At 55.7% G+C, this 141,843-nt stretch overlaps 1 protein-coding gene and 1 long non-coding RNA gene across 2 annotated transcripts; one reads left to right on the plus strand and one right to left on the minus strand.

Annotated features, from left to right (window-relative positions):
• Positions 1–216: 216 nt before the first annotated feature.
• SYT13 (synaptotagmin 13) lies at positions 217–43,426 on the minus strand (the record flags this gene model as incomplete). Its single annotated transcript, XM_081280539.1, has 6 exons — positions 217–3,662; positions 6,347–6,476; positions 10,595–10,896; positions 12,997–13,131; positions 15,645–15,870; positions 43,244–43,426. The coding sequence occupies 6 exons, from the start codon at positions 43,424–43,426 to the stop codon at positions 3,358–3,360; spliced, it is 1,281 nt and encodes a 426-aa protein (XP_081136665.1). The 3' UTR covers positions 217–3,357.
• Positions 43,427–66,834: 23,408 nt separating this feature from the next.
• Positions 66,835–70,299, plus strand: LOC308641348. The gene is made up of 4 exons (XR_014020440.1): positions 66,835–67,040; positions 67,192–67,246; positions 68,299–68,442; positions 69,997–70,299. It is a non-coding gene; the product is annotated as an uncharacterized lncRNA (long non-coding RNA).
• Positions 70,300–141,843: the final 71,544 nt, after the last annotated feature.

Here is a 141,843-nt window from a genome sequence, read left to right on the forward strand (position 1 = left end):
ACACTTGGCAGTGGTCTAAGAGGACTCACTGAACGCCTTTTTTTTAATGCTTCTAAAATATTGAGTAAAAGGGGGGAGAAAAGAGGTACACGAAGCTGCTCACCCTGTTGGAGAGTCTTTATTTATCACTGCAAGGTTTTTGCTCCAAAGTGCGACACCAGACATGGGACCACAATGTCTCATGCGTCTTTTTTGTGCTTCGATTCATGACGGCAACACACACACACACAACAGCATTTGACGACAGGAGACACTGAAGGCAAAATCAACGGCACGCGGACGAGGTCTCCTGTGGCGGTCCCCACCCCAGTGTGGCTTAGGCTGCAGCCGCCTTCCCGCCCAGACTCCTTCACATCCCAAAGGAATCGACCCCGGAGAACCCCCCTCACTCTCTCGGCCTCGCTCTGGCAGGACGATTTGTCACCCAACCTGCAGCAAGTCCTGCCTCAGGCTGCAGTGACGCGAGGCAAGACCTTGCGAGCAGGTCCTCAACGAGACCATCTGGATCGGAGAGGTTGACCCCTGATTCCTTAATCCCCAGGCCACCGCTGTGGAAGGACCAGGTCCCCCTGTGGGTACCAGTTCAGGTGAAAGGGTCTCGCTGGATCTCCGACTCGGCTTCACGGCCCCCTTAGAAAATGCTCCAAGCAAGGTCCAGGTGCCCCTTTCCAAAATGATCAGACCTGCTCGTGCAGACTCAGCTGCTCATTCGGAAGTAAACTGCAGATGCCTGGTACAAGTCAGCTGGGGTGAAGATGGCCTTCTTATTTGGCAGGTGACATCTGTGGGTAATTTAAAATTCACCAAGAGGGAGTTTTGGTGAAAGAGCACAGCAGTGCCATGGTCTTCTTTTGTTCCTTACATTTCTGTGGAGGGCTACGGCTCGTCCTTAGTTGGACAGTAATATCAATGTCCTGAAGGTGCAGGTCCACTAAGATGACCGGTGTCCTTCCCAATGACAGTTCCGCCAGGTTTGCTCACTGTTCTGCCAATCACAGGGTCTCTTTCCAGCTCCTCCCCTCCACCCATTCTTCCTTCATTAATTCATTCAACAAACACCACAGCTCTATCCTGGGCACATGGTGGATGCCAATGAATGCCCAGACAAACCCCCAGAGTTGGCCTTCCTTCTGCGCATCCCTGCTGAGGGGGCGTGGTGGCCGACACCGAGATGTCCTATGGTAGAGTGCCACTCCCCATCAGGGCAACCCTTAGTTTGAATTCTGGAAAACGAAACCTTTGGGGTTCAAAGAAATGCATGGAAGACTGTGGGTGGGATGGACACCCAGGGGCCAGGGGTCCTGTCCAGCACCCCCTCACATGTCCTGATGGGGGTCCAAGGCAGGTGTATAGGGAAAAAAAAAACCAGGTTTCCCGATGTTAAGTCCAAACCCAGACTTTTATAGACTGGAGTAGCAGATGTTACCAAGAACAGAGTGGGCTCAGCTCTCACTGACTTGGGGAACATACTGGACTCTGTTTGCCATTCCAAGCAAAGGAGACCGGGGTGGGGTGGACGCTGGGCCTCAGAAACACACCTTGGGGAAACACGGATGCTGCCTCACCTCAAAACACTTGGCCAGGGCAAGGTTCCCCACTCTCTGAAAGACTTGCCCATGGAAAAAGGATTAGGGGCTTTTCCAATTTTCCAGAAAAACAGAAGCTATTTAAAATGTGTTTCTGTTTCTGTACAGAAAGAGCAAATCATGACCAAAGGTTTCAGGTTCCTGCTCAGATTCTCAGGGAGAGTTTGAGAATGACCGGCCTCGGGGAGGAAGGATACCCTGATTCTGTCTAGAAACCCTCCTGTAGGTCAGGGAACTGGGGTAGCCCTGAAGTCCAGAGTCTGGAGTTCGTCTAGAAGAGGCAGAATCCATGGTGGTGGAAACAGCTGCGTGGTTCTGGCACCTTCTGGGGGTTTCCACTGCCAACTCGAAGTGAAAGACAGTGATCTAGCGTCAAGGTCATGGCTAGATCTGTTTTTAGCCAACAGCTTTTGGACACCGGCTCGTCTGTCACATCCCATGCAGACAGCTCCCGCGACACTGGTCCTGTCTTCCAGATGCCACGCTGAGGTTCTGAGGTCAGTGATGACCACAGAGCACCCAGGAGTCCGGTTCCCCGTGAGAGCTATAGCCACTCAGCAGGTGCATTGTTTAGACTGGATCAACAATGGGACATCTGCTGGGAATGACCAGGTGGAAGTCCCCAAAACAGAAGGAGAGAGGGAGACGTAACTGCAAAAGAGCTTGTGTCCTTTTTCAAGTTGTCTTCCAACCCCACTTTTGTGTAGCCGGGTGCAAAAGACCACGTTCCTAATGAACTTCTTCCCGGAGTGGCTGGAAGGCTGAGCAGGGGGCGGGTCTGTCTCACAGGGTCACTTTGGTGATGCTGGTGGACATGGCAACTCACACTCAGTCAACATGCCGTCCAGGGGACCCGCAGGGGATCCCATGAATACTTTGTGGGGGAAGGGTTCCCCAAGTATCACATAAGCCGATCTGAAGATAAAACAATAAAGTTCTTCAATTAAAAAAACAACTACACACAATGCCGTCCAAGAGCAGAATCGGGAAAAGCACAGATTTTTAAATTAAGAATTAAAATAAATTAAAAACAGAGGATATCTAAATTCACTGTAAGATGAGGAGTCCGGCATTGAACTGGGTGCCCCTGGCCCATCAAGGGCTGGCTGGAGCTGTCTGGAATGTTGTAGAAGGATATCTCCAGCACAGTCCTCCCACTCTGCGTCGGAATCACCGGTGCTGGTTGAAGGTGAAGGTGCCTGGGCCGTGGCCGGGGACACTGACCTGGGATGCCCCCAGGCAGCCAGGGATCTGCTGGTGATTCTTCATGTTCCAGTGTCTGAGAACCGCTGGTCCCTGCCTGGGGTGGGAGCTGGCGAAGCTGTCACTCACCCCGATGACCTGATGGACGGGTTGATACAGGACGGTTTTCTTTATATTATTTTTCAAAATGGTTATTTTTAAAAAGTGACCATCTTCTTTGCACCCAGAATTCCTCAGCTAAAGCTTCCCCGCCCGGCTCACCTCACCTGCAACACCTGCCTGCGAGGTGCCCCTGGTGCGGGACTCTCCAGGACACAGATGAGCAGAAGTGCCTGCTCAGTGTGGCCCTAACGTCCCGTTTCCACACACTGACTGCCCGGCTGGCTTTGTGATTTTTTTTTTAAATAAAAACGGGAGTGTGGTGAGAGGGGAAGGGTCCTGGGCTTTGCAAACACATCCGTTCTGCCTTCTGAGCACAAAGGAGGGCAGGCAGAAGGGGAGTTGGCGAGGACCGAGGACCAAGGGGCTGCAGGACCGGGCTGTGCCCCGGGAGGCCGGGCTGGGGGCCCTACAGATGCAGTTGGTGCCACATGGCAATCTGCCTGCGGGGGTTTTTGAGCATCTCCTCCCAGTGGCTGCGCTCCGAGCCAGAGGCGTGCAGGCCCAGGCTGCAGTGGCCCAGGGCCCAGCTCTGGCCCGCCTCGGCCTGGCTCAGCACCTCCAGCTCCACGCTGGACGCCCTCAGCAGGTCATCGGGCAGCTCGAACATGATCATCTCGTTCCACACGGGGTTGATCTTGTGCTTGGCCCGTTTTGTCTGCTTCTTCTTCAGCTTCTGAGCCTGGTGCTTCAAGGTCACCTTGACAGAAACATCTGAGGAGGGGCAGGGAGGAAAGAGAGACAGAGAGAGGCCAAGTGAGCTCCCGGGGGTCCTCTCCACTCGCCCCCTGGGCCATGTGTTCCTTCAACATCTATTAAGTGCCTACCACATGGCGGGCACTGGTCTAGATGTGGGGATCCAGCAAACATGTCTGCCTCTCTAGAACTTTCTCTGAAGCCTGGGAAATGGCCGATAGCGGTTGAAGATTCCTTATCCAAAACACTCGGGCCCACCAATGTTTCAGAGCCGGGAGGCTTTTCCGATTTTGTCATATTTGCATAGACATATCTAGACATCTTGGGCATGAGACCCAAGTCTAAACATGAAATTTGTTTCAGTTTCATATGCACCTCATACACACAGCCTGAAGGGAATTTTATGCAATTTTTAAAATAATTTTGTGCAGGAACCAAATTCCATGGTGTAGAATTTTCCACTTGTGCTTAAAGTTTCAGATTTTGGAGCACTTGGTTGTTTGGGTCTTTGGATCCAGGTGCTTACCTATACCATAACTTAGGATGCTGGTCATTGGATGGTCCCTATGGGGGCCTGGTAAGGTGCCACCAGGAGATGGATATGAAGTCACTTGCTCTGAGCCCGTCCATGTAACTTTGTATCTTTAGATCAAAGCAAGTCCAGAACAATGGCTCAGCTAGATTCTAAACTCAGACCAGAAAAGCAATGCCATCCCCAGGTCCCTGTCCCCTTGAGGGTCCCTCCAAGCCGTCTTGTTCATTATTGAGACAGCGGGTCTCCCGCTGTCTGGTGGGGTGCTCCCGCTGCCTGGTGGGGTGCTCACCTGTACTTTCTGCCAGTCTTCCTTTGAGGACTCCCGCTTCCTGTGGAAGGTGAAGGCAGATGGCCTGACCCCCACCCGAGGCTCTGTCCAGTAGCGCTGTCCCCCAGGAACCCACCCATAGGTCTCCAGACAGCTCTCCTTATTTCATTAGTCAAGGTTCCGGAAGCTAATGTGAGGATAATTGTTACTGTGTATTTATTGCTGTAATTATCACCCCTGGGGTGGTTAGTTTGTTATTTCAGCAGAGAGATTTCAGAGACAAAGTGCTGAGCTATAATTGTTCTTACAGAGCTATGAGAGAGAGAGACAGAGAGAGAGACACACACAGAGAGAGAGAAAGAGAACTAACTGGAGGGAACAAGGACAAAGCACTGAACTCTGACCTTGGGCTCCAGAATCTTCCAGCAAGCTCAACCCTTCTGATTTTATTCGCCCAAAATCTTTTGCTCAAAGATTCAGAACACAGTGGCAATTCTATCTTTGTATCCTTCTATAAATAGAGACTTATTTCTATCTTGTTATGAGCACTTGGATCCCAGTTCAGGAATGCCCTGCTAACCTGGGCTGCTCTCCTGCTCTGATAGGTCCCCAAGACTTGGGATCAGCACTTTGGTCCCCAAGGCTCGGGACCTGTGCTGGGGTATCTAGAAGGGAAAAAATAAGGCTTCCAAAATGTTGGAAAGGGGCCTCTGTGGATATGTGGGGCACAGATGCCCTAAGCCTCGGGCCTCAGCCTCACCCACACACCTTCTGCCGTCGCCCACACTCAGCGGGTGTGGGGGGGACAGCTGGCCAAGGCTGAGAACAGAGACTGGGGAGGGCGTAGAGTGCAGTGTGGCTGGTGGAGACAGAGGACCTGGCCTTCCCCACAGCACCACCTGCCCCAGAGGTGTATCCAGCCAGGCCTGGGTTCCCGACAGCCCAGGAGCTCTGCTCCCAGGGTAGAGGCTGATCCTGGTGGATCGCCAAGGTTGGGAGCCCCGGGTAGCTCCTACCAGGCCCAGGAATGAATGGATGTGGACTCCAAGAAGTGTGGCCTTCAAAATTAGTTATCCCTTTAGGTGGAGGCCACATCTGAGGACGACTTGGAGGGACGCGTAGGAGGGCGCAGGCAGCCAGGGCAAGATGGCGAGGGAGGAGGCCGGGGGCAGGGCCAGAACAAAAGAGCACGGAGAAGGTCTTCTGATGAGGTCACCTCCCTGATGGACAAAAGTGCTCCTGGACACAAGTGGGGACCCAATCAGACAGACACTTCCGTACTCATGCCTCTAAGTGGGATCCAAAACGGAGACAGACACATGGACAGAGGTGGGGGGCACCAATCAGTAACAGTGAGGAGCACATGGACGGGGTGGAGGCTGGCCCGGAGGACACTCCAGAGACCATAAAAAGAACAGGCCAAAGCTCCCCACCAGACTCCCGGCTCCAGGGCTCCTCCTCTTTGGAGAAGTCTATCTGTGTCGTTCTTGCCATAAACCTGCTCTTGCTCCTCATCTCTGGGTCCTGTTCTTTTTCTTGGGGGAGGGGCAGGTACCAGGGATTGAACTCAGGGGCACTTGACCACTGGGTCACATCCCTAGCCCTGTTTTGTACTTTATTTAGAGACAGGTCTCACTGAGTTGCTTAGCGCCTCACTAATCTGCAGAGGCTGGCTTTGAACTCACGATCCTCCTGCCTCAGCCTCCTGAGCTGCTGGGATTATAGGCGTGGGCCATGGCGCCCGGCTTCTGCGTCTTGTTCAATTCTTTGCTGAGCGAAGACACTGTACCCAGCACCCCTAGATGGTAACAAATTGAGAACTGTGCTCCTGTTCTGCCTTCCTGCGCTCTGACCCCATTTCCCTGGTGCGGCGGCAGCCCGGGCCTCCCCCAGCCTTACCCTTCCCCAGCAGCTCCCGGGCCTGGCTGGAGTGCAGGTTCTTGGCTTTGATCAGCACCACCAGGAGGCGGTTGGCGGCCGGGAGGTAGCTGATGGACAGGAGGACCTCTCCAGCTCCTGCGGACGGCTCCTGCGACACAAGGGGGCATGCAGGAAGGGGTCACTCTTGGCAGTGACCTCTGGCCCAGCCACCACTGCTGAGGCCGGGTCACTGCAGCCCGGGAGACCATCAGGGAAACAAACAGAGGTCAGTGTGACCCCAGGCTCAGGGTGTGGGAAATACGCCGGGGACCACGGGCCAGTGACACACTTCAGAGGGGGCCCAGGTCCTCCCAGGAAGCAGGGGAACCCACGGGTCCACAAAAGCAGCTTCCCAAGTCTCCTGGGAAAGGCCTGCGAGGGCTTGCTGGGAATTTCAGCAAAGAAGGGCCCCTGCCAGGAGGTGGGGCTGTGGTGACAATCCCAGCCCGGGAGCTGGCAGGGAGGAAAGGGCGGGGTGGCAGGGCCAGCCAGGCACCAAGGCTCTATTTGAGCAGAAAGCAGGTGGCCTTTCCTCAAGATCCCCGGGGCGGCTGCCAGGCAGAGGAGGGGCGTGAGGGTTCTGGGAGGGAACAGGAGGCCAGACGCACCCCAGGTGGCGCGACTCTCACCTGTCCCCTCCCCTCCAGCTTCAGGGCAGCTCAGAGAGGCACGGGCCGGGTTAGCAGCCACCAGAGCACCTGGGTTTGTCCCTCACCCTCAGCACATGTGGGGACATCTGCCATCTCCCCTGGACACGGGCTCAGGGGGTGGGAATCAGCCTCCTCTGCACGCCGTGACCTCTGCAGCCAGGGGCTGCCCATCACCAGGTGACACCACGCCTGTGATTCATGACCAAGAGCAGCTCCACTACTCACCCACCCGCATGAGGCTGAGAAAGTTGTTTGGCTTCTCCAAATGTGGGTTTCCTTGCCAGAAACGGAGGGGCGGGGTCCGATTAGCAAGCATGCATAAAGCGCCCACTATGTTCTCCATGCCACGATTAAAACACAGTCAGCCTCCAGGGGGCCTGCATCTCATATGGGAGGGAGGCAGGAAGTGATGAGGGGTGACCTGGGGCGGGGCCCAGTGCTGGGAGGAGGAGGACCAGAGATGAAGTGAGAACATGGGTGTGGCAAGTCCTCACTAAAGGTTACAAATGATGACTCTAACGACCTCTGTCCAGACTACCCTTCTTAACAACCCAGAGCGAAGCTCTGTGAGCCTGGGAGGATAACTCCAGAGCCAGCCTGGGCCTGAGTTCCAGTCCTCCCACTTCCTCCCTGGGTGGCCTTAGGCAAGTTGCTCAACCTTGCTGGGCCTTCATTTCCTCATCAGTAAAATGGAAGTAGGATTATTTCTATCTGATGGTGTCAGGAGGATTTTGTTTTCTTCTTTCTGTGCTGGGGATTGAACCCAGGGGCACTTTACCACCGAGCTACATCTCCAACCTTTTTCTTTTTAAGTTTTGAAATTGAGTCTTACTAAACTAATGAGGCTGCCCTGGAACTTGAGATCCTCCTGCCTCAGCCTCCCGAGTGGCTGGGACCCCACGAGCAGCACCCCAGCCAGGTTTTGAAGATTTAACCCCCTCATATTCGAGGGCCTGTAGCACGCCTGGAACACACCACCCATGAGGGAACTGTCTGCTGTGGCTGCTGGTTATTGATTCTTGTGGAAGAGCCATCAGTACTTGCTCAGGTGAACTGGGGAGCCTCATTTTGGGGTGAACAGGAGGCAGCTGGGCTTGGGGGAGCTCTCCACCTGCACTCTCAGACCCCCTGCCTTGGGTCACACTTTCCGCTCAGCAGGACCCCACCATGATCAGTTGTGTGACAAAGTGACTTGGGAACCTTCCTAAAGACCTGAATCTCAGCCAGTGACATTTGTGAAACCCTCCCCGTGGCTCTGGGCCCTAAGGTCACGACGCATCCCAGCACTTGGCACATAAATGTCACAAGAAAAGTCAAAGGGAAGAGGCCCCCTCCATCCTGCACAACCCTGAAAGGAAGCTGACCTTGTTCCGCTTCAGGCCCCAGAGCCTGGTGCTCGAGGCCAGGAGGCTCGCCGGCCTGGCTCTGGCTAGGAAGTAGCCCGAGGACTCGGAGGAGGCCTGGTCAGCAAGGGAAGCCCAAGCCCTAAACCCGCGGCGCTGGCCTCCTGCGTGGACAGGCTGCCCCTGCGAGGCTCGGGACTGTGTCTGGCTCCTGGCCAGGGGCAGCAGAGTGCTCCCAGGGTGGGCTGGGGACAGATCTCCCAACTGAAGATCACCTACAGGGTCCAGGGTGGCCTGGGCTGTAGCCCCGGGTGACTGTGCTCCGTCCACTCGTCCCCAAGACCAGGGGAAGCTGCACTACTTTCCGGTGTGTAGGAAGCCTGGCCCTGCCCGCCGTCTGCCCTGCAGCCGGAGGCTCCAGCAGAGCCTGCCCCTGAGTCCCTGGTGACAGTAATGACCCTCTCTTCCTCTCCTGGTCTCTCCACCTCCTCTTCCTCTCAGGCTCTCGATGAATCACTCAAGGGCGCCCTTGGAATGGGACACGCTGAGGTCCTCAATGACGCACCTACCGCCCTGGGCCCCTGTCTTCCGGCCAGACCTGGAGCGCCGCTGGCACCTCCGTTAACCCACTCTGGCCCAGAAAAGTAAAACTGGGTGGGAACCACCCCCGACTTCCACCACGGGGTTCATCAGCCCGCACCCTGCACCTGCAAGGGTGGGCGCTGGCCAGCCTGGCCTGGGGCTCTGCTTCACACACCCGAAGAGGATTATTCTAGAATATTCTAATTATCAGCAGTGATGATTATCCAGTTGCATCAGCAGGCTCCTCTGTGGTATGGCCTGGTCCCCGGCCCCTGGCATGGGGCAGGGTGCCCTGTGGGAGCAGGGCAGGGTGTTTGTGGAATGAATGAGAGCTACTGCTCTTCTAGGGGTCGGGAGAGAAGAAAGGACAGGGCCGAGACTCTCCTAGACGGCTGACGTTCAGCCCTGTGGGGCCCTAACAAAGCCTCAGAGCCCAGCGGGGACCCTGTGTGTCTCCAGAGAAAGCAGTCGACGAGCTTAACAAATAGGAGTGTCACATCTCCTCCCGAGGCCCATCAGTGATCTACACAAGTCCCCAATCACACGCTAATTAGAGAGAGTGCCTTGAAGCAGCCCGCTCCATCTGAGAGCGAGCAGCTGTGATCCTTCCGTCAGTCCCCTCAGCCTGGGAGGAAAGGAAGTGGGGCAAAGAGGAGCGTCGTCAGCGGGGGAGGGTGGGAGGTGGCAGTGGACCCGCTCTCTCCCCCGTGGGAAGGCGCCTGCGGGTCACACCTCGTGCTTGTGGGGTGCCCGCGTGGCTGGTGACGTTGCAGGATTGACAGCTGGAAAGGCCGAGCTCGAGGCTGAGCTGTGCCGGGTCCTGGCTGGGTGACCCGGGCAGTTCCCTGGTCTGCAGGAGGGATGGCTTGTCTCCCTCTGTGGGTTGATCTGGGAGGTCAGAGGGGGACCTCGGGTCTAGTCTGGGCCTTGCACTGACCCTGCAGTGCTCAGACATAGCAGCCAGATGACCAGGTCCAGCACCGCAGCAGCAAGCCAGCGAGGGAGCCCGGATGGTGACCTCTGGGGCCTCGTGGGCCTCACAGCCTCTACACAGTGCAGCAGATCCCTGGTGGGGACCTTGACCCGGGGCCCTAAGTTCCCTGCACTGCTCCCCAGCCCTGCCCGGCCCTGACCCCCTGCTGCCCGGGCCTGTGGGGAAGATGGTCTCCTCTCCCGGGAGTCCCTCTGCAGGGCGCTGGCCTCTCAGCACAGCGCGAACACCACTTCACACAGCCCTTCCAGAACTCTCCATCAGACACCGGGGTTAGCCTCCTCCCAGATGTCCCAGGATTCAACACACGTCAGAGATCCTGGTCCTTGTCATCGTCAGGGGTCGGTGCCAGTCTGCCCACCTCCCTTGGTGTTCCTTTCCCCATGGTGCCCGGCATATAGTAGGTGCTCAAGAAACGTCACTGGATTTCCATGGGGATGACACTGCGCTTTCTGTCCTTGAGGTCAGGGGCGTCTGTATCTGGCAAATGAGAAGCCCTGCAGCAGCGGGCCCTGGGCATCGGGCTGCCCCAGGCTGCCCCGCTCAAGACCCGACCTGGGAAGGTCTCTGCAGCTTGTTCCATCAGCTCGGCCCAGCGCTCAGCCCTCAGCCCGCCCGCTCCACTGACTGGCGCCACCGTCCGACTGCGAGGCGGCCCTACCTTAGCCGAGGTCTTCAGCTCGCCCCACTGGGCGGCCCCCAGAGGCACAGACACCCCGTCCAGGCCCAGGCGGAGCTCCCCAGACACACTGTGGCGGGAGAAGCGGTCACAGGTCCTGAGGGTCAGCGTCAGCGTGGCTGTGGGCAGCTCCTCCTCTGCCAGGGGCAGCACCAGGCCCTCCTCCCAGGTGGTGAGCAGCTGCCGCTTCCTCAGGGCTGTCTGGGCCTCCACGGAGCCGGTCCTGTTGGCCACACTGCCTTGGACGTAGCAGTCACAGCCGCCGTCGTGGTCACTGGTCACAGCTGCAGGCAAGACAAAGCAACCTGGGCCTGGGACTTACCAGGGACGGGGCAGGGGGCAGCGGGGCCCTAATTAGGGCTGTGGAATCCAGATTAGTGGCCGTGACCTTGGGTGTCCGAAAGACCTTGGAGCTGGCCACCCTGGGGACTGCAGCCCTGCCCAGAAGCAAGATATTTAGAAAGGGAGGCCATCTGGGGAGGCCCACGGCAGCACACGCTAGCCTTCCTGGGACAACAGTGACAAGAGTGACAAGAGTCAGTACTTCCTGGGGCCCTTCTGGTCTCAAGATTCTGAGATTTCCCCAAGGCGCCAGGGCTGACTTTATTAGTGCTACTGCTGATACTGTGATTCGTTTGTTCTGTACTTTAAATATTTACCACAGAAGTGCTTGTGGTGTGAATCACTTGGCTGCTGCCTCATGAATGTTTTATGTTTTGAACCTTGGTGTTTCTAATGCATTGCACAACATGATCATGTCAGCTTTCCGTTACTATAACAAATGCCTGAGGTAGTCAACTTATAAAGAAAAAGGGTTTATTCTGGCTCACAGTTTGAGAGGTTCCAATCCATGACTCCAATGCTTTTATGCCTGTGGGGAGGAAGCACATCATGGCAGAAGCGTGTGGCTGAGGAAACTGAGTCACCTCACGGCCAGGGAACTAACAAGACCAAGAGGAAGTATCAGGGTCCCACAGTTTCCTTTGAGAACCTACCCCCAATAACCTAAAAGCCTCCCTCTAGGCCCCGCCTCCTAAATGCTCCACTCTTCCCTCAGCACTGCCTTGGGGAACAAGCCTTTACCACATCAGCCTTTGGGAAAAACCCTTGAGATCCAAATTACAGCCTTCCCGTGAATCACTCAGCAGATGTTTTCAATGCATAATCGTGTGGATTGACCCCCAAATTCCCCCTGGTGGTACTCTGATAACTGGTTCTTTAATGAGAGATTGGAAAGTGGAAATGGATTTCACAGGATAAGAACATGAAGAACGAAGGCGATGTATCCTAACAGAGCTTCATCCTGGGCTTTCAGGGAGGGTTAGGCCTGCCTCTGCCGCTGGCTACTCAGAACTTTCCTGAACAAGTCATAGGAGTTGCTCGACCTCAGTTTCTCAACCTGTGGAATGGGACTGTCACGAAGACCAGATGTCTTCAAGTACATGAAAGTGCTGAGAATCCAAAAGACATCAAAGAGGAAAAACACTCGCTCAGAAAAAGGGAACTAGGGGCCGAGGGTATAGCTCAGGGCTCTCTGAGTACCTGGGAGGCCTTGGCTTTGATCTCAAGCAAGAGAGACAAAACAACCTGTGATGGCTTAGACTAAAAAGTCCTCCAAAGACCAGATGTTGGAGGTTGGTCCCCAGCTGATGGTGCTCCTGGGAGGTGGCGGGACCTTTCGGAGGAGGGCCTAGGGGAAGGAAGCTAGGCTGTGGGAGGGTGCCCTTCACGGGGTCACTGAGACCCCAGCCTCTTCCTCTCTCTTTGCTGCCTTCCTGCCATGGTCACGCGTATCGCCACCACGTGCTCCCTGCTATGGTGCTCTGCCTGGCCACAGGCCCCGGCAACAGGGCCCAGCGAGCAAAGCTGGCACTTCTGAAACCGTGAGCCAAAGTCAATCTTCCTTCCTTTGATGCTGAGTCTCAGTGATAGAAAGAGAAACAGAAAAAAGGAAATCAATCACAGAGGCCCCATTTATCTGGCCCTGTTGACAGCCCTGGTTTCCTGGCAAAGCCTTAGTATAGTTTGCTGATGGCAAAGGAAACTCTCAGGGGAGGGTCACCAAGCCCATGTGGCCCCTCAGGGACACTGCTGGGTCCTGAAGTACAGAACTTTCCCCACCCCCTGAAGACCCTCTGCATCTAGCACAAGCCCTGGGCCCTGCCAAGGCACCTAGGGCAGACACAGCGATTCCCCAGCTCATATCCCCGGCCTGGGCAGCGGCTGGCCGCGTCCTAGGCTCCTCTGCCGTGAGCTGGGCCCCTGACTGGGTGCCAACCAGTGGGGGCTGAGCAGAAGTGGCGAGTGCCACACCCCGGGTGAGGCTGTGCCCACCCTGGGTCTCCTCCTCCCCCGTGGGCTCCCCAGGACCCCTTCCTCGGTACCTTCCAGGCAGGTCACCAGCAGCTCGGCCTTGCGCCGGTCGTAGTCCAGGCAGTAGTGCAGCTTGGGGGCCTGGTTCCAGCTGGCCGCCTTCTCTGGGTTCCAGGTCTCCATGACGCACACATCCTCCACCACGCCTGCAGGACAGTCAGGGCCGTCACTGCCCCACACTGGGCACCCTTCCCTCACCACTCCTTTCTCATCTCTGCCATCCCAGCCACAGACCCCAGCCCCAAGCTTCCTAAAGTTCAATGCACCAAGGCAACCCCGGTGGTCGGACCTGAGCTTTGCATTTCAGGGGACTGTCATAGTTCAGCAACCGAGATGTGGGTTTTGCTGTCAGACAGGAGCTGTTTCAGAACAACCAGGTGACCTTGGACAAGGTGCTGGACTTCTCTGAACCTCGGTTTCCTCATCTTTATAATGGGGACAGTAAGGGTTTCTCTTTCCTAGAGTTACTATGCATATTAAATGGAATAAAGCAGGAGACGTTCTCAGCCCACCGCCTGGCCCATGGTGAGCTTCCGGTAAAGATAAGTGGCACAGCCTGTGTGCCTGGTGGCCGCGTGGGAGGCTGAGCAGCCCTGGCCTACCTGGCTCTGCCCCCCCAGCTGGCTCCGCCCCTCCCACAGAGCCCGTTGCCTTCTCCCCAGGAGCTCACAGATGGAGACAGACACCAGGGCCAGGGTAAAGGTGGTGGATTTGACTTTGATGCATGTCCAATAAACGTTTGATGAGTGAAGAGAGAAACGTATGTTTAATTTAGAAGATCCTAAACCCACAACTATTGCTGTCTCTGCCCCTTACTTAAACAGGAGCCTAACATGGGAAGATTCTCATGAGTCAGACATAATACAAAAATTAAAAGGACCCAGTAGCTCTGGGAGACTCTATTTTAAGTAAACCAGAGTTTAAGTTCTGGTTCTCAGAACCCACTCAGAGGGTAGAACCACAGAGGTCTGCTGATCTCCCAATTGGCTCATTATTAGTTTCCTGCAAGTACTAAGAAATTTCCCTAGTGCTTCTAAGATGAGCCGCTGACCAGGGTGTAACCAACATGTAAAGCGAGACACAGGTGTAGGTAGGGCCCCCATGGCTGCCATCATAGGGACATTCACAGTGGTATCTACCTTAGGAGCAGCACCCAGGGCTCTCAGCTCTCAGGTGGCCTCAGCCCTCAGCATCAGAACCAGCCTCCACCAAGGGTGACAGGGTCCTGTTCAGATGCAGTAACTGCAGGTGACTCTACTACTGTCCCTCCCTACCAGGAGGGACCACAGGGCCAGCACCTCCTAGAGATGTGGACTCTGCTTCAAGAAGAAGTGAGTCTTTGAGCTCTACAGTGGGTGATGGGTGGCCTGGCTGGTGAAGTCAATACGCTCAGCACATCATGGGGACAGTGGCTGAAAGATCTGATGGCCGCGCTACGCTCCTTCACCTCTGGTCACTGTCTGCCCAATCAGCAGAGTCTCAGTAGGTTTCTGTGCAACATAACTAAGCTGTGTCTGCAGGGGCAGCCAAGAGGAGGCAGAATGAATGAATGAATCCTGCATTCTGCAAAGCAAGGCCCGGCTTGGCTCTCCCTCTCTCCTGGGCAGAGTGTCCAGTCCTGGCTTCGTCCAAGCTTTGAGCAATTGGGGGCTCCCAGGAGAGGGGGCTATGACTACACCGATCACCCAAGAGTCTTCCTGCAAATCTCTCCGGCCCCCACCTTGAGGTCTCAAGGCTGCAACAGGTCTGCTTTTAGCCCCTGGAGGCTTAGGCCAGCCCTGATAGCCTGTCCACACTGCAGGTGCTGCGGGGATCCGATCCTGAAACCCCACGCTGGTTCCTCACTGTGCTTCTGGGCGGGCCAGGAAGGGGCACCTGTCCACTGGCCAGTGTGGGTCCAGGTGAATCAGAGTGGGGTCAGTGTCCAAGGGTCTAGGCTGCTTCCGCTTGCGCCACCTCCCGCACTGACCTCACAGAGCAAAACTTAGGCCATGTGCGCAGCCATCCCCTGGTTTTAGCTTCTCCTCCCTAAAAAGCTTCCGCTCTCCCTTGGGATGGGGACTGGCCTCTGCTTCATATGTCACCCCAGGGCCCGTGACAGCCATAGCCACCTTCAGATGTTGTGTTCTTGATGTTGACAAATGAAAAGGAGAACAGAAAGAGGAACAGAAACTTGTGTTTCGATTCTGTCTTTGTGCAGAGGCCCTAATTAAAGCGTCTGATAGGCATTATCATATTCACACTTGACAACAGCCTAACAGGAAGAAAATAATATCATCTCATTTTCATAGAGGAGGAAACTGAGGCCCAGAGAGGTTAGCAGCATGATCAACGCCACACAGCAAGTATATAAAAGGACAGAGGATTCAAGCCATGACTTTGAAGCCAGTGGTTTTAACTGTGATTCTTTATCCCCTCTCCAGAGTTGCCCACGTGTGACTTGAAAGGGACACTCTGTTTCCCAGTGCAGAGCTGGAGGCTGTGGGGAAATAGCACAGTGGCATTCAGCAGGAATCAAAGGCCAACTCAGAGGCCCTGTGCCCACTGTCAAGTGTGGTGACACTGGGGCTTTTGGACAGGCAGGCCATACCCAGCATCCACCGAGCCGGTGACAGACTCCACTGCCTGCTGCCCACAGAGCGGGGCTGGGGATCCCTACCATTCTGAGGAAGGATGAACAGCTCCTCCGTGACCTGCCTCTTGAGGCGACTGTCACTGGGGGCAGGGGGGCTGGCAGGCGCAGCAGGCTCCTCTGTGGTCCCCAGTGTGTAGTCTGCGTAGTTGATGACCTCCGGAGCTGTCACCGCAGGCCTGGGGCCATAGATGTCTGGGAACTTCAGAAGAGGGCGAGGCTGGACCGGCTCCGTGGATTTTTTAACGTTGAACTGCAGCACAAATCACCGTGGTTAGCCAGCAGGGGAACCGGCCTGGTGTCCACCCATGGAAGAAAGGAGTGGTGACCCGACCCTTTACAGGAGCCAGGGAGAGATTTGGAATCCCTCTACTCCCAAGAGCACAGCCTGCAAAATCAAGCCACCAGAGCCCACAGGCCGTGGGTCACGCCAGGGTCCACTGAGATGTGGGCCCCAATCATCCGCCCCTTCCCCAGCTGTGCCCCTGGTGCTCTCTGGAGTCCTCCCTCTGCTCCTCGCGCCTGTGCCCTGGCCTCCCACTCTCTCCCTCCATCTCTATCTTATTCTTCCGTTCCTCCCCTTTCCACCCCGTAGCTCAGGAATGTGCAGGCTCCCACCTCCCAGAACAAACCCCGGCTCCTCCCTGAGACCTGCAAGAGCTTGCCTGGACCGGCCCTCACCTCGACCTTGGCTCACTCCAGCCACCAAGCTCCCTGCTCTTCAAACAGGATGGATCTCCCCCTGGTCAGGCTTCCGTCCCCCGTCTTGTTCCCCAGACTGGCTACCTGCACTTCCACGGGCTCCATCTCCTACCTGAAGCCTGGTCCTGGGCTCTAAACCACGCCCCTCCAGTCCAAGCCACGCCCTTCAGCCGAAACCACGCCCTCCGTTCTCAACCACGCCCCTCCACCTCGCTGGCGCCCCACCACCACCACACCCCGCCCTTTGGTCCACAGCTTTGCGCCCTCCCCACTCGGTGTTGGTCACGGAGCATAGGGACCATGCCTTGCCTGGCTCCTGACCTCTCCACGGGAGCTGAGTCAGTCTGGGCAGGTCATTTTGCGTTTCTGGGCTGTCCCTTAAGTGACTGGTGATTTTTCAGCTTATCTCGCTCCTCGTTCTGAGCCACTTCTTTATTCTGAAAGATGCATGAAGTACTACCGGTCCCGCATCGCCCCACTTAGCCCATCAGAAGCGACAGAAGTAAATACCAAGTCTTTCTGGCCACTCAGGACCACAGTACAGCAGCGGGCCAGCGGGGCATGTGTGGGTGACCACAGAGAGGGCAGGAGTGCGTCGCTGCAGGGCAGCCCATCCCTGGGAGGCCGGTCAGGGAAGGGGCCAGGGGGCTAGACCTTGAAGGAGAGGGAGCTGGAAGGCAGAGGGGGGTGGGGAGGGCTGTGCCCTGACGCCAGGCAGCCAGGGCCCCCGGGGACCCCAGAGCAAGGCCTAATGCTCCCAGGTCCTTTACCCTCCACAGTCACGTCTGCCTCGGACATCTCACCAAAGTCTGACTTCCATTTATTATAACACTCCACAGCAGGGAAACTGAGGCCCGGGGACGCCCAGGGTCGTCCAGCTGCTAGTGCTGGGGACCATGGAGCCTCCAGATGGCGTGACCCCAGATTTCATGTCACTTCCCTGCGGATCTCCAGTGCTGGGAACTAAGAGGCACTCGCAGCCCCTGGGGGGCCCAGCCAGGCCACTCCCCACTGTTCAACCCTGTGAAAGGGTTGCAGAGGCTGCTGCCTCAGAGTCATCCTGTCACTTGTTGGGACCACAGGAGGGCACTTAGCGAGGTCTGGGAAGCGGTTTTGTGTTTGGTCTTTATTTCTTCCCAGCTCGGTGGCTTTGGGGCAGGGCTGGCCTTCACCCCCAGCTTGACCCCCTGGGGCTGGGCCTGCATTTTCAGTGGGGGCTCACAGCTGGGCTGGTTCAGGGTGAGGTTCACTCCAGGCTTTACAGACCCAGGGTCTGCCTTCCTCCTCCTCAGGGGGCCTCAATTCCTGTGTCCCTGATAACCTCAGAAGCCTGCTACAGGGGCTTAGAGTGCAGCCCTAGAGCAAAAGACAGGTGCTTTGGGGTGGCCCATCATGTCCACTGTGTCCCCCTCCCCCACACCATCACTGGGTGGTCTAGGCTCCGCCCACCCCCAGCTCCTGGGGTGAGTTTTGTCTGTTCTGACCCTGTCAGCTCTTGGCATGATCTTGGTGGCTTTTTCTGGCCGGTGGGGAGGCACCTGTCCTGGGGAAGCCCACCCACACAGCATGTAAGGACCAAGGACACGCATTCCGCATAGAGGAACTGGCAGGAAGCTCGGGTTCCGTCTTGGGACTGCAAGGCGAGTCGGCCTTAGCCCAAGGCAGCATGGTAGCCAGCCGTGTGCAGAGACGAAAAGAACTTCATCCCCAGCGTGACCTCCTGGAGCCTCGCATCTGCAGGCCCAGCAATGGGGCCTCCTCTGCCCTTCAAGTCACGTGAGCAGTGTCCTTCTTGTTGGTTGAGCTGGTCTGTGCCTTGTAGCCCAGGTACATTCTAGATGGATGCTGTACTTTTCCACCAGCGAGTGAACCTGGGGCTCTTAACCCTGGGCCACATCCTCGGCCCTTTTTCTGATTTATCTAGAGACAGGGTCTTGCTGTGTTGCTTAGGGCCTCACTAAGTTGCTGAGGCTGGATTCAAACCTGTGATCCTCCTGCCTCAGCCTCCTGAGCCTCTGGGATTCCAGGTGTGCACCAGGCCCCCAAGGATGCATTGCATTCTGACAAGTATCACGGAGACCGTGACCCTGCGTAAACTAGCCTGGGTGTCCTCCGTCCTCTCCGGAGTCTCTCTGACTCCAGGCGAAGGCCTCCTCACTCGCTGTTTATCTTCTCCTGCGGCAATGGCTGTCTTCAGCTGAGGTGGTACCCAGCCCCTGCCCAGGCCGGGAGCAGGGCCGCTCACAATGACATGAATCTGTTCAAGGATCAAAAGCACCACCTGATTACCTCTCTTGCTCCTTCTCTTGGAGTCTTATTTGTTGCTTTTCAAAGCCCTGATTCCACCGCATCCTCAAATGCACCTTAAATAGCTGCGGTACCCAAGAAGCAGAGGTTTGGTAGCCGAGGGAGAGCCGGGAGAGGGTGGTAGCTGGGGGAAAGACATCTGGAGGGAAGGGGGCGGGGAGTAGGGCCCAGAGAAAGAGCCTGTGGAGGCCTGGCCCTGGGTGAAGGAGGGCAGGCGGGCTTCGGACCAGGGATTCAGAGTCCGCCTGTCCTGAGCCCAGGGAAGAGGACCTGGGAAATGGATGCAGAAAGACAGGGAAGGCTTCCAGCGAGGACTGGCCTTGAGCAAGTGCTCCCACAGCAGCAGGGCGAAGCGCGTCCTCCCGGGGTGCAGGCCCCCCTTGCAGGCCTCCCTGGGGTCCCCCAGCCTTTCCTGTCTCTGGGGCCTCTGGCCACTGGCTTCCCCCACAGTGGCCAGCTCTGTACGGAGCAGTTTCAGGTGGCAAAGCACAGTGCCCCGTCAGGCCCACCCATGCCCCTCCCGGTCATGCTTCTCGTCCTGGGGCTTCTCCGTGGCTACTGAGGTGGGAGGCACCAGGGACACCGTCCACCCAAAGGCGATCCCGGTGTGCGAAGAGTCACGGCCAAAGAGAGACTCAAAATGAGTCCAGACTCGAATGGACGTTTCTCCAAAGAGGAAGTACAAGTGCCCACTGAGCCCGTGAAAAGATGCACACTGGTCATCAGGGAAATGCAGGGCAAAGCTGCATATGACAGCGGCATAATCGGTGCCACTCCATAGGATCGGGATGGCTATCCTAGCAAAAGAGGAATTGACCAGTGTTGGCGAAGATGCGGAGAAATTAGAGTCCTGTATGCCTCTGGTGGGAATCCAAGAGGTGCAGCTGCTAAGGGAAACAGTGTGACTACTTCTTTAAAAATTAAAAATAGAATTACCATAGGATCATTCACTCCTTGGTATGTACCCAGGAAACAGGGACACCGGAGCTACCTGGACACCCATGTTCCTAGCGACATCACTCACAAAAATTGAAAGGTGCAAGCTATCCAGGTGTCCATCTACAGATGACTGGATCGGGAGTATGTGGCATATACACTGGAATATCACTCAGCCCTCAAAAGGGCGGGGATTCTGACACCTGTGGCCACATGGATGAGCCTGGGGGAGCTACCGCTAACTGTAAGAAGCCAGTCACAGGCTCCCACCTCTGGGAGATGCAACGAGTGGTCAACATCGCAGAGCCGGAAACGGCATGGTTGCCAGGGCTGGGTACAGAGTTTAATTTTTAATGGGCACAGAGCTTCAGTTTTATAACACAAAAGCTCCATGGAGATGGGTGGTGGGTGTGTCTGTGCAGCATTATATGGATCTGGCACCCCCGAGCTGTATACCTGGGCCAGGATGCCAGATGGCAGACTGTGATGTGTGTCTTACTATAATTAAAACAAACAAACAAAAAAAACCTTCTGATACAAAAACTCCCTGGGAGGCGTTGACCCCTGGGGGAGGAAGCCAGGTGTGTGTCCCTCTCCTTCCCCTGAAAGGCTCCTGGAGACCCAGCTGTCACCCTGCTGCTGGTGGCGAGGCCCTCAGGACTGTGCCCTAGTGCTCCCCCCTCCCTCCCGCAGCTGCCCCACCTCCCCCGGCCCCTCGACCTCCATCGACCTCCATCCTCGGGAAGAACAGCCCGGAAGCCTCAGGCTGTGCCTCTGCCATCCAGGTGAGACAGAGGGCCCTGGGCAGGCAGGGGAACCGAGCTGCATCTAATGAGCAGATATCTACGGAGGTTCCCCGGGCCAGGGCCAGGCTGGGGAGCGCCGGAGAGCGCCAGGCGGCGGCGGGCCCCCAGGACTGGTGTCGGGAAAGCAGAAATCAATTAGGTGGTTAATGATCTGTGAACAACTCTTGGCCCTACCAGAGACTCTGGGCAACCTCTTTGGTGACATGATTAATTTCTTACCTAAACACTGTTTATTAATTTGGGGTTTGGGGCTGGGACAACCTCTCAAAGTCGCAGAGCAGCACCCAGGAAGTGCAGGTGGGGAAGCAGACGTGGCCAGGAAAGGGCGTGGCCTTGATCCTTGTACTTGACCATGTAGGGGACGGCAGAGAGGAAAGATGGGGGCCTAGAGTATTCACATGGTGCTGACCACAGGCCACTGCTGCTCTGCTTGGGTCTGGAGCACAGCTGAGCCCCCTCGGAGGGGACACTGGACCTGGGGAAAGGGATGTCACTCTGGGCTCTAATACGGAAATTATGCACAGCTCTAAACTGGTGTAAGAATTTGAGTTTGAAGTACCTGCTGGTCAGGCACTAAAGGTGTAAAAGCAGATGTCTTGCTTGGAGTTCAGGCTCTGCGAGTTAAAACTGAGTGATACTGACAACCCTATCCATCTCCGGGGCTGAATTGAGGGTTAGATATGACAACCCAGGTCGAGCGGGTATGGCACAGAGGCTGGCAGAGCAAAGTCCACTGCTGGAGATATTGGTTGGCCCCTGTTGCCTGGGCTACGCAAGGTGGGGCTCACTCATTGGACCACTTGATAAACTTCTTTTTTGCTGGTTTTGATGAAATACATGGAGACACGGAGTGTGTGTTTCAAGATAGAACCCAACGAGATCGGTTCCCGTGTCACCGGAGGATGGAGACACTCTGTCTCGACCTGGCGTTCTCACTCCCGAGCTGTGGGGCTGCCGTGGGGCTGCCGTGGGATCCCCAGGGTCCTCTCTGGGGGCCTCTGCACCCTCAAGGTGCCCCAGAGCATGGCTGGACCTTGCTCCAACATCAGGTGTGCACACGTGGCCCACGTCACGTCGGAGGTCAGCCTGCCCAGGAGGGTCCCTCCTCCCTCGTTCCCTGTCACCTGTTCCTTCTGCTGACCCAGGCCACGAGGCCCAGGCTGCCCTGGAGACAGCACCACGTGGCAAGGGACCGAGGAGGGTACGAGGGAGGACCTGGGTCTTGTCGACGAGCACACGAGGGAGCTCAGACGCGGAGCCTTCCCCAGGGCAGCCTGAGAGGACCGCAGCCACCACAGCATCTCGGCTGCAGGCCGGGGACTCTGCCCAGCGGTGACAGGCTCCTGACCCTCAGCACCAGGAGATGATATCAGTGTGTTAAGCCACTAAATTTGATTTGTTCCACGGCAATAGCAGCTGATAAAGTGGCTTGTCAGAATCATTCAATAACATTCGAAAATGGACCTCCCCACCCACGGGGACGGCTGGAATCGAGAGGACTCACCCTGGAACTGGCCGAGACCAGGCCCTCCAGAGCGCTCCCCCGGCTGGTCCAGAGGAAGTGGCCACAGCAAACAAGTTTCCAAGAGTCAGACCCACATCGGCCCCAGGACCGGCGGTTCCGCTGTGTGGTACTTATTGATCCAAGAGAAATGACACAGGAGTCCTCAGAAAGACATAGAGGTGACCACCGACAGCAACTTCATCACCCTTGTCCCTAACAGAAGGCAGCCCAGGTGCCCATCAGCAGAAGGATGGAAAAGGACATTGTGGCGTGTTCTTATGACGGAGTCGTCCTCCCCAGTTCAGGTGACTCACCAGTCACACCTCGGCCAGGGGCGATTCTGCCCCTCAGGGACATTGGCAGTCTCTGGAGACAGTTTGGTTGTCATGGGGGGTGTGATGCTATTGGTTATTGTCACAGTGAGGGACAGGGGCTGTCACAGTTAGAGATCAGGGATGTTAAACGTCCTGCAATGGACAGAAAAGCCCCCGACACACCTCAGGCTGCTGTGACAGATGACCTCAGGCTGGTGGCCTATACAGCAGCGCTGAATTCTCACAGTTCTGGAGGCTGGAGGTCACGGTCAAGGATCAGCAGGCCCAGGGTCTGGTGAGGCCCACTTCCTGGTTCGCAGACGGCTGTGCTCTCACCATGTCCCCACCCAGTGGGGGACAGAGAGCATCGCTTGTGCCTCTTCTTATCAGGCTGCTAATCCCATTCGGAGGGCTCCACCCTCGTGACCTAACCACATCCCAGAGCCCCCGTCACACACCGCCACACACGCCACACACCGCCACACACCGCCACACACCGTCTCACACTCCACACACCGCTCACACCTCCACACACCGCTTCACACCTCCACACACCGTCACACACCACCACACACGTCTCACACCACCACACACCGCCACACACCGTCACACACCACCACACACGTCTCACACCACCACACACAGCCACACACCGTCACACATCGCCACACACGTCTCACACCGTCTCACACCGTCACACACCGTCTCACACCGCCACACACCGTCTCACACCGCGACACACCGCGACACACCGCCACACACCGTCTCACACCGTCTCACACCGCGACACACCGCCACACACCGTCTCACACCGTCTCACACCGCGACACACCGCCACACACCGCCACACACCGTCTCACACCTCCACACACCGTCACACACGCCACACACCGTCTCACACCGCACACACCGCCACACACCGTCACACACCGCCACACACCGCCACACACCGTCACACAGTCACACACCGCCACACACCGTCTCACACCGTCAACACGTCTCACACCGCCACACACTGCCACACACCGTCACACACCGCCAACACCGTCTCCCACCGCCACACACCGTCTCACACCGTCACACACCGCCACACACCGCCACACACCGTCTCACACTGCCACACACCGTCTCACACCGTCTCACACGTCACACACCGTCTCACACCGCCACACACCGCCACACACGTCACATACCGCCACACACCGCCACACACCGTCTCACACTGCCACACACCGTCTCACACCGTCTCACACGTCACACACCGCCACACACCGCCACACACCGTCTCACACCGCCACACACACCACACACCGTCTCACACCGTCACACACCGTCACACACCGTCACACATGCCACACACCGCCACACACCGCCACACACCGTCTCACACCGCCACACACCGCCACACACCGCCACACACCGTCTCACACGCCACACACCGTCTCACACCGCCACACACCGTCTCACACCGTCACACACCGTGACACACCGCCTCACACCGCGACACACCGCGACACACCGCCACACACCGCCACACACCGTCACACACTGCCACACACCGTCACACGCCACACACCGTCTCACACGTCACACACCGTCTCACACACCACACACCGTCTCACACTGTCTCACACTGTCACACACGCCACATACCGCCACACACCGCCACACACCGTCACACACGCCACACACCGTCAACACATCTCACACGCCACACACTGTCACACACCGCCACACACCATCTCATACCGTCACACACCGCCACACACGCCACACACTGCACACACATCACACACCGTCTCACACATCACACACCGCCACACACCGTCACACACCGCCACACACCGTCACACACCGCCACACACGTCACACACCGCCACACACTGTCTCACACACCACACACCGTCACACACCGTCACACACTGTCACACTGGGCGTTAGGATTTCAACACAGGAACAGTCGTTCCCCAAATCCCCACAACAAAGGCTCACCAACCCAGAAGGTCCACCATGCTCAGGTGAGGAACCCTGATGGTGTTCAGAACCCGGGAAAGTGACCGGCGGTGACAGGTACCAGCGGGGCCATGGCTTCTGGAGAGAACTGACGGGGAAGATGTGTGGGTCACTCCTGGGGGACAAGTCCTGTCAAAATTGGTTTGGCTGTAACTGTGGGGTGTGTGTAGTTCACTGTATGCAAGTGGTACCCAGGAAGAATCTGGAGAGATAGATGCACACACACACACACACACACACATGCACACGCACACGCACGCCCCTCTCCCTAACCCGTGGAATGAGGCTTCTTAGGCCAGGCATAAAAATCTGACTGTTCAGGAAGTTTCCCAAACAGCTCCTGCATACAGTCAGCCCAAACCTGCAGATTCGCATTTGGGATCCACTGGTCTCTGGATTCACGCTTCTCAAAGGTCTCACAGCATCAAGGGGCCGAGGTTGTCTGGAGCAACTGGGAATCTCCCAGGGCACTGATAGGCAGCACATTCCCTTTACTCAAGTGCTTGTGTATGTGCGCACACACACGCACGCACACACTCCCACACTCCCACACCCTCCTAAGGACGGGAGCCTGAGGTGTGTCAGGGGCCTGCTGCCCCGTCCATCAGAGCTGGTCTCACCTTGGACTGCCTCACCTGGGGAGGGCACGAGTCAGATTCTCAGGTCCCCCGGTGTGACTCAGCGGGGGTCTGGTGGAGCCTGGGACCTGCCTGTGTAGGGAGCCCCCTGGGGGACCATGATGTGGGTGGTCCCTCACCTGAGGCCTCCCTGGGTGGGGGAGGAGGCAGACACCCGGGAAGGGAAAAGGTGTCCTGGTGTGGGGGTGGCTGCTCACAGGCACCACCTGGCCTCTCAGGTGAGGACTCTGGCTTCCCACGACATTTATCTTAGGAGCGGTCAATGCCAGGACCCTCCACTGCCGGCCACTTATGGGCGAATCCCAGAGTGGGGTCAGAGGGGGGCAGGGTTTACTTCAAGCTGCAAGAAGCGGCTTGTCTTTGGGTCCAGACAGGAAGCAGTGTTTCCATGGCAACCCTCCGGGCACCAGCTGCCCTTCTGTGAATCCCAAGTCCAGGCCCAACCCCTCCCGAGTCCGCTCCTGAGTCCTTGGCTTAGGACTCTCCTCTTTCTACCCTCTCCTCCATTCCCAGTTATTTTTAAATTTACAATGAAACTTCTGCGGTGCGCCCCTCCCCTTGGCTGGCACCCAGCGTGACAGACGGGGAGACTCTGGGTGGGTCAGCCCGGCTGTCGGCTGGGTCAGTGCACCTCTCCCAGCGCAGAAGCGCGCACCACCAGGAGACACACCTGCCCCTTTCTCTGCTGTTAGTCACATTCAGCCGTTCACTTAGCCTCTGTTAAGGCTCCAGACGCTGGCGCCATGGAGAAACAGCACCATTTAATAATCTACCAGGAGAGCCAAGCGAGCGATTCGGGGTAGGAATAAATACTGTCAAGATCAGGGCCGAGGGCGAGGGAAGGAGACGAAGAGGAGTGGTGTCCTGAGCATCTGAGTGTCAGGTAAGGCTCCCTAAACTTCCATTTGGGAAAACCAATATATATCACATCTGGCATTAGCCGCGTGTCCGTTACTGGTGTACACGAGTTTCATTCAAAACTCACAACTTCACGAGGCAGGCGTCACTTTCATCCCGACTTAGAGGAACTGACGCCCAGAGGAGTTAAGTCTGAAGTCACGCGGTTAATAAGACGCAGAGCGGGATTTGAACCCGGGCGGGTGCCTGTGGAGCCTGAGTTCTTTAACAATTTGGCCGTTGGCTTCTCTGCCTGACCTGGAGCAAGAACCCAATGAAGCAGTGGTCAGTTCTCCTTCTCAGGGGTCAGGCAGATGGAAGGAGGAACCGCTGGGCAAGAGGGAGAAGGGCCCACCTCCACCTGCCCAGCCCAGGTGGGTGGGGAGAGAGGCAGGAGGGGGACCCTGTAATATGACAGCTGTAATGGAGACCAGGGAAAGCCAGACAGGTCAGTAAGATCCAAGCTAGCTTTGCCCGGGAGAGAGAGGGCAGGTGGCAAGGGAGGGGAGACAGGGAGAGCCACAGGGACCCTGACTCTGTGCCGGGCGCCCTGGAGCCTGGCTGCAGTCTGACAGGTGGCGAGGCTGGGGTAGACCAGCAGGCCAAGACGGCACCCTGAAGATGTGCAGGGGTTCAGAGGACAGGAGTCTGCAGCCCACGGAGAAAAGTGCTAGTGTTGCCAGGACCCCGATATTTCTGGAGCAAATAGAATTTAAAATGGAATTTTAATAAGACTTCGAGGGACTGAAGACCCAAGAGTGAGACGAGAGCTGGAGGTCTTCTCACAGGTGGGGTCTGCATCGATTAGAATTGCCACGTCAAGATGCCCAAAAGGCTGGACCCTCCCCATGCACAGGACACAGAGAGCACAACACCAAGGTCACCGCATTTAACCTTCACCCTACCCTGTAGGTAAGTGCGGCATACTTCTCTGTTCTCCATATCCTAACAGCAATCAATAAAACAATGTCATCATTTTCTCTACACAGGAAGAAACTGAGGCTCAGAGAGAGAAAAGGAAATTGCCTAAAGCCACACAACCACCATGACCAAGCTGAGCTTGGAATCCAAGACCACCCTGAGCCAGTGCTGACCACCGCACTACCCTGTATGGGTCCCTGGGGCCGTGGCCCTGGTTACTGACCACTATACCTAGAAACGTCCAAATCACTGCTTCTGATTTTCCAGCTGGTGCCACGTCATTAGGCTGAGCAGCCGCAGAGCTGGGCCCAGCTGCGCTCCTCCCCACCTGCCTGCCTTCCCCAGCCATCAGCAGGGGGTTGACGGAACTGCCTGCATGATTGGGCATCCGCTTGGGTATTATTCTGTCCGGATCTGGGTTTGACAGTCTTTGTGCAGAACATGTTTCACTTGTGACCTGCGCAAGACAATGTCAAGGCCACTGGAGACCCTCATCACAAACTGGGATATTCTGAGAATATCTGAGAATATTCTGAGAATCCCCCGGTTACTGCTGTGGGTCTCAAACACAGCCCCCTCCCCCAGCCTCCAGCTTGTCATCAGCGGCCACAGCTGGGCTGGTGGCTACTCGCCTCCCTCCTGAGTGAGGGTCTCATTGCCAGACTTTGGCTTCTGAAATTCCCACCAGGACCCCTCCCCCACTCACCATATTGCTTTCCTAGGGACTCAAATCCTCCTCGCCCAACTGCCTGGTGGATGTGGGGAGGAGCTGACGGCCTGGCTGACATCTGTGACATGGGACCCCTGGGCCTCTGGGTCTGCCCAACAGCGTTTTCATCCTTCCATTTGTGGCAGTCATGTTTTTAATATTTGTTTTCCAAAGAAAGTCATTTTGATATTAAAAGCTGAAAAAAGTGGTGAGATGTCAGGTTCCTTGACATTGAACTTGGGATCTTGGACCGGAGCAGCGATGGGGATTTTTGACTCTCTAGTCCTTGGGTCATGGATTAAAGCCTGTTATTGTGCCTGTTTATTGCAAACGATAGTTAAAGGACTGAAACGTGGTCATTTTTAATCGTTTAAAAATTGACTCGAGTACGTTCAAGGTTATGCTTGTAACCATACTTCTTTTACACATTTTCATTATCAGAAGCTTTTCTTAATGGGAGAGAGAGGAGGTGAATTGTTCAGAACCCTTTAAGCATGTAATATTTGTCCATCAACGTCGATTCAGTGTAGGAAAGTGCAGAGAATCACTAGCCTAAGACGTCCATCCACTTAGCGCAGACACTGGGAAAGTACGTCAGTTTCTACCATGAAGGCTTCAAAAATAGCTGAGCTGTGCTGGGCGTGGTGACGGCACACCTGTAATCCCAGCAGCTTGAGAGGCTGAAGCAGGAGGATTGCAAATTCAAAGCCAGCCTCGGCAACCTTAGTGAGGTCCTAAGCAACTTAGTGAGACCTTATCTCAAAGTAAAAAAATAAAAAGCGTTGGTGGGTATGGCTCAGTGATTAAGCACCCCTGGGTCCAATACCCATGACCAAAAAAAAAAAAAAAAAAAAAAATCCAGGTTGTAAAGCATGGCTTCAGAATAGGACATGGACTATTACTGAATTTTTCTTACATTTCAACTTTAAACCCAAATTCACGACTTTCTGGAGCCATGAGCTGAGAACACTGTGTCTGAGCTCAGCAGGAAAGAATACTTTGATTGATTAGTCATGTCTGCCATGAGCACAGTCAGGGGAGCTGTAGTAAAACATCAGATTGCAATCCGTCAGACGGAAACCAGCTCACGCCCGCTGCCCACTACCTGCGTATTGACCCAGCTTCTATCCCATGGAAGATACATGAATAAGTCCCTGCCCTCCGGAAGCACAGTGCTCACGTGGGGGTCCAGATATTCCATGATCTACTACAGCTCTCCTGTGCACATGGCAGACATAGCTAATCAATGAAAGCATACTTTCCTGCTGAGTTCAGACACAGCGTGCTCAACTCATGGCTCCAGAAAGTCATTGTCAGAGGATAACAAGTGACATTCAAGATGGAAGCTATTGGTTGTTTCTGATGCAGACTTAGAAAAAGATAAGTAAGTACTAAGAGTAGTCTTTTTTCTTTTTTTGCAGTGCTGGGGACCCAACCCAGAGCCTCATAAGTACTAGATATACGCTCTACCACTGGGCCACAGCCCCAAAGCTGTCCAAAGAGACCAAGGTCTGGACTGTGTGCTACAGAAGACCTCAGGAGGAGCTTTTCACCATCAGTGTGATGAGAGGAGGTTCCTGAAGGAGGGATTTCTGCCCAGGATTCAAGGTGACTGATGGGGGACACAGAGGCATCTCAAACTGGGGGACTGTCAGCAGCCAGTGCAGGGGGGAGGGAGCAAGGGACTAGGCTAGGGAATGACTGCCTAGAATCTGGGTGAAACCAGAAGGTGGCGTGCTCGGGACTTCTCCAAGGAACAGGTGACGGATAGGGGTGACCCAGGCCACCCTGGGAGGGATTTGAGAGCAGACCAAGGACACAGCACTTCCATCTGCGCTTCTCAGCTTCCCTTTCCAAGGAGAAGAGGGCCAAGTGTCACCAGACATCTGCAGCCACAGCGGGGTTTGCAGCAGATGGGTTCCTTGTATGACTTGAACATCTAGTCCACAAGGAAGAGGCTTTAGGGACAGCCAGTGATGAGGCTGCTTCTGCCCCTCCACTCCCAGCCACCATTGTGGCAGATTCAAGGCAGATCGGTGCCGTCAGATGGGCTGCTCTTCCCTTTAAGTGAGATGCAAACCCCCCAGATTCCCCTGCACCTCACACGGGCCAGCCCTGGGCAGTCTGCAAAATGCTGTCACGAAAATAAGATTCAAAGGACAGCAGGTCAGTGGCATCCAGAGCACGGGCTCCCTCACCACGCAGTGTGTGTGTGGGGGGCATCTCCTTGCTCATCGCCAGTTCCTGAGACGAGATCAGCAGCCCCAGACTTCCCAGCCCGGGTGTCCATCTGGGGAAACTTACCAAAGCTGTGAAATGTGCCCAGTGCCCTGCAGATGCTGGATCAAATGGGAAATAAAAGTGGCTTCTAAAAGATCAAACCTGCAGATAGAGGGTCTTGATCCTTTCCAGTTGAGTGACAGTGTTTGTGGACACACTGTCTCTGTCCCTTTCTTCTCATGGATGACCGGGCTGGTGAGGATCCTCAGAAGGGACTGAACACACTATTGATAAGAGCAGGGGTGGGAACAGACGGCACTTTCACTCCGAGCAAGGAGGCGGGCTTCAGGGAGCAGATGGATTATTTATTTATTTCATGCTGGGGATTGAACCCAGGGGCGCTTACCCATGGAACCACATCCCCAGCCCTTTTTTTTTTTATATTTTATTTTGAGACAGGGTCTCTCTTGAGTTGCCTAGAGGCTTGCTAAGTAGCTGAGGCTGGCTTTGAACTCACCATCCTCCTGCCTCAGCCTCCTGAGCTGCTGGGATGACAGACATACGCCACCGCGTGGAGGGCTAAGGAGGCCAGCAAGGGTCGGAGGGTGTCCCAGGCCAGGAATAGCTGGGCACTTCCCTAGGCCTGAAGAAGCAGGCAAGTCACCAGAACCAGGACAAGGTGGCTGGGTAAAGGAGGCAGGAACTAAGCCCTTCAGGTGAGGGACACTGTGGTCCCCCAGCAACCTGGTGGGAAGGGAGAGGGGTAAATGCCCACCACTCTCCTGATGTCATAAGGCAGGTCTCCCTTGGGGGTCCCCTTGGGGCAGCTCTGCCTGATGCCAAAGGGTAAGGGAGTCTGTCAGTGCAGCTGACAGGAGGGGGCCTTCCGGGGCCAGGACTTACTGGGGGCCAGACAACAGGGCTGGTGTCGGGAAGCAGGGGGAGGCTGAGGCTGAGGCGGGAGGATTCTGCGTGGCTTTGGAGACACAAGGGTCGGCCCAGCACTTACTGTGCTCTGGGCACGATGCTTGGTGTATTATCTCATTTAATTCCCACAACAGTCAGTGATGACAACATGACCTCGCACACACTCCAGACTGAGGTGTGGAGGGGTTGTGTCACTAGCCGGGGGCACATGTGGAAGAAGGGCCATCAGAGCTGCAGCCCAGAGCCTAGGTGCCTCCCACCTCCCTGCTCAGGAGGAGCGTAAAGTCGAATCACTTTACCTCGTCCTTTCATGACAGCGTCATCACTAATACTAATCACTGATGCTATTTATTAGTCCAATTGCCTTTCATTCACGGTCGCAATTAGCACAGCCTCCCCACGGAGGCTGCTGGGGTCCCAGAGCTGGGTTTCCAACGATGGCAGCTGCAGCCAGAGCCACCTTCTTTTTCCTGCACAGGACGTGAGGACCCCCAGCCCAGGGACATCGCTGGAGTCTGGGATGTGGCCTAGATGCCTGGCAGTGGTCTCAACCCACTTCTCCAGACTCTGTGCCACCAGTACAGCCTGTCACCAGCTGCTGGTTGGGAAATCCTCCTATGAATGTCAGGGGCCGAGGACTCCAGGGGCTCCCTCTTCAGAGGGAACGCTGTGCTTTGCTAAGGGGATGTGTAGAGCTCAGTGGGTAGAGTGCTGCCTCACACGCCCAGGGCCTGGGTTCCATCCCCAGCAACACCACACACACAAAAAGTGATCCCAGAGCAGCGCATGGCACCTGGACAGCCGGCCTCCCAGGCTGCTGACTCATCATTGCCTCTTGTGGCCTCCTCTTAGTATTAACTGTAAGGAAGTCAAGCTTCGCTCCCACCCTGCCCTCCCCCAGGCCCTACCTGCTTTGTTAGGGAGCTGAAGGAAGGTTCTGCATTTCTGACCTGGGGGGCACATTGCTCTCAGGGCACCACGGAGCTAGGAGCATCGCGCCCTCCTCCACAGTCGGCCCCCTTCCAGCCAGCTGGCCACGCCCCCCGCCACCAGGCCACGCCTACCACCAACAGACCACGCCCCTCACCACTAAGACCACTCGGACCCTCTTCTACTTCACCTTCCAGCTTCCTGGTTGGATTCCACCCCTTCAGAGTGTGAGGAGCACGTTGCCCCCATCCTTCCCTAACACCATCTGCAGGACTCCAGCCGGGATCCATCGGGACACTCTGATGCCTGCTTTGTGCTCAGTCACCCACCAGGGCAGAGGCGTCAAGCTCAAGTAGGCTCTCTGCCTGCCTGGCAGTCCTTCTGTTTGCCAAAATCCTCCCTCGAGCCCACATTTTGCATTTCTCTTTCTCTGCCCTCAGATTTCGTCCGCAGGAAAAAAAGGCAGCCCACAGAATGGAGGCTCTTCAGCTCCTGCTGGAGACGGAACCGCCACCCTCCCGCACAGTCTGTGCCCTGTCTGCCGAGCTGCGCGGCAGGAGTGTCCTCCCCCCACCGGAGCCCGCACCCAGCCACTCGGAGCCTCGGCTTCTTCCCTCTGTCTCTCTCCCTCTGTCTTCACGGTTTCTGTCTGTGCTAGAAATTCCAGTGACCGCCTGTCCCCGACGCAGCCACCACCTTCCCCCTCCACGCCCCTTACAGCCACAGAATCACCTGGACTTGCCGCCCACTCCACGGCCCGTTCCCAGAGGCCCCATCAGGTCCCTCTTGGTCTCCAAGGTCACGGATGACCTTCACGGTCCACGTCCCACAGAGGAGGGGTCTCTGTACTGGACCCTCCAGCAGTGGTCTCTGGTTGTGATGGCCCTCCCCTTGGAGAGCGTGTTTCCTGCCGTTTTTGACTTTCCCGTCCCTGAGTTCTCTCTTGTCCTATGTCCCTTAGCCGCTCACTACTGTCCTTAGGGGGGCCGTGTCCTAATGACCTAACGATTTCCTGTTAGGCTCCACCTCTTAAAGGTCCACCTCCTCTAAACATTGCCTCTCTGGGGACCAAGCTTCCAACACATAAGCCCTCGGCAGACACCCTCAGAGCATGTCCACCGCGCAGCAGGCTGGTACTTAAAACGGATACTCCCGGGGACCCCAAGTCAGATGCTCTCCAGCAGCTGGGGCCGGAACCCCTGATGGCCTCTCTAGGTTCTGCACTGTGGCTGTTGCACAGAGGGTGACAGTCACTGGCTGCTCCTAGGATCCCTCCTGTTGCCTGTGACCAGCTCGTTAGGCAACGCCCTTGAGAGAGTGGACATCGGGGCCGGCGGGTCCTGCTGTGTTTCTCTTGAAGCCACCATACCTTCCCTGGTGGCCTGGCCCTTTCTTCTGGATGAAGTCACTGTGGGGGGGAGGAAGGTGGGCGGCAGGGAGCTGGGCAGTGCCCATGGAGAGGAGGAGCCTTCGGAAGGCGGCAGTGCCCAGGGCTGCCCAGGGCGGTGGGGGCCTGTGGCTGTTTCCGTGAACCCTTCCCCGACCCCACTTCCTCCTGAGCACCCCTCCATCGGAGCAGCAGGCTGAGCAGCTGCCTCACCGTCACCGCTCCCCCTGACACCACCTCGGCAGCAGGTCCCCCGCGTCCTCCCATCAGCTGGGCAGCTGACCATCTGGGAAACTCTCCAATGTCAACCCAGAGAACAGGGACCTGGGGGGAGGAGCCAAGGACAGGGACGCTGCCCGCACCCCGTCCCCTCAACTCCTCCATTCCCTGGTGGGCTCGGAGCTTCTCCAGGGGACACAGCACCCACTCCTGCTGCTCCGTGTCTGCGACGTGTATGTTGGCCCACGTCCCACAGTCCCCTCCGCCTCTGCCTTCCCGTCTGGTCACCAGGCCTCTCTGCCAGGCACTCCTCCCCCTGGCTTCTTGTTACCTCGAGGAAGGAAAGGTGGTGAGGGTGGAGGAGTCGAGGAAACGTGTCACCGCGTCCTAAGGTCTCTGCCAGGTGGACCAAGACTCAGGTGCTCAGAATTCCCGGAGGGTCCTCCTCCCAGCTTTTAAAATGCGTACTCACTTATGCAAGATCCCCTCATCGGCTCTGCCATTTCCTGGAAATGCGCTGGCTGTCCATTCCAGCAGGCAGGCAGTGCTGGTGCATCATTTTAACCGGAAAAACTATAACGCCTTCCAAGGCCACCCAAAGTCCTGATCAACGTCTCAAGAAATCATTGCAACACGGTGGTTTTCCTATCATATAAAGCAATGGAAGCACATTTTACCTAGTGAGTTAGCACCTAGAGATGCTCCTGGCGTCGAAGACGGGGGTGAGCATCGCACCAGCCCCATGGAGAATGCTCCAACCCCATCCCCGCCCCCGCCCGGCCCAGCGGGCGACATCAATTAGAAAGGCAGGGGGTTGAAAGGTGCGCACACCACCTCAGTGGGACTCGGGACCCGAGAGCCTCCACCTGCTGGATGGAGCATACTGGGACCCATGAGGGCCCAGAGCTGTGAGGGGAGGGATGGGGAAGGTGACAGGGACATAACAGGCAACATATTTGAAGGACAGGGCGGGTGCCAGTGTGCTGAGAGAGGGGCCAGGACTGCTGTGCACTCCACTTCCCCTGTGGGACTCAGGAGCCACCAGGTGTGCCCACCTAGACTCCATTGATGACGTAGTCAAGAGTAAAAGTCTGCTAGATACTCCCGGTGACAGAGGAATCTTCCTAAAATGAGAGTTTGCCCTCAATAGCAAAACCCCAATGATCCTATTTGAAAATGGGCAGAACTCCTGGATAGTGAGAAGACAGACAAACAGTCAACAGGAGGTGAGGACATGCTCAGCATCACCGGCCACCAGAACAAACGCACATCAAACCACAGCGAGGCCTCGTCTCACTCCAGCTGGATGGCCACTATCAGAAAGAGAAAAGGGCCAGACATTGTGATGCATGTCTGTAATCCCAGTGGCTTGGGAGGCCGAGGCAAGAGGACCGCAAATTCGAGGCCAGCCTCGGCAACTTGGTGAGACTCTGTCTCAAACTAAAATAAATAAATAGAAAGGGCTGGGGATGTGGTCAGTGGCAACGCACCCCCTGGGTTAATTCCCCAGGACGAAAAAAATGGGAAAAAAAATAACAAGTGTTGGTGAGAATGTGGCAAAGAGAACCCTTACCCATTGTTGATGGGAATTTAAGTCACTTTGGCCATTATGTTTTTGAAGTTCCTCCAAAAATAAAAAGGGGAACTCCCGTATGAGCTGGTAGTCCCGGTGCTGGGGGTGCAGCCACAGGACAGGAGAGAACACGCTGAGACCCGCACCCCACATTCACGGCAGCCCTGTTCCCACGAGCAAAATGTAGACTCGACCCGAGGCCCCACCACAGACGGTGGATGAAAAGTGTGGAAAAGGTTCACCAACTCTCTCCAGTGTCACTCCAACAGATGACAGCCTGCCCTGCGTGACAGGATGGATGGACCCGGAAGGCATCACCCTCGGTGGACAACCCAGACTCATGAGGACAAACAGCGCCCAGCGTCACTCCCACGCGGAATCTGGAAAAGCCACCTTCACAGAAGAGAAGCGGCGTGGGACGGCGGTCACAGAGGCCGAGGAGGAGGAGGGGACAAGGAGAGGCTGGTCAATGGGACCAAGCTGTAGTCGGCTGGTTCTGGTGGCCGGCGGCACAGGAGGGCCACTAGAGTCAACAACAGTGCAAATCTCAAAAGAGCTTGAGAGAGGCTTGTGGGTGCTCCACCAGAGAGAGGGAGGGCACAGAGACGGGCACGCTACCCCCATCTGATCACTCCAGAATGTGCTCACAGATCAGAAATCACATCGGAGCCCATAAATACAATCATTGTGCCAATTGGAACAGGCTGGGCACAGTGGCACACGCCTATAATCCCAGTGACTTGGGAGGCCGAGGCAGGAGGATCTCGGGTTCAAATGTCAGCCTCAGCAACTCAGGGAGACTCTGAGCAACTCAGTGAGACCCTGTCTCAAAATAAAATATAGAAAAGGACCAGGGATATGGCTCAGTGGTTAAGTGCCTCTGGATTCAATCCCTGATACAAAAAAAAAAAAAAAAAAAGATTAAAAAAGAAAAAGAAATTCCCACCTCCTACAGAGAATGCCACAGATCAGCGATTATTCAGCTGATCTATAATCTAACTGCTACGTCATCTTTGTTTATATGCTCATGTACTCGCTAAGTTTTCCAATAACGACTTTCTAAGAAATACATCAGGAGTGTAAATCAGAATAAACCTATATATATGGATCACTTTGGAAAAGGCTTTGGATATATATATATATATATATATGAAAAGCCTAGAAGAGGCCACAGTGAGACACCTTAGCCCCCACCAGGGCAGCTGTGCCCGGAAAAGAACGGAAAGGACCGCTGGGGCGGGCGTGGGGGTGGGCCTGGATGCTGCTGGTGGAAGCCGGATGACCTGCCCCTGAGGCTCTGGGGCTGCCCCTCAGGAGTCCCACACAGGGTTCCAGGAGGATCCGCAAGTCAGTCCTAGCTGTGGACCTCGAGCAGCCGACAGTAGCGCTCACAGATACTGAAGGGGATGCACACGGCTAAGAGTGACCGCACACGGCTAAGAGTGACCGCCAGCCCGATGCCCAGGGAGGACCGCGCCACAGGGTGCTGAGCGCAAGAAGCCAGAGACAGAGGGACACACACCGCCTGTGTCTGTTCCTAGGAAACATCCAGAACAGGCAAAGCCACAGAGACAGGAAACAGGGGCGGTTACCGAGGGCTGGGGAGGGGAGGGGGCAGGGGACTGCCTGGTGGTAGGGCTTGCTTTGGGGGTGATGCAAAGGTCCTGGGACGAGGCGGAGGTGGTGTTTGCAGCAGTGAACTGACCACCTGTCTCTTGTTCGTACATTTTTAAAATGGTTAATTTTACGTGGATTCTACTGCAATGCAAAAGAAAAAAGAGCTTTGAAAGTAACTGTGACCTTCGTACCATCAGGACAGGCTCAGTGGCCTTGTAGGGACGTTAGTGAATGATTGAGTCCTGCCTGCCTGAGCTGGCCTGTCTGAGGTTCACAAGGCCCTGCCTGCCCCATCACACACTGGCCGCTCTTCATGTGCACCACCCTCCCCAGGCCCTCCTCCACGATAGGACCCTCCTGCCTCAGGACCCTTGCCCAGGCTCGATCCTCTTTTTGGCGCTCCCAACACCCACCCCTCTGGCCCTGGTTAACATGTGCTCCGATGCCAGCTCTCAGCTAGGCCGTTGCTCTCTCCAAGAAAGCCTCCCCTGACCCCCCTGATGGGGTCATTTCCGCCTTGCACCCTCCTAGCACCAGCACCGTCTCTTCGGATCACTTACCCCCATGGCACACTTTCACTTATTTGGACTCTGGTCTCCCCCATTACATCTTTAGTTCCATGAGAACTGACACTAGGTCACTGCGTTGTTGGGTACAATTGTATCCCCAGCACTGTATCTGGTATGCAGTAGGTGCTCAATAAACATGATCAAGGAGGAAGGGGAGGGGAGAGGGGGGCACAGGCCCTTTCATTGTTTTCCTTTTGAGTTCTCCTAACACATTATTTCTCATCAAGCTGGCTGTAGGGGCCTTTCTGTGCTCGGGGTGTGTTGATTCCCATACACAAAATACGAGCCCTTGGCTCTTGAAACTCGTCCTTATGAAACTGACCTCCTCCGTCCTCAAAGCAGGGTCCCCAGGGGCACTGGGTGCAGTGAGGTGGTCACTGGGAATTGGACAGGAAAGGGCTCCTCTCCACCGATCCCCCCCACGCTCTGACTCGGGGGTCGGTGTGTGCCGTGGCCCCCCTCCTCCCTGGCTCCGATTCTCGCCCGTCGGTGGGTTTCTTCTCTTCCTCCCCATCTGCCTAGGCCCCGTGTGATTCTCCTCAGCTCTGCCCCTCGCTGCGTCTGGCGGCCTCTGGATCCCCCTTCCTGCAGCCCAGGAGTCGACAGTGACCTGGGCCTTATCGGAAACTCAGGTCCTGCTGGAGTGAACAGCTGGCCTCCACAAGGAGGAGAGGCACGCACCTGAGTGGCCTCTACGCTGCACCAAGGAGCAGCCCCATGGGGACAGGGCTGAGGGACACAGACCCAGAGTCCCCGTCCTGGGTGTCTGGAAGCCTGCCGTCTCCCGTGGGTGTGCACCTCTCCCTGAAACCATCCAGGCTGATTTCCTGCTGAAAAATGCACACTGTCTTCCTGTTGCTAAGCAACCAGCCCAAACATGTCTACTGCGTCCAGCGTCTCTGGAGGGTCCTGAGCTACACCCAGCGCCTGGAGCTCAGGGACGCGCAGGAGGCAAAGCTCTCCAGAGCACGGGCAAGGCCGAGACTGCCTGCTGGGGCTGTGCGGAGACGCAGTGGCTCAGATGAGACCCTGAGTGTGTTGTTTTCTCCTGAGCTCCTGCCAGGTGATCCAAGGTGGGCCTGAGACAGAGCCCTCGACCCATTCCAGCTCCCCACTGAAAAGAGCCCCTGAGCTTTCTGCGTTTCACTGTCCCATCTGTAAAGTGCAAACCATACCTACGCGAATTTCACAGGGCTATTGGGAAGGTCTGCATCGATATGGTTCAAGTACTTAGAACAGTGACCCGCCCAGTGACCGGCACAGGCAAAGAGCCTGATTCACACCAGGATGGCTCTATGGGAGCAGATCTCTTGCTGTTAGTGGTGTTTGTGAGGACAAGGGGGTCACCAGTCAGGACGTGGGCTCACAGTGAGCTCAGAATGGACCCTTTAAACACAGGAGTAGCTCAGCGGGAGGATGCGAGCTCCGCCTGGGTTCCAGCCACAAGAAGCAAAGTACACAAAACAAACAAAACCAACCATAACAAACAAGTAAAGGCTGAAGGGCGGGGCCCCACAGAGGTGGCCTCACAGCGTGTGGGGCCAGTCAGTTCCAGGGGTGGGGTCACAGTTCCTGGGCCGCCTATGGTCATGAAGAGCAGGTGTGCCTGGGAGGCCATCACCCCAAAAGGGCGCACCAGGCAGCACTAGAACGCCCACCCGTCATCCCCTCCCACCCTGCTCGCTCATCCGGAGGAGCAGGGCTGTCTTTGCTCTGAGGCAGCCTTTGCCCACCAGTGCCCGCCACCCCTGATGAGTGAGCTCATTAACACGAAAGGCAGCACCTGTGCCCGCCGCCGGGCTCTGCCAGGGTGAGGAAGGTGAGGGTGGGGGGCTGCCCAGGGTCTAGGGCCAGGAGAGGGACGGGTGGGGGGGCGCCACCGCCCACTGATGGTGCCGAGGCCCCAGTGCCCAGGGACCGTCTCTCTGCCACAGGACAACGGCAGACAGGGCTTGGGAGGCAGCTTATAACAGACCACAGACAGGGTCCTCTCAAGTATAGCCCCAAAGTCCTCCTGGCCATAAAAATATTAAATTAATATAAACACCCATCATGTGACTCCATGACAGTTTTTAATACGACATTTTAAAAATCAATGTCTAACGACGTAGCGAGAAGCTCACATGTCATACGGATCAGGCTGGGCACGTTGTGACCACACTGTGTGACCAGCACATGTCACCAAGCAGGGCAGCAGCCAAAGGCTGGACATGGCCCCGCTCCCCCAGGGGAGGCCCACCAATAAATAGGGCCAGCTCCAGATTTCCAGTCAATGCCTCCCTGATGGCACCCCCGCGGTGACCACCCTGTCCTGTTCATTCCTACAGCAATATGGTGACTGAGTTCAAAAGATACCTTGTCACGTGCCTAACTTCAAGCAGATGTTGTAAGGGATAACAACCAACCAACCAACCAAATACATAAATAATGAAGGACACACTGCTGGCCTGGGGAGAGGGGACCCACTGTACACACATTGTTTGTTTGATATAAATTTGTCACTTATTTCATCAAATCTTGGAATTGATATTCTAGCGTCATAGGAAGCCCCTCCGGGCTCTGCCTCCCTGGAAGGATGGACTTTTCAGTTTGATAGTGGGAAACAGGCGGTGTGGACACAAGAGGCCCAAGTAGTGACCGCTGCTGAGGATGGGTAATCTTACTGAGCCTTCCACTGCACATTGGCTTTGAGGGGACAGCATCAGGGTCCCCTGAGGGCCTCTCCAGCATTTGAGAAAAACACTTAAGGTCACAACAAGGTAAGGGCTAAGGGGACCCCGAGACAAGGCTCTCTGAAGACAGGCCTGGATCCTGGGTGACGGGAAGGGGCAGCTCCGCTGGCTCTCCAGTTGGTAGGCAGGGCAGAGGACTTCCTCTGAGAGGACCCAGGGCCGCCCAGGGGCAGCCCGCCCAGACCAGAGGGCAGAGACAACCCAGGGTCCGTTGCCACCAGCAAGTGCATTCGGAAGCAAGACACCATGCGCCTTGTCCCAGCTCTGCCTCCCCAAGGGCTCCCTGCTCAGGCTACCGGCACCCATGATAACCAAGCTTCCCAGCCTGGGCTGGTGACAGGAAGGTCCCAGGGGTCCTGCCAGACCAAGAGCAAGCAAGTGGTGAGACGGAATTCCTTGGATCCCCTGACAGTCGCCGTGCGCGAGGACAAGGACAAGAGAGAGGTCCAGAGCGTGGTTCTTAAACCACGGAGAACTGTGGCCCGGGGCTGGCTGGAGGCACTATAGGGGACCCTGACCAAGCGCTTCCACCCTCTGCCCCTTCCCCTAAGTAGGGCTTGCTGACCTCTAAGATTCCTGGAGCTGTCCCCAGAAGCCCAGGGACACATCCTAAGACTGTTTGAAAAAGCAGAAAATAGAAGACGGCGGGGTTCAGAGGAACAGCCGAGAACGCGGGGCGGTGGAAGGGACGCCGGGCGCTTCCTGGTCAATGAGTTGACCCACAGGGACTGGCAGGAGCCTGGGCGGGCCCCACACTCCGAATTCAGGATGAGTGTGCCCCATGGTGAAGAACCTGTGTCTGGAACCATCCACGACTTTCCCTGGGGACAGTCACATGGATTGGTGAGACGACTGCGGCTGGTTTTTATTTCTTCTTACAGAAGATGCTGTTCCCGTTGGAGGCAGGGTCCTACCCAAGCCCAGGACCCTGGAAGCTCTGTCCCCAGGCCCATCAGCAGGTTCAAGACCCCTGGGGGACGTCAAAGTTCTCCTCAGAATCACAAGAACCTTCACCTTCATGTAGCCCTCCAGGGCCTGAAATCCGGTTCCCAGGTCCGGCCTGCAAACCCCAGAGGTTCCCCAACAGGACGGGGGGGGGGGGGCGTCTCTGTCCCCACAGACGGCCCAGTTCTGGGGGGGAGGGGGGAGGGGGACTTACCAAACCTCACGCCCCTCTGCCAGGCGGCAGGAGTCTGTCGCCGTTCCCCTCCCCCAGCCCTTTCTCTCTAAGGCGCATCTTCAGAGAGCACCACTGGCCCGCTCTTCTTTGTCCACATCTGCCACTTAGATCACGTCACCTGCCACCCTGCAGACACCGTGCGCCTGACTTTCTTTGAAATCAACGGGGCCGTCTTTCCTCTATTTACTTTATCTGGGTCAGCGGCTGAAGGAAGCTGCCACCAAGCCATTGTGAGAACTCAGCCTGCCACACTCTGTAGACGGAGCCCCAGGTTGCCCCATCCCATGTCCCCCAGGGAACCACTAAGGGGACTGTGGATGGGCAGGTGTCATGTGTCAATAAAGGCTTATTGTGTCCCTCTAGAGCTGGCACAAGACGGACGCACCCACCTGGGAGGCGCTAACAGAGCTACCCCCAGCTGGTTGCTGGGATGCAGTTGTGTGTGACAGTTTTTTTCTTGGATGCCAGGTGGTTTCCAGACACTAGTCTGTGCTGGGAATAAGTATTATGCAAGGAGGCGGGAACCAAAGACCCCACTGCACTGTCACAAGTGCTGTGGAAGAATCTGGAAGCAATGGTATGGGAGAGGGTGACGTGGAGACGCCTTGTTTCACATGACAGTAGGCATCCTCCTCCCTGACTAGGTGACACTGAAACACAAAAGAAACCTAAAGGGTCAGAAGAAGCCATCTGTGTGAAAAGCTAGAAGAGAGGGGAGGACAGAGCTCGGCGTCCTATAAGAATAATCATAAACCAGGGAGGCGGAGACTGCAAAAGAAGAGGACACTGGCCTGAGCCAGGCTGTAGAGAGAGCCGCTCTGGATCAGGCAGGTGAGGGAGCACCGTGGAGCAGCTGCGGGTATGGACTCCAAAGTCAGACCAGTTCTGGAGAGCTAGGCTCTAAAACTTCTCTGTGTGACCTTGGGCAAGTTACTTACCCTCTCTGAACCTCTATTTCCTAATCTTTTGATGGAATCATCCCATAGCTTCTTGACAGGTTGTTAAATGCATTAATAATGTAAAACACTCGTAAGAGTACCTGGCACAGAGCCTGTGCCATGGTTTGCTGTGACTTATCTAATGAGATGTGTGGACAATCGTATTAGGGCTGAGACTTCCTGCCTTGTCTTTAGCAGATAATCAGCCCCAGAGCCAGCGACTGGTTGTCAATAGGACAAAGCACGGGAGGGGTCCTGGAGGTCACTTAAACCCACTGCTTCTCCAGGGGTCCTCTCCGGGAAGGGAGGACACAGTGCCCAGAAAGCCACCCCTGAAAGGCAGCACAGTGGCCGTCCTTAGGTGCCCTGGGCAGGAGAGGAGCTTGAGAGGCAGCCGGGCTCCATCACTTCTGGAAAAGGGTTCCTCCAACCCCTGCCAGCGGGGATCTCGCTACTCCCACTTCTAGATCATTCCAGCCTGACGTCCCACTGCCCTGCAGCTCCTGTTCAGCCAGAGTCAATGCCACTTTCCTTCAGTTGTAAGAACTCAAACCACTTTCCTTTCCAGGTCACTGTATGGTGACTGGCACAGGCCCCGCACACCTGGACCCCGTGGCTTTGGAATAATTGATTGGAAAAAGGATGGAAGCCCCGAGGTTGAGTGCCACCCCAGAGCCCTGTGAGCTCCGGAAGGAATCTAGAGGGACTGGGGAGGTCATTTAAGTCACCCCCCTAGCACAGGGCCAGCTTTCCTCCAAGCACTCTGACCAGGCACCTCCTGGGGTCCTCCAGGGAACATCTGGCACCGTCCCTGGAGAACACCCTGGAGGTCACAGCTGGGGACTAGACCCCTCCCGGGCCCGCTGCCGCAGGGCACCCTGGGACTGCAGCCCATTTCCTGCCCCAAGGAGCTCTGCACCGAGCAGATGCCAGGGGGGACCCTCCTGCTCCAGGGACCTTCCGAGACCGCCCGCCGCGGAGGCTGCGGCGAGCCCTGGCTGGCAGAGCTGAGGACAGGAAGCCCCTCCTGGCGTCGCCCGGTCCCACCCCCAGTCCCCGCTGGAGGAGGAGGCGGGGGCGGGGAGCGGGGCGCAGCTCCCTTTGGGTTTTCTTCTCCGCCAGGTCCGTGGCCGCCCAGCTCCCTCCTCCCTCCGCAGACCCCACTCCAGTCCCCGACCTGTCGCTTCCTCACTGTCCCTCTCAGCCCCCAGTTCCTACAGCCGGGCTCCCGGCCCCCTCCCACGTCCTCTTCCGAGTGCCCTGACCCCCGCAGCCCCCGCAGCCCCCAAGTCCCTACGCTCCCCTGGGTCCCCATGGCTACCCGGGTCGCTTCCCCTGCCCTCCCCTCCAGCCCTCGCTGCGGCACCCCATCCCTGTCCGTGCCTCTCTGCACCCTCACCCCCAGTTACCCTTCACCTCCCTCCGATCCCCCCAGGCCTCCCCGACCCCTGGGGCCTGTCCGCGGCCCCCTCCCAGCCAAGTGCGGGAGCCAAGGGAGCCTCGCGGCCGCGGCGCCTCCGCCCGCGCCCCCAGGTCCCCGCCGCAGCCCGGCGACCCCGCCTCGCGGGAGGGCCAGGCGCCGCTCACCTGTTGGGCGGGCTGGAGCACCCCCGGCCTCGCCTTCTCGGGGTCCGGCTCTCGGTCCCGCGGCAGCAGCCCCTTCTTGGGGTGCATGTGCCGGCACAGGCAGGTGACCCCGCACAGCGCGAGGATGCTGGTGGCGGTGCCCAGCGTGGCGCCCAGCGCGATCACAGGCACCGACAGCACCATGGTGCCTGCTCCCCGCGCGGGGCTCGGTCCCGCCGCCTCGCACCACTCCAGGTCCCGGCCGCCGCCCGCCGCTAAGCAGCTGCCGGGTCCCCGCGAGCCAGCAGCTCTCCCGCCGCCAGAGGGGCGGGGATCGAGGGAGAGAGGGAGGGAGGACGGCGGCGAGGACGTCAGAGAGGAGGCTGACACCGAGCCGCGTCAATCAGCCGCCCCCCCTTCCCGCCAACATGTGACCGGACCCCCACCCAACAGCAGCCCGGGCCTTCCAGGTGGAAGGAAGCTCGGACTGTCTCCGGCTGGGGACCGTTGGGCCCCTAGGAGAGTCTGGACCTCGCTGAGGTCGCACCCCGTGAGCGCAGGAATCAGGCCTGCGACCTTGTCTTTAAAGGTTCCCTTTAAGAGACATCTAAATTTTTGCTCATCCTCTTTCTCCCCCAGGGGCTGTCCCGGAGGTGACAACATAGAGTGGGGTGTGTGTGTGTGTGGGGGGGCGCTTTGCTGACATGTAAACAAGGGGCTGAGGTTCCTCTCCCCCAGAGGGAAGAGTGGGGCAGCAGGCAGAGGGCTAGCATTTGCTCTGGCTCAAGACTGTCCTGTGTCCTGCTGAAGATGGGCACAGCCCCTCTGTGATCTGCAGTCCCCTTGGACTGGGCCGCAATTTGCCTCTGTGACCTAATCCCATCTGCAGGGTGCTTCTGTTCATGGGTCCATGGAGAGGCCAGGCTGGGAGGAGACAGAAACAGGGTCATCTTGCACCCAGATTCCAAGGCCACACTCAAGAGAAGGACTTGTCCTTGGAGGACAAAGAGGATCTGCCTCAGCAGCTGGGACACCCTTGATTCAGAAAGAGGGAGAATAAAAGTGGTCTTGGAGGGCAGGGAAATTGGACTCCTCTGCCTGTGGGGACTGTCTAGAGATAGTGGGCTTTTGTTCTCTCGGCACGGCACGTGGAGTGTTTCACTCAGCAGATGCTGGGTGCGTGTGGGAAGGGGCAGAGAGGATTCCGTCCACAAGTTCCCGTGAAGCTGCTGACCCCAGAGTCCGTGACCTCCCCTCCGGACCTTTGCTGCTGAGCTGCGGATGCCATCACAGCCTGGTTCCATCCCAGCCCACGCCCTGCCTATTGGCCAGTTACCTGCAGAAAAAGACCCCCCATGACTCAGTGGTTCAGAACACTGATTCTTCTATTTACCATGATTTTGTGGGTTGCCTGGGCTCAGCTGGGTGGTTTGCCTGCTCAGCGTGATGTCTTTTGAGACTGCAGTCATTGGGCGGTCCCACCAGGCTGTGATGATCCCTGGCTCCCTCACGTGGCTGGCAGTTGCTGCTGCGGCTGTAGGGGGGTCCCAGCTGGGCTATGCATTTCTTCAAGGGGTGCACTTTTGTTCTCCTCCAGGTGGCTTGTCCCTGTAGCTGAAGCGTCTCACAGAATGGTGGGCAGGTTCCAAAAGGAAGAGGGTCAACTGCCAGTTTAAGGCCTGGGTTCAAAAGTCGAAGAGCCACTACAATGTTTGGCCAAAGCAATACAGTTCCTCTAATTCTTTTCCTTTGGGACATCCAAAAGGGTGTTTCTGAAATGTCACACTGATCCTGTCAGTCACAGGCACTATAGCTTTAAAGATTCTCCAGGGATATACCCCAGAGACAACTGGGATCCAGAGCCCTTAGGGACACAGTCCCTGCTAACCCCTCCAGTCTCCTCTTAATGCATTTCCCAACATGACCGCTCCCAGAGGGTTGGGATTCATCCAACAAGCTGACATCTTTAGAAGCTCCCTGTCACCATCCGTGGGTGCATGCAGTAAGCACTCAATAACAGTTGAACGACTCACACAATAATCTCACACAGGACTTTTATGGCTCATAAGGAACCCCATTTGCGGTGTGAGCTCCATTTTATCAAATTGGCTCTTCCACAAGTATTGATTGTGTGCCTGCTGTATACCGGACATATTGTCCTGCTGAGCCCCATTTGCTACCGATTGTAGCCCTGAAGTGCCGCAGTCCCTGGTGTCTGAATTAGCATTCCCTCTCATCTGAGCTTCCCTGGGAGGTCTTCCTTGGCTGCAAGGCCTGGCAAATGCAAAATGTTCTGGGGAAATAAGTGGTTTAATTAATGCTTTCAGCTCCGGGTCTCCAGGGCCTGGGCTGCTCCCCCTGGGAGACCCTTAATGCCACAAATCTGAACAGGATCCGGGATAGGGGTAGGGGGGAGGGTAAAGAGCACTTAATATCAGAAAATGTCTGGCAGAGATCAGACACCTGCCTGTGGTCCACGGTTACTATGGTTACCAGGATGCAGGCAGCTGCAGTGGCCTTCATTTATAAGAGGACCCCAGCCCAGGAAGAGGAGTCTGCCTCTCTGGAATGCAGTGAATCTGTGGTAGATTGCAGCCCGGAAGGCTGGATCCCGAAAAGAGTCCTGCAGATTCTGAGGTGCCTTTGCCATCTGACCCGCCATCTTTGCACTTCTGTCTCATCAAAGAGTGACTTATGCTTCTTGCTACTATCTCTGGGCGGGGACCTTTAATGACAACTCTCTAAGAAAAAGTGTCAGTGGGTTCCTTTGAAAACTGAGATCACATCTACTGACAGAGGCAGCTGAGGGGAGGGGGTGAGAGACTGAGGATGTGGCCTGCAGATAATTGGGAATGTGGGGGCTGCCAGGCTGCCAAGGGCAGACGAGGGCAAGATGCTGGGGAGCTCCTGCAGGGCTGAGGGGTGGATCCCTGGAGCCTCCCGCGCTTCCTGATGAAATGTCACCATTGTTATTTTGATCAATATTGGGCTTGTTGGATGTCTGGATGTTCTGAAGCATCACTGGATTTCTAAGGTATTAAAGTTCTTTGATCTGGGAGAAAAGATTTCAAATATGGTTAAGCATCTCTTGACTATGGGACTCATCATTAGGCAATTCCTTTGTTGTGGGGACACGATAGTCTTCTCACACAGACCTAGATGGCTCAGGCCTGTCCATGCAATCCAGGAACACAGCCACAGCAAATGGGTGAGGCTGCCGTCCACATAGTCCAGCACATTGTTCCACAGCAAACTCTTTTTTAATAAGTAAGGGTGCACTCTAAAATAATCATAAAACATAATTCATAAAGCAGTGACCGTGGTTTATTTTCATCTTCAAGTATTATGTTCTGTACACAATCTATGTGTTGCACTTTAATGTGACTGGTGGCACAAGAGGTTCATTTATACTAGCATCACTACAAACAGATGTCTTCTTAGCTAGAGACACCACTCAGGGGTAGGAATTCTCCAGCTCTGTTATGATTTTAAGGGATAATCATTGTACCTGCTGACTCTCATTGACTCACACACACTTGTTATGCTGTGCCCAGCTATATAGAAGGTTCTCTTGTTTAGCAAACATCTATGGTGTCTGCATATGGTGCCAGAAGAGCGGGAGACATGCAAACAGAACGATTGAATTTGAACATTGGAAGGAGTTTGGCGATCACTTTCTGAAAGCCTTTTATTTTACCAGTAAGGAAACTGAGCTCCAGAGAGATTGCAGCTTGCCCCAAAAGTAGAAGAATAAGAAGCTGGGTAGGTGTTTTAGGTCAGAGGAAGTTAGGCCTTGCTGCAGTAACAAATAAGCCTGCAAACCCTCAGGAATTACCTCATTAAAAATGTATCTCAGATTCATTCCACTGCCTTTCCTTTTTCTATTCCCTTGCCTTCCCCTTTGTCTAATCTACTGAATATCTATTCTCCACCCCCCACCCTGCTTACTATGGGTTAGCTTCCATGTATCCACAAAAACATGGGACCTTGGCTTTGGGGGATTAGTTTATTTCACTTAGCATGATAGTCTCCACCCATTTACTTGCAAATGTCAAAGTCAATCTTCATGTATAACTGAAAAGAACCAATTTTTAAAAAAGTCTATCTCCCTGCTGTCTACCTCCAAGGAGGGTAGGGTCGCGCACAAGACACTCTTCTCCAATCAGTGGCTTCGGAATCTAGGATGGTTCAGTCCTGTGACTCCTTTGCTTCCAACCACACAGAGAAGGGAGAACCCTCGGTGGTGACATTTTCGAGGCCCTGGTAGAAATGGAGTCGATGGAGTGCTCCATCCTGTGGGCCAGAATCTGGAAACAGGACAAACCTCACAGCAGGCGGCTTGGAAGTGAGGGGGAGGACGTGCGTGAGCAAGAGTCGTCTGTTGCAGAAGCCAAAGCCCAGGGTTCTTCGTGTGGTGTGTATTTCTCCAGTGGTTCAGTCCCTGGGCCGCTGTGGTGAGTTGGTACCACCAGCGAGCTGAGCCCCTGCGAGAGCCCTGGTTGTGAACGGGCCCAGGCTGGTCCCTCCCGCCACGCAGAGATCAAGTCCCTCAGGGAAGATGGCAAGTCATCATCCCTCCCACAGGTAAAATCCTAAGTGCGACACAAGCGAAGAAGAGAACATTTGTGACAGGGATTTAACCTACTCAGAGACATCAGAGGAAGCTTCCCGGGAGAAGTGACAGTTATGCCAAGGTCTCGAGAGCAGCCCTGGCTCAGCACGGAAGGAGGAGAGCTCATCCCAGACAGAGCAGGAGCATGCACGAGAACTCTGTGACAACATGGTGCCGTGGGCACGGGGCCGCCGTGGCCTGGTCCATCCACTCTCCAAGAAAAGGAACCTGGTGTTTCACATTGGTTGGTTTCTCGGATGTGCAGGGTGTCCACCGTGGTTGACCTCCAGCTGTGGAAAATCCCTGGGTTTGCCGGTGGCTCTCGAAGGCAAGGAGGAGCTGGTTCCTGCACACCCCAGAAGCTCCAGACATAGCCTGGGACACAGGGGACAGGGTTAGCAGCAGGCTTGCTGGCCTCTTCTAGGCAGGGGAGCCTGACTGATGGGATTTGTGCTCCGAGGACCCCTCCGCTGCAGAGTTGAGAGCAGTTGGGGTCTGGGGGAGGAAGAGGAGACCCCAGCGGGCCTCAGGGAGGAAGGGTCCCCGAGGCTGTGCTGCTCAGTGGTGGCTGCAGGTACGGCTGGCCTCAGGAGACGCCCGCACCCTGTGGGCGCGTCCCACCCTCCTCTGGCCTCAGCTTTCAGCTCTGTGCTGTTGGCTCTCACTCGATGGTTTCATGGTCCCCCTGCTAATTCCCTGAGCTCAGGTCCCTGCCCGAGATGGCATGTGCAGGAGAAGCTTCCTGGAGGAAGAGGAGATTCCGGTCCCAGGACAGGGCCTTGCGGAGCTCAGAGAGTGAGCCGCTGGCCTCGAGGACAACAGGAAGGACAGCGCAGCCCGGGGCCAGGAGGGAGCTGCTCCAGTCACCTGTTGGTGACTCTGAGCAATTCTAGGGCCACATCTTAAGGCAGGAAGGAGAAAGGGGTCCCCAAGGCCCCCGATGCAGAGCTCCAAGTCTGTGACTTCGGGAATATTCCACCACCAGAGCAAACTGCAGCACCTCAGGTGGACCTCTGCCTGTCGTTGGCTACCATGGTGGGCCTTGTCCACCACCCAGGGTCCTTCACATTCCATCTCACACGGAAGACACAGTGTTCTGCTTCCAGAGCTCAGCTTCGGGGTCCATTCAGTTTCTCCTGGAAGTAGCTGAAAGGCTCCCTTTTCTCTCTAAGTTCAGGGAACACAGAGATGACAGGTAGTTCCCAGGGTTTGTCTGCTGGTTGGGAGGAAGGTCAGGACTTTTCCAGAAGCGTGGTGCTTGACTGTGTCACACACTCCTTTGAGAATCTAATAAATGCAAATTTCCTTTTCAGAAAAATGCCTGAATGCAAAATACAGATGATTTTGTGTGTAACTCTAAGTTGTCCGAGGACCCCATGATGCCTTCTAGAGGTTTGTGGGCCCCAGGTTAGAGGGGTCCAGCACACCTGCAAAAACAGAGCCCGAGAACAGACGACTTGGGACTCCCTCCCCAACAAGAAGAGAGAAAAAGAAGACATGGGCTTGAGTCCTTTGTCCTCTGTGTCCTGGGCTGTGCGGTGCATTGGTAATAACCTGAGTGTTTCTCAGCCTCAGTTTCCTTATCTGTAAAACAGGGCACCTGTCCGCACTCCTCAGGGACGTTGTAAGGATGGGAAGAGCGCCCCACCGATGGTGAAGATCCCTAAGTAGTATTCATTTGAAAACTTAAAGGGTCCCATTTGCTCCAAACCCTTTCATTTCTTAAGAAGGCGGCTGAGCCTGGGGGAGAGGTAGCTGTGGGAGCCCCGGCTGTGGCCATCAGCTCTACCGCCCGTGGTTGGGAGACCCGGGGAGGCAGATCCCCTAGACAGGCCTCAGCCTCAGCTTCCTCAGTCGTGAAAAGGGAAGAGGAGAAGGTCCTTTGCGATTCTCCCCCTTCCTGTGTCCAGACCCCCTACAATGTGACTCTGCGGGGGGGGGGGGGGGGGGAGCCGACTGATTCCCCCCTTCCTCTGGGCTGGCCTGTGCATTGATTTGGTTAATTGTGACAGAAATGACAGCAGGCCAATTCTAAACCTGAGTCTCAAGACATCCCGGAAGCGCCATCACAGAATCCTCCCTAGCCACCATGTGCAGAAGCCTCGTCTGTGCTGTGTGACACGAGGGATCCACCGAGCAGGTCATCCATGATCCCAGCCTACAGGGACCCCTGGCCTCTTCCGGGCCAGTTCCCGGAAGCCGAGCTCTCAGCCAACGGGCAGCTCACCATAGACACGAGACTAAGGCCAGGAGAAGCGAGGAGAGCCACCCTGCAGGACCCAACCAGGTCACCATCCACAGAGGGACGAGCTGTGCTGAATGACGAGTCACACAAGCCCCTGGGTTTTGGAGGGCTGGCTTAGGTCGAGAGCTGCCTGTTTACAGGGGCCATATTCACATCCCTGAAGACACGGGGCGCTAGCTTTTATAAAGCACCCAGAAGAGGGGCTTTAAGTTGCAGAATAAATTGCTTTCATTATTATTCCTGCCTCCCAAAGACAACTTGGCCAAGCACTGCCAGCAGTGCCAGATACACCAGCCCATGGGCCATCACAGAAGACGTGATCTTGGGCCAGGCACGGTGGCCCACGCCTGTAATCCCAGCAGCTCAGGAGGCTGAGGCAGGAGGATCTCGAGTTCAGATCCAGCCTCTGCAACTTAGTGAGGCCCAAAGCAACTCAGTGAGGCCCTGTCTCTAATAAAACGTTAGAAAGGGCTGAGGATGTGGCTCAACAACAAAAATATTGATCTTGTGGATTCCAGCACTTAAGCCAACCTCTGTTGAACTGATTTCCCCTCCAATGGAGTCACATGCTCACTTAGGGTTTGCGATATTTGTTTCTGTTACACTTTGCATCTGGAATGTTCCACAAAGGCTGGCCCCTACCTGATGGAGCTACTGGGAGGTCGTGGAGACCTGAGGAGGCAGGGTCTGGTTGGAGGAAGCGGGTCATGCGGGGTGTGCCCTTGGAGGGTGTATTGGGACCCTCTCTCTGCTTCCTGGTCACCAAAAGGTGAGCGGCTTTGCTTCTCCAGGTGCCTCGGCCAGGATGAGCTGCCTCACCGCAGCCCCAGAAGCAATGGGGCCAGTCACCAGGGACCGCAACCTCCGAAACCGTGAGCCAAAATAAACCTTTCTTGCTGCCTTTAAATTCACCTCAGGTACTTAATCACAGTGATGCAGACCTAACACAGTGTCCAAATCTTAATGCCAGTCGGTCTCATTATTGAATTATATAATTTAATACAGGGGTAATTCCACAAATGAATTGAACTGCAAAGGAGAGCTGGCTTCATGAGAACCAAGGTGAGGGCTTGGCCAAGATCTGCGCAGCCAGGTGGCTTTTAGAACTGAGTTCAAACAGGTCTGAGCAAGTTATCTGTGAAAGGCTGGGGAAAGTCCTCAAATTCTAGGATTCTGCCACCAGGTTTTTAGGCGTGTCTCTAAGTTCTTCCTCCGCTGCCAGGAACAGGAAGCGGGGAGTCATAGACGGGGTGTCGTGGGCGCAGGAGGTAAAGGTGTTGATGTCTGATAGGGGCTTCCCACGGGCAGGCGCAGCCCCGAGGTTTTGTCTGCACTAATGTACTTGGTAAATTTTAGAAAGGTGACACAGAATTCTAATCCTCCATAGGCAGGAAAAATCATGTAAACTGTGACTTAGGTTAAAATAAAATGTGGAAGGTGTGGGTGGCATTTTGAACTCGTTCTTGGAGTCTCACCTACACATCACTTTGGTCCTAAGCACTGCTTTACACAGTGAATGCACCTGTTTATCCAGCTCCGAGAAAAAAAGACAGAACAAGACTCACACCCCAGGAATTCCTCCTGCATTGTTTTGGATGCTCTCCTTTTGAGGGTATTTTTAGATGGACCCACAATGGACACTCATCTGGGGCCCAGAAGAGGAAACTTCGCAACATTTGTGGGTGGTGAGATGCTGCCATCTAGAGGATGTGGGGGAAATGAGCCCTGGGCTCCGGGTGTCTTTCTGAGGCCTCCTTGGGCTCTTATCTAAAATTACCAGCTTCTCACCCCCTGGCCCGGACACTTCCTGTTCCATTTCCTTGCCTTACTTTTCCAACCCATTAGTATTTATCATATTTAATATTTCTAATTAATATTAAAGATATTATTTCTTAATAATCATAGTTAATATTGCACATAATGCTTCTTATCTGTCACGTTGGAGGGCCAGTTCCCCTTTTGGAATGCAGGCCCTCGGAAGGGCAGGGTCTGTGTTCTCTGGAGTGTACTCCCAGCCCTAGAGCAGCCCCGGCACATCACAGATACTCTATAAGCATGCCAAGGGACAAACAACCACCCTGTCCCTGACCCACTCCCCAAGTCTTAAGACTTGGCCTCACCTTCGAGTACAACAACTTGGCAATCCATGCCACTTGCCCTGCTCAAGGGAGGCTCCAGGAACCTGGCGCTGTTAACCCCCAGGGCTGGGGTGGGAGGGGCCTGGCCAGGGCCCTGGATGCTCTGGCCTGCGTCACACACAGCCTGGGCTGGGGGTAAGTTGGGCTGGAAAGTAGTGAGTTCTGTGTCATAATCGAACCAGACACCTGTGTCAACGGTCTACACCCCCAGCAAATCCAGGGCCCACTGGGGAACCCGCTGGGTGGCCTTGGACAATGCACTCTGACATCACAAAATGGAGAGGATAAAGGGGTATAATGGACACAAAGGGTTAGCTCAGTGCTGACAGGTGACCAGCGCAGGAAAGTCGGGAGTTATTACCATTATTTTAAAACGTTGGTGCTAAAGGGAGAACCAGAGATCTGCTGCACGAGAAGCATGTTCCATTTGGTTCTGTGCAACTTCCCCCTCCCCAGGTTTGTATGTGGAAAAAATGAAACAAGAGATGGGCGATGGGAGGGGAGTGAGGAGAAGAACCACGGGTCCCCGCATTGCCAAGCCCCCTCCTTCCCACCTTACCATGCACCTCTCGGGAGCTCCAAAGCTGCTCCAAAGCACCCGTGAACCCCTGATGGTGACCTTCACCCACATTTTACAGACAGGGACAGAGGGGGATTGTTGGAGTCAACGGACCCCCAGGAGGGTGACTGAGAGCTTTGCAAGGTAACCCAAGCTTCATCTGCAGCCCAATTTGAAGGACTTCAAATTGCTGCAAGGAAATACCTGCTGAGGTCCCCCAGCTACCTGGAGTCCCAGGGGTTCCCAGGGACCTGCCTCCAGGAGGCCTCGAGAGGACTCTCCTCCCTGGATGGCTCAAGTCCGAGAGTTTTCCAGTTGCTTTCTCAGGGTGGTGTGGCTGGTGCTTCCTACACTGAACCGGTGATCCACCATCCAGCCCCCAGAGTGACCTGGCACCCAGTGCCCACCCTGTCCCACCAGCCTTGGAACTCTGTCTCTGAGATTGGGTGACAGGAATAGGTCAGCTGTCAAACCTGGTGCTCCCCCAGCCCCACAGACATGTCTACCCTAGGGAACCTAGATTGTCATTAACTTGTGTCAATCACTCACTATTCAGCAAGACCATAGGGAGGGTGAAGCACTGTGGCATGGTCTGGGGACACGGCAGTGAACGAGAAACACCGGCCCCTGCCCCTATGGGACTTATATTCTAACTTAGCAATATTCGTATTTGGGGTGTATAGTTGTTTGAAAGAGGGGGATGTCCATGCTCTGGGAATGGTTAGCAGAATAGTAACCCCCGCTCTTAGTTGGGACCACCCAACTGTCTCCAGGCATCGCCAAATGTCCTCAGAGAGCAAAGCTATCCTCAGTTGTGAATCACTGGAGCAAATATACCCCCACCCACTTAGAACCCTCCATCTCCTTCTTTCTAACTGAACTCATTGCTCTCCAGGACTATTTTTTTTTTTTTCAGCCTAAGCCCTAGAACTTCCCTCAGGCCCTCTCCCATAGTTACATATTACATTTTTCTCTTTCTTGATTTAGTCCATGAAATGTCTTTATTTATGGAAGGACATCCTTAAGTAACTTTCTCAGAAAAGGTGTGTAGGAAAGAAACAGTCTAAGTCCTGGAAAACCTGAATATGTACTTTTTCCTCTTACCCTCAGACCCTGTTAAACCCTGTTGATCACTTGGCCTCACGATTCTGGATTGAAAATAGTACCTCAATTTTAAAGACTTTGCCCTGTTTTTTTCCTAGTGCTGAGAGTTTCTGGGTCCACCTCAATTTCATTCCTTTGATGGTGTCCTTTCTTGTTTGCTTTTGTCTGTCTGTCTCCCTCTGGAAGTTTCTAAGATCTTCTTGATATCATTGATGTTTGGAAATTCTACACCAGGATGTGCCTTTCAGTCACTGTGCTGGTCAGTCTGTGGCCCTTTTGATCTAAAAACTTGTGTATTTAACACTTGTGCACTTAGATCAAAACCCTGGGGAATGGTATTTTGTTTGTTTGTTTTGTTTTTGTTTTTTTTCTCTTCATTTCCTCAAAGTGTTCTGAGGAAGTTTTGGAAACTATTGCCTGTTACCTGAACTGTTCCATTTCATTTAGTTTTACTACTTATTCATCTTATGCTTTCTATTTTACAAAAAAAAAAAAAATTGCAATTTTTTTTCACTTTTCTTCCTGAGATTCACCATTTCAGATGTTAGCCTGACTGCAGGAGACGTCCAGAGAGCCAGCAAAGTGTCATTTCCAGGCATGTCTATGGTTGAGTCTGTCTGAACTCAATTTGTCCCCAAAATTCATGTTCTCTATTCTGGATCCCCATCATTGCAATATTGGGAATTAGGGCCTTTGAGGAAGGAGAGCAAAGGCAAATTTCCTCTCTCTTCTCCTACCCTTGGACGTCAGAACTCCTATTCTCCAGTCGTTGGACTCCAGGATTTGCACCTGGGCCTCAGACTGAGGTTCACCACCTGTTTCCCTGGTTTCTGATGCCTTTGGACTTGGACTGAGCCGTGCTGTGGGCTTCCCTGGCCTTCCAGCTTACAGAAGGCCACTGTGGGCCCTCTGGGCCTCCACAACCAGGTGAGCCAGTTTCCCTAGCAATCCCCTCTCCTGCCTGTCCATCTGCCTGTCCATCTGTCTGTCTGTCTATATATCTGTCTATTCATCCATCCTACTGGCTCTGTCTCTCTGGGGACCCTGACTGATCCAGCTGGAAGCATCACTTACTGATGACCTGCCAGCCTGGTCTCCCTCTCGGGGCACAGGGGCCTCCTAAATGCCAGGTTGCTGAGCCCCCCACTCAGGAGCCGATGCAGTCCTCAACACCACACCTAACCAGGTACCTGCTGGCCTCAGGGAGTCCCTGCACCCTTTGAATCTCAGTTTCCTCCCCTGTATGATGACGGTGATGAATCCGCTTCTTTCCTTCAAGGTTTGGGGCAGAGACCAGGTAAGCGAGTGAATCCCAGGCACAAATTGTACAATGATTTTTTTTTTTTTTTTTGGTACCAGGGATTGAACTCAGGGGCACTCGGTTACTGAGCCCCATCCCCAGCCATATTTTGTATTTTATTTAGAGAGACAGGGTCTCACTGTCTCTAAATAAATTCAAAACTCTCAACTGAGTTGCTTAGGGCCTCACTGTTGCTGAGGCTGGCTTTGAACTCGCGATCCTCCTGCCTGGGATGACAGGTATGTGCCACACGCTGGGCTACAAGGTCCACCTTATTAATCACTTTGATGGATTTCTTCCTTCCTTCCTCTATTCCCTTCTTTCCTACCTTCCTTCCTTTTTCCCCCTGAGCAAAAGAGTCTCTGAACTTTTGCTTTTTCAGAAAACAAAAGAGAACTAAACTAATCTGGGCCTCCCTCTCCTGCTGCGGAGACCGGGTGAGCTGGGGTGGGGCGGGCCCTTCTCTGGAGGCATGGGGATGGAGGAGTCTTACTTTCTTAATGTTTGCTCAGTGCCTGGGGCCTCTGGTGGGCTGGGAAGTCTCCAGCTGAGTCTAACTGTGATTGATGGTTAGTGGCCATAAAACCCGATTTCCTGCCTGCCCCCCAACTGTCAGCCAAGCATCTGCAGCAGCCTATAAACACCCCCTCCCCGCCAGGGCTTACTTCCCAGAGCCCCTGGGGCTGTTTTAACCAGCATCAAAGCCGGGCAGCTTTTCTGTCCCTCACCTTTCTGACCCGTTCCCCTGTCCCGGCCTCCCTGGGCCTGGCTCTCCCACTGAGCAGTGTCTGCAGCAGCCCAGGAGAGGCCCAGCTGTGTGCAGAGAGCGAGTGGCCTCGAGAACTGGGTGTGTCTGGCCTCTTCTGAACACACAAATCCGAGGGCGCAGAGAGAGCCACCCGTCCCAGTGAAGCCTCCCCCATCAGCCAGGCTTGGCGCAGGCTGCACCCCTGGCCGCACTCTGGGGTGCTCACTCACATTCTGAGCCGACGGCAATGTCTGGAGCATCTTCAGATCCGGCTCCATCACCTAGTTTAAGAAACCAAGAGGACTGTGAGCTGCTCACCCACCCAGGGACAGGTGGGGACAGGCTCATCCCAAGGCCTGTGGGTCCAGAGATTGAAGCGGGCCAAGGGTCCTTTCTCTCTAGTCTTCACTTCCTGCCCCTCCAACCCTAGGCAGCTCCTGGGCAGTCCTGAGGGGCAGGTTTAAAGGGAAGAAGTCTCTTCTCCTTGACAACCTGTGTGTGTGCTCCCCGGGGCACGTGGCGGCCTGGTGTGGGTGGCCTACAGGCCCGTGGGCCCGTCGCGGGGCCTGCGGAGGGGAGGAGCGGCCCGAGGAGGGCCCACCTCGGGTGGCCAGTGCCTTCCCTGGTGGAGGGGTCGGGAGACAGCAGTAGATGAAGCACCATCCGAGAGCCGTGAGCACGGAGGGAGGACGCGGTGAGGGACTCTCTGCCAGGAGGGAGGTGGCTCTGGACGCCCTGAAGCCCCTTCCTGCTGACAGCAGAGTGTCCAGTGGAGGCGGCCTCAGGGCCTCTTGCCTTCGTGTTGCCGGCTCTGCTGAGGGTGGGCCGCCCTCCTGCCTCTGTCCTGTCCCTCCTGTGACCAAGGGCAGCACAGGGAGGGTGGCCAGGGGTCTCTGAGAGAGATGACCGGAGGGTGACCCTCGTGTGGCAGCCAGAAGGGAGGAGGGAAGCTGTAGGGCTGATGAGGGGGCGCCCAGTGACCCCAGGTTCTCCCACAGTGAGGCCTGAGAAGGCCCCAGGGGCGAGGAAGCGCCTGCCGGTGGCCTCTGCCCAGACCAAGGGAGCCCGAGCATCCCAGCAGCAGAGGGGCTGCGGAGTGCCCCCACATCACAGAGCTCGAGAGGGGCTGGGGCTGCGCGGCCACCTGGAGCCTGCTCTGTGCAGGCCGCGGCCTCCTCAACAGCAAGGACCTCACCCTCGGGCTGGAGGCCCTGCAGGACCTCCCCTGTGCCAACAGCAGGGAAGGAGCCCATTCTCGGCCATCTCCTCCTCTCACCCTGTGCTGTCAGGTGAGGGGGGCAAGGTGTCAATGGACGTTTGACACCCGGACGAGCAGATGGTGGTGCAGAGCACATTCTGTGGTCTCTATCAAGCTCAATGTGGCTGACCCTCGGGACGCGGTAAGTGGCTGCCCCCGCTGCCTGGGGGTGATGTGCTCTGAGCCTGTCTCCTGGCGCCCCACCCAAGTGGCTGTTATGGCCTGGATGTGAGGTGTCCCCCAAAGCTCACGTGTGAGACAGAAAGAAGGTTCAGAGGAGAAATGACTGGGCTGTGAGGGTCCTAACCCGTCAGTGAATGATCCCTGAAGGGACTGTCTGGGTGGTGGCTGGTGGTGGGTGTGGCTGGAGGAGGTGGGGCCGGGGCGTGGCTTTGGGGCACATATTCTATCTGGTGACTTAAGTCTCTCTCTGCTTCGTGACTGTGACAGGCCGCTTCCCTCCACCGGGACGTTCTGCCTCACCTGGAAGGATGGGGCCCCCTGTCTGTGGACTGACCCTCTGACACCCCGAGCCCCCAGGTCAACTTCTCCTTTACACTCTCTGGTCAATCTTTTAGCCACAGCAGCCAAAGAGCTGACTAAACAGTATCCACGTGGTCTTGTCTCAGTGCCCTTGTCCCCAAGACAGGGAGCCGCTCAGGCAGGCTTGCTCTCCCCCACTGCTGCCCCCGGGCATCACTCCCAAGGTGGCACCAGGAGCACCCTGGCCTCTGGCTCACACTGCACCCACAGCTCCTGCAGGGCCAGAAGCCACAGTGAGAACGACTTGGGGGGTCCCCGCCAGACTGAGATCCAGGGCCTCAGCTGCTGCCCACCCCCGACTCAGGACAGTTCCTCTCATTCTCACACCTCAGGCCTTCGCTGTCCTGTTCCCAAGTCCCCCTGTTCCCTGGGGGTGACAAGGAGGCCATCTTTGGCACCCTGGGCACCTGCTGCAGGAGGGGAGCTCCGGGGGCGCTCAGGTCACTGGATGAACCAGACATCTCCCCCAGCACTTCTCTAGGGGCAGCCAGACCGAGGCCTGCGTTTCTTCTGTCTTAAACAGAGACATGATTCCCATCTGGTAAAATCCACCTATTTTTACGCACAGCTCTCTACGTCTAGATACATGAATACTGTCACGTAGCCACCACCATCAAAACACAGAACATCTCCAAACTGTCCCCTCACCCCGTGCCCCTTTGTAACCATCCCGTCCTTCAAACCCCTGTCACCACAGGTCCGTTTCCTGTCCTGTATTTTCCCCAAATGGAATCAGAGAGAACGATTCTGCACGCCCGGTTTTCCCACTTAGCGGGCTGCGTGTGAGGTGCGTGGCGAGGCCGCGTGCAGGAGACGCTGGTTTCTTATCCTGTGATGGTGTGTGAGCACCACAGCCTGCTCCTCTCTGCACCCGCTGAAGGGCGCTGGGGCTGAGCCAGTTCTTGGCGATTATGAAGCGACAGTCACGGGAGGGTTTGGTGAACAGAAGCTTCACCCCTCAGGGGTCAGTGGCAGCCGTGTGTTTACAGGGAACATCTGAGCTGCTTCCCGTGCGAGGTGCTGTCCTGCAGTCCCACTGGCTGCGGGAGGCTCTTGCTGCTCCGCATCCTGGCCAGCGCTCGGCATTGTCCCTAGCAGAGAGGCCAATCCGTCATCTCAGAATGGCTGCCAGGTTCATGGTCCAGGAATGTTCTAGAAGGTGCAGGGTCTTGCTCAGCCCCTCTCCAGCTCCCTGGCCTTCTGCCCCTTTGCCCCGTGTGTCCAGCCTCCAGGTCAGTCTGTCCTGCAGGAGACCCCTGCCCGGGACCCCCCCACCTTCTCTTTGCTGAGCTGCCATCGTCCTGACCGTCCCCTGCAGCTCTAGGGCAACCCTTGACAAACGTCCCTGGTGTCCAGCTTGACCTGGGCAGTGACCTACTCTCCCTGCTGTGCCCCTGGGACTTTCCTTGACAGCCCCTGGCTCAACCGGGAACACACATTTATTTCTGTGGTAGTGACATGGAGGCCCTCCTGTCCCTGCGGCCCGTCATCTCTGTGATAGCAGAAACGGCACCGTTCCATTCACCTTTGCTCCCGAGTTCCTGGAGCAGTCAATAAGAGTTAGTCTCGGTACAGAATGGGTGACCGGGAGCCACAGGTGACCTGCGGCTGCAAACCTTCTAGGGCCTCTGGCAGGTGTCTGAGCTATGGTGAAGGACAAGTTTCCCACAGTCCCTGGGACCTTGCCCATCACTGTCACACCCAGCAGATACCCGCACCAGAGGCAGAGCAGGCGCTGGGCTTCCCTCCTGGGGCCTCCGTCCCGTCCAAGGTGGGCGTGGCCATTTGGGGACATCCTCCTCGGTCCCTTCATAGTGGCCCCAGCTGGCCTTTTCAAACAGCCCTGCTCATTCTCTACTGGGCTGTGTGTCTTATTTTAATTACTCAATTCGTAAATTATGGAATATTTTGACATAGCAAAAAATAGTTCAGAGGATAATACAATGAACATCTGGGTTCCCATGGCCCGAGATGGAAAAGAAACCGGGACAGTCCAGTTGGAACCCCCCCTGCTCATCCCTCCCTCCCTGGAACGGCGAGAACGTGGTGGTCAACATTTTCAAGCATTTTCTTATTTTTACTGCATATGCCTATTTTTATGTTCTGTTTTCACATTTGAAGCTTCTATACACCTGTTATAGGAGGGTGAATTTTTAATTAATCAACTTCACTGGCTCGGCCTCCTACCCAGGGCTGTGCTGGTGGATTTTTCCACCTTGCGCCTGTGGCCGGGGCTCATTTCTTCTCTCTGGTGTTTAACGTGCTGTTATTCACACCACCACGAGCCGCTACCTGCTCTCCTGCCGCTGGGCAGCGAAATTACATCTAATTTTTACTGTAACAAACGACATTGAGCTGAGAGCATTCTTGCACAGGAGTGTGCAAGGTGTGCAAACAAGGAGTGCACCTGTGGGCCACGCTGGAGGAGACGGTGCACTTTCTGCTATGGGGAGATGACACTTGGGCGAGGTGACCTGACCCTTCCCCTCCCCTTTGCTGTCCCTGAGGTCACCTCACTTACATTTTGTCAATCATGAGGGGGGACTGGAAACTCATAACGAGAGCGACTTGTACTCAGCTGATGACCAACGAGTCGGATCATCTTTCCACAGGGCCCTCGCCTGCGGCTGCCTGAGAAGTGACTTGGCTCTTCTACTAGGAGCCATCTGGCTTTTGTGTGGGTGGTTCTGGGACCCGGGCCCCCTGCAGGCCAGTCCAGGGTCCTGCTGCTGATCTCACCCCAGCCCTCCTCCTCTGTCGTTGTCTCTATCCCTGGTCCTAATTCTCAGTCTGTCACCTGTGTAGAAGGTTCCCTGTCCCCATGACTGGCTCAACCCTTCATTTTGCTTAAGGTATGTTTTCTTTTTTGGTACAAGGGATTGAACCCAGGGGCACTCGACCACTGAGCCCCATCCCCAGCCCTATTTTGCACTTTATTTAGAGACAGGGTCTCACTGAGTTGCTTAGGGCCTCACTTTTGCTGAGGCTGGCTTTGAACCCGTAATCCTCCTGCCTCAGCCTCCAGAGCCGCTGGTATTACAGGTATGTACCTGGCCATTTATGTGGTTTGAATACACAAACATTTTTAATGTTATTCTAGTCAAATCTATAAATTTGTTTCATGGCTGTACGTTGTGTTTAAGAGATCCTTCCCTGCTGCAAAATAAAATCCTCCTATCTTTTATTCTGAAAGTTTTAAACTGCTGTTTTCCATGTTTAGACATCCACGCAATGTCCCTGTGTTTGGCTGGGGGTGAGGATCTAATTCTATGTTTATGTAAAGAGGATCAATTGTCCGTTGGTGACTGATCGACTACTCCACCCTCTCAACGCTGATTTGCGATGCTACCTTTGGCAAGAATGATGTTTCCTTTCTCAAGTGAGAATAAGAAGCCTTCCTCTGTGTTTCTGGACTCTGTTCTGTTCCGTCAGTCTGTCCGTCCATCCACACTCCCACCGCACACGATTTGGACCATGCTGGCCTGGTATTAAGTTCTACTTCCTGCAAGACGAGCTCCACTTACTGCAAAACTATCTCGACTCTTTTGCTCTTCTGTACATATTTTTATAACCACTCCTCCAGTTCAATGGAAAACCATTTGGGGGATTTTGATTGGAATGAAATTGAATTTAGAAATTAATTTGGGGAAAATTGGCATATTTATGAGGTCAACCTTTCCCGCCCGTGAACAGAGTTTATGTCCCCATTATCATAGTGGCCTGTTCAATGCCTTGCAGTTGAAGTTTTACTGTGTGCTCCACAAAAATCCCGCATATCTTTTGTTAGACTAATTCTTTGTTGACTTATTTTTATTGCTATATTTAAGTGGAATGTTAAAAATGCCTTTTTCTGGCTCTGTGATGCTCTGATATAGAAATGCGTTTTATCCTGGTTTATTGATCTTACATTTGGCAACTGTGCCTTATTCTCTTGATGCCAATGATTTGTTTGTAGTTTCTCTTGGGTTTTCTGTGTAGATAATTGTGTTTCTTTCTGTTCAACGCTGACTTATTTCTTTCTCTCTTATTACTGGGTGACTAGGACTTCCAATTCTAGATGCAATAAAAAACATAGGTCTCAGATATTCTTCACTGATGCAATTTCTTTTAAGGAGAAAAACGATGTAGACTTTTCAACATTTTTCCTTCTTCATGTTTTATTTTACACATTTTCTATAACTTGGGCCTTTTTATTTTCCTTAGAAAAACATCAAGCTCCCAGTAAATTAATGTGATCGACACCCACATGCATCCTAACCTACCTTTCACATTGTGTCACGCTGGTTCCTTCCCCCTCTGTCACACACACACACACACACACACACACACACACACACACACACACACACACTTCCCTTTGCCCTTCATAAGTAAGTTACAAAAGCCTGGTTTTCGGCAGGCATCTCCTAGGAACAGGAGCACCATCAGTACCACACCTCAGGACATCAATGTTAATTCAGAAACTTCAGCTGGTAAGTGTCTTTCTCCCCCCTGGTCTACCGCAGTCTCGCCCATCTTCTTGCTTCTCAATGCGACGAGTGTTACGATGTGGATTCATCCGTGCTGCTGTGTGTAGCAAGAATACGTTATTCTCACTGCGATGGACTATTCCACGATCTCCTTGTCCCCCTTTGGTGACCAATGCCCGGTGTCCAGCAATTGTGTTATTAACAGTGATGTTAATGACAACCTTATGTGAGTTTTGTGGGGGACACAGGCACATACCCTGGAGCGGCACAGCTGGTCATTGGAGAAGCACGAATTCAGCTTTCATGGCCACCCAGTGTCCCCAGTCGTTCCACCAGCTTGTTCTCCCACTGTCCAAGCGTCAAGCCTGAGCTTGTTCCCCTGAGCTTTCCTTATCTTTTTATTAATATTTACTTTTTAGGTGTAGATGGACACCACACAATGCCTTTATTTTTATGTGGTGCTGAGGATCGAACCCGGGTCCCGCCCGTGCTAGGCGAGCGCTCTACTCCTGAGCCACAGTCCCAGCCCCCTTTCCTTATCTTTTAGGTTAGGGTCTTCTAGAAGGGGCATAATGGCTGTTTATCTTGCCTTCATTCAACTCCCTTCATAACTAATTAAACGTGAGCCCCTCTCCCCATGTCTCAGGACGGGGCTGGGGAGAACTTGAGTTGCAGTAGCTGATGGTCTTCTGGTCGTCTTTTGGTTACTGATTGCTTGCTGGATTCCCGGGTTGTCAGAGAATGTACTCCAGATGCTTCTAATTTTTGGAATTTTTGTGGCTTCTTAAAATAAACCAGCATATGGTACATTCGGGTAAACATTCTATGTGCATTTGAAAAATGTGTGGATTTTGTCACTGTGACATTGTGATTTATAATAACAAATATGTATGTTTTGGTCTTTGTCCCTGGCTCCTGGCCCAGAGCCCCTGGAACCCTGGGGACTCCTGAGTGTTCTAAGTTTCCGTCTCCCACCCCGGTTCCTGACACAGAGCCTTGATCCCTGGGAGCTTCCCTGGTGATAGAGGCCTCGTTTGTCCTCATGAGGTGGCTCTTGGCGGGCTCCTAGTCAGCAGAAGGACCAAGCCATGAGTAAAAGCTTGGCACTTCCAGCCCCATCATCCCCTGGGGACAGACTGAGTGGTCCAGCTGGGTGGGGAAGCTTCCCGGCCACTCCCCAGGGCTCCAGAGAACTTCAGGCTGGTGAGCGGCACACAGAGAGGGAGGCCCAGCCCAGCTCCATGGGGACAGACGCGCTGCGCTCAGGACCCTTCAGGGTCTGGCCCTACACATCTCTGCACCTGGCTGCTCCTCTGCTCCCTCGTCACATCCTTCATTAACTTAAAAACTCATGAAGCCCCCCTGGGTTCCACGAGCCAGTCCAGCAGATTCATTGACCCTAAGAAGAAGGTCGTGGGAGCCCTGGACTCCTCGCCAACTTAGAAGTCACGGGTGACCACTACTCGGAACGGTCATCCGAAGCCGGGCAGCCCCTCTGGAGGGACTGAGCCCGCCCCAGTGAGATCTGACTCAGAGGTAACTTAACTGCAGGGCGTCCACAGGGTGTCCGTGAAGACCTGCTAGTGTCCAGGGAAAAGCCCCGCACATTTTGGTGACCAGAGTGTTCTTGGCTTGTTGAGCGTGAAAGTACAAAACAAAGTCCTTTTTCCTATCTCCTATACAGTCACTGTCACACGCGTGTATGTATTTGGGTCAATTGTAACTATTTTTTTTCAGATCTATATTCTCAGTAGTTTTTTTTAAAAATCTGTTCTATCAGTAGGGACATTCTATCGGCAAGGGACATTAAGGTCTCCCGTTACGATTGCAGATTTGTGTATTTCTTTCACTTTTTAAGTGCTATCAATCAGTGCTTCACATATTTTAAAGTTTGGATCTCTGGGGTGCAGATTAGCTTGGCGGTGTCTTCTGGTCTCTATTTACCCTTTACCTTTATATAACGATCCCTCCTGTGAGATCCTCCTCGTCTGAAATACAGTCTTTGATGTTTAGTTACATCCTTTTTTTTTTTTTTTTTAATCTGGTTCTTATTTGCATAGCATGCCATTTCCAGTTCTTTTACTTTGAAAATGTCTGTCTTCTTGTGTTTAAAGAATGTTCTAGAATACATCTTCCCTTTTGGAATTTTGACTTTGCTTGTGCGTTTTTAAGGTGACCTACCTACTGCTTGGGTCCTGAGTCCCAGGTGCTGTCCTCCACCTCCCCACACTGTTAGAACCCCACTCTGTCCCCAGGGTACAGGACGTCTTCAGAACAGACGCAGCGCCAGCCACCGTCTGGCTCTGGTTCCCCTTCCCGTCCTCTGCCCTCTGATGATTCCGCTGGCTGCTCCAGCTCAGTCATGCTTCAAAAACATTTTACTTTCCCTCCCTCAAGCATTTTCAGATCTTTCTGTACTGGGATGGGTTTCTTGAAGAATGTGTTCCAAACTGCTTCTGAAAGTGGGGGGCTTTTCCTACTATTCCCCGGTGGGCTGGGTGGTCATGTTTTCAGACCACTTGGTATTGTCAAGATCTCTTCCTAGCGGAAGTCTCACCTTCCATCTACCATGTGTACTGTGGCATGTCCTCCAAGAAGAATCTTTGTCTTTTGCCCTTGTTTACGGTGTCCTTTTTAAGAGAGAAAGTTTTAATACTCATCCATTGGGGGGGTACCAGGGATGAACTCAGGGGTTTTCAATCACTGAGCTCCATCCCCAGCCCTTTTTTGTATTTTATTTAGAGACAGGGTCTCACTGAGTTGCTTAGGGCCTTGCTGGGTTGCTGAGGCTGGCTTTGAACTTGCGATCCTCCTGTCTCAGCCTCCGGAGCTGCTGGGATTACAGGCCTGGCATGCCCACATTTTCTTAATGATATTTGTCTGTCAAACTTTACCCAATAAGATATCTTCCTCTTATATTGTTTGATCTTTTTAAAGTTCTAACTATTCTATTAAAAACTTAATGACTGAAAATTCTGATTGTGTAGACTATATAGAAAGGATATCACTTCATTTAGTTCTGAAGCAGAGTCACTTACACACATGGAGAAAATAAGTGATTCAACCTCTGAACTCAAATGTCACCTGTATCATTTATCACAGTCTCACATGTATTTGAGTCTGTTTTTGCACTGTCTATTCTGGGCCAATGATTTATTTACATGTATTTATCAGACTTACTACTTTTGTCATTTCTTTTTTTGTTGTTTATGTTTTTAAAATTTATTTACTCTAATTTGTTATACAGGACAGCAGAATGCACTTCAACTCCTAGTGCACATAGAGAGCACAATCTTTCGTGTCTGGTTGTTCACAAAGTGCATCACACCACCCTGTATCCCTACGTGTCCTTGGGGTAATGACGTCCACCTCCTTCCACCGTCTTCTTTGTGTATCTTTAAGTCAAAGTGTGAACATCTGCCACACAAGTCCTTCACTGCTGCTCCTCAACATCTGTCCTGGCCACGCTTGAATATCAGTCTCCATCTGAATCTGAAATGATTCTTCCTGCTTCAAAGAAAGTCATGGTCCACTCTGTTCTATTTTTGCATTGTATCTTTTGCTGCTAGTTGATCATTTGAAACGTTTTTTCATCCTCCTCTTCACACGTTTCCCCCCTCCCCCGCTGTGCCCATGGGGCTGGACCTGCAGAATTCTGTCACTCATGTCCCCGCTGTGCTGGCTCCTGGGCACATGCCACCTTGAGCTCACAGCCATCGCGGTGAGGAGGTCAGCGGTGTCCCCGGCTCAGATGAAGGAAGAGAAATGGAGCCACTTGCCCGAGATGGCTAGTTTAAGAGCAGGGGGGTCTGGAGCCCTGTCTCCCTGCCATGCCCCGGGGGAGAGCGTCGGAGAATTCACAGCCGGGGTTTCTGTCCCCCCTCAGCCTCACGGTTCCCTTTTTGAGTGCTTGGGTTTTTAAATAAGTCAGAGTTGAATACTGATTTTGTGCAGAATAAAAAATCCACTTTGACACCCTAGGACATGGGACAGGTCAAAGCCCCGACAGACGTCTCTGCCGTCCAGTCACCCTTTTTTTTAATTTGTTCCTTTTAGTTACACATGATAGTAGGGTATATTTTGACACATCTTATGTACATGGAGTGTAATTTCCCATTCTTTGGTTGACCATGATGTGAGTCACACTGCTCATGTAGCCACGTATGAACTTAGGACAGTTAGGTCTGACTCATTCCACTGTCTTTCCCATTCCTGTTCCCACCCCCTTCTTTTCATTCCCCTTTGTTTGATCCAAAGAACTTCTATTCCCACTCCCATTACTGTGTGTCAGCACCTGCATATAAGAGAGACCATTTGGTCTTTGGTTTTTTGGGACTGGCTTATTTCACTTAGCATGTTATCTCCCGTTCCATCCATTTACCAGCAAATGCCATAATTCCATTCTCCTTTATGGCTGAGTAGTATTCCACTGGGTATATATACCACATTTTCTTTATCCATTCATCTGTCAAAGGGCACCTAGGTCGGTTCCATAGTTTGGCTGTTGTGAATTGAGCTACTATTAACATTGGCATGGCTGCGTCACTGTACTATGCTGACTTTAAGTCCTTAGGTATAGACCAAGGAGTGCCAGTCACCCACTTGTTCTTGGTCTCGCTCTCCCAGCAGCTCTGGGTGGGTTTCCAGGGCACATGAGTGCTGGCTCCAAATGGCTCAGTAGGAACCATTGGAGACCAAAGAAGAGCCCAGCTTTGCCACGGTGGACGGACAACATACGTGGGCAGCTGTGAATGCAGAGGAGATGGGGAGGAGAGCGCGGGGGAGACGCACAGCTGGACCATCGCTGTGGCTCCACTTGGACCCCAGGTCCAACAGCAGCAGGTGCAGCCTCTACCTGCAGAAGGAAGGAGGGGAGGAAGGGAGGGAGAGAGGGAGAGACTGAGGGAGGAAGGGAAGGAGGAGGAAGGGAGGGAGGAAATCAACAACACGGGAGGGTCAGGACGGAGGGGTGAAAGGTCTATTTTGTACCCAGGTGAAACGATTCTCTCCGCTAGAAGAAGAACCCAGCCATGGACACACCAGCTGAGGTCAGTTCTGCAAAATCACCTTTGAAATAAAAGAGGGGCTCTAACAACTCTCCTGTGGGGTGTAAACAGGCCCTGGGCCAAGCGAAGGCGGCCCTTTCCCTGGGTCTCTTCCGCCCTGTTTAGATTTATGTAGAGAAGACACTGTTCCCTGTAGGATCCCAGCAACAGGGTGGGGGACACCTGGCTAGTTCCTGCTTGGTGTTGGCTGGGCTGGGTTTCCTCTGCCGCCCGCTGGGCCTCTCTGTACAGATGGTTTCCCTGGGGACCTACACTGGCCCCTTGAGTCGTGATGAGATGATGGCTAAGATAGAGTCCCCTCATGTGACGTTTTTAAGGCTGGGAAGGAACTCGGCAATCATCTCATTCGTTATTTCCAAAACGAACCCATCAAAGACTCTGTTCCTCAAGATCTTGACCGACTTTTCCACGAAGAAAGGAGGAGAAGGTTCTGCGGTCCAGGGAGGGCTGGAGTGAGGGACTCTGCAGGGCTCTCCGGCTCCCAAAGCCCTGATACAAATCTGAATCTCAAGGAGGGGGCTGCAGGCTCCTAGAATTTCACCGTTTCCCCTCAATGTCATGATCCCCTGTGTTCCCCGGGACCCCGTGTGGAGAACTGGGGCCAATCCTCTCACTTTACCGGAGCCTCCGGCAGGAGTGACTGGCTCCGAGTCCCTGTTCCCTGTGGCTGGTTCTGGAACCTGGCTACATCTGCAGCTCCTTCAAGTGAAGGGACCTTGTTTCCCAGCCAGGGCAGGAGGAGGGGGACACAGTTGCCGTTCAGGTTTGTGTGAAAGGAATGGAGAGCCACCTGACTCTGCCACAGGGTGTCCCAGAAAACCAAGGAATGTGGCGAGCCTGGAGAGTGGGTGACCTGCCAGGCTGGACGGGGTGGGGGCTGGGACGCACCTCCTCCCTGCAGGCCCTCCCTAACCTGCAGGGACTCTGTGGTGGCCAGAGCTACGTGACCAAGGCACGTTCTCAGGGCCACTTGCCTGGGGTGGCAGAGAGCCACAGGTGACGGGGACTCTCCCTCCCTTTCTGAGGGCGCTTAGGGCCTCTGGCTGAGCTCAGGCCTGACTTCCTGAAGCGTGGACACCTCCTTCCTCTTCCTGTGACTTTGGGCCCCCTTCCTGACTCTCCCTCCTGCAGACGGACCCACTGGGTGACTATTGGAGAGACATGGAGCCACAGTCCAGGTAAGGAGAGCCTAGGTCCACTCCCAGCTAGCTGGAGTCTGTTTTTCTTCCCACTTTTCCTAAACCAAACTATTCGGTGGGGAGAGACACTGGGATTAGAACTTTCTCGAAAGAATAGAACAACGTCCTTCTAGAGAACAGACTGGGCTGGGCAGGGCCCTGCAGGAACTGGCGCGTCTATCCAAGGCCCTGGACTGCGTTCTCCAGGGTAAGGTCCCAAGTAGGAGATTCCGTAGCCGCAGACCGGAGTCTTGAGGGAGTTGGGGGCACCCACACGGGGCAGGACCATGGCCCCTGCTCACGACTGCCTTTGCACCCCACGTTTTTCTGTGTCTTCCTTCCGTGTCAGGGCTGAGGTGGAGGCAGCTGGAGCCTCTCTGCCCACTTGGCCGAGTCACCCCCGGCTCCCTCCTAGCAAGTCCCACAGTCTGCACCCTACCCTGGCTCCCCTCCTACTGTACCACTCGGTGTTCATTACCACGACAAAACGCCCGAGGCAGACCACTGTGTAGAGAAGATTATTTAGCTCACAGCTTTGGAGGCTGAAATTCCAAGGTCGTGGGGCCTCATTAGATTGGCCTCTGGAGAGGCCTACAGAGGGGGTGGTGGCGTCCTGGACGGAGGGCTGCAGGAATGAGTCCTCACATCCTAAGACAGGAAGCCGGAGAATGACCCGGGGTCGGGTTGCCATGATTCACTCTCAGGAGAACTAGCTCGGGGTCCCTTAAGAACCACCTAATGGCTGTCCAGGGAAGCACCCCAACCCTAAGGCCCTCCCCCAGACCCCACCTCCTCAAGGTCCACCACCACCATTCTCACACTGGGGACAAGGTCTCCAACACAGGAGCCCTTGGCGGGGATGACCCCACTGCGACCCCCCAGCACACTCAGACCCAGAGCCTGAACTCTGAGGGCCCCAACTCGTCTCTGCGCTCCCCTCCCCACCGCCCTGGGGACAGGGACCGCCGGCCACTGCCCCAGCTATCCTTTCTTACCCTCGCATTTGTGAGGCTCTGGCCTCTGGACCTGGCTGACCAGGAGAGTCTGTGTCCCCTGGGTCGGGCCGCTTGTCACAGGTAGCACACGAGGGCTCTGAGCTTCTCACCACAACCAGCCTGTCCAGTGTGGCCCTGTCCCAACCAGCCCCGGGCCAGTGACCAGAAAAGGCAGGACAGTTCCGGTCCCTCCCCCCCCCCCCCCACCGAGAGCCTTCTGCCTACTCAGTCCCCAAGGAGCCGAGCGCGGTGCCTGCCTGGCCCTCGCCTTCCCACCCACACCTCCCCGGGCAGGGCCTTCCCCGTGTCCCCACCTCCTGGCCAGCCCCGGTCCTGGCCGAGTGGCCCTGTGCCATGTGCCTGCTCCTCGGGATCCCTGAGTGGAAGCCTCTTCCCCACCGTGTCCCCTCTGCCCCGTGCCCTGCCACTTTGAAACGCCCGCCCTCGCCTTCCTCTCCACCTTCCCACAGGCCTCTTCCTCTCCACCCATGAGCGGTGGCCCTGGGGACCCTGTGTGGCTAGGCACATGGAGGAGGTGGCCTCTCTTTCCTCCATTCAGGGGACGCTGGAAACAGGAGGCTCAAAGAGCGAATTTCCAGAGGTGGGGATGAGAGAAAGGAGCCACGGACGGGATTCTGAGGCCCCCCTGCTGTCACTTGCTGATGAGCGGAACACCAGAGTCCCTGGAGCCCTCACAGCGACGAGAAGCCACACTGTCCCCAGCAGCCCCCAGCCCCAGGAGCTTGGGGATCGTTTGCCGCATGAGTGGAGCCAGCCCTTCTGGGGTCCCCCTCCTCAGTACAGAGCCCCGGTGGCCACTGTCCCAGTTTCCGGTAGCGGTTCCTCACTAGGACTTTCCTGTTTTCTTAAGGCCCAGCCCAGCCCTGCTCCAGCCCCCACCAGGGCCACACTCAACCCTCTCTCCCCTTCCCCGCACTCCCCTGCACCTGGGTGGGGCTGGCCATGGCCCGTCAGAGCCCAGAACCAGGCCGCGTCCCTCACCTCCACAACAGCCCCACAGCTTCAGTGGTGCAGGAGGGACGGGTGTCGGAGCTCAGCAAACCCACTGTCCTCCAGGCCCGGCCACCCCAGCACCCTGGCCTCCGGCTCCCTGCGCAGCCCCCTCCCCACACTTTCTGGAGAATTTCTCAGGGGCCATGGCATCTGGAAGCACCTGGGGCCTCGCCTTCAGGACAGAGTCGTCCACATGCGAGGGCCAGGCCTTGGGACCTGGGAGCACCAGGCAGGACATAGCTGAGACATGACCTGGAACCTCACCCAAGGCCTTCCCGTGGCAGAAGGCAGAATCCAGGGGGGCTGGGTGAGCAACAGGAGGCACCACTGAGCACCCCCTCAGCTCCTGGTGGAGAGGGACTCCTGGGGGCCCAAAGCCCACCTCCAAGAGGCCCGGAAACCCCTGCCTGCGTCATGCCCCTGCTCCACCAACCTGCCTCACCTCCTGGAGACCGGGGTCTGCAGGGTTGGCAGCCTCTGTCCACCTCTCTTGGCCTCCATCCTGGGAGGTTTCCATCCTCGCCCAGGCCTGGTGGGTGGACGGGCCGGCACCCAGTGGTCTTACACAAGGTCAACCTGGGGGCCTGGGCAAGCAGGTGGGCGGGACCAGAGCTGTCCTCCTGGCCAGGAGGAATCTCACAGGTGGACTATGCCCCCAAGGGCTTCTTCTGAGGGCACCCAAGACACTTAGGTGACAGCAGAGCTCCCTGTTTCCCCGGGCAGAGGAGAGGGATGAACAAGAAGCACAGCCTGCAGCCACTCAGAGCCTGGGGTCCGAGTTACCCAGGCCAGGATGCAGGTCAGACGCCAGGACAGACAGGCGTGGTGAGTGGGAGTGCAGAGGGCAGCCTCTGTGCCTGAGCACAGCCCTCAGGGGCCTGCATGAGGGGGCCTCAGCCCACCCCCAACAGCAGGCCCAGGACGCCAGGGGCTCTGGCCTCTCTGCTGAGATGGCTCTGTCCGATGGGTCTCTCCTCCATCCCCTCCTGGAGGGAAGTTTCAGAGAAGGGGTCCACGTACCTCGAGAATCGCCCCGTGTCCTGCTGTCCTGCTGCAGCGTGTCCTCCAAGGGTGGGCCCTGCTTCTCGGGTGGAGGACGTGTGTGCTGTTCCTCTCCAGAGGTTTTCTTCTCACAGGAAAAGGGGGTCTCCTCTCTGTGCTATGTTTAGGAAAAGATGGTTTTGAGCATCCCAGGAGCATGGGGTCGGGGGATTCAGAGTCCAGCTTCAGCTCCTGTCCAGTGTCTGGCTTTGGCCAAGGTCATGGAGGGAAGGAACCTACAGGAGGGGCTCCTTCCTTGGTACTCGCTCATATCCCTATTTAAAAAACACTTTAGTCTTTTCAAATACAAAAGAGAAAATTTGTATAAAGCATCCTTAGGATTGTTGGAGTGAGAAAATCCAGGAGACTCAACCCGAGATGTAGCTTCCTTTCTCAAGCTTTTTACAGTGGTGGGGGCTAAGACAACTAGGGAGACACTCTGTGGCCATTGATACACTTCTAGCATGTGATGTTTTTTGGAATCCGATATTAACAGTATCGAGCTGCCATAAGCTATCTTGATGGTGAATCTGTTCAACATAGATTTGAAAGGCTTCTTTCACTTAGCGCGATGCTTTCAAGATCCACTCATGTCGTAACTTGAATCAGCACTGTATATTTCCTATGGCTGACTAATTCCCCACTGCATGGACAGCCACGCTATTTCAATGCATTCCTGTCAATGGCCGGTAGGATTGTTTGCACCCCTTGGTTGTTACAAATAGAGCGTTGTCTCCATACAGGTTTTGCTTGATCATATGTTTTCCACTTTTTAGTTATATATCTAGGCAGGGGATTGCTGGGTCACATTGGTGACCCTATGCTTCACTTGGTGAGAATCACTCAGCTGTCTTCCACAGTGGCTTGTCACCCTAGTACACCATTTTTATATTCCCACTAGGAATGTATGAGGGCCACAGTTTCCCCAGATTTTCACCAACACTTGTTATCTTCTGTCTTGTTCTGATTCTAGCCATCCTAGTAAATGTGAACGCTCCTGGGATGCTCAAAACCATCTTTTTACAGTTTTGTGCTTTTTACAGTTTTTTTTAAACTTATGTTTCTATTAATGACATATTTGTGGATACATTCACCATAATGTACTCTGTCCCCATCCCCAGTACTTCCACTTCCCCTTACCCCCCTCCAACTCTGGCTCCTCCTCTTCTACTCTCCTGGTCTTCCTTCTATGAACTGATTTTTAAAAAATCAGTTAAACATACAAGTGGATCTTGTTGTGATCTATTCACACATGCACACAGCACAGGGGCGATCTCATTCTGCAACCCTCCTCTTCCCCACCCCTTCTCTTTTCTCATCACCCCTCCCTCTACTCCACTGTTCTCCCTTCTACTTTCATGAGATCCCCCCTTTAAAAAAACCATGTATTTCTCTCTAGCTTCTGCCAATGAGAGAAAACATCCCCCTCCCCCTTGACTTCTGAGTCTGGCTTGTTTCACTTAGCACGAGGTTCTCTAGCTCCATCCATTTACCAGGGAATGACGTGATTTCATTCTTCTTTACAGCCAGGCATATGTAACATGTATATTTACCACATTTTCTTTATCCATTCATATACTGAGGGACAGTTGGGCTGCCTCCATACTTTGGCTTATTGTCATCGCACCACTGTCAGCACTGAGGTGGCTGTGTCACTACAGGATGCTGATTTAGTTCTTTTGGATAAACACCAAGACGTGGGATGGCTGGGTCATATAGTGAGTCCATTTCTAGTCTTTGGAGGAAGCTCCATGCTGCTTTCCAAAGTGGTTGCACTGATCTGCCGTCCCACCTGCGATGTGTGGCTGTCCTTCCCCCACATCCTCTCCAGCAATCATTGTGAGTGTATCCTTGTTGAAGGCCTCTCTAACTGGAGTGAGAGGAGATCTCAGTGTAGTTTTGATTTGCATTTCCCGGATTGCAGAGGATTTATTGGCATTTCCCTAATGACTAATGACATGAATCATCTTTTCGTGGGCCTATCCACTGTTCATGTATCTTCTTTGGAGAAATAATATCTTTTCAAATCCTTTTCCCACTTTGGAATCAGGCTGTCTCTGTGATTGATTGTAAGCGTTCTTTATCCATTCTGGAGGCTGGGCCCGATCAGACACATGGTTATAGATATTTTTCTCATAATGTTGAGCACTTTGGGAATTGTGGCCATCTTAACAATACCAAGTCTTCCAATCCATGAAGAGCATTTTAAAAACCCTCCAGCAGCATTTTGTCATTTTCAGCATAGGGACAACTTCCTTCTGCATTTCCTCCTCTTTCCCATTCCTGTCTCTTCCTCTTCTCTCTTCACCATCAGTCCCAGTGTGTTAGGGTCTGTAAACAAGTCAGGATGGCGTCTGGCATTTTGCCAGGGGGAGTGGTCTGTGAGGTGGCACCAGCCAGCCATTAAGTGTGGAGATTCCTGATTGGTTGACTGCTGTATCGAGTTTATGTTAATTAAGATAAGCTGTGTGGAATGTATATATACCCCTCCTGTCCTACCATAAACGGCTCCCACTCCTGCTGTATCAATGTACACAAGTTGTTCGTCACCCCCCCCCCCCGTTATTTTGCTGCAGCCAGACTGCGGCATCAGTGTACAAGTCTTCCAAAAAATAAAATAGGCTTGGATACTTGTGATTCCACAAAGTCACTGCTACCATGTTCCTAGAGACCAGGCAAAGACATCACAAGAAAGGAACGTACAGACCAAAATTCCTGTTATGGTTTGGATCTGAGTGTCCCCAAAAGCTCACAGGTGAGTCAGTGCAGGAAGGTCCAGAGGAGAAATGATTGGGCTGTGAGAGCCTTGACCCAATCAGCGAACTAATCCCCACATAGGGACTGACTGAGTGGTACCTGAAGTGGTGGGGTGTGGCTGGAGGAGATGGGAACTCGTGTGTGGCTTTGGGTGTATATTTGTATCTGGAGAGTGGAGTCTCCCTCTGCTTTCTGATCACCATGATGTGAGCTGCTTCCCTCTGCCACTCTCTCCCACCATGATGTTCTGCCTCACCTCCAGCCTGGAGGAATGGAGCCAGCCTTTATAGACTAAGATCTCTGCAACCGTGAGCCTGCTAATAAACTTTTCCTCCTCTACAATTGTTCTCATCAGATCCTTTAGTCACAGCAGGTAAAAAGCTGACTCAAACAATCCCTTATGAATAGACATGCAAAAACCTTCAACGATTTGCTGCAAACCACATCCAGCAGCATATTAAAAGAAATATACTTCATGGCCAAGGGAAATTTATCTCAGGAATGCAAGGATAGCTCAATAATCCACTGGTGCAATGCAATAGCAAAATTAAGAAATAAAAGCATGTGATTATCTCAACTGGTTCCAAAACACTTGACAAAATCCAAAGCCCTTGCATGATAAAAACCAAACAAACAAATAAACAAACAAAAAAACCCCTCAACACTGGGAAGAGAAGGGAATCTTGAACCCAATAAGGAGCATTTATGAAAATCCACAGCTAATGTGATATTAATGGTGAAGACAGATAGTTTGCTCCTTAGATCTGTAACAAAAAGGCAGTTTGGTTTTGCCACTGTTCTCCAGCATTGTGCTAGAAGTACTAACCAAAGAAATTAGGCAAGAAAAAGAAAAGACATCCAAACTGAGAAGGAAAAAATAAGACTTTCTACTGTTTTGTCAAGGGTCTGTTAGTAGTAAAGTATTCTCATTTATTTTAGGTTTGTGTGCCTGAATGATAGCTTTCCTGGTTCTGGGACTCTAGGTTGACAGTTATTTTCTCTCACATGTGGAAGATACTCTTCTACTGACTCTGACTTCCATCAGTATTTGGGAAATGTTATCTGTCAGTCAAATCCTCATTCCTCTCCAGAGATCTTCTTTCCTCCATGTTTACTTTAAGATGTTCTCTTTGCATCTAGTGTCCTGAGAGATGGCTTCCAGGGTGTTTGTCCTTCTTAATTGCAAAAGAAAATAAATAATTACACGAGGACAAATGGGAAGTTTTTCAGAAAGAGGGAAACCACCAAAGTCATTCCAAACCCATGGAACAAAAGGAGGTGTTGCTAAAATTGTACTTGCTTCTTAAATCAAGGATGTTTCCTTCAGCCAGATGACAGAACAGTTTCCTTTAAAATAAAGCCCAGACCTGACCGAGTTGATCTCAACAAGGTAAATCCTGGTGTGACCATGACCTCTGGCTTTCCCCTCTGTTGTGGCAATCTTGTGCATAACTCTGGAATACCAGATAAAATTTCTCTATGACACTGTGACTGCCCAGCTTATTAGCCTGGGGACAATGAGACCAAGTTAACCGCTACTAGAACAGCACATCTGACAAGAACCTTGACCACCAGTTATTCCTGTGATTCCCTGGGGATAAAACTAGGTCACATGACAGATATAAAATATTACTCTTCTAGCAGGACCTCCGGTTCTCAGCTTGGCCCGGGACAGAAGGTGCTGTATGGAATTAGGGCTACGCCCTCAGGTGACACCAGGAACCTTTTTTCTGCTTTTAGCACATCCTGGGACACCACTCCTGGTCACGTCCAGCCTGGATGCACTCAGAGCTCAAGTCCTACTGCCTTAGACCAGAACCTTCCATGGCCAGAGCTCGGCTGCCCTTTAGGTTCTTCCTGGCATCTTCCTGGCACTGGGGAAGTGGCAGTACGCCATGTAGCTCTGTCTCTGTGTTCACAGAGCACTGGACAGAGGGGCAGGTCCTTCTGTGATTCCTCATTGGCAGCTATGGACACGGAGCCCTGAGCAGTCACAGTGTTGGCCAGTGTCAGAACTCTTGTTGCTGTCCTTTCTCTTTCCATAGAACATGACCAAGTCTGGTCACCTTTGGCCTCCTCAGCCTCCCTCAGCCTCCCTGGGCCTCCTCAGCCTCCCTGGGCCTCCTCAGCCTCCCTGGGCTTCCATGCCCTCTTTGTCCTCCTCCTCAGGCCCAGACCACTCTTTTTTTCTATTTCTCCTCCAACCAGATGACCCTGTTCAGCCACCCCTCCCCGAGTTCAGCCACAGAATCGACTGCCCCTTGGGGTGAGGGTAGCCTCCTCTCTTTCCCAGGAAAAGCTACCTTGACTTTTAAATCAGGCCCACGTCACCAAGGTGGCCGAGCTGGCTTTGGCCCGAGATCCGAGAAGATGATTCTGCAGCGAGAACCTCTCTGCCAGCTGGGCTGCTGTGTTACTTGTTCTCTTTGCTTTCTGACCAGTGGTCACCTTGGGCCTGCTTTTAGTGGAGCAAAATACAAACTTTACAATAACTGGTGGTTTCTGCAAAAGCCTGTTTAGAACAGAGAAAATGAGGGGATCTCAGAGCTGAAACAGGTTTGGAGAAGCTGGGAGCGCAGGTTGACGGGTCAGGTGCCAGTCATAGGGGCTGGTGGAGAGGTGACCCGTCTCTCTGGGCTTGAGTTTCTGGCCTCGGTAGAACAGGTCTCCACAGCGGGATCTCAGCCCTCCATATCCACGGGCCCTGCATCCAAGGAGTCAACAGCGCACGAGGAAAATATTAAGAATAAAATACATCTCAACTGAGCACATATGGATTGTTTATTCTTGTTATTTCCGTAAGCAATGTGGTTTAACAAGTATGTGCACAGCATTTACGTTGTGTTGTGTTTTACTGGTAAATCTAGAGATGATACGAAGTGAGTGGGGCAGGCCAGGGGCTGTGGGACAGGCCTGTAGTTCAGCTACTCTGGAGGCTGAGGTTGGAGGGTGGGGTCAGGCCAGGTGTTCAGGACCAACCTGGGCAGCATAGTGAAATCCCATCTCTCAAAATATTAACAGGTAGAAGAAAATAAAATAAATGGAGTTTATGGGAAAATGTGCCCGAAGACATGCAAACTCCACACTGTTTTATATAAGGGCCTTGGGCGCCCAAGCCTCTGTGGATCTGGGTATTCGCAGGGGTCCTGGGACCAGCTCCCCACGGATACCAAGGGATGGACGTCTTGGGAAAGGAGTTTTGTAGCTGTCATTAAGGATCTTGAGTTGAGATCACCCTGAGTTCTCCAGGAGGGTCCCACATCCAGTGACAAGTGTCCCTATGAGAGACGGCAAAGAGGAGGCACGTGGAGGAAACGGCCCTGCAGAGATGGCCGAAGTGATGCAGCCCCTGGATCCCCTGGCCACCAGCAGCTGGAAGAGGCAGGGGAGGGGTCTCTGCTGGAACCAGGGAGCCCGGCAGGCCACACCCTGGTTTGGGAACCTGGCCTTGTAACTGTGAGAAATGAGTCCTGTCATTGTCAATGAGGGTGTGGCCGTGGGCAAGAGATCTACCTCTGGTGGCCCCCGGGGCCTGGAATTCTCATCCCCCAGCTCCCTTGAAGACAGATTTGGGGACAAGGGGCTTTCATGCAGCACTTACAGGCCCCTCCCGCCTCCCGTCCACACCGCTGCCCCACAGTCACAGGTGGATCGGTCCATGTCCTCTGTTAGGGGCAGGGAGCACACTTTTCCTGTTGGGTTTTGCCACCGGCCACCTCTGCAGCCACCCTGCCGTGACATGTACTGGTTTAATAAATATTCAATTCACAGTTGTTGATTTAATGATTCCTGATGTCTGGCCTTGGGGAAGAGACCTCATCTCCTTGGAAACCCGTTTTTTCCACTACAAAATTGAAGACAGTGGGACGAAAGGCGGAGACAGGTTCCTCTAAGTCCGGGCGGGAAGGGTTCAAGGAGCCGCCAGCTGCTGCAGGATCCTGGCCTCTTCTGCCCTCTAGTGGGCGAGGGGGAATAGCACCTCGTCGTTGCCCTGGTGGATTCCTAGCTCTGCAGGAAACAGGTAAAAAGCGATTCGCTTTAGCAGAATAAACTTCAGAAAGCCGCAGATGTGAAGGTGAATGTCACAGCCTAGAAAAAGTGACCCATAGCTACTGTCAGTAAGCAGGAATCAGGTGTACGTGCCAGGAGTCCAGGGAATCCTGAACTGGGCTTTGGAGCTTTGGGACCTAGACTTACGACCCCCGTCTCTGGGCTTCACTTTCTTATCTGTGAAACAAAGTCTGGATAAGAGAAGCTTCTAGAAGGTGCTCGGCTTCCAGGGACAGAAAACCCAACTGACGGTGACTTAACTCAGGGGTTGGCAAGTTACGTGTGAATACACACCAGATCTGACTTGCCAGCTGCTTCTGTTCAGACCACAGGGTCATAATGAGTTTTTGCAATTTATATAATTGTTTCAAAATGAAAAGAATAAATAATGCTATTCGTGACTTGAAAATTACATGAGATTCAAATTTCAGTGTCTTCAAATAAAGTTCTCTTGGAATCCAGCCTCGCTTCTTTGTTCCTATGTTGTCTGGGATGATTTTCCTGCTACACTGTCAGAGTTAAGTCCCGGTGACGGAGACCGTGTGGCTTGGAAAGCCACACATGTTTGCTATCTAACCTTTAATAGAAAAACACTTGCTGATCCCCGACTGGATAGTAAAGGTGCTTAGTGACTTCACATAACATCCCCCAGGCTCTTGGCCTCCGGTCCCCGTCACAAGAAAGCAACCTCGGCTCCATGGGTCACATCGACACACAATCCACATTCTAAACAGGAAAGAAGGATCAGGCAGAAAGACTTTATCGGGCATGGCTTTTGCCCAGGAAGACACTGTTTCCCAGAAGCTCTGTAAAAGGCTCCCCCTTCTTATTGGCTCAAACTAGGTCACATGGTAAGCCCTGGGCCAATCACTGGGATGGATGATACTGACCACCTTATCCTAAAGGGGCTGCAAAGAACCTACCTTCCCTGAGATGTAGAGATCTTGGTATTGTACACACACACACAGAAACGGGGTTCTGTTTTTAGGGAAGAAAGGGGACAGAGGACATGCATCAGGCAAAGTTACTAAGATCCCTTGTACTGCAGGTACCTCCAGTTTCCGGTTGCATGCTGTACTTCAAGTCTGAAGGCTTCTTGTTGACGCATTTTCTTGACTTGCATCCTCCCTCTGCAACTCGAGATGCATTTCTGAGCAATTTTGTTCATTTAGGATTTTATTTTTTATACCAGGGATTGGATCCAGGGGCACTTAACTACTGAGACCCATCCCCAGCCCTTTTTAGTTTTGAGACACAGTCTTGCTAAGTTGCTTAGGGCCTCACTACGTTGCCGAGGCTGGCTCTGAACCCCCCATCCTCCTGCCTCAGCCTCCTGAACCCTGGGATCACGGCGTGTGCCCCACTGCACTGGCTCACGTAGGACACTTTGAGCTGCCCTTTTTCCTTCAAGTTGTCCTTGGTCTGAGGCTTTGTGATTGGTGATGGGTCCCAAACCCAATCCTTCCTTTTGACCCCACCTCCTCATGGAGGGAGGTGGAGTAGCAGGGAGAAGGCAGGGGACTTCCCCAGGGTCTCCTGGCACCAAGTCGACTCAGGGCAGAATCCAGAGATTAATAGTTCACCAGGAAGGTTTGACCCGAATCCCCGGCCGTTGAGAGCCAAAGGGGCGAACTCTGGAACTGCCTTTCAGTTCTGTGCTGCTCTGGAAGAAATCGGAGGACGCAGACAGGTCCCTTCAACAAAGCCACAGCTGGTGGAGCCAGTAGAAGGGGCGGAGCTTAGGGCCAAAGGCCGGCCTTTTGCAGGTGAGTTGAAAAGCCCTTTAATAAGGACTCAAACCTGAGATGGCATTGGCGTGTCGTTAGAGAGACAGGGAGCTCAGCTGCGGCCAGGAGTGGAGGGAAGCCAAGGGACACCAGGCAACTAAGAAAATAAATAGGGTAGATGCAGCCTTGGTCCGGAGAGCAGATGGGGCTTCGCAGGGAGACACAGGAAGGAGGGCAGGCTTCCAGGCTCCCACGAAAGAGGAACGCCCCGACTTCTGACCTCTTGTTGACTTGGGCGTGGATTTGGACATTCTGTTCCTGAGGTCTTTTATGTGCTAAGGAAAAAAAAAACAGGAAAATAAATCCAAGTTCTCCCAACAAGAGGGCCAGGCCCCTTCCAGCCACCCAGCTCCCACGAGAAGGGAAGGACACAGTCCCACTGACTCGGCTTCTCCATCTGTGGAGCGGAATGTTGGTGCGGCGTGCTTCCGTGAGCTCTGTCCACGCTGCCCTCCTGGACCCTGCCCTCCTGGACCGTGGAAACCGCCCACTGACGTCCAGGTCCTCGTCTCCTCTGCAGCGGGCGCAGGCCCACGGCCTGGTCTCCATCTGTGGGTTGACTTCGTTCACGACTCAGCTGTGGAAGGTGGCCCTCCCCGGGAGTCTGGACCTTCTGGAACACACCAGGAGAGAGGCTGGGTCTTCTGAGGACAGTGGGTGGAATTTTGAACCCTGGTTCCAAGCTTCACAGCGACGTTGACAGGTGCCAGCAGCAGAGGGCTCTAGGGCCAGTCTTGCCGTGAGCTGGGTGTGTCTGGGGCTCTTTTGACTCTGGTGTCTGGATGGGTCTGAGCACCATCCAAGCTTGGTTCCTTGGTCCCCTCGGTGAGTCCACAGGGTCCTTAATAAATGCAATAAACTCGCCAGCGTGGGTTCCATTGTCCGCAGCCGCGGGCCTCGGCCAAAACCACCCACACAGTGCCTGGCAGGCGGTGGCACCGCAGGGGGCGGCTAGTCCATGAAGGGGTGGCGTGTCCACACCCGGGCAGAGCACAGGTGTCAGGGTCCGTGGACTTCTCTCCCATAACCATAACCCTCCCCACTGGGGGAGAGAAGGGATCCTGCCAACTCCAGGTCAGGTCTCCCCAAGTTCAGTCAGGTAAGGCCTCTCCCCCATCCCCTCCGACCTACCCCCCAGGGATCAGTGGCACGAGGGGCACCCGGGTCTGAGTCCCTTCCAGACCCCCCCACCCTGGGCTGATGGACTTGCCTGGTCTGCACGTTGACCTCTGACCTTGGGTTCTTCTGCCTTCACGGCTGTCACACCTACTGCCCCTGCCTCAGGTCCCCATGTGTCCCCCTGCATCCCCTCTTCCTGATTACCAGGCCCCCCATGTCCCCTCAACAGTGCTCTGCCATTGTGTTCCTGCTTGAGGTCTCTGCCACTGCAGTTGGGGCGGGGGTATGCACCTGGGGTCTTCCTTGCAGCAGCGCCATCAGAGGGGACCTCAGGAGGCACAGGACCCACCGCCGCTTTGCCTGGGCAGGGAGGCGCAGACCTCTTGGCTCCCAGGCCTGTCACCAGCCACCGGCACCTAGGTTCCCCCCCCCACACACACACACCGCCTGTCTACACTTTCGTCTCCTTCCCGAGGACAGAACGCTCTCCACTCTCCTCGGTGACACAGAATAAGACCCATGCTCTGAGGCTTGCAGGCTCCAGGTTTTGTAGCTCAAAAACTTCTTTTCTAAAGACAAAAGGGCTGGGGTTTTCCAAAACGTATTTAAGAATTTCTTGGTGGTCACAGGCAGCCAGCCAGGGGGGGACGGAGCCTAGGACTCGGGATGAGTGGCTGCCGAAAGCCTGGGCTCAGTCCCCGGTGCAGCAGGAAGAAGTAATGGAGGAAGAGCAAGAGAGAGACCAGGGGCGGGAGTGGGTCTGGCCCGCGCTTTAGTCAGCTTTGCTGCTGCTGTGACCAAAAGACCCGAGAAGAACAAGCTTAGAGGAGGAGAAACTCACTGGGGTCTCAGGGTTTCAGAGGTCCACAGACGGCCACTCCATCGCCCTGGGCTGGAGGAGGGGCAGAGCATCAGGGAGGAAGAGTGGGGCAGAAAGTGGCTCAGGCCTGGCCACCAGGAAGCAGAGACCTCTTCTCTCACCCAGGACAAAATCCACACCCAAAGGCATGCCCTCGGGGTCCCACTCCTCCAGCCACCTGAACCTGCCTGCAGTCACCAGCCAGTCCCCATCAGTGGCTGAGGCACTGTTCAGTTAAGAGCCTCAAACCGCGGCCATTTCCCCTCTGAGCTGTCTTGCATTGTGTCACCCAGGAGCTTTGGGGACAGTTCATACCTAAACCCTACCACCTCGGGCAAGGAGAGGGAGGGGCCCACGGCTTACCCAGTGGGTGGCGGAGTGGTCAGTGCCCGCAGCCGGCCGGGCGGATCCTGGAGGACGCCCTTAGGAAGCGAGGGGTGGTGCATTGGGCCTGGGCGGTTTGAGAGAGAAGTGACTGGCATTTGGAGAGGCTCTAGGCTGTAGGGAAAGGGTGACACAGGGAGGGGGCACAGCGAGAAGGGGAGCGTCAGAGTGCCCAGAGTGGGCTGGGCACAGAGGATGCGGTCGGGGTGGGACAGCTGTGGGTGCGTTCCAGGGGAAGGACTGGGGGATGTCGTAGGAAAACGTGGGTGAGGACGCTGCCCACGCAGGTGGCCTCCCCTGGGGGAACCGGGCCATGTTACAGAGGAGGCCACGCTTAGGCACCAGGCCTCACGCACCTCCGGTACAAGAGCCACGAGTGTGAGGTCAGTGGAGGGACCTCTCGCCTTTCCCACGAGAACATTCCAAAGCTCTGCAGGTCCAGCGGGCAGCAGGGAGTGCAGAGGCCCTCCACAAGGGTCGAGCTGGCACGGGCTTGCTCCTTACAGCTACTCATGACCCCTGCAGTCACATGGGGGCGACGTGCCATGTACCTTTCCAAACGCTCCCTGGATGCTGCGAGTGTAACCCTCAGAATGACCCCTGCAGGACCAGGGCTGTTAGGAATCCTCTTACAGCAGGAGAAACCGAGGGTCAGAAAGGCAAAGTGACAGGCCCAAGTCCTGCCGCTAGGGGGCAGCACAGCCAGGATTTGAACCTGAGATCTGATTTCAGAGCCTAAACCCATCCTCCACCCACTCCAGAGATGGTAAGGAGCGTGTCACTTGTCTTCCTTTCAATGTCTTTAAATATGGAGGTGGGGAGCAAAGGGTTGGCACATAGTAAATGCTCAATAAATAATAATAATAATTTTCATAAATGCCCAGAGACTGGGCAGGCCATGTCTGTCCTGAGCATCTACTACCTAGGGGAAGCAGAAGATGTAATTGGGGAAAAACGGATTTATGTCGGATGCCAAGTCTCAGAAATAACTGGCAGGAGAGGAGAGATCAGACGCAGCGTGCAAGCCTCTGTTTCCCTTCGCTTGTTGTCACACTGTGACAGCTAAAGAGTGAATACTTTGCAAGAAAAAGAGTATACATCTGCCTACGTTTTTCTAGATTTACATTCTTTTCACTTATTGGAAGGGGTGGGGGAAGAGGACCAAATGTCTTGAAGGAAAAAAAATCAAAAGGCAAGATATACGGGAGGAAGGGAACCCGGTGCGCAGCTCTGTGCAAATGGAGAAATGCAAATGCCCGGAGCTGGTTTCAGTGATTGACAGCCCCGGATAGAACTGATTACAGCTGGGAGGAGAAGATGGGACAGGAGCACGGGGCGAAGTGCGACCATCCAAACTTTAGAGGGAAATGCGATCCCAAAACCCAAAGGGAGGGGAAGGCCGGGAGGTGGGGAATGAGGGACCCCACACCCCTTGGGAGGGAAGATCTGGCCGTTCGCGCCTCTGGGGTTGAGGTCCCTGTAATGACGAGGATCCACCTCCAGGGGGCGGTCGACCCCGCGCCGGGAGGCGGCGGCTCCAGGGCGGGGCGTGGGAAAGCGCGGAGTAGGCTGGACCCACGGGGCGGAGGGCGGGGGCGCCGCGGGAGCAGGACGGCCCGGGGCTGAGCAGGGCCAGCTGGAACGTGGCCACCAAGGAGAAACCGTCAAGAAAGAAAAAAGTGGCTGCCGAGGCCGGAATCCACTGCAACTCGGAGCCCAGAGGGAGTCCTGATGAGAAACTGTCGCCATGAGAACTGGTTTCTGGAAATGACAGGCTCGTTAAGGGGGGACGGAGGTGATCCCCGAGATCAGGGGTCAGCAGGCGGACCTGTAAAGGGACAGCTAGTGACCACTCTCGACCTCGTGGGCTCTCGAGTTCTGCTTCTAAAGGCACAGCCGGCCAGAAGCGATCCCAACGACTGAGCTCGTCCCTGTCCCAAAGCTGATTTGTGCACAAGAAAATTAATTTTTATTTAATTTCTCTCTCAAGAGAATGAAAAGCCACAGAGCCACAGGGTGGAAAAGAACCTGCAAAACACAAAACACATTTGATAACTGTTTGGTATCCAAAATATACAAAGAAGGCCTGTCTTTCTTTCTTTCTTTCCTTCCTTCCTTCCTTCTTTCTTTCTTTCTTTCTCCGGCTGCCCTCCTCCTCCTCCTCTTCTTTGTTTCTTTTGTTTTCATACCAGGGATTGAACCCCAGGAGTGCTCTACCAGAGCCACGTTCCTGGCCCGTTTTATTTTTGAATTCTGAGACAGGGTCTCACTGAGTGGCTGAGGCTGGCTTTGAACCCTCGATCCTCCTGCTTCAGCCTCCTGAGCAGCTGGGAATCCAGGCATGTGTCACTGCATCCTGCTTCAAAGAAGTCAGAATGCAAACCACCAGATCAACAGAGCTGGACAGAAACCCCCCAGAGAAGATGCACAGATGGCAAGAGAGTACAGGAAAAGATGTTCACCCTCGGATGTTGTCGCAACGTACAGATTAAAACAACCGTGAGAGACCGCTACCCAGGGAGCAGACGTGCTAAGAGTCAAAAGGCTGGCCACAGGGAGCTGGGGGGCTGTGGGGCCACAGGGAGCTGGGGGGCTGTGGGGCCACGGGACGCTCACGCACGCTGGTGGAGTGGGAGGCAGCCCACACCTTCCAGAGGATGCTTCTGTGGTTTCTCCCAAAATGAAACATGTTCCTCCCAGACAATCCAGCAGCCTTGCTCCTTGACATTTGTCCAAAAGAGTGAAAACTACGTCCAGCCAAGCCCCACCCAAGAGGATTTATAGCTGCTTTATTCACGGTGGCCCAAACTTGGAAGCAATCAGTGGCTTCCAAGGTGAAGGGGTAAATAAATTGTGATACATCCAGACAATGGAATATTGGTCAGCACTGAAGAGAAACGAGTTCTGAAACCAAGAAAAGGCGTGGACGCCAGTTCAGTCCACATTTCCTGCCTCAGCTCCTCGCAGTGAGGATGACAGTCAACACGCGTCCTCGCCCACACTGTGGCCAGGCCCTGGGCAGGCGCGGGGCGGTTCACAGGTTTAACTTCATCTGCTGTCCACAGCAGCCCTCCGTGAGACCTGATTGTTGTCAGATGTGTTTGTAGGTCAGGAAATGCCACAGAGAGGTTGTCACCTGCCCGGGGCCACAGAGACAGCTAATGGCAGTTGTATTTGAGGCCCAGGCTCCTAGCACAGGGTTTATTTAGCACGTACTCACGGCTTCAGGGATTTGGAGAAGAGAAAGACGGTGGGAGATGGTGGCCAGCTGTCTCGGCATCAGTACTGCAGAGTGACCGTGGCGCTCGTGGCCAGCCGTGACCCACGGCTTGGCTGACCCGAGGGTGCTAGGCTCCCGTCTGTCCAGGCTGCAGGTCAGCTCTGACCTGCTCCCGGTCTTTCACCTTCCTTGGACCAGTGGCCACTTGGTTGGCCTGACCCACCTGCTGCTCCCAGTGCCCGGGAGAAAGCAGCAGTGGTCACTTGGGCCACGTGTCAATCACTACAGCAGAAAAGGACAAGCCCACGCCTAAGCACAGCCCAGGGGCCTCACGTGCTGTGATCACCCTCATGTCACGACCGTGGACCAAAGCCACTCACGAGGCTGAACAAAAGCGCGGACGTCGCTCCGTGTGGCCTCCACACAGCCTCCATACGGCCTCCACACGGCCTCCACCCAGCCTTGGAACCCGGTGGGCCATAATTCTACCCTGGGCTGATCATCTGAGCCACACAGGAGCTGAGACTCCGGGGGGCCGCAGGGGGCTCTGGGGCGTCACATCTGGTGTGAGAGGGAAGGGCGCGCACTCAGCTCCCTGATGTTCTCTTTTATGTCCAGCCACATGACCTGGAGGACCCTGGCCTCCACCTGCGGGGACCCTTCACCACGGAGGAGAAGAAATTGAACTGCTGTCCTAAAGGGACCAAGTGACAGCAGAAGGTGCCCCCTGGCCTACGTCTATGAGGACATTTCTCTGTGCCCTGCGGTGGGAAAGACTCCAGGTGATGGACGTATTTTCATGTCTCTATCTGTTGTGGATGGACGGTGGATCTGTGTTAATTTTGATGACTTTTCCCAATTATTCCCTTTCCTAAGGTAGTAAGTGTCCCAGAGGCAGCTTGGAGCAGATCTGGGAACACGGACAGAGGCAGGAGGGGGAGGGGCAGGAGGGGGAGGGGCGGGTCAGGCGGCTCCCAGAAGAGCTGGCCACTGAGCTGGAGGGACGCAGATGTCCAGCGGGGAGGGGGAGAAAGGCCATCCAGATGGACGCCACCCACCGAGGGGCAAGGCACGGTCAGTCCCTCCCGCACTGCCCAGCAGCTCTGAGGGCCTGGGCCTGGCAGGCAGGGCACTGGACTTGGGGCGCAGCCCCCAGAGCCTGGCCATCGGGGCTCACGTCTGGCTGTGCCCTGTTCCAGCTGGTGTGACCCTGGGCAGGTTGGCCCACCTGGGAGTGGAACCGTGGGGAACACACTCCTGCGTCATGGCCATGGGTCACATGAGACGGCGAGAAGTGCCTGTAGTGGTGACTGTCACACAGAAGGACACAACGGCGTCAGCGACTTGTGACGGGAACGAGGGAACTTATAGGGGTGCGGCTCAGCAGGGCTGTTGTGCCTCCCTGTGCAGTTTAGGGAGTGGGTGGGGGGCTGCCCTGGGATAGGGAGCGTCTCACCCCACGCCAGGTCCAGGGGCCAGAGCCCGAGACCGAGGTGCCAGGCCTCCTGTGGCCCCCGATGGCCGGGGAGCGGCGCTGAGCAGGAGGGCAGGGGTGTCTCTCTGAAGCCAGGAAACAGAGGGGGGCAGGCAGGAAGGGCCAGCGTGAGGGTCAAGGGTCACCGCAAGCCCAGGCAAGGCATCTGCAAGCCGGCGTGCCCTATGTGCCCGGTCCGTTGCCCGGAGTGGCCCAGGGACAGGCGCTCTACGTTACTTTTCATTAAAAAATGACTTTTACAGAATGCTTTGATTTCAAAAGCAAGATCTCATCTGTGCAGAGAGCAAAAAGAGGAAAATAAAAATATACCTATGATCCTACTACAGTGAGAGCCGCTCGACTCGCTCTGTTTCCACCGGGCTCGTCACTAGACATTTATATATGTTCACTATGGAAACTGACTCATACGCCAACACCCACTCTAACCTCTTGTCCTTTCCCTGGCTTGGCACTATGCCATTAATGTCTCCCACGTCAATCATCACCAGTCTCATTTTTAATGGTTGTCTAATATTCCATTGTATGGATAAACAGATACTTTGATTTATTAATTCCTTACTATTGGGATTTAGCTGTTTGCAGTTTTAATTATTCTAAACAACTATGATGAGCATCCTTTTGCATAAATATTCACCGCTGTCCTCATTTATTTACCTGGGTTACATTTCTAAAAGTGGAATTACCTGATGAAAAGATGTATCCATTTTTAAGCCTCTGATACATACTGTGAACCAACCTCAGGGGAAGGAATAGTAAATTATGCCCCGGGGATGGGTATCTAGGGGACCACGCTGATCTTTAAACACAGGGTCTAGAACAAAGCCCCACATGTAAGAGGAGCTTAATAAATAGGCACCGGTCGTATTTTGAGCATTCGAAATCCAGACTCGCCCAAGCACAGCTGCCGTCTGTTAGCGCTCCAAGACACAAAGCCTCGATCATGTAAATGAGAGGAAGGTGGGGGGTTCAGAAACACAAGAGGAGCGATACCTAAGACGGTGCCCTTTAATAACACCCGGGTCATTACATGGCACTTTTCCTGACATTGGGGCTAATGGTCCAGTGATGACTGTGTCTATTCCAACACGAATCAGGATCTAGATTATTTAAACCAGCTCCGGCCAAAGGCGTGGCCGTGGACGTGTCCAGGCTTCAAGGTAACAGACCACGCAGAAAAGAGCTACTGTCCTCGATCTCCAATCCAGTGCGAGAACTCTCACCGGGGACTCGCACTGCCCGCCAGTAGCCCGCGGACCAGCCCCGGGTGCCACCGAGACACGTGGGCGTCCCTGCCCAGAGCCTCAGACACAATCCCAGCTGACCATCGGCTTGGATCGTGAACTATTTGTTTTTAGACTCATTTCTTTCAAATCCCCCGACTAGAAGGGGATGGCTTCATCCTGACAGAAAAAGATAATCATGGAAAGACAGAAGGAGGCTGGACTCATCTCCGTGCTTCTGTGCTAAGCCTCACAAATGAAAGTCACATTAAACTGGATTCATCCATCCCTGACATCAAGGAGAGGAGAATGAAGGAGAAAAGATGTATTAGGACACGCAAAAATAATTCTTCAATAAAGCCTGACATTCATAGACACCACCCCAAAATACCTTAAGATCAATCTGTGGATCATACAATTTGAAATGTCTGGGCAGACACAGGGAGGCGGAGGGACGTGTTGACATCCTGAAGCCTCTTTTCATTGAATAATAAATATTTTCAAAGAACACCACGGTTCTGTGTGTTATTAGCAACCCATTTCTTTTCATGAGCCACGTTCCATTTTAATCACACGCAATATACAGACAATCCTCTTTAGGATTACCTGACGAAATTGCAGAGGAAAAAAAATGTGAAGATTAGGTGACAATCTCAACGCTGAGACCCCAACACCTGTGCCCAGCAGCAGGAGGAAATGACGGGGGATGGGGGAACGAAGTGGCGTCGCCCCTCGAGGACTCCGTGTGGGTTTCAGTTTGCTCACCAGCTGCTGTGGAGAAGGTTATTGAAGAGAACCCACAGTCCAGGGGCGGGGGACGGGCAGGTCGTGGGAAACTGTCCCTGAGGTTGTCCCTTGGAAGTGGCTGAGTTCCCGACTCTCTTGCAGCCTTGGTGTCCCCTCTGTGGCGCCTCCCCTGTACGGGGAGCGGAAGGACTTCCCAAGACACGGAGAATGAGATGTAGAGAAGTTTTCCACGCGGCTGGAAGCAGCAGAGGCGAAGGAAATACTCCCTGGGCCCGTTGGCAAAGGTGGTGCCCTACTCCAGCCTCCGGAGCCCCTGAGACTACGGTGTGTGTCTTGGTGCCCGCCCTCAAACGTGGCTACATTTGAAAGAATTTCAGTCACACCCAGCCAGCAGCACATGTTATTATTTTTCCTTTTCAGACAGGATTGAACTTGGGGGAGCTCTGCTACTGAGTGACATCCTTACCTCCCCCACCCACCCACCCCCCGCCTCTATTTTATTTTGTTTTTCTGAATTTTCAGACGAGTTGCCCAAGTTGGCCTTGAACTTGCAATCCTCCTGCCTCCGCCTCCCAGGTACCTGGGGTGACAGGCATGCGCCCACGACCAGCTCTTACACCACATTCCTGGTGAACGGTGCTGCTCCGAGCCTATGCCTTCCCGAGGCACCTGGGCCTGGCCCTCCACAGGACGTGCCAGTGAGGGACAGCCCTGTGTCCTTTGCATTCCTTTCAGTGAATCTACCCACATTCTTTAAAAATAAACCAAACAACAAAAAGTGACCCAGTAACACCCACACACAAAGGGGAAAAAGTGTGCGTTGGCCTTCATGAAAATGAGAGCTTTTGTTCATCAAAGGACACTGCCAAGAGAGTACAAAGGCAAACTGAAGATTTGGAAAAGATAATTGCAATTCATTTACCCAATAAAGGACTTACATCTGGGATATATTTTTTAATTCCATCAAATTATATAAGGTGAATAACTCAATAGAAAAGCATATGAAACCAATCCAGGTGTCCTTCAGCAGATGAGTGGATAGAGAAATGGTGGTGTATTTACACAATGGAATATTACTCAGCCTTAAAGAAGAATGAAATTATGGCATTTGCCAGTAAATGGATGGGGCTGGAGAATATCATGCTAAGTGAAAAAAGCCAGTCCCCCAAACCAACAGCCAAATATTTTCTCTGATGCCAATTCACAATGGCAGGGGGCGGGTGGTGGTGGCTAGGGAAGAACAGAGTTGCTTTAGATTGGGTAGAGGGCAGTGGGGGAGGGGAGGGGTAAGGGTAGGAGACTAGAGTGAAGGGGACATTATCACCCTGTGTGTATATAGGGCTGCACAGCTGATGGACGCTCCATCCTGTACCACCAGAGAATGAGAAGCTCTGCTCTGTTTACGTACAACGTGTCCAGGTGCGTGTGTCTGTCCTGACAACTAATCAGAACAGATCAGAAAAGCACGAGGGGTCACCAAGGCAAGGTCATGGGCAGGAAGAGGAAGAAGCCACAGGAGAGTTTCTGAGTCTTCTCACGGCCAGAAACGGCGAGCGTCCCAGGGGACAGGCTGGTCACCTGATGTCATCCTTACACGGTGTGAACATGGTTCGTGTCACACTGCACCCCACACATGCTCGCCGTGATTACCTGCCAACCAAAAGGAGTGGTCACAGAATAAGAAATTTTTAAATGTGAAAGATCTAGAAGAAGCCGTCCCCTGGGCCAACGAATGCGCCAAGGGCAAACGGGAACCCTGACGGCTGAGAGAAAATGACGGAAATGCCACATGGTGACAAAGCGTGGATCACTGTGTCCCCGCGCACTGGGTGGGTATCACCTGGTAGAATCATGCTGAAGGGACGTTTGAAAGCGGGCTTGCTTCCCCTCTCCTCTCTGCCTCCAGAAACGCGGTAAAATTCAGCATTAAAAGTCAGTGCTCCAAAATGTATGAAATAATGAGGCCGAGGGAGGGGACCTTGGGCCTCCCTGCCACCCTGGAAGGAACCGTGGGCCGTTAATTGAGCCGTAGGGAGACTGAGAGCAGAACTGCCAACATGGCGAGCTTCAAAAGTGACAAAATACAACGCTTGACCTTTAGAGCAGACACCGCAGGCTCCTCAAACAGTGCAAGGTGTTCTTTGAGGCCAGGAGCCACAGAGGCCCTGCGGGAGCTTTGCTGAAGGGGCTGGAAGGGGGCTGCTTTCACATTAAGTCATAAAACAGTGTTCTTTGGGGAAACGGGTCTGTAACATGCTCCTGCAGCATTCGACGAGATCACTGAAATCGGACGTTGACGAAGCTTTGCTCGGGCCTTTGATACACACTCGCCCTAAGTCTAGGCGCCACAGTTATTCCTGGCAGGCATCTGTGTTTGCAGCGTCTCAGTAAGTCACGTCACACACGAGGCTCCCAGGCAGCTTCGGATCAGAGAAAGGAGAGATGATTGTCATTAACATAAAACTCAGAGCTGAACCAGCTGCTCCGGGATCCTCCCCTCCAGGGCTCCTCTCCAAGGACCGTCCCCTCTGCCCCCAGCCCGGATCCTGAAGATTCTATTCTCTTTTCTCCCCACCCGTTCTATGGTCTCCACTTAAGTTCAGGACCTATTTTGAGCTCATTCCTGTGTGCAAGACTGAAGTCCCTTTTTTAAGTTAACACTCACGCTTCTTTTCTTTTTTAGTCTGTGGAAGTCCTAATTATTCCAGCACGACTTGCTGAAAGACTGTCTTCTTTCTCTGATTTGCTTTCGCATCTCTCTTGCCAATCAGTGGAGCATAATTGTGTGAACTTACTCCTGGGTTCTGTCTTGTTCCACTGGGGCTCTGTCCACCCCTCTTCCAATGCCACCCATCTTTTCTGTTGTTATTGTTACTGAGGATTGAACCCAAGGAGGCTTAACGGCTGAGCCCAACCACCAGGTCTTTCTAACTCTTTTTTATATTTTGTTTAGAGACAGGATCTAACTAAGCTGCTTGGGGCCTCACTAAGTTGCTAAGGCTGACCTTGAACCCGTGATCCTCCTGCCTCAGCCTCCTGAGCTGCTGGGATTTATGGGTACATGCACCGACCGGGCTCCAACACCACAGTCTTGATACTATAGTCTTGAAATCAAGTAACAGTTTTCCCCCTCCTTTTTCTTCTTTTTCAAACATTGTATCAGCTATTCTGGTTTCTTTGTCTAGTCATATAATTTTTAGAATGACTTTATTCCTATATGTAAAAATATGTCTGTGATTTTGATAAGAATTGCACGAAGCATGCAAATCACTTTGGGGCAGAACTATCTTTACTATGCTGAATCTTTCAATTCATGAGCACATGCTGCTGCTCTATTTGTTGGTTGGTTTTTTTTGTTGTTGTTGTTTTCTGTTTGCTTTGCAGTACTGGGGACTGAACCCCCGTGACCTGGTGCACGTTAGGCAAGTGCTCTCCCACTGAGCTACACCCTTCTTTGTTTAGATTTTGATATTTTTAATCAGCATTTTGTAGTTTTCTGCATAAAAGTCCTCCAGATTTTGTGAAATTTCTACTTAAACACTTCACAATTTTTAGCAATTAAATGTGGTGTGGTATTTTCTACTTGAATGTTCATGTGCTTGTAGCTAGGAATGAAAATCCAGTGGGTTTTCATCTATTCATCTTGTGTCCTTTGACCTTTCCAAACTCACGTTAGTTCTGTTTTTTCTTTTTTGGTTCATTGGGGTTTTCTGTGTAGAAATCACATTATTTGAAAACAGAGACCATTTCATTTCTTTTTCCCCTGACGTGTGCCTCTCATTCCCCTCCTGCGTCCTCACGTGGCCAGAAGTCCCAGAGCCATGTTTCTGACCGTAGGGAGAAAGGACTCCTCTTTCAACATTAGGTGTTTTTATTGTCTTCAGGTGTTTGGAGATGCTCTTTTTAAAGGTTGCAGTTGTCCTATTTCTACTTTTTTTTTTCTATCATGGAGGATGTAGAACCTTGTTATTTTCCAACATCCATATGGGTGAGATCAGGGGATTCTTCTTCCTTGGCCTGTTCAGTGTTGGATTGTGCTGACTTTGACCATATCGAACCAGCCCTGCAGCCCTGCAATAAGCCCCCCTTGGTCATGGGCTATAATTCTTTTCAAATGTGGCTAAAATGTTGGTGTTTTGTGAACCTGTATTCATGGGGCACGTTGGTCTTTTTCTTTTTGTGTGCATTTTGGTCTTTGTAGTAGAGAAATATTAGATTCATTAGACGAATCGAGAAGTCTTTACTCCCCTTTCTACAAAAGACTGTATAGAAAATAATTCTCCAAGGGTTTGTTGGAATTCTCCCGTGAAACCGTCTCGGCTTAGAGAGCTCTTTTTTGGAAGACTTTAAGTTACAAATTCTATTTTCATAGAAGTCACGTGGCCATTTGTATTATCAGTTCACACTGTGCACAGCTGTCTGCAGCGTTACCTGAGGATATCTTTGGCTTTGGAGCATCTGGAGCAAGATCCTGCTTCATTTCTGCTATTGGTAATTTGTTTCTTTTTCTTGCCAGTCTTCCAGAGATTTGTCAAAAAATAAAAAAATAAAAAATAAAACTTTTTAAAGAACCACCTGTCTCAGTTGTCCTCTGTTGTCCACATCCTTGATTTCATTGATGTTCTTTATTATTTCTTTCCTTGTGCTTACGATGGGTTTGTTTGCATCTTTTTCTAGGTTCTTGAGGTAGAACCTAGGATTTTATTTAGAGTTCCTTGATTTACTACTTATTTTTGCAGCGCAGTGGACTGAACCCAGGGCCTTTTGCATGTGAGACAAGTGTCCTATCACTGAGCTATAGCCAAGCCACATTTTTTTTTCTAATGCACAAGGCTCTACATTTCCTCACGCTGTCTAGCTCTGTGTCACAGACTCTGGGACGTCCTTTTCTCTCTCAGTAAGTTCACTGTGGCCTTGTTTCCCTGGAGACTTCCTCTTTGGCCTGCAGACTGTTCACGTTGCTTGGTTCCAAGGTTTTTAGAGAGTTTGTGGCCATCTTTCTGTTACTGACCCCTGGGTGGATTTCAGTGTAGTCAGAGAGCATGCTGGATGATCTTAACTATGTCCAATTTGAGGAGGTCCGTGCTAAACCCCGTGGGGTGGTCTATTTCGGTACTTGTCCCAAGGACTCTTTTTGAGTGCACATTGGGCCAGCGGGTGGCGCGTTCTATAAATGCTGATGCCATCCTGTTGGTTGATGGCGTTGTGAGTGCCTCGACATCCTCGCTGATCCTGCCTACTCGTCTGGTCAATTGTTCAGAGTGGGTTTTGCCCATTTCTCCTTCTGGTTTATCAGTTCTCTGCTTCCTGTATCCTGCAGCTCTGTTGTTGGTGGCTACACATCAGGAGTGCCGTCTCCTTGTTGGGTTGACTCTTAACATTTCATAGTGTCCTTCTCCACTTCTGGGAGTTTTATTTGCCCTGAAGTTTACATCATCTGATGTGAACACGGCTCCTTTGGTTGTTTACATAATGTCTTTGTCCACCCTTTTAGTTGCCGACATAGATCTGTTTAAAGTTTCTTGTAGACAGCACGTAGTCGGGTCAGGTTTTCTCACCGACTCTGCCAATCTGTGTTTGTGTATTTAGGCCATTTACACTTAATGGAATCATCAATACTCGAGGACTTATCCTGACAGTTTGTATTTTGTTTTCTCACTCCTGGTTTTGTCTCGTTTGCCTGTGAGATTCCTGAACATTTTTCCCCGTTAGAATTCCCTACCTACAGTGCTTTTGAGCGCCTCTCTGTATACCTTCTTCCTTAGTGATGCTCTAGGTATTTTACACACACACACACGATATTGCATCCTAGTGTCATTATCTTACTAGCCTGGGAACACATTATCCTTTATGTCCCTTTTCTTTCTTCCATTTATAGTTGTCTTAAATATTTCTTCTACAAATGTGGAGATACCCATCAGCAGGGATGGGGCTCACTGTTTTTGTCATTTTGGGTGTGGCCTTTGGCTGGAGGAGAGGGGTCAGTGATGACAAGCTGCTTTGCAAGTTGTCCCTGTCCTGGTCCTTCAGCTAGAGAGGCAGGCTTCCTTGCCCTCTGCACTTCTCTGTCTTCAGTCGGTTTTACGTATCATCTCCAGGGCTCTCAGTCAGACTCTGTGGGGAAAAGAGGGTGCAGTGAATCCAGTCTACCTTCCTGGAAGCATATCTGAGGAGGGGGTGCTGGGGTTGAACCCAGGGCCTTGGGCATGTTAAGCACCACTCACTCCCCGCCCCCTGCATTCTTAAAAGGTGGCCTCTGGCTTCACTTTCAATAAAGGACATTTCCCCGTGAAACAGGATCGGCATCTCAATGCCCTTCAAAAGAAATGGAGAAAAGTCTGCAGGAGGAGAGAGGGTAATCCACAGGCTTAGTCCATCCCAATCTGCCTGCCCAGGCACGAGAGGCAAAAAGCTCAGTTTCCTAGAAAATGAGGTGACATAAACACTGGTGACTCCGCCCACCGCCCACAGACACTTCTGTCTCAATTCATGTGTCCCAGGTGTCTGCACTGACCATTCCCAGAGTTAACAGCGCAGCAGGAGCACCTGCAGAAGGCTGCGCAGGTGAGATTCCAGGCCTCGATGTGTCAGTCTTAGGTGAGCCCAGGTCTTCCTCAGAACTCACTGAGGTTTGTAAAATCACAACGAGTGACTGAGGACTCCGTCATCAGAACTCCCCCAGGGGAGAAGGCATTTTAAAAGAGACAAGTAGAGTAGAACCTGGGAAACCAAGAGGGCGCTTGGGTGCCGGGCCCAAGGGCAGCATTGGCTCTTCCCTGGTCATTCACAGAGCAGTTATCTGCTCCCTCCTGACCCCTACCGTGAACAAGGCTCTCTCGGACCTTGGTTTTAGACATCGTAAGCTCACTGAGGAGTCATGATCTAGGGACCTCAGTGGCTAACATCCGTCCTCCTCTGCCTTCTCCCCCAACTCCAACAGCCATGCACGTCTTTCCCACAGTTACCAAAACTCGAGTTGTCCTCCTCCTCCCTCAGCGATCCCCTCTCCCTTTCCCAGGTAGAGCACAGTATCCCAGGCTTCGCGGGCGCGAGGAGCCTGCACGGGAGGAGGGGGGGCTCGGAAACCCTGAAACCCTTTGGGGTTTGGTGGCCATACTGCAGGCTTTGGCGAGCACCGAGCCCCTGGGCGACATCCACAGCCCTCTTCGTTTCATTTCATTTTGAGACAGAATCTCGCTGACCTCCAACTTGCAATCCTCCTGCCTCGGCCTCCCCAGTCTCTGGGATTCCTGGTACCTAACCACATACCGGCCCCTTTAGTTTTAACCATTAAACTGTTTTTACCATCCACTGACCACTGTGCTTCTGGTAAACCTTCTGGCTTCTGAGGCCACGTCTAGGATGAAGAGCCTTAATTGGGTAGTTTTCAAGGGTGGCAGGCCCCATTCTTCACCTCCTTTTATTGAGATGGCAGTGAAAAGCCAAGGCAAATAGCCCTACTAAAGGGGCTGAGAAAGTCACAGGACACCAGAGCCACTGACCTTTATTTTTTAAATGGACTCTCCCTTGAAGGAGCTTACCACCGATGTTGGCATGCAAATAGGTGCCGTGGGACTTGAAAGTAAGAGAGATTTTGCCACAGTCCTTAGGAAAGATGGTTACCAACCGAGTACCTCCTGACGGCAGACCTAATGAGCAAGACCACAACCCTCCTTCACCGTGGCATTGGACCAGGCTGCAAAGCTCGCTCTCCCTCAGAGGTGGCCACAACCTGCTATGCTTAGTTGTCATGAATTTTGGGGGGTGGGTAGGGGACAGGGGGACAGAGTGTATCAGAGTCCCCAGGTAGCTGAGGAATTCATGGAATCTGTACAACTCTCACTACTGCCCAAGTTACAGTGCCGGGTAGAACTGGAAGACTTTTCCCAAGTTTACTACACAGCAGCTAAACCACTGAAAGTCAGGAGTAACAGGCTTGAACAATCGGTGAGCAGAAGGTGGCAAGGGATTTCATTTGATAACGGGAACATAGCTTTCTTGTTTAATAAAATGCTTTAAAAATTCATCAGTGGTTTTCAGTAATTAGCATATAAATTTCAGTTATCAATGGGTTCATAACAAACAGACTCATTAGGTACCCCACTCAGTCATCTATCTACATGAAAAGTTCTGCTAAATTGTATTTGTGGGCATTGATCAAAACTAATGGGAAAAAAGATTAAGATAAAAATCATGGGATTAAATTTTTAATTAGTTTGCTCCCTGAACAATTGTGTGGTGTGACATGGTGATTGATTGGCTACTTCTGCCTGCCTGGGAGGTTGTGATTCTGCCACCAAACTTCTGCACATAAGAGGGTTTTACAAAGGCCATTTATTTATCCTTCTCTTTATTCCTGCTTAACAAGGAATTGAAAAGGAAAGGAAAGTCTGGGGCCTCAAACTCCCTCGTCTGGTGAGACATACAAAATATGAGCTGAGGGCTTCAGTCAGTTCACTAATAAACCTTCCAAACTTAACTTGTCTAAATGGAACTCTCCATTTCCTGCCCGATCTCTCCCTGTCTCGGGGTCCTTATTTCAATGACTGGAACCATCACACATCATTGGCAAAGACCCAGGAGCAATCTTGATTCTTTCTGTTTCTCATCAGCTTTTCTTCCAAAGCAAATAAATTCACTGCTCTCATCCTTACCACCCTGTCCCAGGCGCTGCCATCTTTGACTTGGTTCACTGCAACACTCCCCGAGGTTGGCTTCTAAGCCTGGGATCTGTTTCCACCATCCCAGTCCCTTCACCACAGAGCAGCAGCCAAAATATCTGTTGAAACATAAGTTTAGGATCTATTTCTTCTGTGTTTAGGACTATGCAGTATGTTCCTGTGTTAATCACTGGGCCCTTCCAGGCCCTGAGGATCGGGGCTCAAGCTGGGCCCACTCAAGGGACCTAGACATACCATCTTTCTCCTTTCAAGTGACAAGTTTCATCTTGCATTGGCTCAAGTTCCGTTTGCCTGGAGCCCTCTCCCCCTGCCCCCCACCCCCGGTATTCACAGGGCTGACCTCTCTTGTTTAGGTCTGAACTTAAATATCATCCTGACTCCCGAACTAAAGTAGCCTCTTAGTCCAGTGACATGGTCTGACTCAGTTCCATCACAGTGCTCCTCAACGTCACTATTCTCTGTGTCTTCTTCCCTTGTTCACTGACTACCTTCTCCCCGAGCCCTAATATATCAGCTCCATAAAGGAGAGCTTGTCTTGGGCCTCAGTGTCCCTCAGGAAGAGTCTCCAATGGGTGTGTGAGTCCATCTCACCTCAGACGCCCCGAAACAGAAGGCTGGGAAAGTCAGGAGGAGAAGCCAGGTAGGGTGGACCCTGACGCCTACGACGGGGACATGGACACAGTGGAGAGAGGAAGAGAAGCACTTGGGATGGAGAGTCGAGGGACAGTGAAGGAAAACGGGAATGACGTGGACCAACTCTCAGATAAGTTCTAGAAATCGGAAATCTTGTACAAGCGCGTGCATGCACACACATTCCAGTGCGAGAAAGCGTCTCTCAGCACTGGCTTTGTGTCCGACCCTTGGAGAAGGCTTTCGCTGGTAGAGATGGCCGGGACCCCAAGGTCCCCTCCTCCCCAAGGGACAAGAGGACTATGTTTTAGAAAATCCTGAGCCCAGGGCTGCCTCCCAGTTTGGCAATTGCACTTAAATGACATATTTTGTCTGAAAGCCATCTGACTTTATGCCATCTAATATTTATATTAATAGCGGATGAAAATGTCAGGTCCCAATCAGGCTCCCACCAAGCCGTCAGCTCATTCCCTCCCCCTGGGTTAGAGCAGAGAGGACAGGGATGGGGAGAGGGAGACCGTGGGTCCCAGGCTTTAAAAATGCAAGAAGAAACGCGTAGCTCAGGTTGAGTCCTCCTATGAAGCCTCTTCCCCCGTTACCAGTCGCCTCGTGGGTGTGCCTTCTGTCTTCCGGGCCCCTCTGCCTGGACCTTGTCCATCTGGGTCCCCCTCAAGGCTCCCTGACATTTGAGCTGTGCACTTCATCCAGCTCCACGTCAGGGCCCCACGCTGCACTTGGTTTCCCGTCTCCCACGGGCTGTGACACTTCCTCATTTCCCTGTGTCGTCCACCATCCTGACCCTTGGGCGTGCCGGTCACTTATCTGTAGCCCGTCCCTCAGTTCGGGTTTCTCCATTACTGTCTCGGGATGAGACTGGGCTTTCTAAGCTTCTGCAAGAATGCCACTGAGCGGGCCCTTCCCCATGCAGACCCCTGCTGCGGCCGCGTCCCTAATGTCAACGTGGCCTATCACCGACGATGCCAACCTGGTCACTTGGTTCTTTCCAGGGGAAAGAGGAGAAAAATATGTACATGTGTGTATGTGTATACGTGTGTGTATATGTGTGTGTATATATGTATATAGATGTCATGTGTGTATATATAATACATATTTTACACATGGTATACATATATATGATATATATATATATATATATATATTGGGGGGCAGATGCTGTGAGACTCCCTTGGTGTCATTTGTGACCACACTCTCCTTGTTCTGTGCCTGCTGGGAGGTGGCAGGTGGGTCGGGTGATCTGTTGACCTGCACATCCCAAGCACAGATCAGGACCCGTCAAGAACAATGCTCTCACAGAGTCAGGGCTGGACGGAGTGTTTGCCACTCTAGGACATGGCTGGGCCACATCTTGACACACGGCATGGTGAGGCATGCCTCCGTTGTCATGTGTGCATGTCCATCAGATGGAGTTCTTTTCTCTGTGAATTCATTCTGCAGACTATAACGGTGGCGGTTCTGAGTGTCTGCAGTGGGCTGGGCGCCGGCCGGCTCTGGAGAGGTCTCTTGCATCAGCTCAGGTTCACAACCCCTTAGAGCGGGAATTAGCTGCTTTGCAGATATGGATACCGAGGCTCAGGGAAGCAGGTTACTCAAAGGAAAAGGGGCAGACGCGGGGTTGGCCCCGGCCTGTCCCCCCACGGAGCGCCAGGCTGTGCCGGATGCTGAGGCGGGGAGGCAGATGTAGCGCAGGGGCCTCTGGAGGAGGTGCAGAGGGCTGGCCAGGGCCTGCCCCACGGTGTCACCCTTCATTCCCTGCGGCAATCCCTTAGCCCTGAGGACCACTGAGCTGGTTTTGCTGAGGCCTTTGCGGGGTCCGGGGGTTTTCCAGGTGGCCTTCAGCTGCAGCCCCTGGGGGAGTGGGGGGCGGTGTTGATGGAAGGCCCCGTCAGCTGGGGCCCAGCTGCTGCTCACCCAGCCACCCCGTGAGCCCGGTGTCGTCCCCACTCTGCTCCTGAGAAAACCAAGCTCCGAGAGGCTCTGCAACACGCCGGGTCATAGCTGGTAGAGGGCCACCAGGGCCTGGGTCTAGGCCGGGCCCCTCTGCAGACGGAGGCCAGGGGCAGCTCCCAGCGTGCCTGCTGTGACGTCACTGGGCACCTGAGCTCTTCCCTTCTGCAGAGGAGGGACCCTGCTTCAGCGGCCAGGGCAGGGACAGGGCCTCCTTCTGTACCAAGCGTTCTTTGCTTAAACCAAAGGGTCTCTACAGCTTTGCTTTTCGTTTTCCCTTTTTCCTAACGACTTTCCTTGCAGTGAGCCCACGTCAACAGAAGGAAGACGAAAAGTGGTGACTTGGAATCATCTGTGACACATGAACGTCACCGTGCAAATGCGCGGTCCTCCTGAGCCGGGCCTGTGGCGGTCAGGCCTCCCTGCCCCCCGGCTTCTGACGACAGGTTAGTTTCTCGTAGACTCCGCGCTTCCTAAGTGGAGTCGACGTGGCTGCTGAGAGTGTGTGGCCTTTCTGTCTCGGGGCATTTGCTCAACTGCCTGGAGAAGGCAGGGAGAGACCAGGCCCTTCACAGGTCTCCAGAGCCTCCCAGATCCTGTCCCTCCAGTTCTCTGTTGGTTTTGAAGACAAGGCAGCAGGACGGGCGGCCCCTGACTGGTGGGAAAGAAAAGGCAATTGATTATTAGCAGGCCGCGGGTAAAACGGCCCCGAGTGGCCATCTCGTTGATTAATGGGACTCCGTCTGGTTCCTCCGGTCAACCAGGGCAGGCTGAGTGGTCTGGGCCCTGCTCCCGCTGCTCTGCGGGAGGCAGGGAGAACACGTGGCCAAAGGGGGGGGGCCAGCCGCAGACGGGAAGAGCAGGGCCTAAGGGATCCGAGGGGGTTCTGGTGTCCCCATCTTATTTAGATGGTCCCAGACCCGATCCAGAGCCAGGATTCTGGTGCAGTAGTTTGGGGGGTGGCTCAGGAAACCGTTGGTGGGGAGTTGGGGACACTAGGCTGGGAAGGGCCGAGTAGGTGGTGACGCAGGGCACACGGGCAGAGTTACCCAGCGCCTCCCCGCTCCCACCCACTGAGGGTTGGGGTGCACAGACACCAGCTTCCAGGTACCAGTGTCTGACAGAGGCTCCCACAGCTGGGCTGGGCACAGGGCAGAGTGTCCCCATCATAGGGGAGAACACGCTCGGGCAGAGATGGGGGCAGCTGGGCACTGCTGTGCTGAGGCTGCAGGATGTGGGCTGGGCACCCAGGCAACTGCTCTGTCCCTTCAAACAAACAGGGCAGAGCACCCACTGCTCCCCCAGGGCTCCCCCGATGGCCAAGCAGTGCCACCATCTCTGTTTCTCAGGCCGAGGACCTTGCAATGTTCCTTGAGGCTTTTAAAAAATTTTTCACCTGCCTCACACTCAGCCCATCCCCCAGCCCTATGAGCCGTCTTCACACGTGCTGACTCCCCTCCTGTCCCTCACCGTCCTCAGGGTGGTCGTTGGTGGAGTTCTGCAGTGGCTTCCTCGCCCAAATTCTTTCCTGCCCAATGGTAGCTAATTTTGTTGTAAAAACGAAATCAGATCACTTTACTCCCCGGCTGACAGCCATGCAGTGGCCTCTCGTCACTCTTAGGATAAAATATGAAGTCCTTGCTATGCACCAAGAGGCCTGGCATGGCCGGCTCCCGGCTATATCTCTGACTTCAGTGTTCACCAACTGGCTGCTTTGCTCCCTGTGCTGCAGCCAGACTGGTTTCCTTGCTGTGCTCCTGCCCCAGGGCCTTTGCACCTGTTCTTCCAACACAGAACATGACTCCAGATATTCATGTCCATCCCTTTCTTTAGTTCTCTGCTCAAATTTCACCTCCTTAGGGAGGAATCTTCTTAATACTTGGTCTAGAAAAGAGCCTTCGGTCTCTCTCTTCCCTCAGTCCATTATGTTTTCCACAGCAGTGACTGTGAACGACATTAGTTTGTATTTTTCTGTGTTCGTGGCCGGGCCCCTGCCCTGGAGTTTAAGCACCATGAGGGCCAGGACTTGGAGCCGTGGCCCGAGGTTAAGTGTTTATTGAGTGACTGGATTAATAACTGTTCGGTGCTCCTGCCGGGGGTACCCGCCAGTCAAGACCTTCCAGGACAGGGGGCAGGAATGGCAGGCCTTGGCTTTGACTGCTGGGCTGCACCTGTGCCCCGTGCAGAGCCAGTGAGGAGGCAGCCCCTGGGCCGAGGAGGCCGAAGCTCCTGGAGCGGCCTCCGTGTGTCCTGCTGCATGTCTGTGGGCCTCACCTCCCTCTTATCCTCTGGCTGGTCTTCTGAGAACTCAGAGGGGAGACTGAGGCAGCAGCGTGTGCGGTCACAGCGACCAGGGACAGAACACCATCCTGCCTGGAGTGAACGGGCAGCCAGGAATGCTCCTCTCGCCTGCCACTCACTGCACACTAGGCTTCCAGTGACGGGACGGTGTCCTCTGCTGGATCCTGCCCACTCTCATGCACCTGAAGAAGGACTCCCATTACCTGCCCGCACCCCGAGGGACGCCCAGGCTTCCTCCGCCCGCCTCCCTGCCCAGAAAGCCCTGCCGTGCCATCGCACCCCTCTCTGCATTCCACCCTTGATCCCAAGGGTCCCTAGAACCAGTGCTTTCTTTTGTATGTGTTTTGATTCATCCCTATGAAAGTAACGCAGGACCATCTGGAAAATTCTTAAATACAGAAAAGTGAAAGAGGAAAAAAAACAGGGCTGGGGATGTGGCTCAAGCGGTAGCGCGCTCGCCTGGCATGCAAGCAGCCCGGGTTCGATCCTCAGCACCACATACCAACAAAGATGTTGTGTCCGCCGAGAACTAAAAAATAAATATTAAAAAAAAATATTTAAAAAAGAAAGAGAAAAAAAACAACCCTACACAGGACCACATGTTTCTACCACCCAGAGACCACCACTGCTGAGCAGCCGGCATGTTTCCCTCTAGTGTTTTCCACGGCATCTTCACGTCGTCTTGCCGCACACTTTTCCATCTTGTCGTTACTTCATCGCCACGCACTCTCGATAGGCAGCGCTCCGGGAACACCTTTTTAAACACTGCACAGGCTCACCCCTCCCGGTGGCAGAGCATCTAGCTCGTTTTCTATTTTTGAAGATCCTTCCGTGGCATCTCTGTTGCCATAGCCGACCGATTCTTCAGGAGAGAGTTCCAGAAACGGAAAAGCAAGTTCTAAAGGAAACGGGCTCTTCCTAGTTTCGTGAGGTTTCATTTTGATTTCTAAAACTGTTCGCACGCGCCTTCTATAAAAGAACTCCAGAAACGCAGGCAGATTGCCTCGAGGAATCTACTTCCAGTCTTGAGGACGTTTCAAACCATGGCGTTTTAGCATCCGCCTAAAGGAGCCCAGGAGTCTGGGGCTGGCCTCCTCTTCGGGCCTCTTCCTCTAATAAAGTGCAGCCACAGTGGTGTTGTAAAAAGCTTCCTCTGGTAAACAGCGGCTTTTTGTTTCTCGAGGATTATTTTTAGGTCTCTCCGGCAGATACTGGGTTTAAACCCAGAATTACGTGAGCCTCTGATGATGGCTTCAGGGTTAGCTGGGCTCCATGGTCTTTCATGGCAGCGAAGCCCACTGCTAAAGTCTCTCTGGGTCTGGCCTGAATGGCCAGGATCACCCCAGCAGGGACCTCTCCCGAGAGCACGTGTGGGTGAGGAGTCCCCCTCTCCCCCCACAGGGCCAGGCTGGCCTGGGAAGGGCCTTGCTAAAGATGTCAGTTTATAATGGCAGGAAGCGATGACAGTGGTGGACAGGAGGGGCCAGACCTGCCAGGGTGTCTGGGAGGGCCAGAGGCGACGAGACGGGGTGGTTTGGAAGGTCATGAATCCCGATGGCATAACACGGAGCATGGGGCCGTATTCAAAGGAGTGTCAGCCCTCTCTGCGTGACCTGAAATCATGTCTGTGGTATTTTGTTGATTCTGATTAGCAGGCCACAGCGAGACCGTGATTTAACCCCATCTGAGTAAAAAGGCAAAAACCCTGGTCCAGGGAACCTCGACCCTCCACAGGAACCGGGCTGTGGGCCCCAGGTCTGGGAGGAGGGTGGGGCTGGGGGAAGGAGGAACCTCTCCCTTAGTGGGGGTCTGCTGAGGAGCCCGTTGCAGTGAACAGGGAGAGTGAGGAACCAGCCCTGAGAGCGGGGGAGTGGTCCTCAGGCCCCAGGCAGGGCGGTGCTTTCCCTCTTGACCAGACTGGGCCACGCGCCCTAGGGAGGCCCCTCCACCCAGGAGAATGTGGCCAGCTGGGCGTGCCCTTCCCCTGGCGACTGTCAGAAAAGTCTAATGCGTTGGCCTTCACCTGAGGTTTCATACTCAGAAAATCTTTTGGTGGGTGGATACATGGAATGATCCAGAGAGTCAGGAGGAGCCATCCTTCCTCTGATGGTACGAGAGAGGGGGCCAGGAGGGAAAGAGGAACATACTTTAAAAGCCCCAGAATGGAGCCAGGTGCAGCTTGGGAGGCTGAGGCAGGAGGACCGCTGAGGCCAGCCTCAGCAACTTAGTGAGGCCCTAAGCAGCTCAGGGAGAACCTGTCTCTGAATCAAATATGAAAAAGGGCTGAGGATGTGGCCCAGTGGTTAAGTACCAATCCTTGGTCACAAAACGAAACAATAAAAAGCCCCAGAATGGGAGAGATGGGTGGGACCTCAGACTCAGAGGGCACCCCTGGACCACCCGTGAGATGGGCCCAGACCTTGAACCAGGCTTTCGCTGACCTTCCCCCGTCTTTGTTGAGGGCAGGCTCAGCTAGAGTTTCAAACACCGTTTGCTTTACATTCTACTTGCGAGTTAGGGTGTGTTCAGGGGGCCGGCTGATTTAGATGACGATGCGTCTGCTGCAAACCTCAAGGGATGATTGAGTCTCAGAGCCTCCTGTGCTGTCCATCTCCTGGGTGACATGTTGTCACAGGGCCAGCTTGGCCCTCAGTCCAGCTTCTTCTCTTCCCTTTCTTCATGATTCTTCAAATATTATATGTCCCTTCCCCCAATTAAAAGTTGAAAAACAGCCTCCAAGAAAATTCAGGACGCCAGAGAGGAGCGCCTGGGGAGGTGGCATTGCGTGGCAGGGGGCCGGGGGCCGGGGGCTGTGGGCTGGCCACTGAGGTGCCCCTGTGACAGGTGGCGTCTGACCCTCTGTGGCCGTACTTCCTCTGTGGGGGGTGCCTGATGCCGTTATGCAGATGAGCTAGGAGATGGGTGGCACCCTGTCTGGCACCTTACAGCAAGTCTCACATCCCCTGTTACAATCAGGACCCTGTCATTCCCTGTTTGGCCACAGACTTGCTCTACTCCTTGGGCGAGGTGATGCTCTCTGGTCCCTCCTGTGCCAGTTGACCCTGCCCTCACCCCCGCTTTCCCCTCCACCTGCCTCCTGGTGCTGGGGTCTGATCTGCTGGCCACCTCCCTCCACTCTTCTGAAACTGGCCCGGGGCCCTGGCTCGGGTGGCTGTGCGGCCCGCCAGATCCAAAGCTGTGGCGTGCTGCCCAGCCTCCCCGGGAGCCTGTGGAAGCCACGGTGACCCGAGAGCGGCTGGGGACGAAGGTCTCTCCATCGAGCCAGGCTGGGGCGGGCCGGGCTGCTCTGTTTGAGTTGGCCGCAGCAGACGGTGGACAGGGGATGTATTTCCACTGCCCTTGACTCTGTCTATCATCACAAACCTGAGAGGAAGGGGGACGGAGTCTGGGGGACGAGTCTGCGGTCGGCCTCTGTGCGCCTGATTTATCTCTGGCGGGCAGCGGCGCCCCGCGCAAGGTCCCTTTTTGTTTCCAAAGCAGGAGACTGAAATATGAATCTATGGTGATGAGAGAAGAAAGGGACTGAGAGGCATGAATCTTATCTTCTGGCAACCCCGGAACATCGGCTCCTCGTGGAGAGGGAGAGGGATTATGTCTGTAATTAACTGCTCAGTGGCTCCTGGCCGCGGCTGGAGCTGGGGAATGGCACCCGGAAAGCCGGGCAGAGGCTGCCGCTGGGAGCTCCTGGGGAACGTGGTCCCAGGGGGACGTCCCCTCCAGTTCCCAGCTCTCAGGGGCCAGGCAGGAGTGCTCCTTGCCGTCCCCCAGCCCCAGCCACCTGTGTCCACAGGGAGCAGATGACAGCCTCTCTCTGTGGCTGGCCTCCGTGGAGGCCAGGCTCCGCCCACCGGGCCTGTTGGGTGCTTGTGAAGACTCCTTGGAGGGGACCGTCCTGAGCAGCTGTGAGTTCCCGGGAGATCCCTGGAGGGTTGCCTTATTTCCGTTCCTCGCTGTGACTGTTCCCCACACACAGGGGCTCGAGCAGCCTTCTGGAAGGAAGAGAGCGGACCTTGAGGGTGACAAACCTTGATCACAGCGCCCTGCACAAGGCCGGGGGCCACTCAACAGGAGCCGTGGGTGGCAGATGGACAGGAGCAAAGGGCTGCGGTGACAAGTGTTTGTGGGGCCTTCCGTGTGCTTGTCACATCCTTAGCCATGAAGGCCACACGGCGTCCCTGTCCCCTGGGTAGGCATCTCTCCCCAAGCCTGTCCCCTGGCCTGTCCCCCTCAGCGTGGCAGTTCCAACAGCCCTTGGTCAGACCTTTGATAAGGATGCGACATCCCCTCCAGGCACAGCGAGTGCTCAGCAGCCAGGGAGCGTGGAGGTCATCTGTTCCAGCTGCCACCCCCTCCACACAGGAACCTGAGGTTCAGAGAGGCCCCACCGCCCCGCCACAGCCCTGGGTGAACCAGCTCAGCTCCAGTCTCAAGCCAGCCCCAGCCTAGGACCAGGACTCTCCCTGCCACCCTCGGGAAGGGCTGGGCCGCCGGCTGGGAGGAGCCATTCAGTGTCTGCCTGTGACCTTGGCCCCGGGCAGTTCACCAAAGGACAGCTTGAAGGTCCACTGCCGGAAGAGGCAGGTTGTGGCAGGTGGGTGCTGGGTGGTGGGTCCGGGGCAGGTCGAGGATGGAGACTGAGATGGTTGTCGGGACAGTCGAGGCAGGGCACCAGGGACGGCAGGACGCGGTGTTATTTGGCTGCAGCTGGGTTCAGAGGGCACAGCTTTTGCTGTAATCAGTCAATCCCCTGAACCCCGAGATCAGGCAGCTTCAGAACCCAGCATGTCAGGAGGGGCTCATAAGTGCCCAGGCTGCAGAAGTTCACATAAAGCAGCTTTTTCCTTCACTGTTCTGGGCAGGTTAACCCTTCAAGGACTGCACCTGAGAAGGGGGGGCTGCTTCTCCCCTCTCCTTCCTCCCCTGCCAGCTGTGACCATGGCGCCCAATTGGTGACTTCTCCTAGAAAATCAGACACCTCTGTGAAGCCCAGCTCGTGGCCAGAGGCTTGTTAAAGGATCGGTCTTTTTTCTTTTTTTTCTTTTTTAAAATCACAGTTTGCATTTGAAAACACACTTCTACAAACCACCATGCTGGATAAATGTTTGTGAAAACTAGTCAAGGGGCGTCCAGCACCTGGAGTGCTGATTTCTTCCCGGCCAGTGGCCAAGTAATAGAGCCACAGGAAAACAGGAAGTCACTGAGCTCTTTTGTGGAGTCCCTTTTGCTGATAGCCCTAAAATCAATTATGGTGAAGACTTCAGGAGAAGCTTAGTTCAGATTTCCTGTGGAGGAGGGAGGCCACTGTGAGATGTAGGGGCCTGTCCTGGAGACCAGCAGCTGCGAGGCGTCAGGCAGTCGGCTCCGGGAACACAGCGATGAGCCCTACTGAAATGGGAGATGGGACCCAGCAGGGATTTGGGAAGAAGTGGCCTGTGACTTTGGTCTGAGGAACCGCGGCGGGGCATTGAGGATGGAGGAAGCAGGGGAGGAGGCTGGGGCGTGTGAGGAGCAGCATCCTGGCACCGAGGGAGCCTGGGAGAGCAGAGAGGCCTGGATTCAAGTTCTGACCAGCTCAGGACTCGGGGCAAGTCACTTTGCCTTTGGGTACCTTATATGTGAAACAGACGTGATATTACGGTCTCCCAGGGTTATTAGGATGGTTAAACTTAAAAGGTGTTCGTGAGCATTAGCCAAAGCAGTAACCAGCACGCCAGCTTCATAATAGAGGTTCGAAGCATAAAAATTAACTAGTGGGTTTTAAAATTAAAGAGACATAATTCTCGTTACCTTATTTGCCCAGCTCAGAGACGGCTCCTCCTAGCTCCTGCCTCCAGCCACCTAATGCGGTGGCGAGGTTAACACGAGAGGCCAGCGAGAGAGAGGGAACCCGCCAGGGAGTGAGCTTTTACTGGGGAACAAAAAATTCAAGGGAAAATTCCATCCAATGAAGGTCGAGGGGGGCAGCATTCCAAGGTCAGGGTCAGTGATGGGTCTTCAGGTCAGTGGTCAGGCACACCCCCCACACGGACAAGCCCTCGCACCTGGGACAGGGTGGGGAAGGCTCTGACACAGTGTGTCTAAGGGCCTCTCACCCAGCCAGGGAGGTAGCTCAAATCACATGGGAGAATGGCTTCCCACAAGTCAGGGACCAAATATAGGAACTGGCACATAGTAGGTGCTCAGCAAAAGATGCAGTGTGGCTGGAGCTCAGGGTACCGGACCACAGGGCGCACGGGAGTCTGGGCAGCGGTCGCACTTCTTCCTTTGGCCTTCCAATGCGCTTCCCTCCCCGGGGCTCACCAGCTGGCCCAGGAGGAGAGCTTGGCCACTTGGCTGCCAGGACCTTTGCCTTTTCCTGGTCAGAACCCTCGTCCTTGAGCTCTTTCCACCCTGAACACGGGGCCGGTGCTCCAGGTCTGGTGGCTCCTGTGGCCGAGCCTGTGCTTGGGAACCAGCGCTGTGTCTAGAGAAAGAGACACAGAGCAGTGCTGGCTCCTCTGCCTGGTAAGCAGGAGTGGACGCTGCCCCTCGGGAAGGCCTCTCCTCTCGCTGCAGGGGAAGGCCGGGTTGTCGTTTGGATTTGTCTTTGCTGTTGTTTCCCAGGGAGCAGGCGGCCCTGTCGGGCGGGGACCAGGGTGCAGGTGGGGTGTGGGGCCCAGCTCAGCCCTCCCTCTGGCTCCTAGATGTCTGAGGACCCTTCAGGTCCTGGCTGCCATTTCTTATCTTCAGGACTTTGGGCCAATTCCCCGACCTCTCTGGATGGTCCCCTGTGTTAGCTCCCATCACCGTGACGAGACGCCCGAGGAGATCAACTTCAGGGACAGAGGACTTCTTTTGGCTCACGACATCCGAGGTCTCAGTCCACGGTCCCCTGGCTCTGTTCCTTCTGAGCACTGCACGTGTGGCCCAGAGCCGCTCACTCTGTGGTGACTTGGGAGAGGGAGAGGGGGACAGAAGCAAGCACAGGGAAATACCAGAGCCTTCGAAGCCACGCCACAGTGGCCCACTTCCCCTCCCAGTCCCCCCCCCAGTAGCCCGTTGGCTGTGCCTTCATCGCTGGACTCACGCTGGATGAGGCCAGAGCCCTCCTGACCCCGTCACCTCCCAAAGGCCCATCTGTGAGCCCTGCTGCCTCGGGATCCAAGCCTTCAACACCTGAGTTGTCGGGGGACATTTCAGATCTAGACCATAATAGCCAGTCAGCAGAGGCTGTTTCTGGCAGCACGTCCCCACGGGCTGTTCCTCGTCAGTGAGTGCCTGTCACACTCACCTACACAGTCACTTGGGTGGTGTGGAGCTAATGATTCAGGCTCCCAAGCCCCACTCAGACTGAATCAGGACGGGAAGGGCCGATCCTGTGCTGGACCAGCTCTGCAGAGGATTCCTGCGCAGGCAACGGCCGGGGCTCCTCGGAGAGATGCCGTCTGGTTTCCACCAGGTTCTCCTAGAAACCGGGGCAAGTGGGGAGGAGCCGGAGGCCCACACTGTGCTCCCGACACACTCAGTGAAGCATTTTGTCCCCGGCTCAGAAGCACACCTCTTGGATACAGGTGTCTTCAGAGCAGACACATCCAACGTTCTAGGGTACAAAGGGTGACTTCCGGTCGCTCACTCTCACCTCATTTGCCATCCACCCAGCCATCCTTCCATCCATTTCCATCCCTCATCGATCCACCCAACCACCCATCCATCACCCATTGATTCACCTACCCATCCACCAACCCATTATCCCTGTATCATCCCGCTGTCCATCCATCATCCATCATCCAATCATCATCCATCCATCCATCATCCATCATCCACCCATCCATCCATCATCCATCCATCATCCATCCATCCATCCATCATCCATCCACCCATCCATCCATCCATCATCCATCATCCACCCATCCATCCATCATCCATCCAGCATCCATCCATCATCCATCCACCCATCCATCCATCCATCCATCATCCATCCATCATCCATCCATCCATCCATCCATCATCCATCCACCCATCCATCCATCCATCCATCATCCATCCATCATCCATCCATCCATCCATCATCCATCCACCCATCCATCCATCATCCACCCATCCATCCATCATCCATCCATCCATCATTCATCCATCCATCATCCATCCATCATTCATCCATCATCCATCATCCACCCATCCATCCATCATCCATCATCCATCCATCCATCCATCATCCATCCACCCATCCATCCATCCATCATCCATCATCCACCCATCCATCCATCATCCATCCAGCATCCATCCATCATCCATCCACCCATCCATCCATCCATCCATCATCCATCCATCATCCATCCATCCACCCATCATCCATCCATCCACCCATCCATCCATCCATCCATCCATCATCCATCCATCATTCATCCATCCATCCATCATTCATCCATCCATCCATCCATCCATCCATCATTCATCCATCATTCATCCATCCATCATTCATCCATCCATCATTCATCCATCCATCCATCATTCATCCATCCATCCATCCATCCATCATTCATCCATCATTCATCCATCCATCATTCATCCATCATCCATCATCCACCCATCCATCCATCATCCATCCACCCATCCATCCAGTGTTTTCTGAGCACCTCTCTGCTCTGTAGCTGGCTCTGGGCCAGGTTTTGGAGACATGAAGAAGAATAAGGTCTGGGTCCTTCCAAGAACTGTCCATTGAGACAAACAGACACACTGACCATCACAGTACAGGATGTGTGCCATGATCAACACCTGCGCACACTGGCCTGGAGAAGGACTCCCAGGAGACCTCCAGGGATGGGCATTTGTGAGGGGCTGTGAAGGGTGAGGGGGATTCTCCAGATGGAGAGGGCGTGAGGGTGTATTGGAATGTAGGTGAGTCCTGTGAACGAAGTCCCTCTGCATCCACAGGGACAGTGAGGCCTCTCCTCAGGCCCCAGGGAAGCCACATTCCCAGGCTCATCTGCAACAGTCGCCTCTAAACTCCATGCCGCCTCGTGACATCTCTGAATGAAGAGGGAGCTCTCTCGAGTGGGCGCCCTGCAGGCGGATGGGGCTGTCTCCTACATGACAAAGTCGTGGCCATGGTGGGCATCTGGATGTCCTCCAAAAGCTCCATGGGGCAAAGTCCCCAGCGTGGCCATGTTCAGAAGGGGGCTTTGGAGAAGCGAGTGGACCACGAGGGCTCTGACCTCATGGGTGACGTTGATGTGTCTATAATTTAATGGCCTTTTGGGGGCCTAGTTGGAGGAGGTAGGTCTCTGAGGCATGCCCCAGAAAGGAACACCTTGCCCCCAACCTCCCTCTCTCTCCCTCTCCCTCCCTCTCTCTCTCCTTCCCAGTGGCCATGAGGGGAGCAGCTTTCGCCCACCGTGCCCGTTACCATGGCGTTCTTCCTTACTTCAGGCCCAAAGCAACGGAGCCGGCCACCATGGACTGGACCCCCTGGAACCATGAGCCAGAACAAGGCCCCCCCCCCGGCTGTCCCCTCGGGTGTTTTGTCAAGGGACAGGCTAACTCGAGGTAGTGGGATTAACAGGTGAACACCCACCAAGAGGCACAAAGCACTGCTGAAGTTTGAATTCAGGTCCCAGCTCTGACCCCAACTCTGTGGGCAGGTCTCAAGCCTCGGCTCCCCATTTCAGAACTGGGGGTTGGCTTTGGGCTCGTCCAGGGTTCCACCTGGCGCCCAGCCCTGACTGAGCACTCGTGTTGCAGTGACCTTTCTCTCCACCCAAGCTGCTCTGCCGCAGCACATCAGCAGGGTGGCCTTCACAGATGGGGCATATTTGTTTGGAGCGCCCACCACTGGCCCAGGACCTGCAGTTCTGAAGTGGCCTTGGGGGGGCCTGCCATGCAGAAGCAGGCCTGCAGGTGGCGCTGTGGCTCCAACCCCGAGACGCTCCCTGCCAGTCTTTGTCCTGGGCATCTGTGCAAACTGGGCAGGGAGGTGGCCGGTCCCAGTCCTTCTTGGCGCCCTCCCAGTCCAGCAGACCCTGTGTGATCTGTAAGAAGCAGCCAGGCCAACCTCCAAGCCTCCCCACCTCTTGTGCCCCTCTGCCCATTTTCAAGGCTGTTTCCTGCTGGGCATTCCCTCTGGGACAGAGGGTCCTGGGGAGCATGGCCTGCCGGGAATGGACCTGAACGGGCCGCTTTGGTCCTTGGAGCTTCCCTTTCCTTTGCTCATGGCAGGCCGGGTCTCAGCTGGAGCCTTCGAGGTATATTTGGGTCACAGCCTTGGTGACCCCCACTCTGTGACCTGCACACCTGAGGTGACTCACCTGGAATTTGGCAGGTACCCTTCCTGCGGCCTTCTCCCTCTTCCTTGGGGTTTGTTTTTTTTTAGCTAAGCCATTTAATAAAGAACCAGGGAGCAGCCAGTTGTGTACTTCCAGCCGTGGGACCCCCTCCCACACCCACAGTCACAGACTGCACCTGGCCGCGTAAAGCAGGCACCAGGGATGTCGCTCTGGGGATGACTAGGGCGCTCTGCATCTCTGAGTCTGCCCCTCCCTGCAGCCCTTCGGGGGCACCCAGGAAAGTGGGTCTGAAAGCTCTGCTCATTGAATCCTTATGGAATCCTTAGAGGAAATGGCATCCCCGTTCTGTGAACTTAAAGCTGAAGGCCAGAGAGAGGAAGCCAGGTCCATGACCAATAAGGAGCAGAGCGCCAAGCTGGGGGCCCAGGCGGCCCGACTCCAAAGCCCACGCTTCCGCCACCTCTGCCCGGAAGACAGTGGGCGCTGAGCTCCCTGAGGGAGGGGAAGGGGCTTTAGTTCCTCCAGCTGCAGAGGGGGAGGCCACACATGGGGCTGTTTGGTGCTTGGATGGCTGATAAATTGCTTGCAGAGAAGGAACCCGGATGGAGCAGGGCTGTCCAGGAAGGGGACACAGGAATGGCTTGGGAACCACCGTGGGGTCATCTTTCACCCCCGAGGCGGAAGTGGCACCTCGACTTGACCCACGTCCTAAGATGTGCATCCACCGGGCACCGGGAAGGTGGGGCATCTCTCGCTGCGGCCACAGGAGGAGACGTTGCCTTTCCACCTTAATAGGGGAGTGTGACAGCTGGTCCTCCGTGGTGTGAACTCGGGCTGCCTGGCTCCACCCCCTCGGAGTCACTGTGCCAGGCTGCTCAGCTGGTGAGTGGCAGAGCTGGGGCCAGAACCCACCTCTGCTCCCACCCAGCCCTCCGCTGACCACATGAGAAGGGGCCATGGAGGAAGGACCCCAGGATAGGGTCACGGTCCCCGGGTATGTGACTCCTACATCTATGAGAAGGAGAGAGGGAGACCTCTGCTGCATTGGTGGGGGGCATCCACGAGAGGACTGAGACCCCAGGAGTCAGGAGGGGTCCTGCCACCTCCCCTCGGCAGGGGCAGAGCAGGCCGTTCCCCCAGGTGTCAAGGGACGAGGGTCCCGTCCCTGCCTCTTCCCAGCCATGTGACCTGGGCCAGGGACTCCACTCTCCTCTTTCCTGTTTCCTTACCTAAAATTGAAGGAGGAGGACGCACACACCTCGCGGTGACTGGGAGAGAATACGCGGTGTTTACCACTGGTCACGGGCAAGGTTGGGTCCCCAGCCCTTCACGGGTATCCGTTCATTTAATCTCCTCGCTCCGTCTCACAGAGACCCAGAGGCTCAGCAAGACCCAACACCAGCGCTGAAGGGGACGGTGCTGGACTCTGAGCTCAGAGGACTGGCCCTGGCCAGCCAGGGTCGGCTAGCAGGTGATCTGCAGCTAAACCACGGTGCCCTTTGGCCTCTCAATTTCGGCAAAACTCGGTCTTTAGCAGACAGATGCCCAAACCTCCCTCCTCCTCTTTCCCCTTCCCTCTTTATCTCTCCTTCCTCTCCCCACGAGTGGCTTCTAGAAGTGGCCTGTTGTCCTTTCTGACTCCCAAAGTGTATCCAGCTCAAAGTCCTGCCTCGAGTCACTTTTCTTCTGTTTTGTATTTTTTTTTTCCTTCTTCCTTAACCCAGAGCCAGACTGAACTGCCTCCCCTCAGCTCACTGGCCCGGGGGCGCTCACGGGCTCCAGGGAGCCTCCGCACTCAGCCCAGCTCCTGGCCCAGCCAGGGAAGGACACACTGCCTGGCTTCTATAATCGCACACGTGCGTGGCAGAACCTGCAGCCCACGGCCGGCTTCCTGCACAGATTGACCAATTTGGGAGAAAATCCGCCTTCTTGTTTGTGGGTTTCTGGAGACATTCGTTCCAGCTCCTGGTTACTATAGAGACCCGCAACACAGCCACAGACTTTTCTTAGCACAGAAACTGGTCTTCTCCCGTCTCCGCCTGGCCCCACAGAGCACAGGGTCTCGGGACCCCCAGGAGAGGCTGACCCTGGGCCTCCCTGAGCCCCTAGGCCTCCCTGAGCCCCTGCACCCAGGGACTCTGGTTCCCTTCCTGACAGGTGTAGGCCTTGGGTCAGCAGAGGGTAAAGTCCGGGAGGGCGGAGGGAAGGGTCACTGTGGGGAGGGCCACTGTAGGGTGGAGGGAGGGAGCCGGGCCGTGGGGAATGCGGATGGGTGTTCTTCCAGGGCCTGGAGGTGAGGCCCTCGCCCTGGAGTCTGGAGGCTCTTCCGGCTGGAGGGGCAGGGCAGAGGCCCTGTGGACTGGGTGCCAGGGCTGGTCCCGCCAAGCCCTGGCCTGTGAGGCTGGTGCCCACGTTGCTCTCACACAAACACTCAGCGAGCGCCTGGTGACTCTGGTCCTCTGTCCCTGCTTCTGAAGCCCGAGCTGTCCTGCAGGGCGCCTCTCAGACCCCCACTGCCCACAGACTGGGACCACCTCCCGCCTCCTTCTCAGCACCTCCGGCCTGGACGGAGGCCACCTTCACTCCATCGCGCTCTCTGTCCTCGGATGCAGCAGGCCCACAGCTGGCCATGGAGAGGACAGACTCGTCCCTGCCCTTCGCACGGGGCTCACGGTGTGGCAGAGAGGGACGAGGCAGCTCACAGACTCCGAGGAGGGAGGGACGTCGGAGAGACCGGGCACCTGACCGCAGACGCAGAACCAGGGGACTTCCCAGGGTGTTGAGGCCTGGCTGGCTTCTCAAGGACGTGCGTGTCACTGGAGGGCACGAGGGGGGGCATTCAAGATGGCAGGACAGCGGCACACAGCCAGGGAGGTGAGGGGAGCCGCCTGCGGGAGCCCAGGAGCACAGGCGGACGAAGTGCAGAGCCCAAGGACGGGGCAGAGGGGGAGCAGGGAGCTGTCGGGAGGTGGGGCCCCAGCGAGAGCTGCTGTGCGCTGAGCTGCGTCCACGGGCAACAGGAGCCACAGAAGGTTCTGGGGAGGCAGGACCCGGGGGGGGGGGGGAGCCCCGAGGCTGAGAGGCGGAGGGAAGCAGAGAGGGAGAGGGCAGCTTGGTCCAGGTGGGGGCCGCGGCCGGGGCCAGGGTCCGGCAGTGCAGGGACAAGCAGCAGAAGACCCGAGGTCTGTTAGGAGGCAGAACTGGCAAGGCTCGGCTGTGAGGGGACGGCTGGGGACAGGGAGGAGAGGGTGACTCTCAGAACTGAGTGTCATGGCAGCCGGGTCCCATCAGATCTCAGGTGGGAAGTCAGCAGGTTTGGTTTAGGGAACACTGGCGTGAGGGCCTGGGGACACGGGGTGGGGGGACACTCCTGGCATCTCGTGGCTCGCCAGGCCAGCCCTTCCCAGGGACCTTCCTCGGGCCTGTCCCCAAGCCCACACCACGACACTTAGGCCCACCCTTCCCCCTGCCCTGCCCTCACCACCAAGTGCCAGAGACACTTGGAAAGAGTCTCCAGCTGCGGGCCCGGCACTGGGCACGTCTGAGCCGGGTGGCCGTGCCGTGCCTCCGGGGAGGGCCATCAGGGAGCCCCTGGTAAAGGAGGATCCCCGAGGCGGGTCCCGGGACAGCGGGGAGAGACCCGTAGGTCAGGTGTGGGTTTCAGTGCTACCACTTTGTACCTGGACGGTCACATTACCTGCCCCTTGGTCCCCAGTTTGCAAAGCGGAGCTGGTCACAGTACCCACTTCCGTCCTGGGCCACGTTCAGCAGGACATGTGGAGGGCCCCCCGGAGCTGGCAAGGCCCTGGCTGACCTGGCCTCCCTCCCTCCCCTCTTTCCCGCCTCCTCCCCCCCTCCTCCTGTGGTCCCCTTTGCAGATCCTCCAGCGGAGCCCCGGGCCTGGGCGCCTTCTCAGCAGGAGGAGCGGGTGTTGGCAGGACGGGCTTCCGTCGTCTGGGCCTCGGCTGCGGCTGTTCTGGGTGCGCAGAGCGGCCTCTGTGAGAGTCGGGTCTTTCCTTGGTCTCCCTCCCCGATGGCTGGTCCTGGCTCTCGGGGGATGGAGCCGATGGGGGGTGTATAGCCAGAATTTATTTTAAGGAATTGACTCACACAATCACGGAGACTGGCAAGTCCAACATGTGCAGGGTGGGCTGGCAGACGAGGCCTGGGAAGAGCCAGGCTGCTGCTCCAGTCCAAGTTCAAGTTCAAGTCCAAGTCTGCAGAGCTCCCTCCTGGTGGGGGGTGCACTTCTGTCCTCTGGAGGCCTTCGGCGCATTGGAAGGAACGCCCTGCGTTTGCTGATTCGAATGTGAATCTCATGTGAAAACACCCTCCAGGAATGTCCAAGGTCACATTTGGCTGTGTGTCTGGACCCCACGGCTGGCCAAGCTGACCACAGCTCGGGCCATCACAGCGTTACTGAAAACACAGAGCTAACACCCCGACCTCAGGGCGTGACTCCCTGGCCTCACAGGATCAAGAGCTTCCTCCCACTCACTCGGGGGTCAGGTTGGAGAGGGACCAGCCCCCGGATGTAATGTCCACCTCAATCAGCCCAGGCCTCTTGGCCTGTGCAGTGCAGGGCGGGGCCTGGGGCTGAGGCTTGAGGGCTGAGGGGTGGCGCTCTCCACTGGGCTCGTGGACAGTGACTTTCAAGCCTGACTGCCACAGAGCCATCTTAAATGCAGGCCCCCAGGCCCCAGGTCAGGGGACTTTCCTTCCGAGGCAGCCCCTAGGGTCTCCGAGGGTGCGAGGCCAGCCTTACTGCCTCTGGCTGCTGGTCCTTGTTCCAGCTCTTAAACCAGAAGGACTCTGTCTAATTGTCATTCACTGGAGAGCCCCCAAGGGACAGATGACAGTTTCATTTCCTGCTATGTCTTCTCTGGGCTGAAAATCCCCAGCTCCCTCACGGGGCCATGTCTCTGTCAGTGTGAGAGCCCAGCAGTGGACCCTGCTCAGACTTTTGCTTGGCTCCTGCAAGCCCTAGGAGAGGAATCACATCCCTCTTTGTGGACATTCCACCCCTATTAATGTGACCAAAGGGAGGCCGCCTCCTGTGTTAACCTCATCCCACTATGGATGCAGACCCTGCACCCTACCTCGGAGCCCCCACCCGGATCTTTGTCCCCTCTCTCCCGCTTTAACTGCTCCATGCGGAGGAGGGGCTTCTTCAAGGGCCTGGGGCCTCCAGAGCTTTCTACTCCACAAACTATGGGGTTTTCTCCAGGCACCCGAGAGGCCAGGGTTTGCTGCTCTTTGAACTGGCCACCTCTGAGGCTGACCCTGACCTGGAATCCTGGGCTTTTACCGGGAGGAGCAACCGTGAAGCCAGGGAAGCCCACAGCCTTGGGCAAGGCGGGCTTGGGTTCAGATCCCAGCTCCACTGTGGGACTCGGGGCACAGAGCCTCCATTCCTCATCTGTAAATATAGCCACCTCCCAGGGTCCCTGTGGAGACTTGCACCAGCCCTGGGCCTGCAGGAGCCCGGAGGCCTGGCCTCCAGCCCTGTTGAGCAGCTTGGGACTCACCTCCCTCCTCCTCCACCAGGTCCCCCGAGTCGAGCCCCTAAGAGCTGGGTTTAGAAGCCGCCCAGGCACTGGCCAAACCCTGGGGCTTTGGGAGGTGCCCCATGAGGGTCGTGTGGTCGGACCAGCCTCCACCTTTCTCGAATCGTGTGTCCCCTGTCTCTGATCTGAGAAGGGCCAACCAGACCTTCCCTCAATGTCCCTTCAGCTCTTCCTGCCGGGACTTCCCATAAGCCTCCGGGTCAGTGGGCCTGCAGGCCCTGGACAGGGCTCCGCCCTTGGAAAGCATCTCAGAGCTCCCTAGGCCAAGGCAGGCATTCCCCTGCCCCAGGCCACACAGCCCAGCATCACCAGCAGCCACTCACCACGTGTCCCCCTCAGACACCCACAGGTCCCTCCACGTCCACAGGTCCCTCCGTCCACAGGTCCCCCTCCGTCCACAGGCACCAGGACACACAGAAGAGAACTGAGGGCCTTTTGCTCCAGACGCTGATGGCCAGGAGGGCTGTGGGACAGGTGGACAGGGTGCTGGGAGTGTCCACACAGAAAATTCCAGGGGCGCCAGAGCAGGGGAAATGACCCTGGAGTGACAGGTGGGTGGCCTCCAGGGAGCGACTGGGAAGGGAACACTGGCGCTCAGGCTTGGAGGACGGGTGGGGTGGGCCTGGGGACGAGGGGTGGGGCAGTGCTGGCCAAGGCACCGCAAGCACAGTAGGCCCAAAGACCCACTGGTTTGGAAGGACCTAGGACTCAGGGGAAGAGTGGCCAGGAGCCAAGAGTGGAGGCAGGGAGGCCAGGGCAGAGCCAGGCTGGAGGCCACAGGGAGAGGAGCGAGGACGGGGTCTCAGCCCCCACAGGCCATCTGGGGATGCAGAGACCAGCGGCTGATCCTCCTGGGCAGGCTCGGACCCTCCTCCAAACACTCGTTTGGCAAGGAAGTTCATTGAGCACCTACTTTGTGCCGAGCTGTCAGCTATGAGCCTCCTTTGGGAGGGAGGGACGCCTGGAGCCAGAGCCAATTCCCTGGGGCTGCTCCGTGAGCTGGGATGTAAATGCCGAAATTCTCTCCCCTGGGGACTGAAATCTGGGCCTCCATGCAGAACCCTCCACGCCCTCGGCTCTGGTGAGGCTACGATCCTGGCCTTGCTCAGCTTACAGCTGCCCTTCAGTCTCTGCCTCTGGCGTCCCGCGGGGTCAGGACCCCTCCTAATCAAGGACCAACTTCCAAGCAAGCGCCCCTTCCCAGGTGTGGGTCAGGGCGTCAACCTGTCTTTCTGGGGGGCCCATTGGGCCTGCAGTGCCGGGGGTCACTCGTGACAGCCTAGAGGTGGGGGCATGGGCTGTCACCAGCAGGGGACTCCCTGTGGCCTCTTGGAAGAGGTGGCCTTTCCACCACAGGCTGACGGCAACATCCTGACGCGCAGCCATGGAGGGCAGCGGCAGAGCGGCCCTTGCTCCCCGTGACCAGCGCTCGGAAGCCCTCCTCTCCCCACCTGCCCCTCTCCGACCTCGAGCGTGGCCAGGACCCAGGGCCACCCGTCTGGCTCCTGCATTCGGTGGGTGTGGAAGGACGGCCACCAGCCGCCACCACACATTCCCTTCATGTCTCACCCTGGGTTCATCCTGCTGGAGCTGCAGGTGAGGAAATAATAACAACAACAACAAACTGTGCTCATCAAGCTGCAAACCAGCGGGAAATCCAAACCTTTTAAAATAAAGATGGGTCTAGTTATAGGAGAGAGTCCACTTCTGCAGCACCGTCAGGACTTCCTGGGCATCCGAGGCCACAGAGCCTGTCCCGCTCCTGTCCCCGGCTCACCGGGCAGCAACCTCAAGGATCCGTCACCCAGCGGCAGCGTCCAGCCTGGGCTGAAATGCCCGGAACAGGCTGGACGGGAGCGGAGTCCCCGGTTTTCCTTTGGGAACCAGAGGCCCAGCCCCTCCGTGAGCTCCCAACCACAAAGCCACAACCCCAGACTGTCTGGCCGTCCACCTCTGTGGTCGGCAGCTTCTTGTTTATGGAAAAGCCGGAGGAGATGTGAGCCTCTTGGGACAGGAGTGGACGGAGACTGCAGGTCTCATACCAGGCCCCGCACCAGGCTCGCTGGAGGCCCTGAATCTGCAAGGCCACAGTCACCCAGCATCCAGCGTTCTCCAAGGAACAGAAGCAAGGTTCCTAAAATGCCAGCAGGGATGCGGGCCTCCAGGTGGTCCCTGGGGGTGCAGAGGGCCAGGGCACCTGGAGCGCCCCTGCTTGGCTCCTCTGCCGGCCATTTCTCCCGCCGTCTCATCCCAACAGCCAGCAAGGAAGGCACCCCAGTCTCCAGCCTGTGAACCAACTGAGGCTGGGAAGTGGCACTTTCCAAGGGCACACTCCAGCCACACATGGGTTTTTAAGCCCCAAACCCATTTTTGCAGATAAAGAATCTGAGGCCAAAAGAGGTCGAGGCCACTCACTGTCCCCGGGCTGTTAGGCTGGGCCCCAACCAGGGGCATCTGTGACAAACTTGGTGGGAGACAAAGACAACTTTGTGTCCACTCATCTCTCACTGAGATTCAGCATTTCCTTCAAGTGAAGGTGATCCACGAGCCAGTTAGATCAGCAGCCCCTGTGACGTGGTCACAGTGGAAGTCACGGGCATCTTCATGTCACACCACAGTTGTGGCGGAGACCTTGGAGTAGCCTTTCTGCTATAGCTACTTTGAGATCGCAGTGGTCATGAGCCCGGATGTCAGATCCTGTAATTTAATGCATTAATAAAGAAGGACCTGAACTGCAACCGCCTGATTTGAAGTTTGTAGTTGGTTTTTTTTTTTAATTGCCTGGCTTGCTTTGCAGCAGTGCATGTTTGATTCATGTGAAGCCACTGATCTGAGAGCATCCACCGTCACCACCAAGCCAAGCCAGCTCAGGGTCATGGTGCAGAAGATGTCCAGACCCCGGCCGGCGCTCAGTCTGTGGTCAGGTGCGGAGCCCGTCAGGGAGGTGGCCTCCATCACACGGGGCCCAGCAGAGCACTCGGCCCAGGCTGGCCTCTGGGCACGCAGCAATTGTGGGCGGGTGGTGTCCCCATGTGACTGTCACCCACCCTTTCCCATCCCTTGGCCATGGCCGAGTTAAAATGCCAGAGTCTCTGGAGAGCCCAATCCTTGGTTTACAGCCAAGTCAGGGTCACACCGACTTCGGGGCACCGAGTACAGGCCCGGCTGCTCGGACCAATTAAACCTGCAGGTGCAATGAGGTCAGCATCGGGTCTGGGGTTATCTCGGCAGACACGTCACATGAAATATTTATAAGGGACTCTGGGAGCTTTAACCATTTCAGGGGAGGTCCCCTCGCTGGCTGGCTCCTGAGGGGGAGCTGGAGCAGCCAGGGGCAAGGTCAGGGAGGTGGCAGGAGGCAGGAGAGTGGGGCGGCTGGGGGCTCAGGAGGGTGTTAGGAATCTGTTGAAGGAGGCTCCTCAGGAGGCTGCTGTTCTGGAAAGAGCCACATGGGTTCGGCAGACCCAGGTTGAGTGAGATTCTGTGGGGCTCTGCTGTGCACTTGCTGTGTGACCTCAGGCAAGTTGGTGGGTCTCTCTGGGCCTCAGGGTCCTAGTGTGTCCAAGGGAGGAAATGCCCCTTGTGCTGTCCCCCTCCCCGGGTGTGGGGGGAATTACTTAGCAGAGGGAATGGGCGGGGCCTTGGAATGGCTCAGGGCTGCCCAAGGGGTTCTCCACAGGGCTCTTTGGCTCCCCAGCAGACCCCTGGAGTTTCCCCTGGCCTCCCGTGTGGCCGTCAGCCATCCCGTGGCTCACTGTGCTGTGCGGGTGCCCCAGGAGTACTGATGACGTGTTTGTGGAACAAATGTGGCCAGACGGGTCCCCCCCCCCCATCCTAGAACCAGTGGACACAGCGCTGTTAGATGGAGCCACGGCCACTGGACGGTGATGACGGCCCCAGATGACGGCCCCAGGTCTCCGCACCTCCCCGTGCCCTTGGCCGCAGGTGGCACCTCCCACCCTGGGTCCGACTCCACCTTCCACCCTGGACCAGCCGCACACCTGGGCAGACGTCCACGCCCCCTGGATCCTCTCCTTTTGTCCTGAGAATGTACCCTGAGGCTGGGAGGGCGGGAGAAGAGGGGAGGCGCCGGCCAGCGACCAGCCAGGCAGCTCCGCCCCGCCCTCGCCCCGCCCACCCGCCACCTGCAGCTCCTCAGATGTCCCCGGAGCTCCCTGAGGGCAGAGCCCGAGGTGGGGTCCCTGCCAGGGCCTGCGTCACCCTGCCCACCCGCGCTGATGGCCCCGAGGTTCACTTTAAAGCCGGGGCTTCGGGTTCCACCTCTGAACTGTCACTCTCCTGGACCATCAAGGCCCGGAGGCAGGAATCTAATTCCTCGGACTCTCCCGTGTTCCCCCTATGGCAGGGACGGGGACAGCCATGATGTGGGGCTGGGAGCAGGGAGGGTTCTGGCGTCAGGGAAGGGTTCTGTGACCACAGACGGGGGTGAAGGTCCCAGGCCTGTGCTCTTGACCTTGACCACCCACCCACCCTCTCCTTGGATCCCACAACTGCCTTGAGGTGCTCCCTGACTTGGGAGCCGGAGAAGCCACGGCAGCAGTTAGGTCGGTGCCTCCCACATGGTGACATGAGGGAGAGAGAGACAGGGGCCCAAGCCCTGCTCTGCCACCTCCTGCCTGGGGCTGCGACTTTGGCCTCCTCTCTGAGCCTCCCCGTCCTCCCTGGCCTGGCCTCTTCAAATGCCCCCAAATTTCAGGCCACTCTCCTCTTCCTGAGAACAAACACAGAGGCAGAAGCTGTTGGGCTCTGGGTGGGGGAGCTGGGCCTGAATCCCCCGAGCGCCTGGGGCTGGGTGGGCACGTGGCCGGGCAGCCCCTGAGTGTTTGCCTGTGGCTTCCATCTGTCCCTCACTCCCCCTCCCCCAGCCCCTCTTCTGGCCTCGCCCTCTCCTCTGAGTACCGTCCAGCAGCCTCCACAGCCTCCTCACCCTCGTTCTCCCAGAGTAGGGAACCCTCAGAAGGTGACCTTCACCCTCATGGTGGAGAGAGCCAGGGAGGGAGTGACCCTGGGGTGACCCCGGGGATCCAGGACCGGAAGTTCCCAGGAGAGGGATCCTGCAGGCAGGGAGAGGCAGGGATGGGGTGGGGGGGATGGGGGGCAAGATGGGGGGCAAGAGACGGAACCCACAGGCAGGGGATGAGGGTGGGGGAGCCTGGGGTGGCCCCCAAAGGCCTAATCCTGAGCCCAGAGAGAGGCGCGTTTCGGTGGAGAGGTGGAGACTGATTCCCAACGTGGCGCAGGGAGCCAGGGGGCCAGGCCTGGGGCTTGGGAGGGCGGTGGGAAGGGACCTCAGTGTGGTGGGGGTGGGGAGGGGAAGACGGCAGGGGCTGGGGGCCAGGCTGTCCTCTTGGCGTGCTGGGCTGGGGCAGTGGTGCTGAACACCGTCCAGGGCAAACCCAGCCCTCCCCTGGCGGCCTCCTTGGCCGGAGACGCTCGTCTGTTTATCCATCCTGACCTGCCCCCCATCAAAGGCAAAATATTTGGTTTTGGGAATCGGCCTGTTTGCTTTTCTGCTTCCCGCGGCGGCCAGAGCTTGGCGAGGCCCATCTAGATGGGGTTCAGAGCAGCCAGAGTCTGAGAACCGAGCACGTCACACAGCAGCCCTGGCCTGGGACCCAGGCCCGAGGGCCAGGCCTGCTTCTCCTGGGGCGAGGGACTGAGGAATCGGGCCTCTTACCCCCGTGGGGTGACCTGAGGTCTCCGTAGTCATCCCAGGACCGTGCCAGGAGAGAGGAAGAGCCCACTGTGTGTGGGGATGACCTGGGGACAGAGGGGACCTGGACAGGCTCACTGGAGCGGGGTCTCAGCGTTGCCCTGAGCTCCTTCTGCCCCTGAGCCTCAGGTCAAGTGTGTTGCTTTATTCACTTAAAAACCGTTTCTGAGTGAAGTCTAGGTGACAGGCCCCACCCTGGCCACAGGGCCCACCATGGGGGACAGAAACCTGCTTTCCTTCTGAGAAGGGGAAGGGGCCGAAGAGAAGCCCCAGCGACTCCCTGACCTTGGAGGAGAAGTCTGCAGGGGCTCCCCCAGGGTCCCCCAGCAAGCCCTGCGCCCAGGGGCCGGCCCCACCCTGGGGCTGCCATCACCCCAGCCCCCCAAGTCAAAGTGGGCACAGCTCCTGGCAGCGGGTGGTCCATCCCGTTCCAGGAGGGAAGAGACAGGCCCGGAGGCTCCGACTGCTGCCACCAGGTGCCCGAGGCCGAGGGGCCTGGCAGGGCTGTGGCCAGTGTCACTGAGGGTGTGAGCCAGGCAGGGCCAGAGGTGGGAGGCTGGAGGCCCAAATCTGCCTTTCAGCCCCAGGGCCTTCTCCAGGAGACAGGGCGGGTCTTAAAGGGAGGCCCAGACTTCGGGTCACCTCCCTGGGCTGCGCCAGCTCCTGAGAGGCTGCATCCCGAGGCTGTGGCTGAGGCTCCGGGACTCGGAGACCATCAGCAGCGTCTTGTTTCCTGCTATTGCGTTCCTTGCCACGGCTCCTCTGGATGGCATGTCCCCTGTGAAGTCAGGGGAGAGAGACAGAGAGGGAGGGAGGGAGGGAGAGAGGGAGAGGAAGGAGAGATCATCACCCTAAGTCCTGAGTCAGTCACTGCCAGGGGCAGGCTCCGGCTCCCTGGATCTGCCCAGGGGGCGGCATGAGGGAAGCTTGCTACAGGAGTGGACAGGGGAGGCCAGGGCTTCTGGAAGCTTCCCAGAGCCTCCCTGATGAAGACTTCCGCCCCGGGGCGGCCGTCGCTGGGGAGATGAGGTAGGTGGGCGGTGTCAGGGAAAGGCAGGTGTGTGAAGGGGTGGGAGCCAGCCAGGACCCCCAGCTGGGCTTCCAGAGGACGCAGGGTCCCTGGCCGGGATGTCCCAGGACCCGGGGTCCACGCCCAGCACAGCTTGCTCGGGAGCTGGCATGCCTGGTGGATGAGGGGACTCGCAGGGCCCTGCAGCGGGGTCTCCCAGGCTCTGCAGCCTGATCCGACCGGCTCTGCACTCCGTGTCCGTAAACCAACTGCAGAGGGCTCCGGGAAACCCACGGGGAGGAATTTTTGAAAGGCTCTGGACACACACGACACATAAAGTGCTTGGGCATTGGGAGAGGAACCGGGCTCCGAGGAAGGGGCGGACAGGGAGAGCTAAATCTGAGCAGGTGGTAGATCTTACTGCCCAGGCGTAAAGCAGGGAGATGAGCACAGAGAGGCTCAGGGACTTGTCAAGGCCACACAGCAGCCCCGAGTTCAAAGCTCATCGTTCATGTGGCTGGAGATCGTGCATCCTCAGGGTCTGTTGATGGTTGCCCTAGACCTGGGGATCCAGCCCTGCCCTTCAGACACTCAGGGGATGGACGGGGGAAGGCACAGCAGGATTATGGCACCAGGTCAGGAGAACCATGAATGATTTTTGATTTATCACCAAGATCCATTCTCTGAAGGGTTTGAGGCCGCAGGAAAAGAGCTGGGGTATGGGGCTGGGGCCGGTGGGGGGACGGGGACGTCAGAGTGAAGGGGCTGAGAGGCGGGAAGGAGGGAACACTGGGGGCCCAGGGAGGCCAGCAGAGGCCGGCGGCCAAGGATCTCGCGCTTCACCCCCCAGGCTCAGGGAGCTTGGGGTGGAAGACAGGTGTTCCATAAAGTTCCCTCCCAGCACAGAGAGTCGGAGAGGGCAGGAGGCAGAAAGGGCGCTGGGGACTGTGGGGGAGGGCTTGATCCCACACTCCACGGAAGGGACCCACAGGGTTTGGCCGTGGACGTGGGGACAATGGCTGCCCCTGGCTCGGAGCTCAGCTGAGGGAGAACCAGGTCGGAGGTGGGCAGCTGCTTCCCGGAGGGCCTGCCCACCACTGCCGCACCGGGTGTCTCCCTTTTAAGAAACCGAAGCGGCGGGAAGATCCATCAGGTGCCGCGGGAGTGTCCATGTTCCCCCAGGTCTGGGCGGGATGTGGGGAGTCTTGGTGCCGCAGAGCCGGTGACCGGTGACCGCTGTCCCAGCACCCTTGAGGCCTGTGTGAGCAGGGCCACCTGAGTGTGAGGCAGGAGAGGCAGCCCAGCCCCCAGGCAGCTGGCGCAGGTCAGAGAGGCCTCATGTGGCTGATGGCCGGCTCCTGGACCTGGACGGACGGAGGAGAGGCCACAGCTCTGCGTGAGACTGCAGCTGGTCCAGGTCTGTAGGGCACCAGGACCTGCGGGGCCTGACGCCACTGTCCCCGGGTAAGCCCGGCTCTCTGTCCCCATCTTCCTCCCCCCCCCCCCGCCCCGTCTTCTTTCCCTCCTCCTCTCTGCTCTCTGTCCTTCCCTCCCTGTCCCCCTCCTTTTATTTTATTGGCACTGGGGACTGAACTCAGGGGCCCTGACCGGAGCCACCTCCCTGCCCTATTTTGCATTTTATGGAGAGACGGGGTCTCACTGAGGGGCTTAGGGCCTCGCTGTCGCTGAGGCTGGCTTTGAACCCACGATCCTCCTGCCTCAGCCTCCCTCCCGAGCCCTGGGATGACAGGTGTGGGCCACTGCGCCCAGCTCTTCTGACCTCCCCCAGCAGCCAGCGCCTCGAGAGGCCACTCTCCTGTCAGAACCTCCTGCTCCTCAGTGAAGGCTATGGACAGTAGGCCCCAGGGGACCTCCCTCCCCGTCCTCCTGCCCTGCGTGGGGAGGTGTCTGTGGGTAAGTCCTGTCATTTCAGGGGAATAAAATAGAAGCCCAGGCCTCAGCCGGAGCGAAGGCAGGAGGGGAAGTGGGGAGAGCCCAGAAGGGACTCGAGCCTGCCCACCTCTAGCTGAGCTGGCCGTGCCCAGTGTGGCCCATGACCTCTGCCCACTCCCTTTGGAGGACATGGAAAACCACAACCCCGGGGAGAGAGGGGACTGCTGGGCTCTGACTCGAAGCAATTTCCCTTATCCACGGCTGTCCCCACGGCTGTCCCCCCGACTGCCCAGCGGCTGTGACCAGCGAGTTCCTGCCGGGACTCAGCCCCTCGAACCCTGTAAAACTCAGACCCTTACTGTAGCCAGTGGCCATTTTCCCCTGAAAAACGTGCCCCTGCCCCACGGCTGGCTACGGTGGCACTGATGGCCGAGGGGGGCACTGATGGCCGAGGGGGGCACTGAGGTCTCTTCGTCTCTTCTTTCTGGATTCCCTGCCATTTGCTGTTCCTTGACTTCACCTCTGGGGACCTGGGCCGCAGGGAGTGACGTTGCTGTTCCAGTGTCGGGAGCCCCAGTCACCCTGGTGGCCGTGAGTAAGGGACATCCAGGAGCCTTAAACCACCAGCGTTACTGCACCAGGGCCAGGTCACGGTGGCCCCAGGGTTAGAAGCCGGATGGCTTTTGTGACACGGCAGTCACCTCCCTTCTGAGTCCCCGTGTCCCCTCTTCCTGAAGGAGCAGAGGGTCTGGCCGCAGGGTTCCGCAGGTCTCAGTCCCCGGACAGCCGGGTCCGTCCTCGGGGCTGGCAGGAGGCAGGACAGGGTGGCCGAGGAGTGTGGTGGGGGGCAGCGGCTCAGGACGCCATCGGGCTTCAGAGAGAGGGCTCTGCTCCACCAAGTCTGCGCCCCAAAGGGACGTCCCCAGTGCCCACCCCTCCAGCCGCACCCCAGCGGCCTCAGTGACCCCCAGTTAATCCCACGGGGATTGATTCACTGTGTGGGTTAAGGCTCTCAGTTCCCCTGGGAATATTCTGGCACTGTCCCCCATCCGAGCTCTGGGGACCCCTAATGTCTAAGCCATGATGGGCCCCACCTCCCCCCACCGGCCCCCACCTGCCCACTAAGCCGCGACTCCATCCGCGGATTCTCCATCAGGGAGGTCGGAGCCCTCCTGAGCCCTCACCTCCCCCAGGCCACCTCTCCGCCCCGGGATCCTCATGTCCCAGCACCCTCCTCGGGGCTCAGCCACGGGCCAGCTGGGCCCATTTCCAGAGACGCGTCGAGGACTCCTCTGGTGACGTGGCCCACGGTCTCCCTGGAGGAGCTCTAAGCCCTCTGCGTTTTTATCTGTTCCAGATGGAGAGTCCATAGAATTTTTTTTAATGATGAAAGGAAGGAAGATTGATCTTTTATTATTGATTTTATTGTGAAATATCTATAAAGAGGCGACGGCCGTGTCTGCGTACTCTGTGGAGGGCACTGTAACCAACGCCCGCGCTCTCCCCACCTGGACGGAGAAGGGACACCCTCGGATCTTAGAAGCCTCCCCTGGGCCTCCCCCACCCTGTCTCCCTCCTCGCCCCTCCCCACAGGTAACGTGATCCTGCTTTTTATTAAAACTGGTTGTCGTCTTTAGCTTCCCCGCCTCTGACCTACGCCAGACCAGTCCATCGTTAGCTGTGCCTATCTTGGAACCCTCCATGGCTCTGTTCTAGCAACACTGCTTCTCGGGGCCACATTCTGTTGTTTTGCAGATCCATCCCTGTTGTCATGGCAACCTAGGGGCTCTTCCCTTTTCTGGACTGTAGACTCTTCCGCTATGTGACTCAGCTACGGCTCGCGGGTTTCTGGGCGCTTGGGCTGTTTCCAGGTGTTGTTCTGATGTCCTGTGGACGTCCTCTTAGACACGAGCGAGGTTTCTCTGGGAAGCCTTCTGGGAGTGGGGACACCAGGTCACAGGATGTGTGCCCACTCGGTTTACCAGAGAAGCTGAACCAATAAACGTCAACACCGCAGCCAGATCATGACTCCCCTGAGGTTTAAACAGCCAGACTGCCGATAGCCATCAAGACATTTTCCAGAACTTTCCAGCCCACGTATATTCCCACGAGCTGTGCTTGGAGGCCGGAGTCCTGTGCCACCCCTCAGCAGGGTGGGCACCACGGCCTGTGTCGGTGTGGGTGGGCTGCTATGGCGAGGTTTTCCCGCGTTCCCCGATGAGCAAACTGAGCCCTTACGTGCGCACTGGCCACTGGGGCGGCTTTCCGTAGAATACAGTCCCAGGCCATCACCCGCTTTTGTATAGATCTGTGATTTTAAAATTCACTGATTTTTTAAGAACATATTCTCAAAATCGTTGGCCGTTCTGAGAGCTGCCCGTGTCCTCTCAGCCAGGCCTCCCCAGGTTTTTTCCTTCGGGTTCTGTTCACTGGATCTTGAAGGCGTTGGGACCCAGGACAGGCTGAGAGCCTCCTCCGTGGACGTCTGGTTGCATATTGTATCAGAGGGTTCTCGACACAGGACCCAGCGACAAGGAGCCCCCTGGGCTGAGCTCACGGGATTCCAACACCTCCCACCCGCAATGGAGAACGATGTTCAAAGCCAGGATGTCCATCTGCTTTCAGAACTCGGGACTCCCCAGGGTCTGCTGAGGGGGCTGCCAGCTGGAGACGGGGCAGGTGCCCTGTGCACCCTGGTCCCCGCTGCCGTCCAGACACGGAGGGCCCCACCACCGTCCTCGGGCTGTGCCACGGTTTCCTTCCACAGCCCTGGCTTCACCGTGGATGGCTCCTGGAGGGATCCGCACTTGGTTGGCACCTCACGTCTCTGCAGCGTGCCACTTGGGGCCATGTGGCCCCTTCACAGTACGAGTCAGGAGAAACCAAACGCACCCACCATGGCGCGCTGCGCCTCTGGGCTCAAAACGCCTGGGCTTTCTCCTCTCCAATGTCGCGTTCTTTGAGCGCCAACTGTGTGTCCTCGAATTTGATTCACTTCTGCCACGATCTACCTAGAGACAGGGGCAGACCCCTGAGACCCCCAACTTCGAGGACAGTGCTAAGCCCCAGGGTATGACCTTGGCGTCTGGCCCTGGCTGTACCCTGGGGGTCCCCTGGGCTCAGTTCCTCTCGGGAGCCCAGGGGAGCCCTTCACCTAGGTCCACTGACTACAGAGCAAAGGTGGGAAGGTGAGAGACGGAGGCCGTGCCCAGGGCGAGGTGGGAGGGGGCAGGCGGCTTCCAGGGCCTCTGCCTGTCCCCAGGCGCCGGCCCCTGTGCCACAGTCGGGAAGTTCTCCACCTGCAGGCCGGGACTTGAGTGGAAGCCCCCTCGCCTGGGCCTGATGGACCACCCAGCCACGCCCAGCCCCTCCCACACCTGGAGAACGCAGATGGAAGGTTCTGGCTTCTGACCACGGCTGAGTCCTCTTGGTGACCAGTCCCCACCCAGGAGCCCAGAGTTCCCTCCTTAGAACCAATGGCTCCTATCCCCCAGGTAATCCTAAGATCAGGAGCTCCATGCCCAGGCTGGGGTCAGAGACCTACTGTGTGAGACCCCTCTAGCCGCGTACTGCCCAGGAAGTGACCGGGTTGTCAGAGCTCTGTGCCCGGCGCCAGGAGACACCAAGTGCAGATCCCCCGCTCTGTCCCAGCAGCCCAGCTGTGACCCGTGTGGCCCTGTGGGTGCTCCCAGCGCCTGGTCTCAGACACCGAGTCCTGAGCCAGAGGAAATCCATCTTCTCTGCTGACCTAAGGATCAGGGCTTCTGAGCATTGACCTCTGAAGGAGGTGGAGGCCCGGGAAGGACCTTGGCCAGGAGAAGTGCCTGGGGATGGCACCATGTGCCTGGGACAAGCCCTGGTGGTCAGTAAATAGGACGGTTGTGAGCCTAGGACCCTCTCCAGAGCGGCCCGTCTCTCCCTCTCCAGAGGAGAGGGGAGCTGTCGGTTTTCTGGTTTACGGGGAGCAGCTTGATTCACATCTCCTCACATCCACCTGTGTGCGGAGCCTTCAAGGGCCACCCTCTGGTATCTGCCATAACAGGAAATGATGCGACTTGCTGCAACCAGCTTCACACACAGCTCGGCGGGAGTTTGACGAGCCCAAAAGCCGGATGAGGCCCTCAGCTCTGGCAGGCCACGGGTTTCTTGAGCACTTACTATGTACCAGCTGCGGTGCTGGGAACTCGACATTCAGTGTCTGATTTTAGGGGTGGCGCGGGTCTATGTGGCACAGACATGACCCTCATTTTCAGATGCAGAAAGCCCTGTGTCTTCCCGGCAGGTCTGGAAACCGGCCACATAAAGCCCTGCTGGTCCTTCACCCTCCACCCCAAGTTTGATCTGTGCACTCTGGCTTCCTGGGTTGATCTGGGCCCCCTGAACACACCTCACAGGCTTCACCTTCTGTGGGGAGCTATCCAGCGTTCCCAGGAAAATGAAGTGGGAAAGTGGGTTTTGGGGATCAGACTTCCTGGGTTTGAACCCTGATTCTGCCACTCACGGGCTGTGTGACTTTGAGAAAGTTACTGAACTTCTCTGTGCTTATTTCCTTATCTATAAAATGGGGATAGCAACAGTACTTGTCAGACGAATGTGCATTAAATGAATTTATGAATAATGCTGAGTCCAGGGCCCACTGGGAGCGAGCACTCAGTGTCAGCTGTCACTGTGACAAGAAGCATGGGTTATCAGTGGTTCAAATCCCGTTTCCTCCACTAAGCTGCCCTCTGTCCTGCTGGAACATTCTCTCTAGGGATCCGGCTCCTTGAGGGAGGCGCAGTCTCTGTGGGTCTCTCTCTGCCACCTTACGTCTCACTGAGGCTGGGCCGCACCCTGGGCCTCCCATGTGCAGAACTTCCTCCTGGCTGTCCCTCTCCCACCCCAGAGACTGAGTCCTCCCCGGGCTCCGCCCCCAAGGGCGCCAGGCAATGATGAGTGACAGGTGCGACTCCTTGGCGGGGAAACTCTTCTGGCCTGGGACTCCGACCTGGGTGTCGGCTGATGGAGGCTGTTCCCTTCTGTGGCACCGACCATGTATGTTCTGTGTATTAGGGGATGTTAGAAAAAGTGATTTTAATACAACAACCCAGACCGTAGACCTACGCCTGGCAGTGCAGCCCAGCTTTGCACCTGGGCCTAGGAATGGGAGGGAAAGGGCTGGAGGTCCCCAAGACTGGGGCTGGGGGGGGCGCATGGGGCAGGAGGAAGCCACCCACCCCACGACTGTTCTTCAGTTCTGTGCGTTCTTTAGGCTGCCGCATATCCTTTATCTTAAATTCCTAGTTGATGTGACCATTTGTGGTTTAATGGTGGCTGAGTCCTCGGGTGGAAAATCCAAAAGGTGCCAAGTCAACAGAGTGAGACCCCCCCCAGCCTGCTCCTCCCTCTTGAAGGCAGCCAGTGCCACCCATGTCTTGCATGCTCCTCCGGAGAGTCTATTTATATTCAGGGAAGAAATACTCCCAGGCTGGATTTGTCATCCCTGTCCATGCATGCACAGGACGGCCCTTCCACGCCTCGACTTTTCTCCTGGAGACGGTCTCTTACTCATCCGTAGACACTGCCCTTGTCCTTCTATCCAGAAGCTGCTGCTCTGTGGCCGAGGCCCCCATTCATTCCTCCATCCCCAACTGATGGGCACGTAGGTTGTTTCCCTCCTTCACAGGCACCGGGTGCAGCAAATCCCCTCCCCCTCTGCCCGCTGCTGAGGGCACTTGTCATTGATGGGCCACCCCAGCCCAGCCATGCAGCCCTCCTGATGCAGTCCCAGCGTTTCCTATGGACTTTAGGAGACCGGGCCTCTTTCTGTCCTCCTCGTTCTCTCTTTCTCCTTCCTCCCCTCTTCCAGAAACCTCCAGGAGTCCACTTTGACTCTTCCGCCTCTCTTGGCTCCCACATCCATTATGTCCCTTTTGTTTCCACATCATGTGGCTGTGACCCTCTCTCCTTCCACGGCCTCCTCCAGGGCCTAAGTCTCCACCATCGCTGGGCCCCTGCAGCAGCCTCCTGTCCTCGGACGGAAACAGACACGACTCCTTTGAAAGCCTTCCATGGCTGCTGCTGCTCAGAGATGGAACCCCAAGTCCTCCCCACGGCCCAACCTCCGTCACTCCGTCCCCACTGACACCCTAACCATCCACCAGGTCTTCCTGTCGCCAAGTGCTGGCTCACACTGGGCCGCTTCCCGGAGTGCCTGCCCCGCCCCAGGACTCCCCCAGAAGCCTCGGCCTTCCCCAGAGAGGCCCGCCCCGGGCCTCCCCTCTTAAAGCGGTCAAAGCGTGGCGCTCCGTGACCCTGCCCAATCTGTTCCTTCATATCCCTCATCACTCTGTAGGATCCTACATTTCCTCGCGGGTTTGCTCGATGTCCACTTTACCCACCGGACTGTCATGTGCCCGAGGGCAACAATGCGTGACTTCCTGCTCCTTTGTCGCTTGTCCTTCTAATGGGCCCAACTGCTGTTTTTTGTTTTTTTTTTATTGGTTGTTCACAACATTACAAAGCTCTTGACAGATCATATTTCATACATTTGATTCAAGTGGGTTATGGACTCCCATTTCCGACTGTGAGTGAGCATTTTGGAGTCCCTGTTCGTTGTGGGGCCTTGTGGTCAGTGCTGGGCAGTTTCACAGGATCTACTGAGTGTCCAACAGAAACAAAGACGTCGGCTCCTTCCTGCTCCTGGTAACGTGGCCCCGGGAGGAAGGATGAGCTCTGCGTCTGAGAAAGTCCAGGAGAAGGAGGGCCTTTCTCTCCAGCGAGGTCCAGACACTTGAGCTTCAGTCAAGGTGTGCCAGGGACACAGAGACCAGGTGACACTGGGACACGGGAAGCCTGCCATGACGGGTCGGCTGGTTGAGCATTCTCATCATCTTCTATTTACATTCCTGCCTTTCTCCTGGTACACAGCATGTGGCAGAAGTTCAATGGAAAGATAGGGGCAAACTCATAACTCTCCGTGTTACCTCATTTCACAAAGGGGAAGCCGACACCCCAGATTCCAAGTGATTCCCCTTCCTCCTCTTCAATGTCTCCAGTCATATTTAGTGGAAATCCTTGGTGTTAGTCAGGGCAAGTTCAGCTGCTACAACAAAAGACCCTCTTCCCCAAATCCAGTGTCTTAAATAAAAGATTCTCTCTCTCTCTCTCTCTCTCTTAATCATAGCTTTAGGTGGGCAGTTCTTTCCACAGTCGTTTGGAGACTCGGGTTCCTTCACCACCCTCTAGTGGGGTGTCAGGGTCCCCACGGTCCAGCTGGGTCTCAGCCACATCCTAGCTTTAGGCCGCAGGAGAAGCAGCGGTCCTCCTCAGCCTCTGGCTCGATGGGGCTCACCCCACCTCTGTGCACATCCCATTTTCCAGAGCCTGACCTGATGCAGTGGAGGCTGGGAAATACCGTCTAGCTAGGCACAGGGCCGCCCCTCAACCCTACCACCAGCAAGGAAGGCCGCAACAGCTGCCAAGTGACCATCAGGGAACAGAGGGTGGTAGGATGCTGGGCAGGGGCTGACTCCAGGCCCCCAGGCTCACATCTCCCGGGGCCTGAGCCACGAGCTCTGTTCCTTGTGCCCAGCTACGAGGGAGAGGATCTTGGGCTCCTCCTAACATCAGTCTCCCTTTCTCCAACCCGAGCTCTTGGTGGTCCGGCCTCCCCCCAGCCCTCTCCTGTCCTTTGTTCCTGGTGATAATTTGATCCAGACCTGGACCCTGCAGCTCAATAAAGAGCCCTGGTCAGGGAACAAGCATCGAGGTCCACATTCAAGTGTCTCACGAGAACTCGGGAGCAGGAGAAGCTCTTTCAGGCTCTCAAGGAGCTCCTGTGGAGACACAGAGACCAGCCACTAATTGCAAATCCCCGTCACCCAGGGATGATCACAGGCCCCAGAGACAACCTGCCAATATGAGAGTCGCCCAATAGGGGTCACTCTATGTACCTAAAATTAATAAAATCGCAGGCAAAGAATCCATACTCTAAATCCAACTTTTATTAGACTTTTATTGCACATACTATAAAATTTCATTAATATTAAAATGAACGATGGCTGATATTTATCGAGCACTTGCTGCGTCGAGCACAGCGCAGCGGACTCACCGGTGACCGCCCTGATCTACCTCTCCCAGAGCAGGATTCCGTCATCATCCCCGTGTTAGAAAGGGACCGGAGGCCGTGACCCAGGCCACACAGCTGGACAGCAAGGCCAGGGTCTGCCCGGACCCTCGCTCCTCAGGAAAGTGCCAGCCCGAGTGTCAGGACGTGAGCTTCACTGGGTCCCCGAGGCCAGGCCTCGGCTTCCGGTCCCTCCCACCTCATCTCCATCCCCACTGGACACGGGTATAAGAGGTCAGGTGCACAGACCTAGGCAGCCACCTGGCTGGCCTTCCACTCCTGCAGAGAACAGGGCTGTCACTGTCCCCGAGGGACCCGCTCCTTCATGGCTGGGAAGCCTCTTCAGACCCTGAAGCCCCCCATCACTGGGAAAGGAGCCACTGACCTCCGGCCTCCATTAGGAAGGCCAGCAGGGCCCTGCTGTCCCCCTTCTCCCCGCCCAGCTCCCCACACCTGGCCTCTCCCTCCTCCTGGGCCCCCCTCCTCCCCGTCCTACCCTCGAGCTCTTCCCTCCAGCCCCCCCCACACACACACACAGCCCCTGATCTTTCCAGAAGGCAAACCTGACCTTCTGCCTAGAAGCCCTCCATGTTCCCGCCACCTGCAAAGTGCCGCTGCTGCCGCTGCCTCTGGAGTCCTGCCCCACCCGGCCTGGCCTCCTCCCCGGGCTTGGTCCACTACCTGCGCTGTCCCCTCCCCCAGGCCAAAGCCCCCCCCCCCCCAGCTGCAGATCAAACCCAGCGGGGCGCAGGAAGGGCCCGTGGGTAGGTAAAGGTGGGAAACTCTGCTTGGAATTCACATGAGTGTTCGCCAAGGCTCGGCCCCCTGCGGGGAAACCTCTCAACCCTTATTCACCCCAGTCTTTCCCATGCTTGTGTGACCACAGAAGAAAACAGGGGCCGTGTGACCGTCCTGCGAGGTGGCCACTTTGAAAATGCTCCTGTAGCCAGATGGCCCCCGGGCCTGCTTCCCTCCCCCAGCCCGTGCCTCCTCCTCTGGCCATGCCTCCCTGGGAAGCCTTTTAAGGCCGACTCAAGAGCGCCCCCCCACCCCCCCTCCCCGTGCAGCCTTCCTGGTCCCATCTCAGCTGGCGCCCCCGGCCCTCGGCCTTCGACTGGGCTCTCCCCGACCTTGGACTGGAGAGCCAGCCAGGACGGGGGGCACTCGGGGGCTTCCTATCTCCCCGCCCCAAGCATTGGGTTCCGGCAGGTGAGGGATCCATCCTGCCCCTCATCTCCCTGAGCGGGGCCAGGCTCACCCAGGTTCCCACAGCCTCAGAACCTCTGGGAAAGGAGGCTCCACCCCCCTCGCCGCATCCCTGCTCTGGTTCCCACGGCAACCACTGCCAAAGGTGGCCCCGGCGCCCGCCATGGCCTGGCCTGACTCGCTGAGCACGATGGACAGGCCCAGAGCCTCCCTGAGGCATCGGTGGGGGCTCCACCTGCCACCCTGACCACTCTGCAGGTCCAACCTGAGTCCCTGGAGAAGGATGTCACCTGTCATCAGCAGCGGGCAAGGATCACAGAGCCTGGTGCGCGGCCACGCTTGTCGCTTGTCACAGGCTTGCTCTGTCCTCTTCAGACCTGGGAAGTTTCTGGGGACTTGTAAGACCCAGAGAGAGCCCTGCACAGGGCCACCGGCAGGTTCCAGACCAGGCCCGAACCTCCAGCGTGGCGGGGCCAGGTGGGCAGTGGGAAGGACAGAAATGGGCAGGGCAGAGTTGATGGGCAGCTGGGAGAGCCCTGCCCAGTCTGGAAGATGCCCCGCGCTCCCCCAGCCCAGGTAGCCTGGTGGGAATGGGCACCAGGACACTGGGACCTTCTGGTTGGCACCGAAACTCCTGATTTTGAAAGATGCATTGAAGGAAGTTCCACCAGTGTCTCGGGTAAATAAACCCAGGCGCTGGCCCGCCTGGTGGCACCTTGGTTTGACCTTTGTGTCGAGGCACAGCTGGGGCAGGCACTTCAGAGCCACTGCGGGGTGGGGGGAGTGGTGGCAGCGGCACTTAGGGCTGGAAGCACTCAGGTCAGGTCAGGAGCCCCGACCCACGTCCCATTCTCGCGACCTCTGCCAGGCTGAGTGCACGTGCCCTTCCTAGTGGGGCCATGAGGCAGGGCTGCTGCGGGTGACATGTGGCCTGTCAGAGTCCTTTGTGGGTGTCGCTTCTCGGGTCCTGGTGATGGACAGGGCGCCCTTCCTCCTGGCACCTTGCTCCTCCCTCCCAGGGACCCCCTCTCCCTCTCAGGGTCTGACCAGGTGACTCAGCAGAAGCCCCACAAGTATGGCCCCAAAGCCCTCCTAGCACAGGGTGGAGAGGCCTCTGGGGACTCTTGGGTGGACTTCGGGGCCTGCCCCCCACAGCCTTCCCCTCCTCCCCGGAACAGGGGCCCGAGGCAGTAGGGCCCGCAGAGGAGGAGTCCGCTGTCTGACTGCATAGGGAAGGAGGTGGCGTGGGCAGCCAGGACCCCCACCGTGGCTCTGCGCAGAGGGCCAGATTCAGCCTCCAGTCTCCCAACCAGCCTGGGGGCTGCAGGTGGGACCAGGTGGCCCCTCCCCTGCTGGTGGGAGAGACGACAGACAGACAGACAGAGGACACAGAGGACCCGGCTGGGGCCCTGAATACCTGGCGAGGGAGCTGTGCGAGAGCCCTGGCGGCCGCTCACCCTCTCTGTGGTCCTGAGCACCTTGCGGTGCGTCCGGCCTCGGTTGACTGGTCTGTAAAACGGGCACAGGGCTGTGGTCGTGGTGGACAGGGGCTCATCCGGGAGCACGCCCAGCACCGCTCACAGCGGGCTGCGTAGGTCCAGGCTCTCCCCGTCCTTCCCCACGGCCCGTGACCAGCGTTCCAGGAGGAGGGCAGGAGCGAGTGGTGCACTGTTCTTGTCTTTGTCCTCTCTGTGTCTCTGTCCCCTCACCCCCCTCCCCTTCCCGGTCCTCCCTCTCAAAATGGACCTGGGGCAGTGGCTACTTCCCAGCGCTCCTCTGAAGGACAGCACAGGTGCGACCCTCTCCCCCTGACCCAGGCCTCCTCCCCTGAGGCCTGAACCCGGACCCCTGCAGGCCCAGCTCCCTGTGCCGCCAGAAGGCCAGGGAGGCCGCTCCTCCCCGTGGGCACAGGGCCTTCCCTGGCCCGTGGACCCACCGCGCCCGGCAGGGCTCTTAGGAGGATGAATGAAGGGACGCTCCTGAGGTCCGTTCAGCGGTCCTGGTCCTTGTCCTCTGCCCCACCACCCTTCACCTCACTCCTTGCAAAGCTGGGGAGGTGGGCTGGGCTGTCGGGCTCCTGGGCCCCGGCCTCCAAGGCTTCGCTGCAGGGAGTGTCTGGCCGTCCCCAGGGCCCCTTCCTGTCCTCATCACCCCTCCAATGCCATCACCTGGCCCCAGGAATGACAGTGGCATCGGGACAAGTGTCAGAGCAGGAGGCCAGGTGTGGAGCGGCCTGGGGGTCTGATCTCTGGCTGATCTTTAGCTGCTTTTCTTAAGAGGTAAAAAGAGATTCCAACCGAGAAAGAGGGACAATGGGGACAAAGAACTCCTGTGCAGGGGGGGAAAATGAGCTGGAGGTGGGGACATTGACCTCCCCCGGCCTCCTTCCCCAACTCGGCTCCTGACTCCTGGCTCCTGGCTCCTGCCTCCATGTGGGGGGAGGCTTCTCAGGAAAACTGGGCCGCAGCCTCGTGGTGGGGAGGGGTGGGTTGACAGGGGATAAATGGGCTGCCGGCAGGGAGCGAGACCCCGTGCCCAGGGCCGGCTGCCTGGCAGGGGCTCCCGGGGAGCTGGCGAGGAGGCCTGGCACGGCACCGACTCCACATTTATTCCTGGCTCCCCCCCCCCCCCCCGGCCCCTCCGTCTCCGGCTTCGATTTCCCCTTGGAGCCCAGCTCCGGCCTCCGCTGCCACCCGGCCTCAGGAACCAGGAAGGCTGTCCTGAGCTGCGAGTCAGAGCCCAGCGCTGGTTTTGATTAAAGGAAAAGGAAAATAGTCCGATCTCCTGGAACTGCAGGAATAAGATCTGAACCGCACACGGTCACTCCAGGCCTCCAGGGGGAGCGGCCGGCCTGCGTGAGTTGCCCCCTGCCCCCCCCCCCCAGTGTTTCTAGGTCACTTTCACCCCGTGCCTGGAGCTCCCGTGCAGGAAACGCCAGGGATTCCTCTCTGGGTCCCTGGGGCTCCACAGCGAAGCCATCCTGGAGACCGGCCCAGGGACGCTGGGACCGGGTCTCATTCCCCGGTCTCATCTCTCCTGGCCCCAGGCGGAGAAGCTTCTAGACAGATAAGTAGCGTCAGCCCCTCCCCGGGGCTGCATCTGCTGACACTGATCCGTCCTCTGAGCCACCCGCCGGGGCTGGCGGTCGGGGGCCTCTTTCTGTCCCCCTGGTCCTGTCTCTTCCTATCATCCTCTTCTCGCCAAGGCTATGAGCGGGCTCCACGGCTTCTGCCAGGTTCGCTGCGTCTCCTCCTCTGGCTCTATTAGAAGAGAAGGCTCTGGGCTGTCCCCTCACCTGGGGAAGCAACGCTCTGTCGGCACACGCAGCCTCTGGGGAGCCTGAGAGGGACCCGACTGTGATGTGATGGAGGGGGAAGGAGATGTCCCAGGAGATGTCCCAGGAGGGCTTCCAGCTGCCCGGGGAAGGCCGGCTCCCTGGCAGACAGGTGGCTGGTGCGGGGTGGCCTGGAGTGCCTGTGGCTGGCCTGTCCACAGCTCGTGTCCCGCCTGGGAGCCCGTCCTCCCTGCCTGGACTGGTGCAGTGGCCCCCCAGCGGGTCTCCCCGCCTCCTCATCTGCCTTCTCTGGTGTGGATTTGATTCTTCCTGATCTGATCACATGACTTGCTCCTCGGAGGCCTTTGGGTGGGTGGCTCCTAAATTGCCATTTCCATGCCCCCTCCCCACTACCACCGTCCAGGGGGGTGGACTGGCTGCACCGTTTCTTTGACCCCCTGGGATGAGGTGCGTGGCACTTCCTGCTGCGGATTGGCATCGCTCTGTACTCCACGGAAGGGAAATGGAACAGCCCCTGGAGGAAGCACCCCCCCACCCCCCCACCCCCGTCAAGCTCCTCCCTGGCCCCTCCCTAGGGAGTGGGCAGATGTACCCCACTCGCCCGCTGGGCTCCCCATCTGTGAAATGGGACTAGGACACCGACTCCAGGGACTGCTGTGCAGGTCAAGGTGGACTCGGGGCCCTAGGGCATAGCAGCTGCTCGGCTGGTCTTGTTCCTCCTTGTGAGAAAGGAGGGATCCGTGTGTCTCATGGAGAACAAAATGATTCTCAGCCTCGGATACATTTTAAAAAATGTCAAGGAACTTTATAAATGACAGAGGCCAAAGCCCCCTCCCAGACCCCTCCTGGAGTCCTGGTCTCCCTGAGTGGACAGAACGGGGACCACTGAGCAGACACGAAGGAAGCAGGGTCCCAGGTGGGACCAGCCGACTCAGAAGCCAGGGGAAGGGATTTTTCAGGGATGGACAGAGGGCTAGAGGAGTGGGAAGGATGGGGGTCCAGGGCAGGGCCTCACCCTCAAGACCATGGTCAGCCAGAGTGGGTGAGGAGGGCTTGTGGCCCGTCTTGCCATGGCCCCTGGGCACGCCCAGCACTGAGGAGGCAGGAAGGCTGCTGGAGGCTGGGCCCTGTGCTTGCCCACATCCCGCGGGTGACCACAGCACCGGCCTTCTCCTGGTGGGGTGGGGAGCCCAGCGGACAAGAGCTGACTGAGGACGCCAGGCGCCCAGGCTGGCTTTCCACAGCAGAGAACAGAGGGGGGGACACCCCGGAGTCCAGTGACGTCCTGCAATATGCCGCTGCAGGGCCTCACTGCTGCCTGGGTCCCCTGGTCTGTCAGGAGGAGGCCCAGAGGGAACCACCTCAGATGGAGGCACAAGCCCTTCCGCTGCTGGGCACATGCTCATTCGTGAGCTCCGTCATCAACAACAGAGAACTCAACGCGGGCTCTGTGCTGGGGGCTGGGACAGCACAGTGAGAGGAACAGAGAAAGCTCCGAGCCTCCTGGACCTCCTAGCCTCAGCTCATCCACTGAGCCCTCGACAGCTCTCCCCGGCCCTGCGCTGCCAGGACCGTTTCTCCAGCACATTCACCCGACCTCTCTCCTGCACCTTAGACCTCCAGCTCTTCTTCCTCCGCCTCCCTCAGCCAAGGGCCTTCCTTTGGCAATTGGAGAGATATCCACAAGCTGCTGACTCCCGTGACCCCAAGCCCTGCCCTGTTCCCACATCCTGGCCTTCCTCGGAGCCCTGGTCCCATGGGCATCAGCTCCCTGAGCAGCTGCTGCCAAGGCTGGTCAGAGCCAGGAGCAGGAAGAGGAGAGGCACGTGCTGCCCCTCGGGGAGGGAGCCGGTCCAGGGGACACCTTGATTCCAGACTGCTGGCCTCCAGGTCCGCAGGGCAATGCACTTCCATATTTGAAGCTGCCAAATCTGTGGTAATTAATTGGATCATCCCTTGGAAGTTAAGACAGGGCCTGTTGTCATCCAGCCACATGCCAAATGCCCCCACGGTGCCAGGCAGAGCGGGCATCAGCTCAAGGC

Source organism: Spermophilus citellus (genome assembly GCF_964194105.1).
Source record: "Spermophilus citellus genome assembly, chromosome: 2".
NCBI lineage: Eukaryota > Metazoa > Chordata > Mammalia > Rodentia > Sciuridae > Spermophilus > Spermophilus citellus.